The sequence below is a fragment of the Mesoplodon densirostris genome, chromosome 15 (genome assembly GCF_025265405.1).
Source record: "Mesoplodon densirostris isolate mMesDen1 chromosome 15, mMesDen1 primary haplotype, whole genome shotgun sequence".
NCBI classification, from domain to species: Eukaryota; Metazoa; Chordata; class Mammalia; order Artiodactyla; family Ziphiidae; genus Mesoplodon; species Mesoplodon densirostris.
In genome coordinates, this window is record NC_082675.1 from 19254434 (window position 1) to 19376329 (window position 121896).

The 121896-nt window shown below is 46.6% G+C and overlaps 2 protein-coding genes and 1 non-coding gene across 4 annotated transcripts; 2 read left to right on the plus strand and 1 right to left on the minus strand.

Moving 5' to 3' along the window:
• Window positions 1-24263: 24263 nt before the first annotated feature.
• SGSM1 (small G protein signaling modulator 1) lies at window positions 24264-110259 on the plus strand. 2 transcript variants are annotated; one of them, XM_060119232.1, is made up of 25 exons: window positions 24264-24346; window positions 24444-24487; window positions 52952-53027; window positions 56202-56364; window positions 58832-58984; window positions 61853-61920; window positions 62197-62342; window positions 62475-62606; window positions 65689-65813; window positions 70443-70510; window positions 71626-71789; window positions 71978-72110; window positions 79006-79144; window positions 81636-81700; window positions 83552-83697; window positions 87114-87242; window positions 92419-92601; window positions 93852-93920; window positions 95581-96171; window positions 97731-97855; window positions 100090-100172; window positions 103482-103591; window positions 104894-104990; window positions 106088-106255; window positions 109202-110259. In XM_060119232.1, exons 1-25 carry the CDS (start codon window positions 24328-24330, stop codon window positions 109288-109290), a joined length of 3285 nt encoding a protein of 1094 aa, XP_059975215.1. In that variant the 5' UTR covers window positions 24264-24327; the 3' UTR covers window positions 109291-110259. The 2 variants fall into 2 exon arrangements, with proteins under 2 accessions (XP_059975215.1, XP_059975214.1); XM_060119231.1 differs by lacking the exons at window positions 97731-97855; window positions 100090-100172; window positions 103482-103591; ... (1 more) ...; window positions 106088-106255; window positions 109202-110259 and adding an exon at window positions 96861-97005.
• TRNAE-CUC (transfer RNA glutamic acid (anticodon CUC)) lies at window positions 90174-90246 on the plus strand. Its single transcript has one exon. It is a non-coding gene; the product is annotated as a tRNA-Glu (tRNA).
• A 6755-nt stretch (window positions 110260-117014) lies between the features above and the next one.
• Window positions 117015-120439, minus strand: LHFPL7 (LHFPL tetraspan subfamily member 7). Its single transcript, XM_060118162.1, is given in 4 exon segments — window positions 117015-117277; window positions 119308-119446; window positions 120240-120298; window positions 120301-120439. Coding segments are annotated over 4 exon segments (600 nt in total).
• Between the last annotated feature and the right edge of the window lie 1457 nt (window positions 120440-121896).

Genomic DNA, 121896 nt, shown 5'->3' on the forward strand with positions numbered 1-121896 from the left:
TGGCTATTCGGGGTCTTTTGTGTTTCCATGCAAATTGTGAAATTTTTGGTTCTAGTTCTGTGAAAAATGCCATTGGTAGTTTGATAGGTATTGCATTGAATCTGTAGATTGCTTTGGGTAGTAGAGTCATTTTCACAATGTTGATTCTTCCAATCCAAGAACATGGTACATCTCTCCATCTGTTTGTATCATCTTTAATTTCTTTCATCAGTGTCTTATAATTTTCTGCATACAGGTCTTTTGTCTCCTTAGGTAGGTTTATTCCTAGATATTTTATTCTTTTTGTTGCAATGGTAAATGGGAGTGTTTCCTTGATTTCACTTTCAGATTTTTCATCATTAGTATATAGGAATGCCAGAGATTTCTGTGCATTAATTTTGTATCCTGCAACTTTACCAAATTCATTGATTAGCTCTAGTAGTTTTCTGGTAGCATCTTTAGGATTCTCTATGTATAGTATCATGTCATCTGCAAACAGTGACAGCTTTACTTCTTCTTTTCCCATTTGGATTCCTTTTATTTCCTTTTCTTCTCTGATTGCTGTGGCTAAAACTTCCAAAACTATGTTGAATAAGAGTGGTGAGAGTGGGCAACCTTGTCTTGTTCCTGATCTTAGTGGAAATGGTTTCAGTTTTTCACCATTGAGGACGATGCTGGCTGTGGGTTTGTCATATATGGCCTTTATTATGTTGAGGAAAGTTCCCTCTATGCCTACTTTCTGCAGGGTTTTTATCATAAATGGGTGTTGAATTTTGTCAAAAGCTTTCTCTGCATCTATTGAGATGATCATATGGTTTTTCTCCTTCAGTTTGTTAATATGGTGTATCACATTGATTGATTTGCGTATATTGAAGAATCCTTGCATTCCTGGAATAAACCCCACTTGATCATGGTGTATGATCCTTTTAATGTGCTGTTGGATTCTGTTTGCTAGTATTTTGTTGAGGATTTTTGCATCTATGTTCATCAGTGATATTGGCCTGTAGTTTTCTTTCTTTGTGACATCCTTGTCTGGTTTTGGTATCAAGGTGATGGTGGCCTCGTAGAATGAGTTTGGGAGTGTTCCTCCCTCTGCTATATTTTGGAAGAGTTTGAGAAGGATAGGTGTTAGCTCTTCTCTAAATGCTTGATAGAATTCGCCTGTGAAGCCATCTGGTCCTGGGCTTTTGTTTGTTGGAAGATTTTTAATCACAGTTTCTATTTCAGTGCTTGTGATTGGTCTGTTCATATTTTCTATTTCTTCCTGATTCAGTCTTGGCAGGTTGTGCATTTCTAAGAATTTGTCCATTTCTTCCAGGTTGTCCATTTTATTGGCATAGAGTTGCTTATAGTAATCTCTCATGATCTTTTGTATTTCTGCAGTGTCAGTTGTTACTTCTCCTTTTTCATTTCTAATTCTATTGATTTGAGTCTTCTCCCTTTTTTTCTTGATGAGTCTGGCTAATGGTTTATCAATTTTGTTTATCTTCTCAAAGAACCAGCTTTTAGTTTTATTGATCTTTGCTCTCGTTTCCTTCATTTCTTTTTCATTTATTTCTGATCTGATTTTTATGATTTCTTTCCTTCTGCTAACTTTGGGATGTTTTTGTTCTTCTTTCTCTAATTGCTTTAGGTGCAAGGTTAGGTTGTTTATTCGAGATATTTCCTGTTTCTTAAGGTGGGATTGTATTGCCATAAACTTCCCTCTTAGAATTGCTTTTGCTGCATCCCATAGGTTTTGGGTCGTCGTGTCTCCATTGTCATTTGTTTCTAGGTATTTTTTAATTTCCTCTTTGATTTCTTCAGTGATCACTTCGTTATTAAGTAGTGTATTGTTTAGCCTCCATGTGTTTGTATGTTTTACAGCTCTTTTCCTGTAATTGATATCTAGTCTCATAGCATTGTGGTCCGAAAAGATACTTGATACAATTTCAATTTTCTTAAATTTACCAAGGCTTGATTTGTGACCCAAGATATGATCTATCCTGGAGAATGTTCCATGAGCACTTGAGAAAAATGTGTATTCTGTTGTTTTTGGATGGAATGTCCTATAAATATCAATTAAGTCCATCTTGTTTAATGTATCATTTAAAGCTTGTGTTTCCTTATTTATTTTCATTTTGGATGATCTGTCCATTGGTGAAAGTGGGGTGTTAAAGTCCCCTACTATGATTGTGTTACTGTCGATTTCTCCTTTTATGGCTGTTAATATTTCCCTTATGTATTGAGGTGCTCCTATGTTTGGTGCATAAATATTTACAATTGTTATATCTTCTTCTTGGATTGATCCCTTGATCATTATGTAGTGTCCTTCTTTGTCTCTTCTAGTAGTCTTTATTTTAAAGTCTATTTTGTCTGATATGAGAATTGCTACTCCAGCTTTCTTTTGGTTTCCATTTGCATGGAATATCTTTTTCCATCCCCTTACTTTCAGTCTGTATGTGTCTCTAGGTCTGAAGTGGGTCTCTTGTAGACAGCATATATATGGGTCTTGTTTTTGTATCCATTCAGCCAGTCTGTGTCTTTTGGTGGGAGCATTTAGTCCATTTACATTTAAGGTAATTATTGATATGTATGTTCCTATTCCCATTTTCTTAATTGTTTTGGGTTCGTTATTGTAGTTCTTTTCCTTCTGTTGTGTTTCTTGCCTAGAGAAGTTCCTTTAGCATTTGTTGTAAAGCTGGTTTGGTGGTGCTGAACTCTCTCAGCTTTTGCTTGTCTGTAAAGGTTTTAATTTCTCCATCAAATCTGAATGAGATCCTTGCTGGGTAGAGTAATCTTGGTTGCAGGTTTTTCTCCTTCATCACTTTAAGTATGTCCTGCCACTCCCTTCTGGCTTGTAGAGTTTCTGCTGAGAGATCAGCTGTTATCCTGATGGGGATTCCCTTGTGTGTTATTTGTTGTTTTTGCCTTGCTGCTTTTAATATGATTTCTTTGTGTTTAATTTTTGACAGTTTGATTAATATGTGTCTTGGTGTATTTCTCCTTGGATTTATTCTGTATGGGACTCTCTGTGCCTCCTGGACTTGATTAACTATTTCCTTTCCCATATTAGGGAAGTTTTCAACTATAATCTCTTCAAATATTTTCTCAGTCCCTTTCTTTTTCTCTTCTTCTGGAACCCCTATAATTCGAATGTTGGTGCGTTTAATGTTGTCCCAGAGGTCTCTGAGACTGTCCTCTGTTCTTTTCATTCTTTTTTCTTTATTTTGCTGTGCAGCAGTTATTTCCACTATTTTATCTTCCACCTCACTTATCCGTTCTTCTGCCTCAGTTATTCTGCTATTGATCCCATCTAGAGTATTTTTTATTTCATTTATTGTGTTTTTAATCGATGCTTGATTCGTCTTTAGTTCTTCTAGGTCCTTGTTAACTGTTTCTTGCATTTTGTCTATTCTATTTCCAAGATTTTGGATCATCTTTACCATCATTATTCTGAATTCTTTTTCAGATAGACTGCCTATTACCTCTTCATTTGTTAGGTCTGGTGGGTTTTTATCTTGCTCCTTCTCCTGCTGTGTGTTTTTCTGTCTTCTCATTTTGCTTATGTTACTGTGTTTGGGGTCTCCTTTTTGCAGGCTGCAGGTTCGTAGTTCCCGTTGTTTTTGGTGTCTGTCCCCAGTGGCTAAGGTTGGTTTAGTGGGTTGTGTAGGCTTCTTGGTGGAGGGGACTACTGCCTGTGTTCTGGTGGATGAGGCTGGATCTTGTCTTTCTGGTGGGCAGGTCCACGTCTGGTGGTGTGTTTTGGGGTGTTTGCGGACTTTTTATGATTTGAGGCAGCCTCTCTGCTAATGGGTGGCGTTGTGTTCCTGTCTTGCTAGTTGTTTGGCATAGGGTGTCCAGCACTGTAGCTTGCTGGTCGTTGAGTGAAGCTGGGTGCTGGTGTTGAGATGGAGATCTCTGGAAGATTTTCGCCGTTTGATATTATGTGGAGCTGGGAGGTCTCTTGTGGACCAGTGTCCTGAAGTTGGCTCTCCCACCTCAGAGGCACAGCACTGACTCCTGGCTCCTCAATTTGGGATGATTTGTTATCTATTCATGTATTCCACAGATGCAGGGTACATGAAGTTGATTGTGGAGCTTTAATCCGCTGCTTCTGAGGCTGCTGGGAGAGGTTTCCCTTTCTCTTCTTTGTTCTCACAGCTCCTGGGTCTCAGCTTTGGATTTGGCCCCGCCTCTGCGTGTAGGTCGCCTGAGGGCATCTGTTCTTCGCTCAGACAGGACAGGGTTAAAGGAGCAGCCTCTTCGGGGACTCTGGCTCACTCAGGCCGGGCGGGAGGGAGGGGCACGGAGTGCGGGGCGAGCCTGCAGCGGCAGAGGTCGGCGTGACGTTGCACCAGCCCGAGGCGCGCCGTGCGTTCTCCCAGGGAAGCCGCCCCTGGATCCCGGGACCCCGGCAGTGGCAGGCTGCACAGGCTCCCGGAAGGGCGGTGTGGACAGTGACCTGCGCTCGCACACAGGCTTCTTGGCGGCGGCAGCAGCAGCCCCAGCGTCCCACGCCCATCTCTGGGCTCCGCGCTTTCAGCCGCGACTCACGCCCGTCTCTGGAGCTCCTTTACGCGGCGCTCTTAATCCCCTCTCCTCGCGCACCAGGGAACCAAGAGGGAAGAAAAAGTCTCCTGCCTCTTCGGCAGCTCCAGAGTTTTCCCGGACTCCCTCCCGGCTAGCTGTGGCACATTAGCCCCCTTCAGGCTGAGTTCTCGCCGCCAGCCCCAGTCCTCTCCCTGCGCTCTGACCGAAGCCCGAGCCTCAGCTCCAGCGCCGCCCGCCCCGGCGGGGGAGCAGACAAGCCTCTCGGGCTGGTGAGTGCCGCTCGGCACCGCTCCTCTGTGCGGGAATCTCTCTGCTTTGCCCTACCCAGGTATGTAGGGAGTTTCTTGCCTTTTGGGAGGTCTGGGGTCTTCTGCCAGCGTTCAGTAGGTGTTCTGTAGGAGTTGTTCCACATGTAGCTGTATTTCTGGTGTATCTGTGGGGAGGAAGGTGATCTCCGCGTCTTACTCTTCTGCCATCTTACCCGGAAGTCATCCACTCACTCTTGACTCTCAGTTTTCACATAAAATGGGGTCACAGCACCTCCTGGGAGGCTTACTGTGAATATCTTTTCAGGTGGGGGATTCTGCCTTCTTCCTATGAGACTTTGGGGCTGGACTTCCCACTTGGGGAATCAGAGGCTGAGACACCTCCCTGTGTCTCCTTGAGGGTGCACTGGACACAGTGCACCTGGAGGCCTGCAGGCACATGGGGCCCACAGCCAGGACCCTCCTCCTGGAGCCTGGAGGACTGTAGGAGACTGGAGGGTGGGGGGAGGTGCCAGGCTTGGAGGAGACAACATATACAATGGGACCAGGTGCTAAGGCTCCAGGTCCATGGCTGGAGCTGGAGCAGTCCTGGGGAGAAAGACTGATGGGCCTCTGAATGTTGCCTGATTGCACAGAGCAGAGGTTGGTTGGGCGGGTGCCGTGTGGGTGTGGCCCCCTGCAGTTCTAAATGCTGCCCTGCTGCTGCTCCTTGGGGCTGAACTTGTGCAGGGGAGGCTTCTGCCAACTAGAGGTGGGCATGGGGAGTGGGGTGAGGTTAGGGCTGTCCTTTTCTGGAGCTCTGAGAGCTTCAAAAGAGCCAGAAGCCCAGAAGATGCTAGCATTGTAGCCCTTCACCATTTCACGGTTGCGGGAGGCAGGCTGAACTCCCCCAAACCAAGAATTCACTGTCTGTCCCCAAATCATCCACTGTCTCTTCCTTCATTCAACAAGTAGGTCTGGGGCTGGGGTTAAGACCCTTCTTCCCACCACTGTGTGATTTGAGCAAGTGACTTCACCTCTGAGCCTCAGTTTCCTCATCTGTAAAATGAAGATGACAGTGACACCGCTTTCATAGCTTTTTGAGGATTTAATGAGAATACAAGTAAGGCCCTCAGCAAGGCGGTATTACTGTTGATGCTCTCCTCCACGCCACACCCTCCCCACTCCCTCAGCCCAGGAGACCCCTGTCTGGTCTACCCAGAGGCCCAGCCCTGCTGGTTATTTGGGGTTGCCCAGGGAGAATGGCTAAGGCCAGAGCTGGAACCAGCAAGATGTAGGCTCAGTGACATTGGACAAGACACTGGCCCTCTCTGGATCTCAGTTTCTCCATCTGTGGATTCCAGACAAGAGTTGTACTGTAAAAACTGAGCGACAGCAGTGCCTGGTGCATTTATGGAGCGCCGACGGTATGCTCCACACTTCACCACCTTCCCCACAATCCTGAGGGGCTGCCAGTGTCAGCAACAGCCCCATTGTACAGGAAGGGAGGCTCAGAGAGGTGGGGTGACATGTCCACAGTCACACAGCTAGGAGTAGGGGTGCTGGGCTTGAAGCCTCACTCTCTTGTCTGAGGACCTTGGGCCCCTGGGAAAGCAGGGCTAACTCTGGAGGGACTTCCTCTCCCCCTCCCTCCTCCCTCCTCCCCAGCCTCCACTGGGAGGTGTGCCCTGGAGGAGCAGCTGCCACCCCACCTCCACCAGCCTCAGCACAGAGGCAGGGGCAGGGCTGGTGCTCTGTCTCACCTCGTTGGAAATGGGATGGAAAAACACAGGAGAGGCGGCCTGGAGGGGAGGGCGCTGAGGAGCCGGCGCTGGCTCTCTGGGGCTGCAGCACAGAGAACTGAAACAAGATTCAGTTCCTTCGGGGGCGTCTGAGCACCTACTGTGCGCCCGGCAGTGAACGGGGCCCGAGGGGCGGGTGGGAGAGTAGGAGCCATCCCTGCCCCCAAAGAGCTCATTCTCCATCACACAAGCCGTCCGTTAGTTCACTTACTATAGGGGACTCACTATGTCCCTTCATTCACCACCACCGAGCTATGGGTGCTGTTATCCCCAAGGGTATCTGGAAATTGAAGCCCAGAGAAGGAAGGTGAGTTGTCCAAGCTAGTTGGTGTTACAGTTGAGAATTATGATTCTTTTTTTTGAATCATACAATTTATTATTATATATTGACTTTCTAAAGACAAAACAGTGCTTTTGGTCTCTAAACATATTTAGTTTGCTATTTATTCATGTACCTTCAATAATCTTTCTCTTTCGCTAATGTTTGCCTAGTATAACTTCCCAACATTTTAATCAAAAGTATGTATGTGTACTTATATGTAGTCATGTTTTATATGGTTTATCTAATCTGGATAAAAGCTTTTTAACTCTCATGTTAAGCCCATTTAAATTTAGTATGGGGCCTCCCTGGTGGCGCAAGTGGTTGAGAGTCCGCCTGCCGATGCAGGGGATACGGGTTCGTGCCCCGGTCTGGGAGGATCCCATATGCCGCGGAGCGGCTGGGCCCGTGAGCCATGGCCGCTGAGCCTGCGCGTCCGGAGCCTGCGCGTCCGGAGCCTGTGCTCCGCAACGGGGGAGGCCACAACAGTGAGAGGCCCGCATACCGCAAAAAAAAAAAAAAAAAAAAAATTTAGTATGAGTGAATATTTTTATATTCATATTTATTTCTATTATAATTTTGATATATTTGTATTTATTTCTACTATGTGTTTTGCTGTTTGTCCTGATGGTCCTTTCTCCTTTTCTTTTTTCTTTTGGATTGACTAACTGTAATTTTTACCATAGTACTATTATGTAATTTTAAAGTTACTCTTAAAACTTTAACATGCAAAATTAGCTTACAATGCAAAGTAATCTTTGTGCCTACCTCACTCTGAACAAAATGAGAACTCTTCAAATCTGATTGCCATCCTTCTCACCCTACATGTTACTTTTGTCTAGCAGTTTGCTTCTTTTTTTTTTTAACTCCCAATTCGGAAAATACTATTATTTCATTTGGAGAGTACTTCATTTCTGCTCACCAGTGTTCACTGAACATCCCAACATCTCAAACTTTCATTCTGAGATCATTGTCCCTTTAATTACCTCAGTTTGTCTCTGAAAAATCATCTTTACTGTTTCTTTTCACTGTTATTTGAATACAAGTAAAAGTCTATAATTCTACACTGATCTTCTTTTGAATCTTAGCATATGAAAGTGTTATTTCAGTTCCTTTTGTTTGTACTTTTGCTGGTTGTTCTTATGGGATAAGAATAGCCCTTTCTCGTCGCTCCGTTTGTTTTTCTTGAGATGCACCGCAATATAGCTCTACGTGGATTTTTAATTTATTCACGTGCTAGGGTTTTCATCCTGCTTTCTGAAGATGAGAATTCACATATTTTTATCAAATCTAGGAAATGGTCGGCTGTGATTACTTCCAGTGTTTTCTTTCTCCCATTCTCTTCATTTTTTCCTTGGAATAAAGTTGGAAGATGATCAAAGCTTCTCATTCTGTGTTTCATATTTTTCTACCTCTTTATTTGAACATTCCATTTCTTTGTATACTAAATTGGAAAAATATGTCAGACCCAATGTCCATTTCTATGTTTCTTTCTTCACCTATCTCTAATCTTCTGCTATAGCTCATTAAATGAGTTTTTAATTTTAATTTCTGTATTTTTCACTTCTAGTAGTTCAGTTGTTTCCTTTAATAATCTGTCTGGACATTTCTGATCATCTGTGATTTCTTTCCATGTTTTTAGTTCTACATTTAATTTTTAAAATATTTAAAAGGTCTTTATGATTCTGATAATTATAGAATCTCAAGCCCTTAGATATCTAGTCAAACAGGAGGTTATAGGTGAATTTTCTAGGCAAAGAACTTTGGCTGTGTTTCTGAAAGCCATTGTAATCCCTTTAGATGGTATAGGTTTGTGTCCTAGGGGTTGGGGTGTGTCTGTATGTGAGTTCATGTGGTGCAGTTTTGTGTGTGTGTGTGTGTGTGTGTGTGTGTGTGTGTCTCTTTCCCCTATATTCCTTTTACACAGCAAAATTGCAAGTGTCACCTTTCTCAGTAAAATATCCCATTGCCATTGCCTCATGGGTGTATGTGTTAGGTGTACTGCAATGTCATTCTGACACTAACCACCAAGAGTTACTATCAGATCCCACAAGTTAAGGACAAAGTCCTCCATATGACTGCCGTTTCTTCAGATACCAGCCACATTTTGCGGGTTCCCAGGCTACCCAAACTTCCAAAAGACTGGCTATAAATTCAGGGGTTCCCATGACCCCCTCAGGTTTGATAATTTGCTATAAATGACTCAAAAAACTCAAGAAAGTGCTATACTTGTTATTACAGTTTTATTGTAAAGGATACACATAGGGCAAGGCCTGAGGGGGTCCTGGAAGCAGAGCTCCCATCCCCTCTCCCTGTGGAGTCAGGTACGTCACTGTCCCAGCACATCTGTCTGTTCCCCAAACAAGAAAAGCACCACTGAGCTTCGGTGTCCATAATTTTTATTGGGGTTTCACTCTGCAGGCATAAGTGATTTAAACACTGGCCCATTGATTGGAGCCAATCTCTGTCTGCCCTCCCCTCTCCTAGTCTTTGACCATGGTTAACTTATAGCAAAATGATCATACCTGTCTGAGCATCTACATTTGGAATAGCATTTACATAATAGATACAGCAATAGTACTGATGTGAATATAGCTAATATTTGGAGGAGCAAATGTAGGGTACAGGTAGTAGGTTTTTAACTCAAATGTATTTCCCAATACATTTAACTATCAGTATCAGTATTATAATCTTGCAACAATGCCAGTGTTAGACCACATCCCAATATTATAGATGCAACCTGGAAAATGAGTTCCTTTTAGTTATGAATAAATAGTCTAGCCCATCATCATATTGCTTGACCAAATGCCTCCTGGGTCAGGGCCACACAGGTTTGCAGGCTTCCGTTTGACATTGTTAGGTTCCAAAAGAAGGAGTGGTCTCAGCTCTACGTGACTTCAGCCTTTCAGGCATCTGGCATAATTGAGCTAAGAGCCTTTTTAGAAGAATATTGGATTTCCCTCTCTGCATAACCCATGTATTCATTCCTTTACCTTTGGCTATTATTTCTGCTTCTCTCCATTTGTACAGAATGAATGGGCTATTTCTACCACTGGGCAATATAAGCGCATTCACCATTAACCCCATTTTGGCTTGGGGGAGTGAAAGCAGGACTCACTCAATTAGGAAAATTGACATAAGTGTGTAAAAGTAGAGTTACAATTTCTTGCCTAGGACCCATGCCTGCTTCTGATTGTAGTTACAGCCCAGTCCTGTGACTACTATTTACATCAGGTAGGGGAAGAAAGTTGAGGTGATGGGTGAGGAAAAGAAAAACATATAATCATACCATCATCTTCCCCCAGTGGGAAGAACTGCATAGTCAAAGCAGCATCCTCTCCCACGCCCTCCCTCAGATCCACCAAAAAAGCAGAAGGATCTATCTAGTGGGGAAATGCCTTTGGCGCCTGTCACGGTGAGAGTGAGCAAACGCTTGTGAGGGCACATAAGCAAGTCTGTTATGCCTCAATCTCCCCCTGTTATAGACAAATCAATGCTTTAATTGCCTATTCCAATTCTCTACCAAACCATTACTCTGAGGATGAGCACTGTGTTGCTCGGTGCAGGACCTTCTGTTCTGACTCTTTTGTTGTAGTGTGAGCATTGGCATGTACCACCTGATAACATACACTCCAGTCCATAATCAGTATCTATTCCTGTCAGGACTTAGGTCTAGCCCCCTGGGGCCCCAGCATTAGTCCAGTGTAATCCACTTGCCAGCTTTCCCCCTGGGGAATCCACTCCACGGCCATCAGCAGTCTGTGTCTCTCTTGTTGACAGAACAGTTCTTGGCATTTTGTGTCTCAGAGGGTAAAAGAGGAATGCATGCAGATTCAGTCCATTTTTACAGTCCTTGGACCGAGGAGGCCACCTCAGGCAAGCACATTAGTATATCCAAACTCATCAATTCCAGTCATCTTACAAATCTGAATAGTGGTTTTTCTGATGGGCATTGACATATCCTACTTTAATTCAGTCTTCAAGTTTCCTTAGTGATTTCCATAGGGCCATGCGCCATCTGGGCATCCTTCTGATAGGCCAGTTTTCCATTGCCTTTTGGCCTGACCATATGGCCAAGCTATTGGTCACCATCCATGCATCAGTAAAAACCCAAACAGCATGCAATATAGGGGCATAGAGCTAGTTTATTTTTACCTTCTTTGATCAGAGTGATGGTCTTCCAAACAGGAAACTATCTCTTCATCTTGGAATGTCATCTAAAAGCTAAGCCGCTCTTTTTTGGTCAGTCAAGAGCTGTTTATAGGGCACTGGCCCAAGTGGCAATGGAATCAGTAGCTCCGCATGTGATTCCAAAGTCAGTCCTGGAGAAAATGAGTGTACTTGCCCACGAATACACTGAACAAGTCTTTGCAGTCCCCTCACAGCATGCTCCTGTGCAAACCATTTCCATTTTATTATGGAGCTCATCTGGGCATTGCCCTCCCTATTAGAGTGTCCCTCTGCTATCACCCAAGATATTATGAGTATTTCAGGTTTCAAGATTATTTTATGTCCTTCAATTGTAGGGCAGAGTCAGTTAATGTCCGATAGCAAGATAATAATTGCTCCTCTTATGGAAATTCTATAGTCTGTTATCCCAGCAGTGGTCACTGGGAGGGGAACACAAGGTTTTGCCATAAACCCCAGTCTACACTCTCCACGGGTCTCCTGTAGCGAGAATTTGTCTGTACCAACACTTAAGCTTCTATTTTATACTCTGTAGGTTCTGACATTTTTACTGCTTCCCATTTAGCAATTAGTATTGCTTGAAGAATGGACTTCTATGCCTTCTGTTTTATGCCAGGCAAGGGAAACATTCCTCAGTCAGACCCAATATCCATCCCCATAATATGTTCAGCTAAAACAGACACAGCCACTTCACACAGAGCATGCATAAACATTCCAGTTTTCATCCAGACTTTCCACCTGAATCCGATTAACTCATGCATTTCTGTTATTTTCTCAGTTTAATTGTAGGCTCTTTGAGGTCCTGTCTCACGCACAGATTTGGGTGCTACACAGTTCATGAAGTTCTTTTGTCCAGGAGCCCAGGAAACTTCCCTTCCTCCCTCCCCAATCATTCCACCCACTCATGTGCATAAGGCTTTGGGTCCCCCAGCGGAGCCTTGAACCAAGATACACTGGCCCCTTTGTCAGTCTTTATCTAGGTGAGTCTGCTTGACTGTCATCCCAGGTGACTCCCAGTTGGGTTTCTCACTGTAGTCTTTGCCTCCTGACTTTTAAAATTGCTCCAAACTGGGTTACATAGAGTGGAAAGACATGTTTGAGGACCCATGTCCCATTGGTCCACTCATCCTTTCATGGTGCTCCATTAAGACTTTTGTTTCAATGCCATTAAGGTCAGCTTTATTCATCCCATTCCTCAAAAACCCTGCAAAGATTTCCATTCTGCTGGGATGAGTCCCTTGACTCTCCCTTCTGCCTTTTGCCATTGTTTAAAGTTAATTAGTCTATTTTTTAATTAGCATCTATAAGACCCATAAGGGGAAACTGAGACAGAAAAATCTCATAAATCATTTTGGGGTGCTGTTTGACTTAGCAGCAGTTAGATTACAAGGCGTGTCCATGCAAAAGAGGCCCTTTAATCACAGCACTTTTATTGGAGTATAATTGCTTTACAATGGTGTGTTAGTTTCTGCTTTATAACAAAGTGAGTCAGCTATACATATACATATATCCCCATATCTCCTCCCTCTTGCGTCTCCCTCCCTCCCACCGTCCCTATCCCACCCCTCTAGGTGGTCACAAAGCACCGAGCTGATCTCTCTGTGCTATGCGGCTGCTTCCCACTAGCTATCTGTTTTACATTTGGTAGTGTATATATGTCCATGCCACTCTCTCACTTCATCCCAGCTTACCCTTCCCCTGCCCCATGTCCTCAAGTCTATTCTCTATGTTCCAAAATATAGTAGAGGGAGGAACACTCCCAAACTCATTCTACGAGGCCACCATCACCCTGATATCAAAACCAGACAAAGATGTCACAAAGAAAGAAAACTAAAGGCCAATATCACTGATGAACATAGATGCAAAAATCCTCAACAAAATACTAGCAAACAGAATCCAACAGCACATTAAAAGGAGCATACACCATGATCAAGTGGGGTTTATCCTAGGAATGCAAGGATTCTTCAATATACACAAATCAATGTGATAAACCATATTAACAAATTGAAGGAGAAAAACCATAAGATTATCTCTATTGAGATAATATTGATTATCTATTGAGATGAAGAAAAAGCTTTCGACAAAATTCAACACCCATTTATGATAAAAAAAAAAACCTCCAGAAAGTAGTCACAGAATGAACTTACCTCGACATAATAAAGGCCATATATGACAAACCCACAGCCAACATTGTTCTCAATGGTGAAAAACTGAAACCAATTCCTCTAAGATCAGGACAAGATTGTTCCTAACAAAGGCTCTGATGCTAATCCTAACTAAGGCCTGACACTACTCCTAACCCAGGCCATGGCACTAATCCTATCTCAGGCCCTGACACTGTCCCTAACTAAGGACCTGACACTACTCCTAACATAGGCCCCGACACGGTACCTAACAAAGGCTCTGATGCTAGTCCTAACTAAGGCCCTGACACTGTCCCTAACTAAGGTCCTGACACTACTCCTAACAGCCCCTGACACGATAACTAACAAAGGCTCTGATGCTACTCCTAACTAAGGCCCTGACACTGTCCGTAAGTAAGGCCTTGACACTGCTACTAACTCAGGACCTGATACTGTCCCTATCTAAGGCCCTGACAGTACACCTAACTCTGGCCATGACACTGACCCTAACTAAGGCCTTGACACTGCTCCTAACTCAGGCCCTGACACTGTCCCTAACTAAAGCCCTGACACTACTCCTAACTCAGGCCCTGCTAGTCCTAACAGGGCTTTGAGAAGGATAGATGTTAGCTCTTCTCTAAATGTTTGATACAATTCACCTGTGAAGCCATCAGGTCCTGGGCTTTTGTTGGAAGATTTTTAATCACAGTCTCAATTTCAGTGCTTGTGATTGGTCTGTTTATATTTTCTATTTCATCCTGGTTCAGTCTCGGAAGGTTGTGCTTTTCTAAGAATTTGTCCATTTCTTCCAGGTTGTCCGTTTTATTGGCATACAGTTGCTTGTAGTAATCTCTCATGATCCTTTGCATTTCTGCAGTATCATTTGTTACTTCTCTGTTTTCATTTCTGATTCTATTGATTTGAGTCTTCTCCCTTTTTTTCTTGGTGAGTCTGGCTAATGGTTTATCAATTTTGTTTATCTTCTCAAAGAACCAGCTTTTAGTTTTATTGATCTTTGCTATTGTTTCCTTCATTTCTTTTTCATTTATTTCTGATCTGATCTTTATGATTTCTTTCCGTCTGCTAACTTTGGGGGTTTTTTCTTCTTTCTCTAATTGCTTTAGGTGTAAGGTTAGGTTGTTTATTTGAGGTGTTTTTTGTTTCTTGAGGTAAGATTGTATTGCTACAAACTTCCCTCTTAGAACTGCTTTTGCTGCATCCCGTAGGTTTTGGGTCATCGTGTGTTCATTGTCATTTGTTTCTAGGTATTTTTTGATATCCTCTTTGATTTCTTCAGTAATCTCTTGGTTATTAAGTAGTGTATTATTTAGCCTCCATGTGTTTGTATTTTTTACAGATTTTTTCCTGTAATTGATATCTAGTCTCATAGCGTTGTGTTTGGAAAAGATACTTGATACAATTTCAATTTTCTTAAATTTGATTTGTGACCCAAGATATGATCTATCCTGGAGAATATTCCATGAGCACTTGAGAAGAAAGCGTATTCTGTTGTTTTTGGATGAAATGTCCTGTAAATGTCAAGTAAGTCCATCTTGTTTAATGTATCATTTAAAGCTTGTGTTTCCTTATGTATTTTCATTTTGGATGATCTGTCCATTGGTGAAAGTGGGATGTTAAAAGTCCCCTACTATGATTGTGTTACTGTCGATTTCCCCTTTTATAGCTGTTAGCATTTGCCTTATGTATTGAGGTGCTCCTGTGTTGTAACTGGATCTTTTAAGGCCCATGTACGTTCCCCAAATTGTCTTTTGAGCTTCAAAATTAAGTTGAGAGAACTCTTCCAGCCCAGGAATTCTTAAGGACTCCCTGTTTCCTATGGGATAATGGGTGGGGGGCTCACCTAAAAATAAGCCATGAAGGAGGTGCATCCAAGTGTCAGTGATGTGGTTCCCTGGTGAGCAGATTATTGTTTATGTGATGGTTCTTCTTTTGTTTTTTGTTTGTTTGTTTGTTGGGTTTTTTTGCAGATCTGCCCCTTTGCAGCACTCAGCATTACAGCAGAAGTGAGTGGGTCCCTGAGAACCACAAGCTGCTATGGGGGAAGCGTGGCCTGAACACCTGGGGCCCCCCTCACCAAAACACCTCCATAGTGACCACAGGACCCAGCACTAAGAATAACCCTGTGTTTGCAGGCATGATTGCCCCTGCCTTAAGTCAGAACCTGGAGGTGCTCCAAGGCAGAGCCCCCTTGTTGCAAGTTGGGAGCCTGGTGACACCAAAGGCAAGGCTGTGCTGAGATGTAGGCTCTGGCCTTTGCTACCGGTGGCCCTGCTTCTGCCGAGGGCACAGTGAGGAGCAGCCTTGTCATTAAAGGTCCCCATATCACCTGCCCAGGCTCTTTTGGACACAGAACTGTCGGGCCATCACCCAGCTCAGTTTCCTCTGGTTCAAGATCCACACTTCTGGAGTCTAGGAATCAAAAGCCGACCTGAAAGAACAGTTTGCTTGAGAAGCAGCCAGAGCTCGGGTTCCTGTATCCTGGACCTTGCTTCTGCTCTGTCTTCATTTCTTTTATAATTTTTAAAAATTTATTTATTTATTTTTGGCTGTGTTGGGTCTTTGTTGCTGTGCACAGGCTTTCTCTAGTTGCGGAGTGCAGGGGCTACTCTTTGTTGCAGTGTGGGGACTTCTCATTGCGGTGGCTCCTCCTGTTTTGGAGCACGGGCTCTAGGTGCTCGGGCTTCAGTAGCTGTGTCATGCAGGCTTCAGTAGTTGTGACTCGTGGGCTCTAGAGCGCAGGCTCTGTAGTTGTGGCGCACGGGCTTAGTTGCTCCGCAGCATGTGGGATCTTCCCGGACGAGGGCTCGAATCCGTGTCTCCTGCATTGGCAGGCAGATTCTTAACCACTGCACCACCAGGGAAGCCCTCTGTCTTTGTTTCTAACACAAATTAATCTCTCATTTGTGCATTCCTCCAGGAAACTGGAAACCCAAGACCTCGAAGGGAGTGTGAAGAGAAGGAGGCAGAATGAGGCCAAGCAGAAGATACCTCGTGCCCAGATCTTGGTTTCTAATGCCACACTCCAAAAGAAGAAACTAAGGCGTCCTGGAGAAGTAGCTGATTCACAAGGAGGCAAGATTCATAAAACAGGCTGGTACTTGCAATTCCTGCTGAGACCCTACCCCATCATCTTTATTATTATCATTATTATTTTCTATTTTGTGAAAAGGTAACATATGTTCATAACAATTTTTTAAAAAGCACACTGCTGGAGGAACTTCCCTGGTGGTCCAGTGATTAAGACTCTGTGCTCTCAATGCAGGGGGCACAGGCACGGGTTCAATCCCTGGTTGGGGAACTAAGATCCCACATGCCATGTGGTGCGGCCAAAAAAACCCCCAAACATATTGCTGGAAAGAGCCCACAATTCAAAATAAGTCTCCTTCCCATACATTAGTAAAGGGAGAAAGACCCATCGGCAAAGAGAACGGAGCCACACACAGCAAGAGGAAATCATTAACCTTCACACAGCCAGAGATGCTATTCGGCTTGTCCTTTCCTTCTGTCAAGTCCGCCCCGCATATCTTTCCATCAATTTAAGTGACTCAGAGTGAGTGTCTTTCCTGTCTCAAGAGCCTTGACTAAGATCTGCTTTAGCAGCTCAATAACATAATTTTATCACTTTGGTAAATTAACGGTCGTATGTACTTACATGGCATGTACACCAAGAGTCTCCATAAACACGATGTCATTTGATTCTTATCTTCACAGGTGCACTGGGAGATAGATGCACAAGTAGAATTAACACCTTTCCCATTTTATAGGTGAGAAAAATGAGGCTTAGAGGATAAGGAATGATGTTCAGAAGGCAATGCCTGTGGCACAGGAACCAGGACATCCTGGAGCCCTCAGAGAACATCTGGAACACTTTTCTCTCCCACCTTCTCTAGGCCTCACTCATAGGCACACTCCTGAGCCACATACTCTTCATTCTGCTTCAGTAACAACGTTCACACCAAATAACTTCAGCCCTCTGGCTACAGCTGACTGGAGCAGATAGGGCCACCTGACCCAGGATAGAGTCAGTTCATTGGCTAGGCTAAGCCAATCAGAGTTTGAAGTTTGGAGACTGGAGACGGGTTTTTTAAATAAATTTATTTATTTATTTTTGGCTGTGTTGAGTCTTTGTTGCTGAGTGTGGGCTTTCTCTAGTTGCGGCGAGCTGGGGCTACTCTTCATTGTGGTGTGTGAGCTTCTTATTGCAGTGGCTTCTCTTGTTGTGGAGCACAGGCTCTAGGCATGCAAGCTTCAGTAGTTGTGGCATGCGGGCTCAGTAGTTGTGGCTCGTGGGCTCTAGAGCGCAACCTCAGTAGTTGTAACACGAGGGCTCAGTAGTTGTGGCTCATGGGCTCTAGAGCACAGGCTCAGTAGTTGTGGCGCATGGGCTTAGTTGCTCCGCGGTATGTGGGATCTTCCTAGACTAGGGCTCGAACCCATGTCCCCTGCCTTGGCATGTGGATTCTTAAGGCATGTGGATTCTTAACCACTGCGCCACCAGGGAAGTCCCTAGAGACTATTATTTCTTGAGCATTTTCTGTATGCCAGGAATATAGCACTTGGCATCCATTTCATTCTCACAACAAGCTTATATTGATCATTATTGCCCCCATCTTATAAATGAGGAAACTGAAGTTCAGGAAGGTTAAGGGACATGATCAAGATCACACAGCTGGCAAGTAGCTGAGTTGAAATTCAGTCTTGTGTATGTCTGACCGGAGACTGTGGTCTTAACCAGTATGTGGTGCTACCTCCCTGAGTGGACCCCAGAGCTTTCTCAGCCACCCCACTTTCGATACCCCGGTATTCAATTTACTGACCAACATGTAAGTCCCCAAATGTATCATACTGGCTGTCACCTCTGAACCCTGCATGTATTATTCCTTCTGCTTTCCATGCCCTGGATCTGTCACCTCCTAACAGCCAGACCTTGGACTTTGTTGCTCCATCTCATTGACCTCAGTTTCCTTGTGTGTAGAATGGGAAACACTGATTGTAACCTTTACCTCGTAAGGACAATATGAGGATCAAGTGATGACTGTGAAACCACTTTATAAACTTTGGCAATACTCCCCCAAACTGTCTACAGATTAGTACAATCTTTAGGGAAAATCCCAACACCATTTTTGCAGAAATGAAGAAACTGATCCAAAAATTCATATGGAATATCAAGAGTCCCCAAATAGTCAAAACAATCTTTAAAAAGAGCAAAATTGGTAGATTCACACTTCCTTACAGTTATCAAAACTGAGGTGCTGGAATAAGGATAGTTATATAGATCAACTGAATAAAATTGGGGGCCCAGAAAGGAGACCATACATCTATGATCGATTGGTTTTCAAGACGCTGCCAAGACCATTCAATGGAGAAACAATAGTTTCTTTTTTTTTAATTGGAGTATAGTTGATTTACAATGTTGTGTTACTTTCTGCTATACAGCACAGTGAATCAGTTATACATACACATATATCCACTCTTTTTTAGATTCTTTTCCCATATAGGTCATTACATAGTATTGAGTACAAGTTCCCTGTGCTATACAGTAGGTCCTTATTACTTATCTATTTTATATATGGTAGGGTGTATATGTCAAGCCCAATCTCCCAATTTATCCCTCCCCCTGCACTCCCCCTGCTAACCATAAGATTGTTTTCTACATTTGTAACTCTATTTCTGTTTTGTAAATAAGTTCATTTGTACCATTTTTTAAAATTCCACATATAAGTGATATCATATGATATTTGTCTTCTTTGTCTGACTTACTTCACTCAGTATGACAATCTCTAGGTCCATCCATGTTGCTGCAAATGGCATTATTTCATTTGTTTTTATGCCTGAGTAATATTCCATTGTATATATGTACCACATCTTCTTTATCCATTCTTCTGATGATGGACATTTAGGTTGCTTCCATGTCTTGGCTATTGTAAATAGTGCTGCAGTGAACACTGGGGTGCATGTATCTTTTTGAACTATGGTTTTCTCTGGATATATGTCCAGGAGTGGGATTGCTGGATCATATGGTAGCTTTATTTTTAGAAACAGTAGTTTCTTGAAAAAAGGGTACTGGGACAACTGGATATCCACATGCAAATGAAGTTGGACCCTTACCTCACACCATATATAAAACTTAACTCAAAATGGATTGGAGACTTAAGTGTAAAAGCTGTACCTATAAAACTCTTAGAAGAAAACATAGGGGCAAATAGGCATAACCTTGGTTTTGGATATGGTTTCTTAGATATGGCATCAAAATCACAAGCAACAGGGACTTCCCTGGTGGTCCAGTGGTTAAGACTCCATGCCTCCAATGCAGGGGGCACAGGTTTGATCCCTGGTTGGGGAACTAAGATCCCACATGCCCTGTGGAGCGGACAAAAAAAATTTTTTTTTAAATCACAAGCGACAAAAGAAAAAATACATAAATTGGACTTTATAAAAATTTAAAACTTTTTTTGTACTATCTCAATAGGCTGCTATCAAGAAGGAGAAAAGATAGTCCACAGCATGGAAGAAAATATTTGCAAGCCATATATGTAATAAGAGTCTGGTATCCAGAATACATAAAGAATTCATACAACTCACCAACAAAAAGACAATTCAATTTAAAATGAGCAAAAGACTAGAATAAAACTTGTCCAAAGAAGTTATACAAATGGCTCACAAGCATATGAAAAGATATTCAACATCATTAGTCATTAGGGAAATGCAAATCAAAATCACAATCAGATACCACTTCACGCCCACTAGGATGACTATAATTTTTAAAAAGGAAAATAAGTTTTGGCAAGGGTGTGAAAAAATTGAAATCCTTGTACATTGCTGGTAGGAATACAAAATGGTACAGTCACTATGGAAAAGAATATGGAGGTTCCTCAAAACGTTAAGCATAGAATGACCATGTGACCCATGTCTTAGTCAGTTTGGACTGTTATAACAAAATACCATAGACTAGGTGACTTATAAACAACAGAAATTTATTTCTCACAGTTCTGAAGACCAGAAAGTCCAAGATCAAGGCACTGACAAATTCAGTGTCTGGTGAGAGCCCACTTTCTGATTCATAGATGGCTATCTTCTTGCTGTGTCTTCACGTGGTGGAAGGGGCCAAAGAGCTCTCTGGGGTCTCTTATAAAGGCACTAATCTCATTCACAAGGGTTCCATCCCCCTGACCTAATCACCTCCAAAAGGTCCTACGTCCAAATACTGTCACACTGGGGATTAGGTGTCAACATATAAATTTGAGGGGAACATCAACACTCAGTCTATAGCACCCAGCAATTACACTCCAAGTTAAATAAAAATATTTGTCCGCATAAAATCTTGTACACCGAAGTATACAGCACTATCCATAGCAGCATTATTCACAACAGCCAAAAGGTGGAAACAATCCAAATGTCCATCCACTAATGAATGGAGAAACAAAATGTGGTATGTCCATAAAATGGAAATTCTTAAGCCATAAAAAGGAATGAAGTACTGATACATGCAACAACATAGATGAATCTCAAAAATATGGTATGTCAAAGAAGTTGGACACAAGGCTACCTACTGGATCATTTAACTTACATGAAATCTCCAGAACAGGCAAACTGATAGGTACAAAAAGCAGATTAGTGGTTGCCAAAAGTTGGGGGAAGGGGGAAATGTGGAGTGACTGCTTAATGGGTACAGGGCTTCCTTTTGAGATGAAGAAGTGTTCTGGAACTAGAGAGTGGTGATGGCTTCATCACATTGTGAATGTACTAAATGCCACTGAATTGTCCACTTTAAAATGGTTAGAATGGTGAATGTTATGTGACTGTTACCACAGTAAATTAAAAAGGCTTGCTGATGGATAGAATGTGGAATGAGAAGGTAAGAAGGAAATCAGGACTCTCCTGGGTGTTTTTAGGGAGTTATGGACTGGAGGAGCCTTAAGTACTCACTGTGTTACACTCTCCACCACATCCATTCTCTTCTTTGTCTAGGCATGCTCATTCCCACCCCAGGGGCTTTGCACCTGCTCTTCCATGTGCCTGGAATGATCTAGATCTATATTTATTGACATAGATGTTCATTTTTAGGTGAAAACGCAGGTCACTTTTATTTACAAATGTTCGTGTAAACAGATGAACACATTACATAGAATAATTTTATCAGCAAGGTGTTTTCAACTGCAAGTAAGAGAAAACTCTAGGTCAATTACTTCACAATAGGGTCATGCCATTGTGCTAGTAATCAGTGTATTGCTTTTCAACTCCAAATTCTTTCTTCCATAGTGAATGGAAGTGTTCAGGGGTCTTTGGCCATAAGCCACAGAAGCTGACTTTGGCTAACTTAAGCAGAAGGCAATAAATTGGAAGAAAAACGGGCATTCCTGGAGTCCAGGGGACGCTCCTCCATAATAATCAAGACTGCATTAAGATCGTCTTTTATACTGAGCACGATGCTGAGTTTTCTCAGTAGAGGGCGCTAAAGAGACACTGCAGGATAAACAGGCCTTTCTCGCTGGTTCCCGCAGCTGCACCAGTGGTCAGCAGCACAGGTATGAGGCAAAGCCTGGGTAGTCGTGAGTCAGATGGTGGAATTCTCAGACCCTGAGGAGGGCTTTGGGATCTTTCCAAGCTGATCTTGATTGAGACTCCCCTCCCACAGAAGGAGCAGGCTGTGTGACCCAGGCCAGACCAATCAGATGCTCCCTCTCTGGAACAGGGCCTTAAATAGATGGAGCTCCTCTCACCTGAGTGGTGGTACTCTAAAACATACAGTCTTTGTCAGATGACTATTCCCAAGAGTCTCTTTCTGGCCTTCCAGAGCTGCCTTGGTTTCATCCCATTTCTGAGTCTTCCACCCTCCCTTGGACTCTGGGAATGCCCATTATCCTTCCAGTCTATTCCCTTTTGCTAAGTTAGCCAAAGTCAGCACCTGTGGCTTATGGTCAAAGGCCCCTGACACTGACAAATGGAAAAGAGCGGACTCTGGATCCACGGCTGCAGGGAGAGGGCACACTCTGAGCTGTCCTCAGTCCTTCTGAAAGGAAAACTGAATAGTGGGGGGCCCTCTGGGGCAGGATGCAAATCCTAAAGTGGACTTCAAGGCCTTACAGGACCTTGGCCCACCACTGTGCTCCTTGTTTGTGCCACTCCAGCCCCACTGGCCTCTCAGCTTGTCATCACACTCAGTGGGCGCACTCCCACCTCCGAGTCTTTGCACTTGCACTTTCCCTTTGCCTGGAATGCTCTTCCTCCAGAAATCCCCACAGCCTACTCCTTTGTCTTTGCTCAAATGACACCTCTTCAGTGGGGCCTCTCTCAGCTACCCCACTTCAAAATACAAAGCCCACCCGTCTGGGCCCTCCCTCTCTGCTTTGCCTACTCTATTTTTCTCCAGAAGCTTCCATCATACTATATCATCTGCTTATTTATTTTGTTGTCTATTCCCTAAGCCCCACAAAGTGAGGCATTTTGTCTGTCTTGCTCACTTCGGTATCCCCAGCACAGTAACCTAGCACATAGTAGGTGCTCAATAAATACAGATCTGAGATGCATCCTGGGTGGATGAAGTCAGGAACTTGGTGGAAGAAACCTTGGTCCCAAAGAGCCCATTGCCTGCCCAGCCCTGGAGATCCTGGCTGACAGGTGCCCCTATTGGGGTCCTGCCAGGACCCCACTCTCCCAGTGACCTGCATGTGGGGGAGGGAGCCCCTCAAGGCCTGGCATCTCCTGGATGGAGAACCAGTGTGCCTTGGAAGATTCTTAATAATACCGCATACCTCAAAGATATGGCGGGTTCAGTTCCAGATCATCACAAAAAAAGCGTGAATAGCGAAATAAAGCAAGTCACACAAATGTTTCAGTTTCCCAGTGCTTATAAAAGTTATGTTTACACTATACTGCAGTCCATTAAATGTGCAATAGCATTATGTCTAAAAAAATGGACATACCTTAATTTCAAACTACTTTATTGCTAAAAAATGCTGTCATCCAAGCCTTCATTGAGGAGTCAATCTTTTTGCAGGTGGAGGGTTTGAAATATTGTGAGAATTACCAAAATGTGACAGAGACACAAAGCAAACGAATGCTATCGGGAAAATAGCACCAATACACTTGCTAAATTCAGGGTTGCCACAAACTTTCCATTTGTAAACAACAAAACAAAACAAAACCCACAATATCTGCAAAGTGCAATAAAGGGTATAAGACATAAGCAATACTTTAGTTGAAAATAGACTGAAATCTATAAGTTGATTGGGAAAATGTGAACACTGACTGGTTAAGAATTTAGTGTTAATTTTTTAGGTCTGATAATGAGATTGGGGTTTTGTTGTAAACAAAAAGTTCTTATATTTCAGAGATACACACTGAAATATTTATAGATGAAATGATAATGGGGTCAGGGGGTAGGAGACAAATGAGGTATAAAAAAGAAAAGATTGGTTGTGTATTAGTAACTGGGGATGTGTAAATCCGGTTTATTATGCTATTCTCTCTACTTTTATATATGTTTGAAAATATCCATGGTAAAGTTTTTAAAATGAAAAAAAAGCAAAGCAGAATAAAACGAGGTATGCCTGTAATAATAATAATAACAACAACAACAACAGTAATAGTAGCAGCACAGCTATCTTTTATGGTTGCTGGCCTTTTTTTCCTAGGTGTGTTTTAAGCGCTTTACATTCAGTACTTCATTTAAGTCGCATATTATTCCCATGAGGTAATCATATACCCACTTTAAAGATGAGAAAACCGAAGCTAGTAGAGTGTCGATAGTAGCCCCACCGTCTCCCGCCACTTCCGAGCCTGGCACACAGCAGACATTGAATAAATGATGCTGTCCTTCCCGGCCCCATAGAGGCGGGTGGGCATGGGGGGAGGCGGTCCCTCGGGAGGGAGGTCCAGGCTCGGGGTGCACGGGATGCGCGGGGGTGAGCGTGTGTGTCGGGCCGCGCGGAGCCTCAGCTAGGGCCTGGGCGGCCCAGCGTGGCTCTCCGGAGGGTGGGGCAGCCGCGGCCATGCCTGACGTCTGGCGCCTTGACCGTCACTCGGCGCTCGCCCCGCCCCGCCGCGGCCGCAGCAGCCGGGAGAAGCCCCTAGGAGCCACCGCCGCCGGCCGCACTCGGATCGCAGTGCGCGCAGCCATGGCTTCGGGGCTGGCGGGTAAGGGGACGCGGGGCGCGGGGGCGGCGGGAGGGCAGCCCCGAGCCGCGGCCCCCAGCCCTCGGCTAAGCGGCAGTTCCCCCGTGTCACCCCACAGAGGCGGAGACCCGGCAGAGGTTGCTGCGCACCGTCAAGAAGGAGGTAAGTGCCGGGCGGGGGCGGGGGGCGCGACTCCCAGGGCAGGGAGCCACCGCAGCCAGCCCGGAAAGCGTGTGCAAAGGAGCGGTGGCCTCCTGGGGTGTGGAGCTACCCTGCGTGGGTGCTGACCCCACGGGGCTAGAAGCGGGTGAGCTTGGGCGTGGGATTATTGGTGGGGGGCCCTGGGTGTTTTTGCGCTGTGTGCAGGGACGGCTGCTGAGTGAGGGCCCTCCAGGTGGCGGCACACCTGGATGTGTCTGAGTAGGACCCCCTCTTGTGGAAAAGCAGGTTGGTGGGTCTCGCCAAGGTGAGAAAAGCACCTGGGGGTGCTGACAGGGCATGTTGTCGGGGGCGGGCCGGATGGGGCTGCAGCAGGAGCACCAGACTTCGGGAAAGGGGAGAAATTCACTACGGGGAAATAAAGCCCCCCACCTACCCCTTCCCCGAAATTCTCATTCCTTGGAGCCACCCCCAGGAGCCAGGGGACTCCCTCCCTGAGAGTCCCAGGTCAGTGGGTTCCTCCATTTGAGGCATGTGCGCATGCTCCCCTGGCAGGAGGGCCCCCTGACCCCCACCCCACCCCACCCTCGACCGAGGGTGAGAATTCGTCAGGGTTCAGCTGCCCCCCTGCCCCTTCATTCTCCCTGGGGTTAGACGGGAGCCCAGTCTAGCCTTAGAGTTAATAGTTCATGACTTCTCGGAGAGTGGGAGAATCTATAGTGATGGGTGCCTGGGGAAGCATTTAGATACCTGGACTGCGTGTGTTTTTTTGTGTGTGTACGTGCATGCACATGTCTGTGTGGGTGAGGACATGTAGCTGTGAGTATGTGTATCTGAGAACATGTGTGCATCTGCCTGGAGATATCTAAGTGTATCTCTGTGTGTACATGCATCCCTGTGTCTGTGTGTTTATCTGTTTTTGTGATTATGATGTGTATCTGTGTGATGTGGGAATCTCTGTGAATGAGTGAGGTTGTGACTGGGTGTGTGCATGTGACATGGGATGCATGAGTCTGTGTGTGCATGAGTGAGCTGTGACCATGTGTGTGTGTGTCTGTGTGTGCATCGCCCTCCTCATGTCACTCCGCATCCCTCCACGTGGGACCCCATTGCTGCTGAGCCTGCCTCACATCTGCATCCTGAGTGCTCAGCCCTAGACCAGGAATGGCCACAGACTTTGGGGGCTGACCTGATCCTGTGCCTCTGTGTATGTTGAGGGTGTCAGTATCTGGTAACAGTGCTGTCCACCAAGAAGCCCCTCCCCGCACGGTGGCAGATACCACCGAGGGCGGCCTGGAGGCTGGAACCTGTTGCTGCCCCTCCCCGCTTGGGGGGCGTGGGCGTGTGTCTGTGCGTATGTCTCTGTGTGTGGCATGTCCCATGGTTGCTAAAAGAATCAGCTCCAGGCTGACTGCACATTCTAGCGTTTCTGAATAAGGAGACATACAGGCTACATGGAATCCCTCAGAAAGGCCCAGAACTTTTCAGCTCAGGCCTCTTAGAGACCCCTGTGGGGACCTGAAGAAAGCTCTGTCTAGACCCTCTTTCCATCAAAACCTACATCTTATGATTGTTTCGGGGAGAAGTGTGTATAGACCTCCCGCCCAAAACCCTTCAGGTTAAAAACCTACATTTTTTTTTGTTCATTGTTTAATTAAACCTAGGTGTAATATGTGCTCCCCAGATGTTTTCACCTGCAGTGGCTGTGTTTTTAAGGAAATGCTTGACTGGTTCAACGAGAGGTTGGGGGAGGAGACCTACAGGCAGAAGAGCTTGTGAACATCTTGGAGGGAGTGCTTCCCGGCTCTGGGCAGGCCTCCAGCTGGGACCCTGAACCCAGCTCTGCTACCAGCTCCCTCGATGCCCTGGACGAGTTCCTTCCCCTCTCAGGGACACAGTTTCCATATCTGGAGGAGGAAGCATTGGTTCAGTGTCCCTGGAGGTCCCATCCATGTCAGTCTAGTTTGGGTTATTGGCCAGGCTGTGGGGGACTTTCCCCCTGGCGGCCAGCGGTCTGGGGCTGCATTCTCTCTCCTGGGAGCAACTGAGTTTGGGGCTTGGGATGAGCTTTCTGCCTGGCTCGAGGCTGAGGCCATCTCCTGGTCAGAGGGACCTCTTGGCATCCTGCTTGATGCCTGGGTGGGAGCCGGAGGGGAAGGGGTGCAGAGGCAGAACCTTGCAAGTTTCGGCAAAGGACCTCGAGTGCCCATTGACCCCGATCTGCAACCAGAAGGCAAGACTTATAGTTGCAAGTTGATGGCTGTTTCTAAATTTTGCATTCCGTGGGGCACATCGTTTTAGTAATTAGTGCTTCCACTTACTGGGGGCTACTCTGTGCCATATCCTGTGTGCACAGTAATTTTATGAAGTGAGTGAGGGTGTTCCCATTTTCAGACAAGGAAACTGAGGCTCAGAGAGGAGGAGTGAATTCCTCAAGAGCACACAACCCAGAAGGGAGTTATCCCCCAGGCCCGTCTGGTGTCAGAGCCAGGCTCTCTTACCCCCTAAATCACAAACATGCCTATCCACATCTACACAGTGCCACAATCTCAGCACGTGTGGGTGGTATAATTTCCATTGTACAGATGAGAAACCTGGCCCAGAGAGAGTAAGCGATGTTTCAAGGGCACAGAACCAGTGACGGGGAACAGTCTTCTGTCTGTGAGCCCCCTGTTCAGCATGGGTGCCCCCAAGGACGTGGTGACAAATCCATGCCCCCCAAAGCAGATCTCCTCTCTCCTTTCCTTCCTCTGCCTACCCCTTTGGAGAGCATCTCCAATGGGATGGGGAAGGGGAGCTCTTTGCTTAGAAAACTGGGAATTGATTGAGGTCTTCCTTCTCTCCACCCTCTGGGTTCAGAACCACATCCCTGCCTGTCACAGCCTCGCCCAGAGGCCCCTCCCATCCTTCTTTCTGGAAGGGGCAGCTTAACAGTCAGTTTCTGTAGATAAGCCAGGCAGGTCTGCAAACTTTGTCTGAGCCACTGAAGCTACAAAGGCTAGTAGAGCCTGTGGGGCTGGAAATTCCATCTAGTGCTGACTCAGCTGGGCTCTGTGGCTCCCACAGTGAACAAGATAGGCCCTGCCCTCTGGGGGCTGACATTCCAGTATGGTGGACAGACCCTGACAGACATCAGAATGTAATTAAAAGGATGATTGCAGGCTGTGCACTGAGGTCTGAAGTAGAAGCACTTGGCATCACAAGAACATATAACTGCATACAGGTGGCTCAGGAGGGCTTCCCGGAGGAAGTGATGTTTAAGAAGATGTGTGAAGGATAAGTAGGCTTTTTAGGTGAAGGTATGAGGTAGCAAGAGACAGAGGAAAACCATTCCTGGCAGAGGGAACTGCACATGCAAAGACTTTGTGGCTGGAGGGAGCACTACAGACAAGGAATGGAAGGACTAGGAAGTGGCTGGAGTGCAGAGAGAAAGGAGAATGGTGCCACATGCAGAGGGGGCAGAGCATGTGGTCCTGTCCTAAAAGCAAGAGGAAAGGAGTGGGGAGGACATGAGGAATATGGAAGAAGAGGGTGGAGCCGAAACTCATTGCTTATCAATTGTACAACTTGGACAAGCATCTGTCTTTACCTTCACACGTATCTGGGTTTCAGTTTATTCATAATGGGGGTGAAAATTACTCACCCATCAGGGTAAACCATGTGAAAACACCCACCATGTTAGTCTGAGCTTCTCCAGGACAGGATTCTTTTTTTTTTTCTGTCTCCCCAGCGCCACCCAGGGAAAGCTGGGGACAGCGTGGCCTCAGCATAATTTCCTCCAGTTAAATCCAACCGACTCTATCCTGGCTCCTTCCTGGCTCGATTAGCCCTCCCCTCCTTTTCCCTCCCCGCCTCCACCCCTTAATTTTGTTTTGGTTCCCAGAGCCTCAGGGACTGGCTTCCCGTTGCCATGACGACTGCCACTAAAGGAGCCAGCCACGTGACACGTGTTGATAACGGAAGCAGAGTGACTAACTGCCTTGTTTTCCTGCCTTGGGGCTGGGCCTGGGAGGCCTCTTAATTGGAGGGGAGAAGGCAGGGGCTTGTGGGCCGGAGGAGAGACCCTGGGAAAGAGGCAGGGGGATGAGGTGGGTGCTAGAGAGGAAGCTACGTTTAGCTCTGCACACTGGAGCTGGTGTGAGGGCTGTCCTGGGGAGCCGTCATCACGGTGGCTGAGCTGGGCTTGTCTGGGGACTCAGCCTCGGGGGATCATGAGAGGGGAGGTGGGTGGGACGTGTTGAGAAGGTTGGAGGAAATCAAGAGGGAAACAACTGATGTTAGTACTAGGACCCTGTGGTGGTGTCAGTCTAACCCGGTGGCTCTTAATGAAGAAGGGGGCACAATTTTGCCACCCAGGTCGGATTGCCAGATAACATACAGGTCACACAGTTAAATTCGAATTTCAGACAAACAACAAACAGTTTTTTAGAATGAGTATGTATTGCTAAATCTGGCAGCCCTACCCCAGGGGACATTTGGCAACATCTGGAGACATTTTTGGCTGTCATAGCTGGGGGTGCTACTGGCATCTAGTGGGAAGAGACCAGGGATGCTGCTCAGCATCCTGCAAAGCACAGGACAGCCCCCATCACAAGGAAGTGTCCAGCTCAGAACAGCACTACTTTGCTGATTGGTCCCCACATGCCACCTCCTTTACTCTGAAAGACAACCCTAAGAGGGAGAATAACCATCTCCTTCACTTTATAGAAGAGGACCTGGAGGCACAGAGACGGTAAGCAGCTCACTTTAAGGTTGCACAGCAGCCTGTGGAGAAGCCAGGATTCAAATCCCACATTGTCAGGATCTGAAGGGTGGCCTCGTGGCCCCTGATTCACAGAGGGCAGAGGTAGGGAGCTACAAGCTATGGCAGAGTCCCCGGAAGCAGGCTTGGGGGTCAGATGTGTGTAGGGGAAGGAGATGAGTCAGGAAAGGTCCATTAGCCCCAGCTTGTGCAGGGCTGTGGATGCCAGGTAGCAGCCTTTGCTCCATCAGATAGTGGGGAGCTCTAGAAGATTTATGAACAGGGGAGGTCTTGCTTGGAGTTGTACTTCAGGAAGTTTCATTTGGCAGCAGGGGCCAGGACAGACCCTTTCTGCCAACTCTTAGAAGAAAACTTCCTCTCTTCCTTTCCACAAATATTTATTGAGCATCTACTAGGTGCCAGGCGCTGTTGTAGGAACTGCAGATTGAGAAGTGAACAAAGCAACATCCCTGCTCATGTGCTCTCGTGAAGCTTACAGTCTAGTTGTGGGACAGATAGATAACACAATAAATATAGTGACAGGAGCTATGAGGAAAATAAAGCAGGAAAGGTGGTGGAGAGTGGTGAGAAGTGCGCTCCAGAGGGGGCACTCTGGGATGGCCTTTCTGACAGGGTGACATTGTCTCCTTGGCAGACATCTGTGGGAAGGGTGTTCCTGACAGAGGGAACAGCATATACAAAGCCCTTGAGTGGGGAGCAGTGAATAGCGAGGAGGCCAGCGAGGCTGGAGCAAAGGGAAAAAGAATGAAGGAGGAGGAGATGAAGTCAGAGAAGGAGCAGGAGGCCCATCGTGCAGGGCCTGTGGCCCTCGGAAGCTTTGGCTTTTACTCTGAGTGAGATGGGAGCCATGGGGGGATGTTGAGCATGGGGGGAATGTGAGTTCACCTATGTGTGGCTGCAGGCAGGCAATACATGGAGGGGACAAATGAGGATACAAAGTCATTAGACAAGAGAGGAAACTTCTATCTAGTTCTTTCCGGGCTTTCCATTCTTGGGCTGGAAATCACAGCCCCACACTCCTCTGCTGGGCCAAGTGGAGGTTCCGAAAACGCTTGCTGATCGAATGAACAAAAGCAGGAATACTGGGTGGGATATTTTGGGGCTCTCTGATGCTTGTAGGATTGACTCAAATCAGTTGGTGTGTGTCGTGTTTTCGAGCTTAAAACGGCAGAAGTTCTCATGAATAATGCAGCTATATCCACACATAGTCTGGTTTGATGCTTTTTTTGTATCTCCGGCAATGCGGCTTCCGGGCGCTTTGGATAGTGGTGGGCTTGGGATCGATGTGACGGGGGTGGCAGGAGGGACTCTGGCTTTCCTGCTTAGCTTTGTCTCCCATGAAGTCTGGCTGGGTGCCCCCTGCAGTAACCTCCTGAGGGGCTCTGCGAGAGGGTGGTAGCTTTTGCTGCCGGTTGGCAGGTGGGAAAGTGCATTTCTGTCACCCAGTTGGGCCCACAGTTGTTGGCTGCAGACCCCAGGATGGGAGATGAGGACACCTGAGTCCTTGTCCCAACTCTGCCCCTAATGACCTGTGGCCTCCTAGCGGGTCCCTTCTCCCTGTCTCATTCTCCTGCTTTCTAAGTGGACAAGGTCGGACGGCTCAGGTATTCTAAGAACATCGAGCCATCTAATTTGACTGGCATCTCTTTACAAGAGCCAAGTCTCTCCTGTGTTTTCTCTACTCTGAATTTGCCAGGTCTGTATTTAAGACTTATTATACTCAGTAGCTGATAAGACTTTTGGGGAGCCTTCACTCAAGGAAAACAAGGGCTCGACTCAAGCCATTCTAATGGGATCAAGTTCTTTTAAACAGCATTTACTGAGCATTTTATATGAATGACTTCATTTAAGTATCTCAGTGCCCCGTGGAGTGGATAAAACATTCTCCCTAATAGAGAAGGATATTGAGGCACAGAGATGGCAAGTAACACCCCTGAGGTCGTGGAGACTGTAAGTGGTACAGCTCGGGGGTCTGGCTCCAGGACCCTGCTCTGCAGTCTGGAGCCAAAACCAATGTGGTTATAAGCTATGACGAGAGTGTGGAGTTAGGGATAAGGCCAAGCTTTGGAACCAGACAGCCTTGAGTTCAGGTTGCAACCCTGCCATTTAGGAGCTGTGGGAATCTCTCTGGCTTGAGTTTCCTTGTGTATCAGATGGCCAGGGCATCATCTACCACTCGTTTATGCTATCACACGGGTGTTTGACAGTATTTGTGGAGGGACCAGGCACAGTGCTTGGCTCACCCAGTTAAGAGTGAGATGGAACTCGTTTGCAGAAGGACGTTTTGCTGCCCTTTCTGGTTACGTTGAACTTGCAGATGCCCTCAGCATGGGGTCTTGCTCTCCTTGGGTAAGCCTCGGGCTGGGGGTTGCCAGGGCCACAGGAGCAGTGCTGTAGCCTAGGAAGGGGATCCAGCGGGACTGAGCCCTTGAGTAGGAGTCTGCAAGGCTGAGTCCAGACTGATGGCATTGCCATCCTCGGGTGGGCAGCTGGAGGTTCCCTCTGTGTCTGACTGCTCATCGGCCCCCATGAAGGTAATCCCTCAGCCTCAGGAGGTCAGAAACCCTCGTGAGCCTGCTGGCCCTGCTGCTTAGCTGCTGTGAGCCCCCAGGTGAGGCAGCTAGGAGGGCTAAACTCCAATGGGGGTAGCGTATTTTTCTTTCTTTTAGTAGTACAAGAAGATAGGAGATGAACAGGTTTTTTTGTGCTTTTTCTTTACAAAATCTTGAAGGAACTCAGATTCTGGGCATTTGTAAAGGACACTAACAGGTCCTATTGCCGTAGACCCCATACAAAAATCGGATAACTGAAGCCTCAAGAGATCAAGGGACTTGGCGATACTTGGGGCATTGAATGAATTCTCTCATTATTGTTATTTAGTGAATTATGTTGAAATAGACAGAGCAGCTATCATTTCTTTTTTTTTCAGAAATAAAGACATTTTTACTACTACCATTTATTCAACGCTACTCTAAGTGCTTTACTCTGTCTCGTTTAATTCACAAAGCAATCTTCCCGTGAATAGGTACAGATAGCAGCTCCTCTTCACTGAAGAGGAAATTGAAGCTCATAGAGGTTAAGAAGCCAGACTAAGTAAGGTCACACAGCTGCAAAGCAGGGTATTTTAGCCAGCCCCATCCAATTCAAGTTGGATAATAACTTGCTAAAAAAAACTAGTTAAAACAATAAATAAATATATAAGTATAAAGCAGAAAGGGAAAGAGAGGCTAAGAAATGGATCTGTTGGTTCAAGGGTTTGGGAAGTTTGTAGTGATCCAGCTTTATGTACAGCTGTATCCAGGGGTTCCAGTGATGTTATCAGGACCATCTCTCTCCATCTCTCTGTGCTGCTTTTGTCTGTGTAAGCTTTATGCTTTCTCTCTATGGGGACGTAGAGTGTTGCCCGCTCTCAGGAAACAATATGCCAGCTTGACATCAAGACAAACAGAGCTTCTCCTTCCCCATGGTTCTAGCAGAAGTCTTAGAATTAGATCTCATCCACCCAGCCTGGGTCATGTGCTCCTTTTGCGCCAATGGCTGTGGGATGGATTGCTCTGATTGGTCAAGCCTGAAGGGGTGAAGTGTGGAGTCAGCCCTGTGAGAGTAAAGGAGGGGACCCAGAGGAGAGTCAAGGTAAAATGACCAGACAGGGAGATGGTAACTAGGCCAACAAACCACAGACATCCACCTTCACAGCCTGAGGGTCCTGCATTTGGAGCTCAGCCCCTAACAGTAGAGGTGGCCACTCTGATGCGCCGTGCCTGGCTGTGATCCCAAGTGCTGCCTGGGGACCTGCTGTGCGCAGGTGTCTGCTAGATCAGAGATTTTTACTCTGGGGTGTGCAAAACCCTGAAATTGTACAAACACTTTGTACTTGCTGTATGGAGAGGGTATCCTCCATTATCCTCAGGACCTGTAAAGGATCCACAACCCAAATACCCTAATACAGTTGGTGTCCTTAATGTGGCTTTAAATAAACCTTTCACAGAGTTAAAAAAAACCCAAAACATCCTGAAAGATGCTGGGATACAAAGATGAATACAGCACAGTTTCCCGACCTCCACGTGCTCAGAAATGAAATGGTGTCTCCTAATTTCTAACCCAGTGAGTCCTCTAATAATAATATCAATCTCTAATAATAATCATAATGAGCATTTATTGGGCACCTACTATATTCCAGACCTGCACTGTCCAATGTGGGCTACTAGTCACGTGTACCTATTTACATTTAAATCAAGTAAAATTACATTTAAAATACTGTTCCTCAATGGCATTAGGCACGTTTCAAGTGCTCAATAGCCCCATGTGGCTAGTGATACCATATTGGACAATACAGGGATAGAGCATGTCCAGAAAGTTCTATCATGTTCTAGACGTTGTGCTAAGTGCTTTATATCCATTAACATATTTGATCTTAAAAAATTCCTTAATAAATAGGACCTACCCCTACCTCAGAGATAGGGGTAGGTCCTATTTATTATCCCATTTTACAGATGAGTAAACTGAAGCACAGAGCAAGTGAAGTGACTTGCCCAAGGTCGGAGAGCCCATAAAAACCAGGATTCTAACCCAGCCCTTAAACACACTATCTCACTACTTTTCCTCTTAAGGTTGGCTGGAGGTGGTTAGTCCATCTTCTGGTCCATCCTGAGTGTGAACCATCTGGGAATTCCATTTCTTTCTTTGCTGCAGCCGCCCAGACCCCCAAATTTTGGGCAGCCTTCCAGAGAATCTCGGCACCCTCTGGAGTCCGTATGCGCCTTCCTTATCCTTGAGGCCCGTGGGTCTGCGGAAACGGGGCATGTTGCCAGGGGAGCCGCCACACGCAGTAGGCAGAGCACCCGGGAGAAAGCTGGCGGGAGTCCATGGCGTGGGCTGAGGATGTGAAACACGCGGGCCCTGTTTCCTGGGGATGGGGGGCGGCCAGGGGGTGGCCTTCAGGGCTTCTCCATGTCCATCAGTGGCTGGGTTGTAGGAGTGTTGGCCGGAGGGACCTTTTGGCCAAGATGTCCCCAGGTGAATGCTCTTAGAATCAGGCACTGGGGAAGACTCCTTGTCGAGGGGTCTGGGGCACCTGTGCAGGGTGGCGATGACAGACCTGTGGGTGAGAACCCCATTCTCAGCCCCAGAACACCTCTCCTTCCAGGCCCGGCTGGCTGGCCGGTCTTTCTAGTCTTCGGAAACAATGCCTGGTGCCTATTTATAGCACTGTCAGTAAACTTTTTTTTTTAATTTTTATTTTTTTTATTAGTTTCTGCTTTATAACAAAGTGAATCAGTTATACATATACATCTGTTCCCATATCCCTTCCCTCTTGCGTCTCCCTCCCTCCCACCCTCCCTATCCCACCCCTCCAGGCGGTCACAAAGCACCGATCTGATCTCCCTGTGCTATGAGGCTGCTTCCCACTAGCTATCTACCTTACATTTGGTAGTGTATATATGTCCATGCCTCTCTCTCCCTTTGTCACAGCTTACCCTTCCCCTTCCCCATATCCTCAAGTCCATTCTCAAGTAGGTCTGTGTCATTATTCCTGTTTTACCCCTAGGTTCTTCATGACATTTTTTTTCTTAAATTCCATATATATGTGTTAGCATACAGTATTTGTCTTTCTCTTTCTGACTTACTTCACTCTGTAAGACAGACTCTAGGTCTATCCACCTCATTACAAATTGCTCAATTTCGTTTCTTTTTATGGCTGAGTAATATTCCATTGTATATATGTGCCACATCTTCTTTATCCATTCATCGGATGATGGACACTTAGGTTGTTTCCATCTCCAGGCTATTGTAAATAGAGCTGCAATGAACATTTTGGTACATGACTCTTTTTGAATTGTGGTTTTCTCAGGGTATATGCCCAGTAGTGGGATTGCTGGGTCATATGGTAGTTCTATTTGTAGTTTTTTAAGGAACCTCCATACTGTTCTCCATAGTGGCTGTACCAATTCACATTCCCACCAGCAGTGCAAGAGGGTTCCCTTTTCTCCACACCCTCTCCAGCATTTATTGTTTCTAGATTTTTTGATGATGGCCATTCTGACTGGTGTGAGATGATATCTCATTGTAGTTTTGATTTGCATTCCTCTAATGATGTTGAGCATTCTTTCATGTGTTGGTTGGCAGTCTGTATATCTTCTTTGGAGAAATGTCTATTTAGGTCTTCTGCCCATTTTTGGATTGGGTTGTTTGTTTTTTTGCTATTGAGCTGCATGAGCTGCTTATAAATTTTGGAGATTAATCCTTTGTCACATTGCTTCATATGCAAATATTTTCTCCCATTCTGAGGGTTGTCTTTTGGTCTTGTTTATGGTTTCCTTTGCTGTGCAAAAGCTTTGAGGTTTCATTAGGTCCCATTTGTTTATTTTTGGTTTTATTTCCATTTCTCTAGGAGGTGGGTCAAAAAGGATCTTGCTGTGATTTATGTCATAGAGTGTTCTGCCTATGTTTTCTTCTAAGAGTTTGATAGTTTCTGGCCTTACATTTAGGTCTTTAATCCATTTTGAGCTTATTTTTGTGTATGGTGTTAGGGAGTGATCTAATCTCATACTTTTACATGTCCCTGTCCAGTTTTCCCAGCACCACTTATTGAAGAGGCTGTCCTTTCTCCACTGTACATTCCTGCCTCCTTTATCAAAGATAAGGTGACCAGGGCTTCCCTGGTGGCGCAGTGGTTGAGAGTCCATCTGCCGGTGCAGGGGACACGGGTTCGTGCCCCGGTCCGGGAAGATCCCACGTGCCGCGGAGCAGCTGGGCCCGTGAGCCATGGCCGCTGAGCCTGCGCGTCCGGAGCCTGTGCTCCACAACGGGAGAGGCCACAGCAGTGAGAGCCCCGCGTACCATAAAGAAAAAAAAAAAAGATAAGGTGACCATATGTGCGTGGGTTTATCTCTGGGCACAGAAATCTCTGGCATTCCTGTACACTAATGATGAAAAATCTGAAAGTGAAATCAAGAAAACACTCCCATTTACCATTGCAACAAAAAGAATAAAATATCTAGGAATAAACCTACCTAAGGAGACAAAAGCCCTGTATGCAGAAAATTATAAGACACTGATGAAAGAAATTAAAGATGATACAAATAGATGGAGAGATATACCATGTTCCTAGATTGGAAGAATCAACATTGTGAAAATGACTCTACTACCCAAAGCAATCTACAGATTCAATGCAATCCCTATCAAACTACCACTGGCATTTTTCACAGAACTAGAACAAAAAATTTCACAATTTGTATGGAAACATAAAAGACCCTGAATAGCCAAAGCAATCTTGAGAACGAAAAACGGAGCTGGAGGAATCAGGCTCCCTGACTTCAGACTATACTACAAAGCTACAGTAATCAAGCACTGTCAGTAAACTATTAACTGGGGCCGGACCGGCAGCAGCCCAGGAGAGGCATCTGCTTCTCCTGCAAGCCCCATAGCCACCTTTAGGGCGTTTAAGAGTGAGGAACCAGAGGGAGGGCTTTTCTAACCCTCTGAAAATCCACATGCCACCACTTCATCATTTATTTATTTATCCGCTCATTCCCGTCACACGGATGGGACTGCAGAAGGACACCCCTGTGGCTTTGCCTTCCTTACCCGTGTGGATGTGGTGGGCAGGGTGGAAGGATGTGGGCATGAGGGTGGGGCAGATCAGTCCTGAACTGCAGGCGAGAGAGAGTCCTGAAAAGGAAGCTTCGATCCATTCCCGGTGGTTGCTGAGGTCCTAGTTCCAGACACCTTCAGACCCCTGCTCTGCGAGGCCCCAGAGGCCCTGCAGACCACACAGGCTGAAGGCATGGAGGAGTCTCTTTGGAAGGAGACTCTTAGCCTGTTTGCCCAAAAGCTGGGACCTCTGCCGACATCCTCCATGAGTGGCAGAGTAAGGTAAAGACATTTTTTAAAAAAAACAGACTTTATTTTTTAAGAGCAGTTTAGGTTCACAGTAAAAATTAAATGAAAAGTACAGAGATTTCCCTTAAACTCCCCACCCCACACATGCACAGCCTTCCCCACTATGGACCCCCCACCAGAATGGGACATTTGTTACAATGGAGGAACCTACATTGACACATCATCAACCCAAGTTCATAGCTACACTAGGATTCAGTCTTGGTGATGTGCATGCTATGGGTCTGGACAAATGCATAAGGACGTGTATCCACCATTATAGCACCACACAGAACAGTTCCACTGCCCTAAAATCCTCTGTGCTCTACCGATTCATCCTTCTCTCCCCCCAACCCCTGGCAACCACCGATCTTTTTACTGTCTCCATAGTTTTGCTTTTTCCAGAATGTCATACAGTTGGAGTCATACAATATGTTGCCTTTTCAGAGTGGCTTCTTTCATTTAGTAATAAGCATTTCAGCTTGGACATTCTTTTCGTGACTATGATTTTCCTTCGGGAACCGACGTGTGGCAGAGAGAGGGAGCTAGTTGGTGCCTGGCGAGCTGGGAGAGATGGGTGATGAAAGATGATGGCTGGGGCAGAGGTGGAGCTGGCAGGCGCTGCTGGACCCTGGCTGTGACTGTGACATTGGGCTTCACTGGGCTGAGCAAGCTGGTGCGTTGGCCACCTGGCTGCTGGCGTCCCCACCGTGACTTGGGACTCCGGAGCAGGAGACCTTGATTCAGATCCTAGCCTCTTCACAGGCCAGATGATCTTTGTCCCTAGCAGGTCTGCTGCTTCGTTGGAAAAATGAGAATAGTAGCAATGACACCTATATTATTGTGAATCTTTGGGCTCACATATGTAAAGCTCCTACCCAGCTTGTGGGAAGCATCCATAGGTGTCTGCTGAATGAATGAATGAACCTACTGTGTGCCAGGGTTGGTGCAGAGCAGGTAGTCATGGGTTTGAATCCCTGCCCTGCCATTTGAAAACATTGTGCTCTTGGAAAGTCATTTAATCTCACTGAGCCCCAGTTTCCTCGTTTGTAAAATGAGGAGGCTAATTGTATCCATTTCTCCAAATTACCACAGGATTGGATGAGATAAACCCCCTAAACACAGTGCCAGGCACACAGTGAGCACTTTATAAATAAATGCCGGTTGTTCTTACATAAAACAAATGCATAAAGCACCTACTATGTGGCTGCTATTGTGTTTAATGCTTTATATTGAGTTGTCTGAGGTGTTTATATATATTTTGGATATCAACCCCTTATTGGTCATATCATTTGCATATATTTTCTCCCATTCCGTAGGTTGTCTTTTTGTTTTGTCGATGGTTTCTCTTGCTGTGCAAAAGCTTTTAAGTTTAATTAGGTCTCATTTGTTTATTTTTTTATTTCTTTTGCCTTCAGAGACAGATCCAAGAGATATTGCTGCAAAATGTATTATCTTATGCCTTTGAGGCAATACTAATATCTAATACAAATACTAATATAACACTAAGATGAATAGCACCCATTTTATGGATGAAAATGCTGAGGCTTAGAGAAGGGACATGATTTGCCCGAGATCATGCGTGCATGAGCTGGGATATGAATTCTGGAAGTTTGATTCCAGAGTCCAGTGCTCATGGCTGTGCAGTGGGTGTTACTCTAGGAGCTGGGAAAGGGAGGGGGCATCACATCAACTCGAGGGGGTCTCAGGAGGAAGTAAGAAGGTCACGTTATCTGGTTCTGGAGCACTGGGTGGTTTTTCCAGAGCTGGAGGTGGAGGTAAGAGTGGGTGGGGATGTCAGGTGGAGGGGACTGCAGAAGCGAATGTCAGGTGGTGGGAGTCATGTGGGTCACACAGAAGGAATGCACGTGTGACTGGGAAGGGACAGGATTTGGCAGGAAAGGCAGGTGGAGCCACACCATGGGAATAGTTACAGCTTGCCAGGCAGTCCCATCCAGCCCCCACATCTGTGTCTGTGCTTTGGAGCTTCCCAAAATATTCCTTTCCACCCCCCCCCCGCCCCACCCATTGGCCTCAGCCCTGTTCCAGCCCCTCCCAACTCCCACCTCCTGCGTGCCTCGCCCATATCAAGTTAAAAAATACAGAGCCGCCAGCTATTTCCATGTAGTGCTTTTCCCTGCCACACTGTCCGTACATCTGTTCCTTCCTTTGAGCTCCAGGGCACCTCTGTGGGGGCAGTAGCAGGAGGAAGTTTTTTCCCTATGCTTTAGAGTTGGTGAATCCGAAGCCCAGAAAGTTCATTTCTACTTGTACTTCAGATCTTGAGCATCACCTCCTGCAGGAAGCCCTCCCTGACCTCCTCACCCACCCAGTTTCCTTGTTATTTGTTCTCATAGAACCAAGTTCTTTCACTGCAGAAAACTGGTCTCGCTTCGTCATTATCTACACGTTGGTGTGATTTAGTTAATGTCTTTCCACCTTGCTGGACTGTGACCTCCATGAGGATAAGGACTCTATCTGCTTGCCACCTAATGCCGCACACATAGGAGGCGCTCTGTGAATGTTGACTGACTGAGCAGTCAGTTTTGACAGTTTTGGTTCATGTGATACGTTATGGGAAGGCAGGTGTTAGCGGAACGTGGAAGAAGCACGCTTATCCCCACTTGGGGTATGGAAAGCCCAGGAAGGCTCCCAGGAGGAGGGGACCCCTGGGCTGAAGCCTGAGTTGCAGTTAGCCAGCTGGAGCATGCGTGGAAGGGCATCTGGCAGAAGGCACCACATAGGCAAAGGCGTGGAGGTGAGCCCATTGCGTTGCCTTTGGGGACCTGCGTCCTGAGGCAGGGCTGGAAGTACTGGCCTCTTAAGGTATCTGCATCTTGTTCTCAGCATCCGGGGTGCATGCAGAGTGGCCCAGCCTATCCACCTCTCACCCCCCTCACCCCAGTCATTGTCGAGGGGGCCTTTGAGCCACCCCCCTTTTCTCCCCACTTTCCCCACATGCTGAGAGTTTTGTTTTGTTTTTTATTTATTTTTGGCTGCGTTGGGTCTTCGTTGCTGCACGCGGGCTTTCTCTAGTTGCAGTGAGCGGGGGCTACTCTTTGTTGTGGTGCGTGGGCTTCTCATTGTGGTGGCTTCTCTTGTTGCGGAGCATGGGCTCTAGGCGCGTGGGCTTCAGTAGTTGAGGTTCGATGGCTCAGTAGTTGTGGCTCACGGGCTCTAGAGCACAGCCTCCGTAGTTGTGGTGCACTGGCTTAGTTGCTCCGCAGCCTGTGGGATCTTCCCAGACCAGGACTCGAACATTGGCAGGCGGATTCTCAACCACTGCGCCACCAGGGGAGTCCCTGAGAGTTATTTTTAAAACCACTTCGAAGGCCCTCCAGGCATCCTAATCTAACAGTCCCCTCCACCGTGAGTTTCTTGTAGACGTAAGAATCAGGCTGCCTAGGGCCCTCCATCTCAGAAGCTGTTGCTACCTAAGCATTACTCACCCACCTGCACCACCAGGCACCTACCACCTGAGACCCCAGCTGGCGTGCGGATGCTCTAAGGCCTCCGCCGAGCAGGTAGCAGCTCTGGTGATGTTTATTTAGGCCTCCTATATGCCACAGGCACCGTGCTGGCTGCTTTAAACCAGGGGTCCCCCTGGCCCAAATGAAGCCTGTTTGTGTGCTGCCCTTGAGCCAAGAGTGCTTTTTACCTTACAAAGGGTTGTAAAAGCAAAAGAGCCTCTGTGATGTAGACTGTAGGTGGTCTAAAAAAGAGGTTTGCCAGATTTAGCAAATGAAAATTCAGAAAGCCCAATTAAATTTGACTTTCAGGGAAACAGTAATGTTTTAGCAAAAGTATTTACCATTCGCTATTTGGAACATACGTATACTAAATTTATATATGTATTTCTTATTTATCTGAAATTTAGATTTTACTGGGCATCCTGTATTTTATATGGCACCACTATCCTAAAGCCTGAAGTATTTGCTGTCTGACTTATTACAGAAGAAGTTTGCTGACCCCAGCCTTACACACATAGCAAACGAGATCAGGCGTCAGAGGGGCTTAGGACACTGCCTGGAGCCCAGCTCCATCAGCATCAGCTACTGGTATTCGTGTTATTGGTCTAATCAGAGTGATCACCAAATATATATTGAACTGCTTGTCCGAGGGGCTCAAGGTTTACCTGGGAGAGACGGACACTGAACAAATAAATCCACAGACGTGTAGTGACGATCAGGCTGTGATCATTTCTAGGGTGCCATGCAAGAGACTCTGTTTTAGACAGGGCGATCTGAGCACTGTGCCTGTTTTGTCTTGGAATCCTCACATAGCAGCCCTGTGAGGTGGTGCAAACATCATCCCCATTTCACAGATGAGGAAACTGAGGCCCGAGGTTCCCCAGCTAACAGCAGAGCTGGAGTTTGACCTGGGCCTGGTGGCTCCCAAGCCCATGTTCTTACTCACATCACTAAAAGGCCTCCCTTTATATGGTGCCAGCTGTGTGCTGGGTCTCGTTTGAGGTCCCCTGCCTGTATTTTCCGTAATCCTTATGACAGCCCTGCATACTGGGCCGTGTGATTCCCGTCCGGGGCTTAGACGAGTGAACACCGCACAGTGTGGAGAGTCAGGGAGGAGGAGCAAGTTGATTTGGAACCTGGCAGGGTTCCAGGTGGGCAACATGAGGGTACCTGGGTGTGGGCAGGTGGCAGGTGTGAGGAGGAGAGACACAGGGCAGCCCAGGGAGCCACCAGGAGCCCCCTTTCCGGCTTTGCAGATTGGCCCGGATTTCCCTGTCTCCCTCCTGAGATTAATCCTCCTTTTAGGCTGTTTAAATATTTGCAGGTAGAGGGAGGGAGGGATGGGGGAGGGCGGGGCATATTTCTGAATGGTTGCCGGGTGGGGCCAGCGTTGGGGTGGGGTAGGTGCTCTGAGGCCTGATGTGGAGGCACGGCTGGGCCACAGCCAGAGGAAGCTGGGGTTGGTGAATAGAGCTGAAAGGGCCCCTTAGCAATTGGCCATTCACCTAACTAACTAACCCTCATGAATATCCACCGTGGGCCACGCAGTGAACCTGACCGTCACTATCATCTAAAGAGTCATTACTGTTTGTAGCATCCCTACTATGTGCCAGGTACAGTCTCCACAATCTCATTCAAGCCTCACATTACCCCTGTGAGGTAGGGGTGCTAAGACCATCCACCCCATTTTACAGATGGGGAAGCTTGTCTAGCATCATGTGGGCAGTGAGTGGCCAAGGATTGGACCCCAGGTCAGTGACTCCACCTCCTGGGCTCTTAGCCTCTCTCAACTGCCTCCTCACATCCTGTCCTTAGAGCTGAGAAGCTGGTTCCAAAAAGAGTGAGCTCCCCATCGTTGGAGAAATGCAAGCAGTTGTTGGAGGACTCCTTAGAATGGAGCTGGAGAGGGATCACAGTTTGCCGACCACTGTAACCTTTGAGGTCCCCCTGCCTCTGAAGGGTCCCCACAGTGGGATGTAGTTGGCAGAGTCACATCCAGGTGACCCAGGTCCTCTGACTCCCAGTTCAGTGCCTCTTTCCATCCCCAAGTTGGGAGACGCTGGAGAATCCCTCCTCACAGGTTTCTCAGCATCTTGGGATTTCAGAGGGCCTGACCCAGGTTTGGGCAGGGCTGGAGGCAGGGCTCCAGGTCAGGCCGTCAGACAGACCTGGCTTCAAGTCCTGGCTGTGTGACCTACAGGCAAGTTGTATAAACTCTCTGTGCCTCACTTTAACCATCTTTAAAATGGGGATAATAGGGCTTCCCTGGTGGCGCAGTGGTTGAGAGTCCGCCTGCCGATGCAGGGGACACGGGTTCGTGCCCTGGTCCGGGAAGATCCCACATGCCGCGGAGCGGCTGGGCCCATGAGCCATGGCCGCTGAGCCTGCGCGTCCGGAGCCTGTGCTCCGCAACGGGAGAGGCCACAACAGTGAGAGGCCCGCGTACCGCAAAAAAAAAAAAAAAAAATGGGGATAATAATGCTCTCGTGAGGATTAAATCAGACATTCTACACAGATCACCTGGCACTTCATAGATGCTCTTAGTATACATTTTCTTTTATTCTAATAACAAAAGCAGAATGACAAAACAAAAGGAGAATAACAGAAGCATTTGGTTCACAGTGGCCTCCGCTTCTGCAGTGAGGGACAAAGTGTTTGTTAGAACAAAGGCCCTGGGTCTGAATCCTGCTGCCTCTGCGTGACCTGGGTCAGGTTAGCTAATGTTTGTATGTCAGTTTCCCCATCTATAAAATGGGAATAACTTGGGAAATGACCTCATTAAGGTTGTGCTTACAAATAATCCCCGGAACACAGCGAGTGCCCAAAAAGTGAGGGTAAGCTTTAGCGTCATAAAGCTCCTACTGTGTGCTAGCCCGGCCTGCCCTTTCACCAGTCACATCACATTTAATTCTCAGCACAGCCCCAGGGGGTGATAAGTTCCACTTACAGGTGAGGAAACTGAGGTGTCAGCAGGGGCATGACTCGACCGAGCTCACACTGGACGTGAGTGGCCGGGCTAGGATGAGAATGCAGGTCTGTGTGGCTCCAGAGTGGCACCAACCATAGTCACTGCCTCTGTGCCGCCCAAATGGGGTGGGATTCCTGGTCCAAAGCTTAGAAAATCACACAGGCCACAAGGAGCCAGGATGGCACCCTGCCACTGCCACTGTCTCCAAACCACCCTACGGTCCCTCAATCTGTCTGCCTCCAACATGGACCAAGTTCAAGACCATGTCTGGGGGTCTGAGAGGGGGAAGGTGGTGGAGCTAATTTTGGAAGTCTTCTGCAGCTGCCAGACCCTCTTTCCCTGCCCACAGTGCTGATCTGTCCTCGGGGATGGGTCCCCCCCTCGCAGGAGTGGGCAGCAGCCTCTTTCTTCCTGCGGCGAGACCATGCCCTCTTCTGCAGGACTCTCAGTGACCTTCTGGGGGAGGCTTCCACAGCATTGCCTTTTAATTTCCTCTCCTGGCCTCCGGCTGTCAGCCTGTTATGAACTTCTGGGGAGATATTCTAGCCCACAGCTGGGAGCCAACGGAGGTGGGGAGGGGCCCTCACTCGCCGGAACCCCTTATTCAGGCTGAGAACACCCTGGGTGCTGCATTCTCCCCTCCACCACCCACCCCCAGATCCATCCCCAGGACAAGAGGCCCAGAGCCAGGCAGCCACGGGCTCCTCCTTGCAGCCAGCTTCCCAGCTGTGTGACCTCAACAGCAAGGTTACCTTTGAGTTTCAGGATCCACAGCTGTAAGCAGATGGCCTTCTCTGCTCTGCAGATTTTGGAGTTGAGACAATGCGTGTGTGCAGTCAGGGTGCCAATAGGAAGCAAGTGCTTCCCCCAAACTAAGTACATTAAGGTGAATTTAATAAAGGGCTGTTGACTAAGGCAAGGGAAGGATGCTGTGAGACCCCGGGAAGCATGCAGCACCCCGTGATATTAACATTGGGGAACCAGGAACCGCTACTGCCCCCACTCTGATCAGGGTGGGAGGGAGAGGTTCCCAGAAGGGGCAGGCTGTGTGGGGAGGGTCCCCAGAGAGAGCTGTGACTGCTACGCCTCTTTCTTAAGGATTTTGGGGCAGCTCCTTATTTTATATCCTCCCTCACCCTTCCCCACTCTCCCCCGCTCTCCTTTTCCATCCCCTTAGATTCTTGAGTACAGTCTGAGCGTGCTTCAGATCACCTGAAGGGCTTGATCACCACCCCAGAGTTTCTGATTCAGTAGGTCCAGGGTGAGGCTGAGCATTTGTATCTCTAACCAGTTCCCAGCTGGTGCCAGTGCTGGTGCTTCTGGGCCCCGCCCCAAGGAGCTCTGCTGGTCCCCATCGCACTTACCTCCCACCTCTCTTAGCTTGTGGCTCTTTGGACTAAGGGCCCCTTCAGGGCAGGACTGTCTGACTCCATCCCTGCAGCTCTCTCCACCTTGAACTCAGTATCCGAGGGCTGTTTCTCTTGCTGCCTGCCCGGATGAATTCACCTGCATTTGTATCACTTGCAACTTGTCCCTGTAGATTGCTGTCCAGACATGTTGATCCGAGGTCAGTGCTGAGATAGAGATCAGGATGCAGGAGGTCTATGAGGGCACACTCTTGGGGTCAACACCAGGAGAGGTGAGGCAGAGAAGCAGGAGTGGGTGGAGGGAGAAGTTGGGCCACGATGTGGCCTCCATGGAAGCCTCAGTCAGCCCTGTGGAGAGCTGGGACGGCCCTTCAGAGCTGTCCCATGTGAGGGCAAGGATGCCAGATCTTCACACCCCACATGCATCATTCACTGGATGGGCCACCCCGGGAAGGACTGCGACCTTGGGGGAGGCCCTCTCTGCAGCTGAAGTGACCCTGTTTCCTAAGGGACAGCAGCCCTCCCAGCAGCTGGCAGCCTCCGGTCCTCATGGGATCTGAGTGGTGCATTGCAGCATCTGCCACATCATCAGAACCTTCTCACGGCCCCCACCGCCATCCTCTCCCCACCCCTGAGTCCCATGGCCCCTGTACCCCACACTTTTCCTTCCTTTCCAGCCCCAAACCAGAAACCCCACTTGCTATCACTCAAACACAGAGCCCCCATTAAAGACACCTGCCCATGGTTTTGCCGCCAGCTGACCTCTGAATCTTAATTTTGCTTGACCAGGCCATCCTGCAACACAGAGACGTCAAAGCCCCCAGGCCCCATCCTCTTTGTACTACATCAGTGTTATCTGCCACATGTGGTGGTTAGGGATGCTCCAGGCCTTCCAGAGAGAGGGAGGGAAGACGTCGGCAGATGTATTAGTCTGCTCGGGCTGCCATAACAAGGCACCACTTGGTGGCTTAAACAACAGAAATTTATTTTCTCACAGTTCTAGAGGCTGGAGGTCCAAGATCGAGGTGTCGGCAGGATTGGGTCCTTTGGAGGGCCAGGCGGGAAGGGTCTATTCTGGGTCTCTCTCCTCAGCTGTTGATGGCTGTCTTCTCCCTGTATCTTCACATGGCCTTCCTTCTGTACCTGTCCATGTTCAAATTTCCTCTTCTTATAAAGGCCCCAGATGATACCAGATGAAGGCTCACTCGAATGTCCTGATTTTAACTTAATCGCTCTGTAAAGATCTCATCTCCAAATACTGTCACATTCTGAGGTCCTAAGGGATAGGATTTCAACATGAATTTGGTGGGGGGCCGGGGAGGGACACAGCTGAGCCCATAACATTAGGGGAGGTGACAAGGAAAAGGAATGGAAAGAGGTTAAGGCATCCTGGGCAGGTCTTTGAGGCCAGAGGGGTGGTGCCAGCCTAAGGGCCCCTACTAGTTGCTAGCAGAGCCGGAAGTTAAAGCTGAAGGGTTTTTCACGCATCCTGAGGAAGCTCACAGCCTCCTTTTGTGGAGGGAGCCGATGGGGCCTGGTGGTCTCTGCGCTAACCGTGGGGAAAGAGGCAGGCTGGCAGCAGGGCCTCTGCATCAGAGCCACTCCAGAGGGTGACAGGCAGATGGCCGCCTTCAAGGAACAGGAGGACGTTGGCAGGAGGGCTGCGACCTGCTTAAGAGAGGGCTGGCCCTCTGGAAGGAGCTGAGGCCTGCCCTGAAATGGAGTGGTCACGCTTCGGCACTCCTCCCACCCCCCAGAGCTGTCCTGCTGCTGCAGGGAACACCAGCCCGGCAGAGCCAAATGTTCCTGTGCTGGGTCGGTGAGCTGCAAAAACACGCCCCTCCTGTGTGTTTCTCCTTTGCTCTCACCTGTCCCCACACAATACTCCTGACACCAGACTGTGGGTTTTCTGCACAAAAAACAATCCCCCGACGCCAGCTGAGCGTCCTACAATTAACTCAGTTCTGACACCATCTATCAGAGATGGCATCCGATCCCACAGGTTAAAGGCTCAGTCCCACAAGACTGACCCCCCAATTTCAGGTACCAGTTGCACATCTCAGGTTGTTCCTTGTACTTCTGGCAGACCTGCTGTAAATCAGGGTTCTCACCTCCTAATCTCATCACAGTGCAAGTTAGGATTTCAGCAGATGAATTTTGGAGGAACCTAAACAGCCCATTGCAAGGAGTATCCTCCCTCCGTCTCAGTTTCCTCCTCTCTGAATGGAGAGGGTATTACTGTGAAATTCTTGTGATGATCCAGTGAGGTGAGGCAGGCAGGAGAGGGCTTTGCAAACTGTGACACACTCAGGACTTGCTAGTACTCGCTCATTCCATCCCACCTGCTTATAACCCCAAGCTCAACCTCACCCCATGTAGGCTGCCCTTGGTGGCCGTGTTTCCCCTGCAAGGTTAATTTTGTTTATTGTAACTTGGTTTTACCTGCATACATGTGTTTGATGGCAGGGACGTGGGGTTCATGGACCAGATTCGACTTGTTGACAGGCAGCAAAGAGGTCATGGTCATCATTATTAAAATGTTACTATTCATTGAGCACCTACTATGTATCAGGCATTATGCTGAGTGCTTTACCTATACTTCCTCATTTAAACCTCCCCGTAGGAAGTATGCATTCATCCAACAGATACTTATTGAGTGCCTACTATGTGCTCTTGTAGGTCTTAAGAATAGGGCGGTAAGTGATGCATATGGGTCATGGAAGTCAAGAGCTGCCAAGAAAGAAGTAAAATACATAGCATGCTAGGGGCAATAAACACTATGGAGAGAAATAAGCAGAAAAGGGGTATGTTGAGTGCTGGCTGGGGTGGGGTTGAGATTTTAAATAGGATGATCAGGGATGGTGACATTTGAGTGGAGAGTTGAACCGTGTAGGTTTCTAGGGAAAAAGCATTCAGTAAAGGGAACAACAAGTGTGAAGGCGTGAGGTTGGGACCGTGCCCTCTGAGCTGGACAAACAGCCAGGAGATATGGGGTATGTGGAGTGAGTGACGGGACCAGTGGGGGAGGAGGTTGGGAGGACAGTGATGGACCCAGGTTATGTGGAGCCTTGTGGGCCATCGTGAGCACTTGGGTTGTCACTCCAGGTGAGATGGGAGTCACAGGAGAGCTCTGAGCACTGGAGGGATGGTGGTTGGACTTACCCTGTTTTTTCTAACTAGAAAATATTTATTTATACTACATTAACACATACATGCTTCTTAAAATTGTGGTAAAATACAGAGAACAGAAAATTCACATCCTTCACCATTTTTAAGTTCAGTAGTGTTAAGTATGTTTACATTATTGTGTAGCCAATGTCCAGAACTCTTTTTATCTTGCAAAACTGAAATTCTGTACCCATTAAGCACTAACTCCCCATTTTCCCCTCATCCCCAGCCCAACTTCTGGCAGCCCCATTCTATGCATTTGACTACTTTAGGTGCCTCATATAAGTGGAATCCTACAGTATCTGCCTCTTCATGTCTGGCTTATTTCACTTAACATGATGTGCTCAAAGGTTCATCCATGTTGTAGCATGTGTCAGAATTTCCTTCCTTTTCAAGGCTAAATAATTCTCCATTGTATGTATACACTACATTTTGTTTATCTATCATCCATCGATGAACCCTTGGGTTGTTTCCACCTTTTGGCTATTGTGAATTACACTGCTATGAACATGGGCATACAAACCTCTCACTCTGTATATAATATCTAAATATAAGATCATGTCATCTGGAAAAAGAGATAATGTTCCTTCTTCCTTTCCAGTGTGTGTCCCTCTTTTGTTTCTTTTCTTGCCTAATATATCTGGCTGACTTCCAGTGCTATGTTAAATAGAAGAGGTAAAAGCAAGCATCTTTATTTGTTCCTGAACTTTAGGAAAAGCTTTTTCAGGCTTTCACCACTGAGTATGATGGTAGCTGTGGGCTTTTCTTATACAGGCTTGACTCGGAGATAATGCAGGTTTGGTTGCAGACGACCACAATAAAGCAAATATCACAATAAAATGAATCACATGAATTTTTTTGTTTCCCAGTGCATGTAAGTGTTATGTTTAAACTATACTATAGTCTATTAAGTGTCTATTAGGTTATTCAATCTGTTGGTATCCAGTTGTTCATGGTATTCTCTTATAATCCTTTTTATTTCTGTGGCGTCCCTTGTAATGTCCCCTCTTTCTATTCTGATTTCACTTATTTGAGTCTTCTCTCCTTTTCTCTTTTTAAAAAAAAAAATTTATTTATTTATTTATTTTTGGCTGCGTTGGGTCTTCGTTGCTGCGCGCAGGCTTTCTCTAGTTGCAGAAAGCAGGGGCTACTCTTCGTTGCAGTGTGCGGGCTTCTCATTGCGGTGGCTTCTCTTGTACAGCACGGGCTCTAGGCGCACGGGCTTCAGTAGTTGTGGCTTGCGGGCTCTAGAGCATAGGCTCAGTAGTTGTGGCGCACGGGCTTAGCTGCTCCACGGCATGTGGGATCTTCCCCGACCAGGGATCAAACCCGTGTCCCCTGCATTGGCAAGCAGATTCTTATCCACTACGCCACCGAGGAAGCCCTCTCCTTTTTTCTTAGTCCGGCTTAACGGTTTGTCAATTTTTCTGATTGTTTGAACCAACTCTTGCTTTTGTTAATTTTTTCTGTTCTCTATTTTGTTTATTTCTAATCTTGATTTCCCTCTGCTAGCTTTGGGTTTAGTTTATTCTCCTTTTATAGTTCGTTAAGGTGTAAAGTTAGATTGCTGATTTGGGATCTTTATTCTTTAATGTAAGTATTTCCAACTGTAAATTTCCCTCTTATCACTGCTTCCCTTTCATCCCATAAATTTTTGCATGCTGTGTTTTCGTTTTCTTTTGTCTCAAGATGTTTGTTGATTTTCCTTGTGATTTCTTTGACTCATTGTTTAAGCGTGTGTTTAAATTTTCATTTATTTCTGGATTTCCCAGTTTTCCTTCTGCTGTTGATTTCTAGCTTCATTCCATTGTGATCGGAAGAGATACTTCCTTTGATTTCAGTCTTTTTAAATTTGTTAAGACTTGTTTTGTGTCCTAACACATTAATCTGAAGACTATTCCATGTACACTTGAGAAAAGTGTGTATTCTGCTCTTGTTGGTTGGATAGTTCATGTGTCTGTTAGGTCCAGTTGGTCTATAATGTCATCCAAGTCCTCTGTTTCCTTATTGACCTTCTGTCTGGTTGTTCTGTTGACTTACCTTTTAACAAGATCCTTCTGGACACGTTAAGATAGCCTCTTGGATGTAGATGCAGGGAGACCAGTGAGAGGTTAGTGTCAATCTAGGAGAGATATGACTTGGACCAGGATCACTTGCATCTGGGCAGTGCTGGTGGAGGGGAGGAAAAATGGTTGGACTCTGAGTCTATTTCGATGGTGGAGCCAAAAGAGTCAGTAATACGATTCTGTAGAAATTGGAGCTAGGTAAAGGAACTTGCCTAAGCTCCTACAGCTAGTAAGTGGCTGAGCCAGGATTTGAACCCAAGTCTGTTTGGCTCCCAATTCTTGGCTCTTGATTACTCACTGTGCTTTTGAAAGTACTCCTGATCCAGCTGCCTGGACACCCACCCCCATGCCTCCCTGACAGTCCACCGTCACCACTATCTGGCCTGAACTCACTCCCTCTGCCTCTATTCCCAAAGGATGTCCAAGTCTAGGTGCTGGGAGCAGAGAAAAGAGGGAGGCAGGTACCTGAGGTTGAGGAGGTCAGAGAGGGGGACAAATGCTCTGAGACCATGTGGGCTTAACGGCATGTTGTAGAAGGGGCTCAACCCCTGGAGTCGGATAAACCTGGGTCCAAGCCCTGAATCCACTCCTCACCAGCTGTGTGACTCTGGGCAGGTTACTCCGCCTCTCTGTGCCTTTGTTTGCTCCAGGGATCATTATGCTGCTGCTCCATTTACCCATAGTTATAGTGACAAGAAAGCATGTTTTTCAACTAGAATATTCCACCAAAGCAGAAGTCAATCATGATCTTTCAAGCCATCCATTCCTCAAACAGAACTTTATTGAGCACCTACTGTGTGCTAGAACCACAGTTGTTAAGCAGGGAGACACGAGTGCTTGCCCTCATGGGGTCCACAACTTGGCAGGGGGGACAGGTGCTGACAAAATCATCACAAATCTGATGGATGTTACAAAAGCAGCCACTGTGGGCCCCCAAGCAAAGAAATTTAATCTTAACAGGTTATGTTTCAGGCAGGACCAGAATAACGGTAAAGGAAGCGAGGTGTGAGGTTCTCGGTAGGGCAATGACCTGCATGCAGCTAACGTTTATTGCAGGTACACTGCGCACAAGGCTCTGTACTCAGCACGTGGAGTGCATTACCTTGTGCAGTCCTCCCATTGCCCCTTGTAGGTGCTGTTCCTACAAGCCCTTTACCCAGTGAGAAAACTAAGTTTCAGAGAGGCGACATGATTTGCCTGAGGAAATACAGCTAATAGCTAGAGGGTTCAGGATATGGCCGCTGGAGCCAAAATGAGAAACATTTTTATAAGTTGGAATTCCAGCTCTGCTGCTTCCCAGCCATGTGGCCTTGGGTGGGCTAGTTCCTCTTCCTGAACCTCAGTTTCCCTATTTGTAAGTGGGACCAGTTCCACGGGCTCAGTTAGATTAGTTTTCAGACTTTGAAATGCTGCTGGCAAAACCAGGCTTAGAGCTTGCTGGGCTTAGTGGCCGGGAGCTGTTCATGGTGCGGGTGCTGACTTGGTTGTGTCGGGGGAAGTGCTGTGTCAGCTCTCAGGTGGTCACTGCCATGTGTTTTTCTGGAGAACATGGCCAAGGATGCTTTGGGTTCTGTCTTCCTCTCCAGAAGGCAATCAGAAGGAAGGGAGAGAGGGGCACTGAGAGCCTGAGACTGCTCTCAGACAGGTGCGTGGATGGGCTGGCTGGCCAGGCCGAGTGTAGATGGGCTGCAGGGCAGCCAGAAGGGAGTAGGGGCTCATCGATGGGGGTGGATTCCGGATCCCCACATCACAGCCCCAGAGATGTAGAGCTGGGGCCAGGTTTTGAGGTCATCTCTTCTGACCTCCTCAACCTCCAGGTGGGCAAACTGAGGCCTTAGAGGGGAGAAACACTTTGCTAAAGTACTACAGTGACTCCAGACACAGTGGAGCCCAGAATCCAGCAAAGCAGAAGGGCATTCAAGCCACCAGAGGGCTACCTCCATAAGCAGAGGCATGGCTGCTGTTTCAGCACTGTGTCCCCTGTTCCTGGCACATCACAGGTATTCAATAAATATTTGTTGAATGAGTGAATGTAGTATGAAAAACACACAGCCTGGGGAGTCAGACCCACCTTGGATTCTGTCTCCACTCTGGGCCAGCTCTATGTTTCTGGGTGAATTCTACACATTGCTAAGCCTCTGTTTCCCAAAATAAGATCACAAATCCAGCTGGTAGGTACCTGAGCAGGGGTTTGAACTGTGGTCTACAGGATTCCAGGGCTGATTTTTCATACTACACCTTCCTGTTTTTTTTAATATACCCATTTCATTCATTCATTCATTCATTCATCCACTCACTTAGAAAATATTTATGGAGACCTACTGTGGACCAGGCACTGTTCTAGGCTCCATGGATACAGCCGTGAAAAAAAAGGCAGACAAGGCCCTGCCCTTGGGGAAATTATATTGTAGAAGATGGAGACAGACAGTAAACAAATAGGACAGGAAGTACTCTGAAGAAACCATAACAGGGGATGGAAGGAGTTAGAGGTGGGATGCCTTAGATGATGTGGACAGTCAGGAAGGAGAGGACATTTTTCGTGACACCTCAAGAGAAGCCCACTATGCAGAGAGCCTGAAAAAATAATTTAGTTCAGTGTGAAGTGTGGAGCTATCAGAGGCCACAGACCCTAGCCCTACAGAAAACACAGCAGGCAGGATGTGGAAGGAAAGCAGTTACCAAAACATCCCAAGCAGCCTGAGAACACCGTGGGGGATGATGTAGCCCTTTGAGGTGTCTGCACCCCGAGTGGGTTTGGGTCTCCCACTCTGGTGCCTCTGCCTTCCAGGTGAAGCAGATTATGGAGGAAGCTGTCACGCGCAAGTTTGTCCACGAAGACAGCAGCCACATCATCTCTTTCTGTGGTGAGTTAGTGGCCCATGGCCTTGCAAAGCGGCTTTTTTTCCCTCTGTGGGCTGCCTTGGGGGTATGGAGTCTTTCTCTGAGCAAAGTTCTCATGTCATTCTTTTGCTTTTTAACTACGAAGTTATTTTTGGATTCTAAAGGGACTCCATTAGGGAATTTGGAAGTAGAGAAAAGATTTGGAAGTAGAGAAGAAATTAAGAATGACATCTGGGGGGCTTCCCTGGTGGCGCAGTGGTTGAGAGTCCGCCTGCCGATGCGGGGGACATGGGTTCGTGCCCCGGTCCGGGAAGATCCCACATGTCGTGGAGTGGCTGGGCCCGTGAGCCATGGCCGCTGAGCCTGCGCGTCCAGAGCCTGTGCTCCGCAACGGGAGAGGCCACAATGGTGAGAGGCCCGCGTACCGCAAAAAAAAAAAAAGAATGACATCTGCAGCCCGGGAAAAGGTAATCATGGTTGACACAGAAGGATGCCTTCCCTCCCGTGGGTTCCGTTCGCACTGACCCTACCCCAAGCGACCAAGGGTCGTGCATCTAAGGGATGGGCTCTACATCCTTTCCTCACCCAGGTAAAGAGAGAGGATGAATGAGGACTTAAAAAAATAATAATAAGGAATCAAGAGCCATAGACACATCCTGAGGGATCTCTTCCAGCTGGCTCAGCAAAGGAGGCAGGCTCAAAGCGTGACTGAGACTTCTTTCCTTGAACCTGCAAGGCCCACAGGGTTCCAGAAATAACCTCGCTGCCAGGTTCTTACTGTACTTTCACAATGGCTAGAGACAGGTGTTTTACCGTGTCCCTGAAGTCAGGATTCAGTGCATAAGCCGTGTGTACGTATACGTGGGAGTGTTTCTTTCTCCCTTTTTATTTATAAAACCTTTTTATTTTGTGATTGGAGTCTCATAACAAAGGACAAGCTGTAATGCCCCCCTCACGGTCTTGGCCCTATAGAGGGGCCCATCAGCTTCCATCCAGATGGCCGGGGACACCACCCGTGGGCCTGCAGCTGGCCAAGCACATGCCATGACCTGGGAGACCACTGACGTCAGCTCAGCCCCTTGCAGCCCACCTCTGTTCACATCCCACCTCTGCCACTTCTTGGTTGGGTGACCTTGGGCGAGATCTTATTTTTTTAGGTGATAATGCATTTATTTACATCAATAAATACATATATATATACACATATATATATTTTTTGGCTGTGCCTCCTGGCTTGGGGGATCTTAGTTCCCTAAGTAGAGATCAAACCTGGGCCCATGGCAGTGAAAGCGCCGAGTCTTAACCACTGGACTACCAGGGAAGTGCCAGAAATATGTTTTATGTACATATTGGATTGGCCAAACAGTTCATTCGGGTTTTTCTGTAAGATGTTACGTTATGTATAAAAATACACATTTATGCATACACATATATATACACATACATATATATGGGAATATATATCTCTGTATATAAATATAGATATAGATCTCTGGCTTTCTTTTTTCTCCTGGACATTTTTATTTGCAAAAGGCATGATATGCATGTCTATTTGGGGACTCGCTAGCATTCCTACCAATTAAAGACTTAGAAGACTAGAGAGTGATAAAAATCATAATAAGTCTCTAACTCTGATCAGAGTTTGGGGGTGAGAGAAATCTGCTGGCTCTAAATGCAACCTGAGGGATGTCCCTGCGGTTCCTTTTGTCCATTGTTCCTTATGAGCCGTTGTCGGAAGGAATGGAATAATGTCTGCCACGCCAGAATGGATCAGGACCTTAATCAGTATAAAGAAATGAAAGTTCTGGGTATGTAAGCCAAACTGAAGATATTTTAGAGATCATCACCCAGAATATTTTAAATCCATGAGCAGATTAGGCAACATGTGAACAATCCTTCAAAGCCAAGTCATTGCTAACAACAACAAAAACAACACAAGCAATTAAACCGAAACCTCTCAGTATTTCTCCTTGCACATGGCAGGACCTTGGCCAGGCTCTCCTCTTCTGAAATGACAGTAACTAGAACACTTGCTTCATGAGTTTTGCCATGGGGATCAGGGAAGGTAAACCTTAACACTGGTCTGACACCCAGTAGGTGCCCAAGAAGGGGTACCTCTTATTATAAATTCACATTTTCCCATAAATATTGATTATGCTCCAGTGCATACCAGAGAGCTCCCAGTCTGCTGTGTAAGACGGAAAGTAAGAAGATAAATAAAGGCTGCTGAGAGTATCAGATATAAGATAGGGGCCATCAGCATGGCCTGCACAGGGTCTGTTTCTTAGAAGGGAACACTGAGGACCAGAGGGGGAAAGTTATTTGCCTGAGGTCACACAGCAAGTTAGTGGTAGAACCCAGGCTACACCCTAGGTCTCTTATTTGAGGAGGGCTGGGCAGGCCTCCAGGGGAAACACAGAAATGGGAAGATTATGACTGAATCCTCTCTTCAGAGGCCCTTTGTGGAGGCACAAGTGTTGTGAGCACGCCTTGGGTTCAGATGTGGGTTTGAATCCCAGCTCCATCACTTATTTGCTGGGTGGCCCTGGGCAGTTCAGTTTACCTCTGGGAGCCTCAGTTTCCACATCTGAAAAATGGATGGTTTTCCTTTCTGCCTGGCTGTGGCAGAGATCAAATGAGATCCATAATGTTAGCTGTTATTGGAGTCACAGTAGTAATGACAACAATGTGATTCCCTAACCGGAATAAAGCTCGGCAGTCACATGGTCCAGGCTCCCCTCCCTCATTGACAGGAGTAATAGCTAACATTCGTAAAGCACACACTATGTGCCAGGCTCTGTGCAAAGTGCTTTCCGTGCATTTTTTCCACCTCATCCTAACAGCAACCTCACGAGGTTAATGTTCATACCATCCCCTTTTTACAGATGAGGAAACTGAGGCACAGGGAGGGGAAGTAATTGCCCCCTGTCACACAGCTGGTTATTGGCCAGGAGAGAATGTGAACAGAGATGATCTGACCTTGGGCAGCAAGCGTGGGTTCACCACTAAGCCCCCTTGCTCCCTTTTGAGGGGCTGGATGGTGGAGAGGCAGATGTGCTTTTTGCTATGATGCTGTCATGAAATTTGTGATTCTGGGGTCCCTGGATCTTCAAGGTACCTGTGTGTGTCTGAAGCTCAGAGCCAGGCTGGGCACTGGGGAGCATGGGCAGGGCCTGCTGATCGTTGTGTCCCTGCAGCGGCTGTGGAGGCCTGCGTCCTGCATGGCCTGCGGAGGCGGGCGGCAGGCTTCCTGCGCAGCAACAAGATCGCAGCTCTCTTCATGAAAGTGGGCAAGAGCTTCCCGCCAGCAGAGGAGCTGAGCCGCAAGGTGCAGGACCTGGAGCAGCTGATCGAGAGCACGTAAGTGCTGAGAATGGGGTACAGGTTAGGGTACCCCCAGAGGATAGCCCCTGCTCCTCCCCGGGCTCTGTGAGAGCCTGCACCCTCTCCACTCTCCATTCTGCTCCTCAAACCCGCCAGATTCTTTCACACCCCAGGTCCTTTGCACACCCTGTACCCTCCACCCAGTTCACACCCCTCACCTTCCATGGCTGGTTCCTTGTCATCCTCAGGCCTTCCCCTAACTAATGGTAAATTCCAACCCTCACCCCATTTCTCTTTTATATCCCTCTGTTTATTGTCTTCCCAGTTGTTATCACCATCTGTAATTTATTCATTCATTCGTTTACTGTTTACTTGATTGTTGTCTGTCTCCCCGACTTGACCCTGAACTCCTTGAGGGCAGGCAGCTGCACCTGTGCTATCCCCCATTAGGTCCCCAATGTCTGAGACAGTGCTCAGCACCTGGGAAATGCCCAAGAAACAACTGTAAAATGAATAAGTGCCTACTGTGAGCCAAGCCTGTGCCAAATGCAGGAAGATCAAAGTTTAACATAACCAACATGGTCTCTGTCTGCATGGACAGATGCTCACAGTGAAGCAGCCATTGAAGGGGATGTTGTCTTAGTGGCTGATTGTGTGTACTGGGGGGAGGCTCATGGCCTGAGAGTGTGAACATGAGGGACTTCCACCCGAGCCACACCCAGCATCCCAACTGCACAGCCAAACCCCCTACCTGAAGCCTGGTCAGGGATGGCAAATAGGTTTCAAACCCATTTGGTCCTAGTACCTGCACAGAGAGTTGCATTGTGAAAGATTCTGGAGCTGTGAGTGGGCTTTATGGGAAAGAGGGCATGGATTGATTAGCCATGCCTGTTATGGGCAACAGAAGGGAGAGAGAGGCATGCATGTCATGTGTGTGCCCTCTCTGCCATGAGTGGTTACTCTACTTCACTGGATGAGAAATGGCCCTTTCCTTGCCCTTTGGGCCCTGCCAGCCCCAGGCTGCTGGCCAGAACTGCATGATGGGTAAGGCTATGGATTTGGCATTGCCAACTCCCATTTGGAATCTGACTCCTCGGCCAACTGGTCTTCAGGTGCCTTCCAATCCATCTGCTAAATTCCCAGGTGTTTGCTGATAACTTCTTAAAAGGGATGGATTTCCATGGACCTTCCAAAACATTGGGAGCAACTTTCTAATGGAGGAATGAGAGATGTCCATTCCAGGTGTCCATTCATTCATTTGTGCAATCATTCATTCATGGACATATTTACTGAGCCCTTTGTATATGCCAGGCACTGTGCTGGGCCCTGGAGATACAGGCATGAAAAAGGGCCAAGGCTTGCCACTTGGTAGACTCAATATTTTATTTTAAAAGCAGTTGCATTGTCCATACCCTCGAGGTCACAGTGTGGAGGGGAAGACAGAGAAGTGAGTGGGAAGTTAAGCTGCAGAGGTTGAGGGAACACAGAGGAGGCGCCCCTCCCCAGCTTCAGCTGGTGCAAGAGGGCTTCCTGTAGGAGGGGGTGCCCTCGCTGAGACCTCAAGAGTGAGAAGGAGTCAGCCAGGGAATAGGGTGGGCGGGGGAAGCCGGGAAGAAGCAGCAGCTCACAAAAGTCCACATATGAGAGCTTCGCAGCCTCAGGGATCCACCTATATCTCTGTCTGGCTGGATCATGGGGTCAGAGGCAGAGAGTGGTAAGGAGGTGGCTGGAGAGGCAAACGGGCAAGGTCATGGAGTGCCCTGCTAGTCATGTTAAAAAGCTTCCTTCTCCAGGGCAATGGGGAGCCACCAAAAGATCTATAATCCAAGACTCTTCTTGGCCAGCACTCCTTTCCAGCCAAGAGAGAGAGAGAAAGTAAGAGAGAGACAGAAATTCCAATAGGGGCAAGACAGGAAGAAAGACACAGACCTACTAGAGAATGGACTTGAGGATGTGGGGAGGGGGAAGGGTAAGCTGTGACAAAGTGAGAGAGTGGCATGGACATACATACAGTACCAAACGTAAAATAGATAGCTAGTGGGAAGCAGCCGCATAGCACAGGGAGATCAGCTCGGTGCTTGGTGACCACCTAGAGGGGTGGGATAGGGAGGGTGGGAGGGAGGGAGACGCAAGAGGGAAGAGATATGAGAACATATGTATATGTATAACTGATTCACTTTGTTATAAAGCAGAAACTAACACACCATTGTAAAGCAATTATACTACAATAAAGATGTTAAAAAAAAAAGAAATTTCAGTATGAGAATCTGGCTCACCCATCAACAGTGTATGAAAGTGTCAGTCTTACCACATCTTCACACTCACTCCGTATTATTTTTTCAACTCTTTTCCCGTTCTCCAGGAGCAATATGGGCTCTTGTTGTTGTTCTAATTGACATTCCTTGATTTCTTAGAGAAGTTGGACACTTTTGCATTTGCATATTGATCCTGTTGGATTTCCTCTTTTGTGAATATCTATTCTCTTCCTTTACTGGTCTTGAAGGCGAAACCAGATCCAGGGCCTCCAGGAGAATGTGCGAAAGCTGCCAAAACTGCCCAACCTGTCCCCACTCGCCATCAAGCACCTGTGGATCCGTACAGCCTTGTTTGAGAAGGTCCTAGACAAAATTGTTCATTACCTTGTGGAAAACAGCAGGTGAGCGGAAGACACCTGGGTGCGCTCTGCCACCACCTGCTGGCCTTCTTAGGAATTGCACCCTCTCACACAACTGCTTACCCTTTGCCCCCTTGATATACACTTGATGTGAAAGTGATTAAATAAGGGCCTTCTGGATGTTTGACTCTGAACTAGCCTAGCTTAGAAACTTGGGAAGATTTGGGTGCTTAATAGCAATGCAGGGTCTTTGGAATTGGGGTGGGGTGTAAGGATCTTGCAATCTTAGAGATGTTCCTTTTCCCATGAATGAAGCGCACAGTCTATTCACTATGTGGCCCTAGGGGACTCACTTAGCTTCTCTGTGCCTCTGTTGTCTCTTCTGGTGAATGGGACGGGATGGGAATTGCTGCCACTCTGGAGAAGAGGTGAGAAAAGGAGTTAGTGAGTACACAGCATTTTGGAAATGCATAGTGATATTTTTTACATTTTCTCTCCTAGCTCAGCTTGACATGGTATAAAGGTTTTACAATGTAAGTCCTCTTGGCAAACACTCATCCATGCATCCATTCACTCACCCAATAAATATTTAATGAGCATCTACTATGTGCCAGGCACTAACCTAGATGTTGGGGATACATTGGTCTTGCCTGTCATGTTAAAGAACTTGGATATTACGAAAAGAACAGTGGGGAGCTACTGAAGGATCTATGATCTGAGACTCCTCGTGGCCAGCACCCCTTTCCAGCAAGAGAGACAGAGAGGATGGAAGAAAGAAAGAAATATATCTGAGAATCTTTCCATCTTTCAGTATGTGAAAATGCCTGTTTAACCACATCCTCACATAGAGTGGGTATCATTGTTCTCATCTTTTATTCTTTGCCTGTTTGCTAGGAAAATATGTATGAAAGTACAAACCAAAGTCCTTCCCCTCATGAAGCTTGCATTGTAGCAGGGAAAACAGGCAAATAGTAATTGTGATAATTTGTGATGAGTGTACCAGGACAGATGGGTGGTGTTTAATTTCCTCTGGGTGGTCAGGGAAAGTATCCCAGAAGATGGGATACTGTGAAACAGGATGGGGAAGAGTGTTCCCAGCAAAGGGAACAGCAGGTGCAAAGGCCCGGAGGCAGGAGAGGAACTGAAAGAAATCCAGGCTCTGGAGTTCCAGTTCACCTCTTCACCTTCTAGTAAATTATAACACATCTCTGCCCCCTGTCTTGTTATGGGTCCAGGGTCTCTTTAGTTAATTGCCTTTGGCATATGACCTTGTGTTTTCCCACTGAAAAAGTTGGTCATACTTATTTAGTAATTTATTTGAGCAGCAATACCAACCTACTGTTTCTTCATTGACACTGTATTTTGAATTTTAGGTTCACACAGAATTGAAACAGTAGTACAGAGGGTTCTTACCTACCCTCAGTGTTAACATCCTACATAACTGTAGTACAGGTCTTAAAACCAAGAAATTGCCATTGACGCAATACTGTTAAACCAACAGTATTGGTACATTCTTTTTTTTTTTTTTGCTATATAATTCCTTGAAATTTTAACACATGCATAGTTTCATAAAACCAACACCACACTCAGGCTATAGAACTGTTCCAAAGAAACCCATCACCCGGAAGAAACTCCTTGGGGCTACCCTATATAGTCACATCTTGCTCCCAACCTACCTACTGTTTTAAGGCATTATTTCCAGGTTATGATCACATAACAGTGCTGATTTTTGGACTATAATACGAGTCGTGGACTGGAAAGTGTCTCAAAGTATTAGCTTCAGATCTGACACCAAAATGTATAAACTTGATGTTGAGCATGTCCAGGATGTGTCATTCTGCCTCAGCCAATTTTATGGTTGATTGAAGATTTCTTTGGGGTAGAATTACAATGATGTTGCCACATTTAGTGAGAACTTCACTGTGTTGGGACTTAATACATGCAGTTGGACATTTACTCCTCCCAGCAACCCCAAGTGGGTGAGTTCTGTCATTCTTCCCATTTTACAGCTGAGGGCACCGAACGAAGCTTAGAGAAGGTAGTCACCTGCCCAGGGACATACAGCGAAGGAGGGAGTGGCCGAGCTGGGCTCCCACTCAGTCCGGCTCCAGTTCCTGTGTTCTTCACCCCCCTGTTGTAGGAAGGGAAGAAGAGCTAAGCTTGCTGGGTGTAGCCTGCATCCACCTGCTGTGTGGCCTCCAGCAAGTCACTTACCTTCTCTGGGCCTGAGATCCCTCAGGAGGTCAGAACAAGGTCCTTTCCAATTCTGAAGTTCTGTTTCTAGATTGTATGACTTTGCAAAGAATTAGAAACCAGTGCACAACAACTCAAAAAACAAAACCCTCAGCACGAACGTATTGACAACATTCCATGTTATTTTGGAGAGTCAGAGGCTGGGGGCATTTTTGAGCGTGTCAGGCCAGCGTCATCTGCTTTAGTTTTTCCAGACAGGAAGGCCTATTATTACAGCTTTTGAGGACACACCACAGCTAAAAAGCATATGTTTGCCTCAATAATATTGGAAGGACAGACATCATCTGAGCCTCTAAGTGACTTCATGTTTGAAATGGAAGATGCAAGAGAAGCAGACAGAATAGCCAGGCCTCGGCAGCCTTCTAATGATTTTTTCTGTTACTCTCATTATTAATAACAATGTATTATTAATAAGCCGTGTATTAAGCAGTTATAGCCAAGCACTGTGTTAAGTGCCTTACATCTGTTATCTCTCTCAAATGTCCTTTGGCAGCCCTATGAGACATATTATTATTATCCCCATTTTACAGATGGGACAGCTGAGGCTCACAGAGGTACTGGGTGACCAGAGAGGCGTTGAACCCATCAGGTTGTAGTTGATTGTGCGGCCTCCGCTGGTCACCATACAACCCTGTATGTCCTTTCCTCTCTTGCTAGTAAGTATTATGAGAAGGAAGCTCTCCTGATGGACCCTGTGGATGGCCCCATCCTTGCATCTTTGTTGGGTAAGTGGTCCAGTGCTCTGAGCTTCCTCTGGATCTCTGGTCTCAGCTCCAGGGGGCACCTCCTAAGGACCTCTCTCGCCTCCCTCCAGCCTCTCCCTTCAAAACTGCTCCCTGCCTCTTGCTTTCGGGGTCTTGTGCTGGTTTCTCTTTAGCAGGACCCTGGGTCATGCTAGCTGCCTGGAGGGGAGAGATGGTGAAATAAGTGGTCCATCTGGTGGTAGAAGGGAGGGAGGACTTTCCAGGGAGATGGGTTCCCAGCCCCTGTCTGCTCCACAGTGGGGCCCTGCGCCCTGGAGTACACCAAGATGAAGACTTCCGATCACTTCTGGACGGACCCCTCAGCCGACGAGCTTGTCCAGAGGCACCGCATCCACAGCTTGCACCTGCGACAGGACTCGCCCACCAAGCGTCCGGCCCTCTGTGTGAGTGGGGTGGACGGTGGGGCACTGGGAGGGAGTCTGGCTGAGTTCTGGACTTGGTGTGGAGGTGGGGAGTGGACCGGGGCCTTGGTGGTCACTCCAGACCTCATCTGCCACCTCCCCGCACATTGCCAGATCCAGAAAAGGCATTCGAGTAGCAGCATGGATGACCGGCCGTCCCTCTCCGCCCGTGACTATGTAGAGTCCCTTCACCAGAACTCCCGGGCCACCCTGCTCTATGGCAAGAACAACGTTCTGGTTCAGCCGGTGAGAGTTCGTCTTGGGCCCAGTTCTTCCACTGGGGGTCTGGCTCCAGGTTATAGAGGAGGAGTTCCCTCTGGCTCCTGGTTGCTCATCCATCTATCCATCCATCCACCCATCCACCCATCTATTCATCCATCTGTCAAAATCTCCACCCACCCAGCCAGTCTACTCTCTTCCAGTCTCTATATTCACCCATCCCTCTATCCATGCATCCATCACTATTTCTTTATCCATCTGCCTGTATTTATATCCACCCAACCACCCATTCATTCATCCATCCATCTACCCATCTTTACATCCATCCATCCATCTACCCATCAACTCCATCCATCAGTCCATCCACCCATCATTACATCCATCCATTCATCTACCCATTGTTACCTCCATCCATCCACCCATAATTATATTCATCTATTCATCCATCCACCTACCCATCATTAATCCATCTCTGCACTTGTCCATTTGTTTTCCAGTTCATCTGTCCATCCACCTGTCCACCCAGCTGTCTATCTCTCATTCTCTGTTGTAATCACTCACTCATTTAGTTCACTCATTTGTACTGAACCCGCTATGCGCTAGATGCTTAGGATATCAAGATGAAAGTCTTCACAGCTAATAGTTATGGAGCACTTCCTATGTGTCAGGCTCCATGCTAAGTGTTTTTAACTGTATTAACTCATTTAAACCTCACAACAACCATCTGAAGCAAGTTGTATTATCATAGATGATAACACTGAGGCCCATACACAGGGGAGTAAGGGGCAGAGTTATGATCTGAATTCAGAGTCTGTACCACTTATCAGTCACCCTCTACGCCCCAGCACTGAGTGCAGCCCCAGGGGTGGGTGGTGAGTAAGGCACATGAAGGCCCTACCCCCATGTGATACCGCCTTTGCTGTCCTCTCCCTGGACCATCAGGATCAGGTCGTGTTTGGGCTCAGCCGGGAGGAGGAAGAGAGAGAGCTGTTGGCCACTACAGCTCTGCGCTCACAGTTGCCACCACTGGGTGACCCAGGTCACTTCTCCTTCTGAGCCTCAGTATTTGCATCTCAGTGGGCACGAGACCCTATTTCCTCAGTTGTAAGAAGCCATGAATTTAAGATGAACGATTTTTTCTTTTTTGGCCGCTCTGCGCAGCATGTAGGATATTGATTCCCTGACCAGGGATCGAATCCGTGCCCCCTGCAGTGGAAGTGCAGCTTCTTAACCACTGGACAGCCAGGGAAGTCCCAAGGTGCCCGATTTATTAACACAACTATCAGGAAATTTAAAATGCTATTAAATTATACACAATGTTTTCTCACTAGGAAATTTTATTTTATACTTTTTGAAGGAGGTATTTGAGACTTATTTAGACATAGTTTTTTTTAATCATACATTATTCTTATAAGTATACACAAGGGGAGATATAATTGAAATACATTAGTTAAGATAGTTCCAAAACACCTTCACATTTCAGGATTCCAATCTTCTGTATCACTTTTTGAGTCGCAGTCAGCACTGCCCTTATTTTCCTATCTAATACAATTTTTTGTTCCATCAAGAGAAAGGGTCAACAAATTACAGCTTGTGGGCCAAATGCAGCCCTCCACCTGTTGTTTTGTTGTGTTTTTTTTACCATTTATGTTCTTCCTGATACTTTATTACTCTTTTTATTTTTACAATTTTTATTGAACTTTAGTTGATTTACAATGTTGTGTTTGCTTCAGGTGTACAGCAAAGTGGTTCAGTTATACATACATAAATATATATTATTATATATATCCACCTGTTTTTGTAAATAAAGTTTTATTGGAACACAGCCATGCCCATTAGTTTATATATTGTATATGGCTGCTTTCACGCTATAATAGTAGAGTTTAGTGGTTGCAGCAGAACCTGTATTGTTCACAAAACCAAAATTATTCCCTATCTAACCCTTTACATAAAAAGCTTGCCCACCTCTGATCAAGAGCACAGGAGGTGCAGCCTTTCCTGCAAGCATGTGCACTTGGTTGTTGTGCAAGAAAGTCTGGAAGTGTGGTCATCCCTGCAGGGTGAATGATGTGTCTGCTTCACCAGTATCACACTTTACTCCACTGCTCTGTTCCCAGCCTTCCAACATACATAATCACTTTTCCAATCAGCTCACGGTCTAATCTTTTCGAAGACATTTTTAAAAAACACCTGTGCTCCACGTGTGGAGTAACAACGGTAGAACAAAATGCCATTGAAGGGACAACAGTATAAACAGCCGAGACCAAGTTTGCACAAGATCGGGCAAGGACAACTATGTCACAGTTTAAGATGCCGCTGATTATAAGAGGCATCCCCGTTTCAGGTGCACTAAAATGTAAAAAACAATTGTGTATCTTAGAATCGATGAAATACGGCAAGGATGCCGCCTCCTGGGGTTGCTGGCATGTGTGGTTGAGATATTTATGGAGTGGAGCCATGCTCGGTACACCCTTGGTGCTCAGTAAATGTTAGTCGTCTGTCTCCACATGTTGTGGTGTGAATTTGAGGGGAGGAGGGGTGCCTCTTATGTGTGAGGCTTGGAGACAGCCCCCTCCGCCAAACCCCACTTGGGATAGAACAGAGCAGGTGAGAAGCCCTGCAGGCATATTGGTAAGGCAGAGGATGGAGCTCCTGGGTGGGGAGTATGGAGAGGGTATTTGGAGAGGGCATTCTGGGTAATAATCTGTGGCACAGAACTCAGTTGCCATCTCTTTCTCCCTTAAGACTGGACACAGTGATGGCAGATACATGCCTTCCATTTTGGAAAGGGTGTTATTGAAAGGACAGAGCCCCCTTCCTGGTTCTAAAGATCCCCCGACCCCACCCTTGCATCAGGGCTCCTGAGCCACATGAAAGGGTGGGGTGGGCGGCTTTCACAGCTGGACTCTGTAGAACCAAACCCATCGTGGTGGTTGGCTTAGCACAGCCATCTGGAGGGAGGTTCAGGGTCTTCCAAATGGACATGGCCATGGAGGGAATGAGCCAACCTCTTGGTTCTGGTTGTGTGTCCTTGGGTCACATGGGCCAGGGCCTGTGTCCACTGTGATGCCAGCACTATGATCAGGCCTGAGTCCTGCTGTCTCTGCAGAGGGATGACATGGAGGCTGTGCCGGGGTATCTGTCCCTGCACCAGACAGCTGACGTCATGACCTTGAAGTGGACGCCCAACCAGCTGATGAACGGGTCTGTGGGGGACCTGGACTACGAGAAGAGGTAGGGTGCTGGGAGCCTCCCTTCCCCTCGGCGCAGGGATGTTTGTGCCCTGTCCCTTGTGCCCCGCCTCTGCCCCGCTCTGTCTGGTTGTTATGGCCACTTGGTCCAGCCTCCCTGCAGCTGTGGCCTTGTGGGTAACTCAGGAGGATCTGGGAACTGACTGGAAGAATCTCAGGATATAGGTATTAGGCAGTGCCCTGGGCAGACACCACCCGGAGAAAGAAATCGTAACAAAGATCTCATAAGCCCACAAATGGCAAATACTCCCCAGTCTCCTGCCACCTTACCCATCACTCAATGCAAAAGGAAGGCCAGAGGTGTTGGTTGTGAGCATCTGGTCCAGGTCTGTATCCTGTAATACCCTGCATGTTATAAGACCCAGCAAAGGCCTTGGAGTCACACTTCAAAGAGACCCGGGGACCAGGGATTCCCTGCCTGTGATCCCCTGTGTTCCAGCGCAATTAGGGAAATTTTAGGAAAAACACAGGGAAGCCGCCATGCAGAGGTGCAGCCCGCCTGGTGATTTCAGCTGGGGGAGTCTTGGCTGCTGGTGGGGAGGAGGGATGACGGGTTTTGCTGCTCGAGTCCACATAGAGTCCACATCGGGCTCTATTATTATTATACATGTTCTTGATTTCTTCAAAACTTTTGATTATGAGGAATTTCTAACATAAAAATAGAACTCAAGTACCCATGATGCAGCCCTAACAGCCATCCCATCATCCCCTCTGCCTTTCATATTGTCCTGCAGTAGCAAACAGACATCATGAAATTATAGGATTTCATCTATAAATATATATACATATTTGTAAGTATAAATATATATATTTATATATATAAAATAAGGACTCTTTTCAAGGGCCATAACCAGAGCACATTGTATTCTGTGTAGTGTTAAGCCTTGGTGCGATTAACGCCAGGCTTTGGTGTGATTAATATCATTCTCTAAGCTGATCACTTCCTGGGCAAGGGTTACCATCTGTCCTTAGAGACAGTCATTGAGAGGTGCAGCCAGTCCTCAGCTGGGCCATGTAATTCAGCTCCAGCCAGACTCCTGAGTTTCTGATGGCGACACCTTCTGGGAGGAGCAGTGTGGGAGCCGAGGGAATGCTCTTGCCCTTGAACCTTATATCAGCTTATTCATCTGAAATCTCTATATCAGGCCTTCCCTGACCTCCCAGCTGAGTTCAGGTCCCACAGAGCCCTGAATCTCCTTCTTAGCGTTTACAAAATCATAATAAATCTGTTACTACTTGTGTTCCAACTGTCTCGCCCTTTAGATTTCAAATAATTGTGAAGCAAAGCAGGGAAGTCAGGGGACCTGGATTCATTCATCAAATGTTAACTGAGTACCTACCGTGTGCTAGACACTGTGCTTGGTCCAAGAGAGATAACAGATGTGTAAAAGGAGAGGAAAATCGATCTTTTCAGAGCTTACACTGTATTTACATTGTACTGGAGGAGACAACGAATAAGCAATGAATAAATGGATGTGATGGGACCAAGTCCTTGCTCGGTCCTCACCTCACTGGATAACCTGGGGTACATCACTCCCCCTTTCTGGGCCTCGGCTTCCCTCTCCTATCAAATGAGGGGTTGGACAGGATGAGCTCTCCAAAACATGAAGGGTTCCCCAAGGGTCTGCAGGGGTTCCTAAACATTGACGTGTCTTCCACCAAACATCAAAGCTTTCAACAACACAAGGACCCTGTTTGTTGGTTGGACCTAAGCCCAGGACTGTGTGGGCAGGAAACTTTTGATGTTAATGTTTTGGGAAAGGCATTGGACCAAATGGTTGCCAAGCACCTTCCCTCCAGCTCAAATCATCGAGGACTCTGTTTCTGCCTGTTTCTGCATCATCTTTTCCTCTGTGGACAGGCACATCATAAGTGCTTCAATATTTAGTTCCAGATGAATCTGCACTTGAAAGGTCACTGCTAATAGGGTTGGGACCTTCCCCAGCCCTGGGCTCTGAACCTCCATCTATCCTTGTTATCCTTGCCTGGAACTGAGGCTCACTGGAATAAAAACAGCCAGCGGTCAGAAATGTGTGTGTTGGCATGGGAAAGGGGGGAACCCAGGGGCTCCAGCATCCCTCTGGGGATCAAGGGACAATGACGATAAGGAGGAGGAGGTTCAGGACCTCTTTCCTCTTTCCCCAGCCAGACTTCCCTCTTACACACCAGGATCATAACTCCCCAGCTGGGTTTCCTGATGTTCAAGGGGAAATACCACCAGAAAGGTGGATATTTGGTCTCTGGAGTCAGCCCAGACTTGGCTCAAATCTCAGCCCTGCCAGATGAAACAGCTGGAACCCTCATACACTGCTGATGGTCCAACCACTTTACAAACAAGTAAATTCAAATACAATACAAATACAAATTCCACTCTAGAAGCCGTTAGAACATATAAAACGAAAACAGAAACTCAACTCTTGTTCTTTCCCAGTTGAGTGACCTTGGATAATCAACTTCACCTCCCTGAGCCTCAGTTTGTTCATCTGTAAAATGGGGATGTGGTAATGGAACCTCTGAAGAGACATACAGGGAAGAGTCACTAAGAAAATGCATATAAAGCCCTTAGCAGGAAGCCTGGCAGCTGGAAAGGCATCCCGGTCATGGGGTTTGTTGGTGTTAATTTAGATGGATCCAAAGGACCTGTGGCCACAGAGATCCTCCTTGCTGGTGTCTGGTGGTAATTGGAGAGTTGCCTTGTTTCCTGGGCATTCCAGGATCCAGCATTTACCATTCATTATGAACATTCTCTAAGCATTTTGCAGAAGTGAACAAAAAGCCCAGTCCCCCTCCAGGAGTTCAGCACCCCTTGGAGAGACAGAGGAGAAAACAGGCAATTGCAACCCCGTGTGATGGACCTGGTGTGGGAGCCCTGGGAAGGACCTCCTGAGTGAGACTCGCCTCGTGAGGGGCTTGGCAGAGGCTACTACTCGGGAAAACGCTTGTCTACTTGACCATCGTCCAAGGACATTCACTCCATGGATCCTGACAACACTGATTCTGGTATAGACCAGTGCAGGAAGGACCCTCAGAGAGTTTATATTCCAACTTCCTTGCTTTACATCAGAGGAAACTGAGGCCCAGAGACGGGGAAAGACTGGCTCAATGTAGGTGGCAGGAGTGGGATTTGAACCCTGCCTGACCTTGATGCCTGTGTTAGTGTCCTCCAAGAAGCAGACACCAAGACAGGATTAGACGTGCAGAAGAGATGTAATGGGGGAAGAACCTGCAAAGGATCAAAGTGAGGAGCAGAAGGAGGCGGGCAGACCGAGAAGCTGGTCTTATCACTGGGAAGGGATGGGGAAAGGAAGGAAGACTGGCCAGGAAGAATCTCGGACACAGTGCAGTTCTAAGAACATTTGGCCAGATCAGTAGGGAATCCCTGGGCTAAAGTTGACCACTGGAGGAGTCTCCCAGCCCACAAGAATAGACCTACACTGTCACCCCCACGTGCTCAGTCCTGACTAAAAGCAGCCCAGGCGAAGCATGACCTTAGCACAGATGTGGTGGTGGGTCCCCGGGGGTGGCCCCTGAAGCTGTTGGTTGGTCAGCTCTGCTCCCCACAGCACGATCTGAAGGAAACTTGAACAGTGCACTCCTGTGGCCCCCACTGTCCATTGTGTTCTGAGGGGAAGGGCAATCTGTTGCAAGACAGCAGTAGGCATTGAGCTGGAAATGGAAAACCTTAAGTAAATCATCACAGGGACCGTTCACCAAGTACCTTTTCATGCATCACCACTGTGTTAAGCCCTTCAAATATGTGATTCCATTTAATCCTCACAGCAACACGATGCAGTCGGTATTATTATCAGCCCCGTTTTATAGAGGAGGAAAATGAGGTTCATGGAAGCCTTCAAGCCACCCTGCTGAGACCTGTGCAGTTAAGGCTGTTGAGTGGCTGTTCTAACCACATGGACACATGGTGGCCTGGAGTTGGTCAACAAGACTCTTATCTTAGATGCTGGTGACAGAAAACCAAACTCAAACTGCCTAAATCATTGGCTCACATGAACTGAAAAATCCAGGGGTGGTGGCTTCAGGCATGGCTGGATCCAGGGACTCAAATGAGGACCTGAACTCTTTCCGTCTCTTGGCTCGACTTCCCCAGCTGTTGACTCCATTCACAGGCACGCCTTTTCTTGCCATGGACCTCTGCATCTCCAGAGTGCTATCATCCTTACCACTACTCTCCTAGCAGAAAGGAGCATCTCTTTCCCAGAGATTTCTAACATAAATCCAATAATTGAGTCTCATTGGTTCTGCTTGCATCATGAGGCAATCCGTGAACCAATCACAGTGGCTGGAACAGTGTCATATACTAAGTGGCCAAGCCAGGGTCAAGTGCCCATTCCTGGAGTCCTCGAGATGGGGGAGGGTAGGAGAGGTCAGCCTTAGCCACATGGACTGGGGTTAAAGAACTGTGTGTGTAGGGGGGATTCCTTAGAAAACTGGGGTACTGGAACCAGAAGAAGGGGAGATAGAGTCTGAGAAGACTGGGACATGGATGTTGAGGATAGGTGGTCCTGGTGAGGAGGGTGGAGGATCCCATGGATTGGGCTTCCCCATGGCGAGTTGGGCAGACATCCTGCAAGCCTGACCCTCCCTCCCCTTCCAGCGTCTACTGGGACTATGCCATGACCATCCGCCTGGAGGAGATTGTCTACCTGCATTGCCACCAGCAAGGTAGGGACTGAGGGTGAGCATGGGGCTGGGGTGTTCCGCCTGGATCCCCTGCCTGCCCCACCCACTTATTACCTGTGCAACCTCAGACAAGTGACTTCACCTCTCTGAGCCTCAGTTTCCCCATCTGTAAAATGGAAATAATAACAGCATCTATTCATGGGGTTGCTGTGAGGATCAAATGGCATTTGTTAAGGGCTCAGCATTAAACCCATGTATCAGGCACAGTTCTCACTCTTCACATGCTTGTTATCTAATCGTTGCAACAACCCAGTGGTAAGGGCCCCATCATTCCCATTTTAGAGGTGAGGAAGCAGCGTGGCACATTGATATACTTCCTAAGCTCCCCAGTCTGGTCTCAAACCCAGGCCTTTGTCCCTCCAAAGTCAGTGTTCTGAAAATCAAAGATTTATAGCTAGAGTTCTCCTTTATAGCCCAAGGAAGGTATATTCTGAACAAGCAGAGGGCCATCCTGCTTTATTAAAAAAGGAATCTGTACCTTACCAAGACACAAAACACAGTGATTTAAATTATTTAATGAGACAGACGTGGGTTCAGATCCAGGTCCTGCCACTCACCAGCTGTGTGACCTTGGGCAAGTTACATAACCTCTCTAAGCCTCAGTTTTATCATATGCAAAATAGGCAGTAATAGATATGCCTCATAGTGCTCTTTTGAGTATTACAATAAGGCAATGCCTTTAATGTGCTATGCATGTATACAGTAAATGCTTAATACATGCTAACAAGAGTCAATTACTGCTCTAAAAATGGGTCTGTCTGAAAGCCTCCATACAAAAATAGATCAGGTCAATTTGTAGAGTGTGTTTGAGGGGCATAGGGTGTTTGGGGGTATCTTTTTCCTTTGGTGGGTGAATGCAGGGAGGCCAAGCACCTTCTTCTTGACCTTGTCCTGTAGTTCCCTAGTTGATGGCCTTGGTGGGTGGGATGAGGGGGACTCGGAGGACGTGACAGCTGCCCCTGAGCTTCTGCCCAGGCCTTTCCCAGAGCCTTAGAGCAGGACCGCTGGGTCTAGCTGGGCATGCCTGGGAGGGGGCCCATCACCATGTCTCACAGTGACTTCCTGCTGGGTCTCCTCTGGCCGGGTCACGGTGGCAGTGGACAGCGGTGGGACAGTGGTGTTGGTCAGCCAGGACGGGATCCAGAGGCCGCCCTTCCGCTTCCCCAAGGGAGGTCACCTCCTGCAGTTCCTCTCGTGCCTAGAGAATGGGCTGCTCCCTCACGGGCAGCTGGACCCGCCACTCTGGTCTCAACGGGGGAAGGTGAGTGATCGTGGGAGCCCCAGGGAGGCTGGGGTAGGGGTCAGCCATGGGGAGTGGCTGGCTGTTCTTGCCCATGGGCCCTTATGTGGCTGCATAGTCTCTTGCATGCCCCACAGAGACCCTCGGGCTGTGCAGGTTGTGGAGACAGGTGAGTCCCAGGGACCATGCACTGGGATGTGTTCTTTCAGGGCAAAGTATTTCCCAAACTGCGCAAGCGAAGCCCTCAGGGTTCGTCTGAGTCCACGTCTTCAGACAAGGAAGATGAGGAGGCCACAGATTACGTGTTCAGGATCATCTACCCTGGCATGCAATCCGAATTCGGTAAGCTGCCCTGGCCCTGGGCCCAGGGATCCACCTGTTAGCTGGTCCTGAAATTGACTTCAGCCATGTGGAACTAGAGAACAAGAGATGTGGATTCTGGGGCCAGCAGGGGTACCTGGAATCAGGAAGTTGGGATCTTGGCAGCCTTGATTTCCCCCAAATGAAAACAAATAAGCACTCTCTGCTTAGCTAATAAAGATGTCCATGGGCACAAGGTGGCATGGGGGAACAGCAGTGATATGGGCTCTGGAATCCTGGTTGAACTTGGGCAAGTCACTTCACCCCTCTGTGCCTTGGTTTCCTCATCTGTAAAATGGGGATGTTCATAGACCTATTTCATGGGACTCTTGTGAGGAACAAATGAGATAAAGCACTTGGCACAGAAAGAACACTCACATGCTATTATGTTGTTATTATTATTTTACTTCAATATATTGTTTTAAGGATTCAGTGAGATAATAAGCTGGTCAATGTAATGCCCATAGAATGAGGCCTCGCATACAGTAAGCCCTCAATAAATGGTTGTCAAGACAGCAGAGGGGGGGAACTTCCTGGTGGTCCAGTGGTTAGGACTCTGCATTTTCACTGCTGAGGGCGTGGGTTCAATCCCTAGTCGGGGAACTAAGATCAAGCAAGCCGCGCAGCGTGGCCATAAATAAATAAACAAACAAACAAATAAATAAAAGCCAGCAGAGGGGAAGGGAAGCCCTGGGCACTGGCACACAAGATTATAACATATGTCCTACAGTTTGCATGGTGACTGCCATGAAGTAGATGCTTAGTGAATGGAAACTGTTGCTATGAAGATCTTCATTACCAGAGTGCTGTGGTGACGATGAAATGAATTAATATTTGAAAAGGTCTCAGAAGGAGGCCTGGCATTTGTTAAGCACTGTGTGGATGTCTGTTAAACAAATCAGTAATAAGTTACAGGCTCTTTCTATAAACCTTATTTTAAATATTTAACCCTCTGCAGCCCTGTTCCCATTTGATGGATAATGGCTCTGAGATTCCCTTTGCTTAAGTGACCACGCTGGGCAGTGAGAGGCTCTTTTGAAAGCAGACACCCTCCCTGGCGAGGTTGGACTAATCGTGCCAGGCTGCTTAATGCTCCAGTTCTCATTCACTGCTGTCGGAGCTGGGATGTGGGCAGGCTTGGTGGTAAGGTCTTATGTTGGTTGCTTGGGTTAGCCTGTGTTTTCACATGTATTCAGTTAGGAGCAAAGCCTCATGTTCCTGTGTCTTTAAGAGCTATGGAGTGTCCTGAAGTGTATTGCCACATCCGTTCCCGCCCAGGATCAGGGTCTGAAGCCGTCCTAGCCTCTCTGCGGTACCACGGCTCACGTGGCGCACACCCACCCCCACTGCCCCCAGAGAGCTGATTTATCAGAGGGGCCAGTGCCCTGTGGCTGCCTTCCCAGGCAGCTCTCTCCACAGGGCCTCATCCAACAATTTGTAGGCTCTTGCTGGGAGCCAGGCTGGGTGCTGAATGTCTTACTTATTTGGGGAATATCCACATTAGCCTGTTGTGGCCCTGCACGTGCCAGGGGAACAGATGCTAGCTGCACCCACCCACACCCTCTGTGCAGGCAGCTCCACTGCCAGCTGCCAGCCTTAGTGTCTCCTTGCCTAAGGGTTTCTCCAGCCACCAGGGTTCCTTCTGCCCTGGTGGGTGGGTGGGGTGGATTACAATCAGTGCCTCCCTGGAGCAGCCCTCAGCCAGTGCCCGGTAGGAGCTGGTGTATAAATGCCCCAGCTCCCTTACCCCTCAGGTGAGAACACTCTGAAATGTGTGTTCTGCACATGTCCTAGAGGTCCCCCATGAGATCAAGTGCCAGGTGCCCATGATGGTAACTGATGCAGTGACCAGCTCATTACCCTCTTCGCCCTTCCCGTCCTGTGTCCTTTCACTTCTCCCCTACCTGTGCTTCTTGGGAACATCTCCCAACTTGCACTTAAATCCTTGTCTGCCTTCAAGGAAGCCCCAACCAAGACAGTGTATTTAGAACAGGGCTTCTCAATCTTAGCACCACTGACATTTCGGATGGAATAATTCTTTGTGGTTGGGGGCTGTCCTATGCACTGTAGGGTGTTGAGCAGCATCCCTGGTCTCCACTCACTAGGTGCCAAGTAGTAAATCTGCCCCCACCACCAACACCACGTTGTGACAACCAGAAATGTCTCCAGACACTGCCAAGTGTCCTCTGGGGGCCAGATTGCCCCCGGATGAGAACTGCTGGTTTAGAGAAAAGAACACATTACTACTTTCAAGTCTGCCACTGCAATGTGGCCAAGTGACTGGCCCTCTCCAGACCTCATTTCCTCATCTGTAGAATTGGGATAACAGCAGTCCCCACCCGGGATCATATTCTTAGAAGTCAGCTCAATGATACATCACACACCTAATATGACAGATGCCCTGTGAGCAATGGTGGGTCTCATGTCCTAAGTGCCACTGTGTGCCGAGCCCACTTCTGTGTTCTCTCCATGTCTTAATTCACTTAATCCTCACCACAGCCCTCCCAGGCAGGTACCATTGTCATCACCATCCCGCCTTGTTCAAAGGAGGAAACTGAGGCACAGAAAGGTTAAAAAACTGGTCCAGGGTTGCCCAGCTAATCCTTGGCATAGCTGGCATTTGAACCCACATGGTCTGGCTCCAGAGCTTGTGCTTCTTACATCCACTCCATGCAGACTGTTTTGATGGGAGGGTGGGGGAGGGCATTGTGGTTTCACTCCCTTCGTCCTCAAGGTCAGGTTCAGCCCACATGGAAATGGTGACCCCCATCCTTGGTTGATTTTCTCAGGACCCTGAGCCTCACAGAGTTTACAAAACAATCCTGTTATGATTTTCATCTGTAAGACCTGTAAAGTAGTTTCTGAAGAAGTGCCTAAATCTGAAATCAGCAAACCCCTTCTTGTGGGCCAAATTCAGCCCACTGCTTGTTTTTATAAATAAAGTTTTATTGGAACACGGCCACACCCATCCATTTACATATGATCTGTGGCTGCTTGAAAAGCCACAGCCGCAGAGTTGAATAGTTGGGGCAGAGACCACATGGCCCACAAAGCCGAAAATATTTACTGTCTGGCCTTTTGCAGAAAAAATATACAGATGCCTGCCTTAAATAATGAGAGAGAAGAGTTTCCCCCTGTGGGAAGGAATATGTGGCCACAAGTGGTTCTAAACTCCCTTTCCGTGTCTTCTCACCCCTGTCTCCACCACCTGGTTCTGTGCCTGCTTCTTGTGCACAGAGGAGGCAAAGACAAGTTCTCAAGCGTTTAGGTGGGTTCACAGTCAGAGGAGGGCATTTCCAGACCCCTCTGTCGCCAAGACGGTCTCTGTACTGTCTGGTATGGGAGGTGTGAGCCATATATGGTCCTGAGAACTTGAAGTGGGGCTAGTCCAAATTGTAAGTGTACGGTGCACACTGGATTTTGAAGATTTTGTACCAAGAAAATGAATGTAAAATATCTCATTAATAATTTTGTATTGATTCTGTGTGAAAATGATAACATCTGGTGGGACCTCCCTGGCAGTCCAGCGGTTAAGACTCTGCACTTCCACTTCAGGGGACGTGGGTTCGATCCCTGGTCAAGCCTGGTCGGGGAACTAAGATCCCACGTGCCACGCCGTGTAGCCAAAAAAAAAAAAAAAAAAGATAACATTTGGAGTTTATTGGGTTAAACAGCACATATTGCTGATTGATTTCATCTGTTTCTTCTTATGCTTTTAGTGTCGCTATTAGGAAATTTTAAATTATGCTTGTACCTCACATTGGATTTGTACTGGACAGCACCTGCCCAGTGCAGGGTTTCTCAGCCTTGGCACTGTTGACATTTTGGGCTGAATAACTGTTTGTGGGTGGAGGAGGGAAGAGTCTTATATATTATATAGGATGTTGAGCAGCATCCCTACCCACTAGATGCTAGTAACATCTAGCTAACTCCCAAGTCATGACAAGATGTCTCCAGACATCACCAAGTGTCCCTTGGGAGGTCAACATCACCCCGGTTGAGAACCGCTGGTCTAGGGCAAGAATGGTTTGGGGAGACAACAGCCAGTAGGAAAACAGCTGAGAGAGTATGAATAGGATCTCGGGGTCTGATCCTCTAGGTTGGAATCCTGGCTCCACCACTTATTAGCTGAGTAGTCTTGGGCATGCTGCTTGAACTCTCTGTGCCTCAGTCTTCTAAGCTGTAAAAGGGGATAATGATAGGACTTGAGCTCGGGAAGTGACAGCTCTTCTTATTGGGAAGAGAAGGGGAGACTTAGTCAAAAAGACCAGCTGTGGGCCTCCCTGGTGGCGCAGTGGTTGAGAGTCTGCCTGCCGATGCAGGGGATACGGGTTCGTGCCCCGGTCTGGGGGGATCCCATATGCCACGGAGCGACTGGGCCCGTGAGCCATGGCCGCTGGGCCTGCGCGTCCGGAGCCTGTGCTCCGCAACGGGAGAGGCCACAACAGTGAGAGGCCCGCATACCGCAAAAAGAAAAAAAAAAAAAAAAAAAGACCAGCTGTGCCAGTGACTAGCTGGTGAGGCTTTGAGTAAGTTGTGTCACCATTCTGAGCCTCAGTTTTCTCTTCTGCAAAATAGGAAAAAAAATGCATTCCTTACAGGGTCGTTAGGGGTAAGGCAATCCCCTGCATATAGTAGAGGATGTGCACCCAGCACAGAGGAGGCACTTTATAGGTAAAAGCATTCTTTCTTCCTCTGATGAAACACAATCCATGGGAACTAAGTGGAACAGGACAGGGGAAGGTTTCAAGCCCCAAGGAATTGGTTCTTTTCGCCTTTTCAGTGTTCCGGGCACCGCAGACCTTCCATTTCACCAGGGCTTTTTATTTTGTCTCTTAAGTTGCTTCCAGTGCCATGGGCAGCACTTCCCCTGTCTCCGTGGGCCCTGCCTGGATGGTGGTTCCTGCAGGACAGTCCGCGTTAGTGGTGGCCAGGGGCAGTCGGTGGGCGCAGACCAAATGGGACACCACCCTTCCCACATCAAGCCAGAAGCTGCAGCCCCCCAGTACTGTCTGGGCTCCCCCCACCCCTGGGGCTGGGTGCCAGCCACCTCTGCCATGTTGTCATTTGAGTCTTGGTCCCAGGGGAGGTGGAGGCAGGAGAAATATTGATGCCCTCACACTGCCCTACCTCCGTGCTGCAGGACGCAGCTTGGAGTGTTGCGGGTTCTGTAGCAGAGGGATCCATTGATGATGTCTGCAGGGTGTGAGAGGCTGGGGGTGGAGGCACGCTTGCCACATCTGCGTGAAACTGATCAGTGCTTCCCTGAGATTGGCTGAGAACTGGGACTTTTTCTAGAACATTTTACAGGGGCTTACTGGTCTTTCTTGTCCAGCTCATTGGTGAGTCTATGGGGAGGAGTAGGGCAACAAGCCACTTTTGGTGGCCTCAAGAACCTCATTCTGTAGGCAGCTTTGTATTCTGTCAGTGGGTGGGGGCAGACACTGTCAGCTACGGATCTGTGGTGACTAGGGGGGCCGGATCCACAGCTCCCCCTCCCCTTAGAGCCCAAGGGAAGAGGCCAGGTATTACCAGTCATCCTTGAGGAGGCATGGCTCATGGGGCAAATGAGTACCCCTCTTAATTTCCTAAAGCAGGGTTTGGCAGACTATGGCCCACAAGCCAAATCCAGTCTCATTCTGTATAGCTCATGAACTAAGAATGGTGTTTACATTTTTAAATAATTGAAAAAAAATCAAAAGAAGAATAATATTTTGTGACATGTGAAAATGATACGAAATTCACATTATAGTGTCCACAAATGAAGTTTTATTAGAACATACCCATGCCCATTGGTTTGCCTTTTATTTTTGGCTGCTTTTGCATTACAGCAGCTGAGTCAAGTGGTTATGATAGTGGCTTGCAAACCCTAAAATATTTTCTACCTGGCCCTTTACAGAAAATATTTACCAAGCCCTGTCCTAGAGAAAACAACTTTTTTGCACCAAGAGGCCAGGAAATTAACTGTAGAAATTCTAATGCCTGGGTCACCGGTGTGTTTGTTCTGCAGCACTGCAGATGCTGCGGTTTCCACGGAGCTGGGAAAGAAAACAGTAAGGGAAACTATAAGTGCTATATCCTTGGGAGCAATTGATCAGGAACCACCAGTGTCCAAGAGTTAGGAGATCATTTGTGCCCTCTTGGTTCTCAAATGTGGCTGCTACCTCAAAACTATTTTTGAAACATGGACTCAAGGGCTGTATCTCCAGGATACAGCCTGCATATAGTAGGACCTACTTGAATTCAGTAGGTCAGGGGTGGCATACAGGCATATGGCTTTTTAACACGCCCCCCAACCGGATTCTGGGGGGTTGCCAACCTATTTGAGGATCTCTTGGTAGAGCAGCTCCAGGCCCAGGACCAAGGACAGTGCAGGCCCCCTCCCTTGCTGTTGGGTGCCCTCCCTCACCTGTTGAGTCAGGCTTCCTTACATCTCACCACCAGGAGCTCCCCGTGAGACCTACCTCTGGGGACTCGAGGCCATCAGCCTTCCCCAGACGTCCCCAGCAGGCTCCCCTTCCTTCCTGGCAGCCTCCTATGAGGACAACTGAATGACAACATGGTGAGGCTTGGCCTCCTGCTCGGGGGTTGGGCCTGTCTCCTTGGCTCTGATCTCTTTCTGTCTGTTCTCCTTCTGTCTCTTCGGCTTTCATGGGCTCTGCCCCTCTGCTGGGGGCCCGAAATCTTGGTGGTGGCTTTCATTGGCTTGGATGGGCTCAAGGACCTGGTTTGGGGTCGCTGTTTCCTGCTGTGACGTTCAGGGTCTTTCCCTATCCCTGTGCTGGTCTGGGGGTGAGCTGCTTGCTTTGGGGTGAGGTTTCTGTGACCCACATAGGCTTAACCGTGGCTCTTCCTCTGCCCCTTCTACCCACCACAGGCCCCCAGGACCTGATGGATGTCTCCGTGAGCAACCTGCCATCCCTATGGCAACCCAGCCCACGGAAATCTTCCTGCTCATCCTGTTCACAGAGTGGCTCGGCTGATGGTGGCTCAACCAATGGCTGCAACCATGAGAGGTATGAGGGGCTTGGACTGTGGATGGAGGGAATGGAAGGATTTACCAAAGATTTGCAGATGCCCATTTCTTGCCTTGCCTTGAATTCAGAGGAGTGAACATAGGCTATAGAATCGTCCCTGTCTGAGTTAAATCCTAGCCGTGTGAAGCCCTAGCTGTTGGAGCTTCCTTACATATATCGATCAGGATAAACAAGATTATGATGCTGTAACAAACAATCCTAAAATCTCAGTGGCTTATTACAATAAAGGATTGTCCATCGTGCATATTCATGCTGTGTGTCTATCCTGGGTCAGCTGGGGGCTCTGGTTTCTCCACATTAAAGGGCCTGGCAGATGGAGCCACCACCATCTTGAATATTGCAAATCACGGTGACTGAGGGAAATGGAGCTCTGGATGAGGTTTAACCAGTGGTTAAATGCTCCAGCCCGAGTGCAGCACTTACATTTTCACTCACACCTCATTGGCCCCACCAACAAGGGACCAGGAAGTGCGTCCTACCACACTCCTGGAAGACAGAAGCTGGAAATATTACTTAATGACAACCAAACATGCCTCAGTTTGCTCTTCCAACAAGTGGGGATACTAATGCTTACGTTATGTAGCTGTTGTAAGGACAAATCACATAATGGTTTAAGGTGGCCAGCATGTGTACCTGGCATATGGTGATGTTCAATAAATGACACTTTTTAGTTCATTGCATAAAGTTAAATCCCCAGATCATCTCTCTCCTTGCCCACAGGGCTTTGTCTCCTTGGAACTACGCAGCCCATTCCTGAGACTGGTCATATTTCCCGTTGACCCCGCCTGGCCTGGCCTAGGACAATGGAATTCTTTTTTCCTTGCTGGGCCTCTGTCCCAGTGGGTGGTCCAGTCTTCAGTCATGGGCGTGTAAATGGGGGCCAGCATCAGATAAAGCCATATACTTACTTCCTGGCTTTCAGGGTGTGGTCTCTGGGCCAGCAGCACCATCACCCAAGCAGATTCTCTGTCCTTCATCCCAGACCTACTGAAGCTGGATCTGCATTTAACAAGGTCCCAAGATCATGTGTGTACTTTTTTAAACTTGAGAAGCACTGAAATGACCAGAGATTCTCACATTTTCATAGGCATCAGAATCACTTTGGGGATCACGTACTGCTTCCTGGACCACTTACTGGAGATCCTGACTGAGTAGGTCTGTGCAGGACCTAGGAATCCACATGCTGGAGAAACCCCAAGTGATTCTGCGGCTGATGGTGCATGGACAATTGACAAATTCTGTTCTAACCTAGTACCTCTCATAGTATCTGCTTCCACATCTGTAATGATAGGGAACTCACCACCTTGCAGACAGCCAAGGCCACTGTGGGGCAGCTGTCAGTGTGATGCTGTCCTTATGTAACCCGAGGAAGCCAAGCCTCACCAGCCTGAGGGCACAAAGAGGGTGACTTTAATGTTTAATGCCTCCATATGCATAACTGGAGGACTTCAGCCATGCCTTCTTCCCAGTCTCGCTGGGTTTTTAACGGGTGTAATATTCCTCCACTCTGTTTTCTCCAAGAATGCACAACGCTACCTTCAGCAGTCCTGTTTTCTCCATCAATTCTGAGGCCTTCTTTCAGCCACAACAGTCCCCCCCACTCACCCAAATTCCCATGCAAGGAGAAGTTCTGAGGCATTACCTCCTTGGCAGTCAGCCAGAGTCTGAATCGCAGTCTGGCTCCACTTTGGTTCAGCTGGGTCACTTTAGAAGTCAGACATATGGCTGTATACGTATGGCTGATTCATTTTGTTGTACAGTGGAGGCTAACACAACATTGAAAAGCAACCGTACTCCAATCAAAAAATAAAAAGATGTCAAAACACTTTCTGCTGGTGAAAGAAACCCACTTCAAACTGGTGCGAATGAAAATCTGTTGATAGAACTGAGACATCCAGAGGTATGGTGGCTTCAGGCATGGCTGGATCGAGATGCTCCATAGAGGGATGTCTGTTTCTTTGGCTCTTGGCTCTGCTTGTGTCTATGATGGTTTCATTCTCAGGCTGGCCCTTCCTGTGCAGTAGTAAAAATGGATCCCAGCAGCTGCTGCCCTACATGCCACTGGCTTAGGAACTCAAGCAGAGAAAAGAGTGTCTGTTTTCTAGTAGTTCCAACAAAAGTTCCAGCGCTGATTTTCATTGGCCCAGGTTGGATCATGTGACACACACACACACACACATACACACACCCCCGACCCAATAACTGTGACTCCAAGCTGAGTCATGTACTGGGTAGAATCAGCTCTACCCAAACCATAGGGACAGAGTTGGGGAGGAGGTAACTCCCAAGCTGATAACAGAAGAAGGGGCAGTGATGCTATGTAGGTACAAACAATAATACCCCCAATCTACTTGACTGGCTGGTTTTAATCTGCTCCCTAGAGATAACGAGTTATGCTCCTCTCCAGCAAACCTGGGCTACGTGTGGATCTGTACTAAGTGTCTTCCTTTTCCTTCCTTCCTTCCTACAGGGCTCCCTTGAAGCTTCTCTGTGACAATATGAAGTACCAGATTCTTTCCAGAGCCTTCTATGGATGTGCGTATTGGCCTTATTTGCCATTGTGGTCTCCAGGGAGCATTTATTCAGTGCCTACTGCATGCCAGCAATATCAGGGGAAGGAGCCTGACTCCTATTTCCTAGGTGTCTAGTTTTGGTGAAGTTACATTAACCTTTCTTAGCCTCAATTTCCTCATTTACAGACTGGGCATAAAATTTCTCCCTTGGTCCTAAGGGGAGGCATTGAACACTTGCTGGAAGGGGTTTGGTTTAATCACCATTGCATCTCCAGTGCCCACCTTAGAGGGTGTGTTTTCAGGATTGAATAGAAAGCAGGTATAAAGTCCCTAGCACCTGGCATCGTGTGCAGTCGGTGCTCAGTAAATGTCAGTCCCCTTCTCCTATAGGCCGAAGCAGAAGAGTAAGATGGCCTGATCCCTTCCCAAAAACTTAAAAACTAAATTCATAATACAGGTGCTCTGATTATTTCCAATTAACAGATGAGGAAACTGAGGCACAGAGAGGCAAAGTGACTTGCCCAAGGTTACACAGCTAATAAGAGACAGAGCTGGGGCTCAAACCCAGGCCTGCCTGGTGGCAAAGCCTCTGTTTTTTCCACTCTGCTATTTTGATTCTTAGCAGGTTTTATTTCCCCTGCCTCACAGCCTAGATGGGGAAGATAAAATGTGTATATTTTCTGGGATTCTAGGAAAGTGTTAGTACATCCTTCCTGGGCCTGCGAAAAAATAGTGCAGGTCGTACTGGCCTGGAGAAACAGGGAAAGCGTGAGCTCCCCAAGATGAAGGTTTTTGCCTGTTCTGTTACTACCCATCCCTAGTGCCTAACGCAGGGCCTGGCGTGAAGAAGGCATTGGGTGAGTATTTATGGAACCACAATGGAAGAGCTTCCTGGTAGAAGGGTTGGGGATCGAGATGGGTCTTGATGTCATCACATGATGTGGTTCCTCCCTGATGGGGGTTGAGAGCCCAAGTTCTGGAGCCAGACAGTCTGCATTCAAATCCCAGCTCAACACCTGGCAACGTGACCTGGGCAAGTGATGCACGCAGACTGTGCCTCAGTTTCCCCACCTATAAGATGGGCGTAGTAAGAATGCCTGCTTCATAGGGCTGTAGTGAGAATCAACTAAGTTACGTAAGCTCTGGGAACAGCTCCCTGGAACAAAGTGTGCTATATAAATGTTAGCTATCGTATCATCCTCATCGTAATCATCATGATTACCCCTGTTGTTGGTAGGAGTGAGTCCTCAGGCTCCAGATGGTCCAGGGTCCTCTCTGGGACTCAAGGATGAGTTGGGGGTCAGTAGCCAGAAGGAACGGGCATGGTCAAAGCGCACACAGGCCAGCACCGGCTGAGTGCTTCCTGTGGACCCGGCACCCAGGGTGGAGCAGATGAAGGGGGGCAAGTTGGTGGCAATTGCTCGAAGGGCCCTCAGCATCTCCCCCAGCTACTGACTGGCCAGGGCCTTCTTTATCCAGCTGCAGTTTGAACGAGTCATCCCCCTCTCTCCCATTCTCTTTCTCTTGGTATGGATTGGAGGCACCCCAGGGCACAGTGAGCCCGTGGAGTCACTGGCCTCTTCCTGCCTCCAGCCTGTGAATTAAATGCCTTGGTTTCCAGCAGAGGAGGTGCTGGGGCTGAGAAAGGTGACATGACTTCCCCAGGGTCACAGGGCTGTTAAGCAGTTAAGCCAGCAAGTGACTTTGCCTCTCCAAGCCTCACCTTCCTTATCTGGAAAAGGGGGATGATGACAATTTGCTGGTCACGAGGGTTCAGTCAGATTGCGAGTAGGACAGTACTTTGGAGACTCCGTGAGACAAGGCAGAGGGTGTTGGATGGTGGACAATGACACTTTTCCTTCCTCCCCGGCAGGGCTTGCCTACTGCAGACACCTGTCCACTGTGAGGACCCACCTGTCAGCCCTGGTCAATCACATGATCGTGTCCCCGGACTTGCCCTGCGATGCTGGACACGGGCTGACAGCCGAGATCTGGGAGCAGTACCTGCAGGACAGCACAGTAAGGGTTGGCCTGGCTCGGCCTGCCGTGGGGCAGAGACTATGGGGAGACAGAGACTATGGGGGGACCTCTTATCATCTGAGGAATAGACCCACCTGCGTGGGGACTCAAGTGTTGTGACATCCTTGGGTTCTCCATACACATATTGAAGGTCCCCTCCTCGAGAGTTCCAACACCCATAGCCTGCTTCTGCCCATTGGGGTGAGGATCAGGGAGGGTGGAGAATACATATGTTTGCCTGGAAGGAGTAAAGAATGAGTCAGTCAGTAAGCATTTATTAAGCATCAGCTGTATGCTCAGTCCTGTATGATGTGCTGTGACTTCCCGGCCAGAAGAATTTACAGTCCAGTTGGCTACTTAGAATGATGAGAGTAGCTAAGTTAGAGGGAGGCAGCTGGACCAAGGAAACCCCACCACTACATGAAACCCTTTTCTCTCATCTTTGTCTCAGGGCTCGAGAATTCTACCATTAGCTATTTCGCCTGGAGATAGATTTCTAAGATTCTCTTATTAGAATACAAATATTCCTGGAAGGGAAATGTTTATGTGTGAAAAAAGTTTCATGGAGAAATAATTTGGGAAACAAGCTTAAACAGCTTTCTGTGTCCTGCAGGACTTGTCAGAGCCTTGGCTATGCTGATATGCTTGTCACGCTCAGGAAATTGGGGGAGTGTGGGAGAGCATATGGAACGTTCCTTCCAATGTATGTGGCCGCAGGGACCTTTGTTGGAAAAGTACCACCTATGGTGGAAGGCAGAATCCACTCTAAGAAATACTGGTTTGCTGCCAAGTTCAGGCTCTCAGAGGAGATACCCATTTCCTCCACGCTGGGTAAATGCAGTGGCTCCATCAGCTGCATCCCTCCTCCCTGGGGAGGGCCAAGCTGGTGAACACCTGGCTCAGCCTGGCTTCCCCACGTTGGGGGAAGGTGCTATTCTGTGTATTAATCTGGGAATGCCAGGGGACTCAGTGGGAAAAATAAACTGATTCCCAAACCTGGACAAGCAGAAGGGTGGTTTTTTTTCCCGGAAATAGTTGCTTTTCTAAATTACAGGAGGAATGCCTTCTTACTGTAACAATTCAAAGAATGAAGAACACAGGTGTACAGAATTTTTTTAAAGTTTTTAAATATCTTCTCTCTGCTGCACCCCCCTAGTTCTGATCCCCTGAATTAATGAATAGTATCCGTTTGGTGTAGACCCTGCTATACATTTCCCATACTTACACATCCACAGATATGTCTATATAAATAAAGCTGAAACTCATTTTTTAATGAGATAACATTATATTTGTATTTTAAGTGACCAACTAACTTTTATATCAAAGACATCTTTCAAATCTCTAAGTAAAATATTACACGTTAGAACCTTAGCACCTTATATATGGGTGGACCATAATTTAGTCAAATCTTCCTCTAATGATGGACATCTGGGCTGTTCCTTTTTCTTTTTTTTTAATTATTTCAAACAGTGCTGCAGTCAACATCTTTATAAGCATATACCTTTCTGCACTAGTTCTCTTATTTTGAGGGTAGAGTCCTAGAAATGTAACTGTTTGATGTCCATTTTAAATTTAAATTGAAAGGTTATGGTGTTCATAATCCCTGGCAGTCTGTGAGAGCGATTGCACATTTCCTGAGGAATTCGAAAGTTTTATAGACTTCTGGGCTCCACTCCAGCGGCTCCAGCTTTACTGATTGAGCACCTCTAAGAGTGGAGCCCAAGAATTTATATTTTGAAAGTTCCCCTTCCCCAGGGAATTCCCTGGCAGTCCAGTGGTTAGGACTCCGTGCTTTCACTGCCAAAGGCCCGGGTTCGATGCCTGGTCAGGGAACTAAGATCCCATGGGCTGTGCGTTGCAGCCAAAAAAAAAAAAAAGAGAGAGAAAAAAAAGAAAGTTCCCCAAATGCTCCTCGCAATCTCCCCAGTTTGGGAGGCAGTATCCTAAGGACAAATTGGCTGAAACAATAAATAGTCAAAAATAAATATTTTCCATCTCACACTCCTGCAACCCTTTCACAATCTGCTTGGTTGCATCGTTGTGTCAGGGTGGACTGGGCTGCAGTAACACATAGTCCCCGCTATTTTAGTTGCTTGACACCATAGAGGTGTATTTATTGCTCACTTAACAGTCCTGGGTGGGCATTCCTGGTGAGTGGGCATCTCTCCTCCCTCTAGAGGGTCAGGGATCTTTCAGTCTTGTGGCCCTACCATCCTCTGGGGCCTTGTGGTCATCTGCTTCCAGCCATCAGAGGGGAAATGGAAAGTGTGAAGGGAGTACACCTGCTTCTTCAAAGCCCTGGCTTGAAAATGGATTACATCACTTCCTCTTACATCCTTTTGGCCAGAGCCCAGTCACATGGCCACACCTACCTACAAGGGAGGCTGGGAAATGGAGTCCAGCTATGGACTCTGGAAGAAGAGAACACAGATGTTTGATGAAGCGTTCACAGCCTCAGCCCCAAATAGCTCCCTAATTTTTATACAGCATTGACAAGGCTGTCAATACACTATGAATAAAAATTCCTAACAGGAACAAAATGGCTGGTTTTGCCATTGTGGTTGGGTACATTTAAGACTAGTGTTAAGAAGTGAAACATGCTTTTAATTTTAGAATGTGAAGTAAAGAGGTGGGAGGAAACAGGACCCTAGTGCCCTTCAGGGTAGCCTTCTGGCAGTCATTGGCACTTTACACACACACACACACACACACACACAGATAGGACCCTCTGGTCCCCCAGCGCGACTGCTTGACAAATTGTATCTGCAAAGCCTTTGCCTGGAAATGAATTTTAAAAAAGAAAGAGGACAAATCTATTCCACAGTACAACAAACAGTTGCTAAAGTCATTCTTGTGTGCACAAAAGCTATTAGTGTACGAAGAATCAGCTGGAAATGGTTCCTTTTCAGTTTAATTCGCTTTAAAACAATTTTCTTAGTGCTGAGTCAAGATTAATAACTCCAAGATAATATTCCCCAATAAGCACAGTACACAAAATTGACTAAAAATTAAGTAGAAATGTTAATTCATTATATTCTGACCTTTGGGTTTTGTTTTTGTTTTTTACAAAAATGGGTTCACCCTCGACCTATTCTGCATCTTATTTTTTACACTTAACAGTATACACTGAACATCCTTTTATGTAGGTTCTCATAAATGTGCCTGCTGCCCTGTTACTCTCCGTGTGGTATTCCCACGTAGGGATGCAGCATTCCCCCATTGGTGGGCAGTTATGGGGGTTCCTGGGGTTTTGCTTTATTGTATGATGCTGCGATGGATATCTGAGCCCATGTGGCTTTGATTGTTCACAGCATGATCACTGAGGGCTAAGTCTGAGAAGCGGGACTGCTGGGTCACAGAGTCCATCCGCTGGTTTCCTGTTGAGCAAATCCTTTGTTTCCCCCCACCTACCACAGAGTTATGAGGAGCGGGAGCTGCTGCGTCTCATCTACTACGGGGGCATCCAGCCAGAGATCCGCAAAGCCGTGTGGCCCTTCCTCCTGGGCCACTACCAGTTTGGGATGACAGAAACAGAAAGGAAGGAGGTTGGTTACCCCTGATGGGCAGTGGGGTCTTTGGCAGCAACAAGAGCCAGGTAATGTGGGGCTGGGGGAGCTCTGGTCCCATGGTAGACCAAGGTGGGGCAGGGAGATGTTGGGGAGTCAGGAAGCTTGGGGGCAGCACAGTCCAATAGAAACAACACACGCCACAGATGTCATTTTTTTGAATAACTTTTTCATTTTGAGGTAGTGATAGATTCACATGCACTTGTAAGAAATAACGCAGAGATATCTCATCCTTTATCCAACTTCCCCCAGTGGTAACTTCTTGCAAAACTATAATATCACAGCCAGGGTATTGACATTGACATAGATATACTGGCAATGTATCAATCTTTATTTTTACATTAAAGTCCATATTTTATTGCATTTCTTTTTTGTTGTTTACAATGAATATGTATATATTTTTAATTGAGATATAGTTTATTTGCAATATTATATTAGTTTCAGGTGTTCAACGTAGTGATTCAAAATTTTTATAGATTATACTCCATTTATAGTTATTATAAAATATTGGCCATATTCCCTGTGCTGTATAATATATCCTTATATATATGTGTGTGTGTGTATATATATATCTCAATCTTAATCAGGCTTCGCATTTTACTTGTACTCGTGTGTGTGTCTATTTAGTTCTCTACAATTTTATCACACGTGTGGGTTTGTGTATCACCACCACAGTCAACATACTGAACATTTCCAGTGCTACCAGGGTCCTCATGTCCTTTTATAGCCAAACCTACCTCCCTCCCACTCACTCCCATCCCTAACCCCTGACAACCACTGATCTATTCTCTATTTCTTTTTTTTTTTTTTTTTTTTTTTTGTTTTTGTTTTTGTTTTTTTTTTTTCGGTATGCGGGCCTCTCACTGTTGTGGCCTCCCCCGTTGCGGAGCACAGGCTCCGGACGCGCAGGCTCCGGACGCGCAGGCTCAGCGGCCATGGCTCACGGGCCCAGCCGCTCCGCGGCATATGGGATCCTCCCAGACCGGGGCACGAACCCGTATCCCCTGCATCGGCAGGCGGACTCTCAACCACTTGCGCCACCAGGGAGGCCCTATTCTCTATTTCTATAACTTTGTCATTTCAAGAATGTTGCAGAAATGGAATCATACAGTGTATAACCTTTGGGAATTGACTTTTTCCACTCAGTGTAAATCTGTAGTGATTCATCTAAGTTGCTGTGCGTATCAATTCTTGATTCCTTTATACGGCTGAGTAGTGTTCCACAGTATGGATGCACCACAGTTTAACTCCACCTGTTGATGGATAGGCAGGTTGTTTCCAGTTTTTCGGTGATTACAAATAAAGCTGCAGTGAACCTTCATATACAGGTTTCCATGTGAGCATAAGGTGGAATAAATGCTCGAATGCAGTTGCTGGGCCCGATGGTAGTTCACACTTTTTGTTTTATAAGAAACCGCCAAACTTCTGCAGTGGCTGTACCATTTTATCTTCCTGCTAGCACCGTAGGAGTGATCCACACCTGCATCTTCACCAGGGCTTAGTGTTATCACTATTTTTTATGTTAGCCACTTACAGGAATGTGTACGTGGTATTTCGTTGTGGTTTTAACTTGCGTTTCCCAATTGACTAGTGATATTGAACATCTTTTCACATGCTCACTTGCCATCTGTGAATCTTCAGTGAAATGTCAGATCATGGCTTCTGTTCATTTTCTTATTGAATTGTTTCATTTCTTTACGGTTGAGTTTGGGAGTTCTTTTTATGCTCTAGATATTAATTCTTTGTCATATATGTCATTTGCAAATATTTTTTCCCAGTCTGTACCTTGTCTTTTTGTCTTCTTAACAGGGTCTTTTGCAGAACAAATTTTTAGATTTTTGAGGAGGTTCAGTGTATCAATTTTCCGTCTGATGGATTGTGCTTCTGGTGTCAAGTCTAATAATTTTTTGCTTAGCCCCAAATCCTGAAGACTTTTTCTCCTATTTTTCCCTAAAAAGTCCATGATCCATTTTGAGTTCATTTTTGGATATGGTGTGTCATTTAAGTCAGGAGTTTTTGTTTGGTTGGTTGGTTTGTTTTGGTTTTTGCCTCTGGATGTCCAGTTGATTCAGCACCATTTGTTGAAAAGGCTATCCTTCCTCCATTGAACTGCTTCTGCACCTTTGTGAAAAATCATTTGGGCCTACATTTGCAACAACATGGATGAACTTGGAGGGTATTATGCTTAGGGAAATGTCAGGCAGAGAAAGACCAATACTGTATGATATCACTTATACTTGGAATCTAAAACATAAAACAAACTAGTGAATGTAACAAAAAAGAAAGAGACTCACAGATATAGGGAACAAACTAGTTGTTACCAGTGGGAAGAGGGGAGGGGCAAGATAGAGGTAGGGATTAAGAGGTACAAACTACTATGTATAAAATAAATAAGCTACAAGGATATATTGTACAGCACAGGGAATATAGCCAATATTTTATAATAACTATGAATGGAGTATAACCTTTAAAAACTGTGAATCACTGTGTTGTACACCTGAAACTTACGTAATATTGTGAATCAACTATACCTCAATTTAAAAAAAAATGAAGGAGAAAAAAATCAGTGGGGCTTTTTAGAGTGGCATCTATTTCTGGATTCTCTATTCTGTGCCTTTGATCTAATGCCACACTATAATTAGTAATCTTCAGGTAATACCATACTATTTTCATTACTGTAGCACATATGGAATTTTAAATGTTTTAGTAGTTACATTTTAAAAAGTAAAAAGAAACAGACACAATTAATATTTTTAAAGTTTTAATTTTAACATAATTTTAAGTTCATGCCAAGTTGCAAAAGTTGTGATACAGAGGTCCTAGGTACCCATCACCCTGCTTCCCCCAATGGAAACATCTTATAGAACTATTATATATAGTGTATTGTCAAAACCAGCATATTAAGGAAATTCCCTGGTGGTCCAGTGGTAAGGACTCGGCACTCTCACTGCTGGGGCCCTGGGTTCGATCCCTGGTCAGGGAACCGAGATCCCAAAGGCCTCGCAGCCAAAAGAACCCCAAAAAACAAAAAAACAGCACATTAACATTGGTACAGTACAACCTAGGATTTCATTAGTTTTTGCATCCGCTCCTCTGTGTGTGTGTGTGTGGTTCTATGTCATTTTATCAGGGTGAAATTAATTTTAATAACATATTTTATTTAACCCAGTATATCCAATATATTACCATTTCAGCATGTACTCAATATAAAAATTATTAGTGAGATATTTTACATTCTTTTATTCATACTGAGTTTTCAAAACCCACTGATATTTTACACTCCATGTCTGTGTACCATCTGTGCTACGATTTACTAAGTATTTGTCTTTGAATTGATTCACTTAAAAATTTATATAACTTACTTAAAAAGGCATTTTATATCCCTGCCATCAATGGAAAACCAATATGACTTGCCAAAAGAGAAGGAAACTTCAAAAATAAATAGAATGTGACAAAATGATATAATTCAGTTCTACCTAGATGTCACAGGCTGCCTGAGGCCTCTCTCTCTTTGTTTAGAAGGGAGATTATAAAGTATTAAGGATGGATTAAAGACACAGTAGTGCCAGACTGGCCTTCCTCATAATCAGAAAAGTTGAATATGGAGACTTTCTCACACTGTGGTTCCATATGCTGAGGCTGTGCCACGAACTGTCTAAAATGATCTCAGGACCAGCATGAGGATTCCAGTGTGCCAGGCCCCGTGTTCGGGACTGGGAACCCAGAGGTGCATTAGATAAGGTCTTTGCCAGTTTAGGAGGGTTCATGCAAACTCAGATGGAGGCAAACTCAGGGGCTTTAAGAGCACAGAGGAGGCACCTCCACCGGGCAGAAGCCTACCTGCATTCTTTGAAGAGGTTGCTTTCCAGGTGAGGAGACTGAGGAAGGGCTTCTGGGAAGAGAGACGCCTGCATGATGCGATGTGTGTGTCTGTGTGCATTTGTGTGGGGAGGGGCGGAAGGGCGTGTGGACATGGGTAGCTGGGGACGTGGGTAGCTGGGATGTAAAGGACGAGGAGGGTGGGGGCAACAGTGAGAAGCAGGGCTGGAGAGGAAACAAGAGGAAGACTGCCGAGTGGGAGAGGGACAGGAGGGGCCAGGCTGGGACAAGCAGGCACCAGGAAGGAAGGTCATCTGGGTGAGGGGTCCTGGAAGCCTAGCCTAGGATGGCAGTGGGAACAGGGAGGTGGGCTTGGATGAATCTTCGGGAGGTCAGCAGGAGGGAGCTGCCCATGACAGGCTTGGGCAGGGTGGACCCGGAGCCTCTCTCTGGAAGCCCTGACTAGCTAAAGGCCGCCCGCCCCTCCCAACCCTGGCATGGGGCAGGCTCCCTGCCCTCCCTCTTCTCCTTCCTGCCCCCTCACACCCTTTCGTCAGCTTGTCTGCCCCACTTGTGCCCAGAGGTCTGGCAGATTCAGAACCTCAGTTACCTGGGCTGTGCAACACAGAAATGAAGTAAGCTCCGATCTTCTCTGCTGAAATCTCACAAGGGGAACACTAGAAACCTGTGGCCCTTCTCTAAAGCCATTGCTGTAAGTAAAGGAAAGGGTCACTTTTATTCATCTTTGTGTTCTCAGCACCTACCCCCCATGCTGGGCACCTGGGAGGCCCCTGGTAAGTGTGTTGAGTGACTGGAGGAATGGACAAATGAGGCATCTTGCTCATCTTATGTTTCATATGCCTAGGTTGATGCCTAGCACATAGTAGGTACTTATCAACTTAAATGAACAAGTGAATGAATGAATGAATGAAGTAGGAAAAAGGAAAAGAAGGTAATAAAGAAATAAACAGTCTGCTCACTTTAGTATCCCCAAGGCTTAGTATACTGCCTGGCACAGAGTAGGTTGTCAACAAATATTTGAATAAGTGTATGAATGAATGAATGAATGAATGAATAAAAGAAGGAAGATAGAAAGGAAGGGGGGGAAAATGGAAAGAAAGAAGTTGCCTTGCTCACTTTTGTGTATCCCCAGGGCCTAGCCAGTGCCTGGCACATAGTAGGTGTTCAGTTACCAACTGATGGATGTTAACTCCATGAACGTTGGATGGGTGTTTCTAGGGCTCAGGGTCCCAGGTCAGAGCCACCATCTTCTGGGTTGGGTTGGTTGTCCCCTGGGATCCCAGCATTCCAGGTGACCGTGCATCTGCCCTGGCAGGTGGACGAGCAGATGCATGCCTGCTATGCACAGACCATGTCCGAGTGGCTGGGCTGTGAGGCGATTGTGCGGCAGAGGGAGCGGGAATCCCACGCGGCCGCCCTGGCCAAATGCTCTTCGGGGGCCAGCCTGGACAGCCACCTGCACCGGATGATGCACCGGGACTCTACCATCAGCAATGAGGTGATGGGTGGCTCCCCTCAGGGAGCTGGGGGCGGGGCTCTGCTCCATCAGGCTGTTGTAGGAAGGGTGAGGGCTGGGTGTTTGGGGCCTTGGGACAGAGTCTCACCCCTGGCTTTTAGGTGGAAGGTGACTTTGGAGTCAGACAGACCTCACTTCAAACTCCAGCCCCTTCATTTCTTAGCTCTGGGGCTCAGACAAGCACCTTTACTTCTGGGCCTCAGTCTCCTCATCTATGAAATGGGAATGATCATTTGTATAGGGGAGATTTGTGTACAACTCAAACAAGCTAGCATATATAAAGTGACCAGCACAGTGTTAGACTTTCATTTGTTCAGCAAATGCTGTTGAGTACCTACTATGTGCCAGGTACTGTCAGGAATGTCCTGGAATGTCAAGAATGCTCCAGTGACTAGGTCAGACATATCTGTCCTGATAGAATCTCCAGTTTAGCATCCCAAAGCAGGGGATGGAAAGAAAGTCAATTCCCTTCACCAGTGATAAATCCGTCATCAATTGCCACACTAATACTGTGTAACAAACAACCCCCAAAAGCCAATGATGTCTAACAGTAAACATATATTTTTTACTCATGAGTCTGTGGGTCAGCCGGGCAGTTCTGCTCAGCTAAAAGGTTTGTTGATCTTCGTTGGGCTCTCACATATCTGGGGTGACTCGGCCCTGCTCCTCACGTCTCATCCTCCAGCAGGCTAGCCTGGCCATGTTCTTGCAGTGAAAGCAGATCTTAAAGAGAGAAAGCAGAAAATGCGCAAGCAGTTTTTATGTGTTTGCCCTGTCGAGTTTGCTAACACCCCACTGGCCAAAGCAGGTCACTTGGCCAAGCTTAGCATCAGGGTTGACAGAAAGTAAAAGTTATAGGGCAAAAAGCACGTATACAGGGAAGGAGTAGACAATAGACATGCATACAACCAGTCCTTTGAGTTGAACTAAAATGTTAGTTGGAAGTCTCAAGTGCAGAGCAGTTAAAGGTGGGGTTCTCTGGTTGTGGGTGGGAGGTGGAGGTCCAGTGGCTGCTGTGGCCTCCGAGGAGGCTCCAGGGAGTGAGCCCCCGCCCCACTTCTATTTGATAGGTAGGAAGCTGAGGCCCTGAGAAGGGACTTGCCCGAGTCAGGGGTAGAGATAAGACCACACTTACTCACTTCCAGCCCAGCAGCCCCTCCTAAGCTCAATGTGGGGACCCTAAGCCCGGCGGCAGCCTCACCCACACTCCGTCCTACCCCTTTTTCTCTCAGTCCTCCCAGAGCTGCAGTTCGGGCCGCCAGAACATCCGCCTGCAGAGCGACTCCAGCAGCAGCACACAGGTGACCTCCCGGAGGCCCCGCCCCTCCCCACCCATCCCCCTCCCTCCAACCTGGAATAATGGGACTGGAGGTCCCTCATATACAGGTCACTCATGGTTGATCTGTTTTAGCTTTTATGCTAGCATTAAAAATTGAAGTTTTACCTACATGAGTAATACATGAAGCTCTTTTGCCTGTTAAAAAAATTAAAATATTACAGAGAAAACTAAATTTGGCTTTGACCACCCCTAATCCCCACATGCCCTCCCTAGGAATAACATTGCTATCTTCAGTTTGCTGTGTATCCTTCCAGACCCTTCTGTATGCCTTTACATACACAGAAATATATAGCCAGTATGTAATATATTGCGATGTTTAGTAATCTTTTAAAATTTCTAAATAAATACCATCAGATGTATTGTTCAACAGCTTTTCATTTCATTCACTGCAAAGAAATGTTAACACATTCTCACTCAATATTAAAGAAAAAAACAAAGTGAAAAAATGTGCCAAGTATGTCACCTTTTGCATAAACAGAGGAAATATTAATATATGTATTATATATCTATTTATATATATCTTTATATTTATATATATGTATATATAATATATATATCTTTATATTTATATATATGTATATAAGTGTATATTTATATATATGTATTATATATATCTATTTATATTTATATATATCTATTTTCTAAAACGATGGAAGGATAAACCAGAAACTGGTCAAATGGTTATTACTTAATTGGGGTGAGGGGTACAGGGAAAGAAGCTACATTTCCCTGAATGTACTTTGTTTTCTAGTTTTGATTTTGGAGTTAGGTAAGTTAACTCCAAAAGCAATTTAATCGAAAAGAAATCTTTTTAAAACCAGAAGCACATGAAATTAACAGTAAATCAAGTTGGTGACATAACCACACAGAAGAAATATTTCAAGTGATCTTGGGATATGATCTTATACAGTCTGCCTTGATGGGATATGGCCTAAAGACACAAAGAACCACAAATAAATCTTAGATATGTATCCTGGAGACTTTTCCATAATATTTCATATACATCTAACTAATTTTGAAAATTGATCCATAATAGTCCACCACATGGATGTTTTTTTAGCCTGTTCCATATGTGGTTAACTAATTTTTTTACTTTAAAAAAAGTGCACATGGGCTTCCCTGGTGGCGCAGTGGTTGAGAGTCCGCCTGCCGATGCAGGGGACACGGGTTCGTGCCCTGGTCCGGGAAGATCCCACATGCTGCGGAGCGGCTGGGCCCGTGAGCCATGGCCGCTGAGCCTGCGCGTCTGGAGCCTGTGCTCCGCAGCGGGAGAGGCCACAACAGTGAGAGGCCCGTGTACCACAAAAAAAAAAAAAATTAAGTGCACATAATTTTGTATGATAAAAGATACTCTTCCTCAGAGTCAACTGCCGTGCTTCCTTGTTTCTTTCTGGATTATTCTATGCTTATGCGTGCATATGGAGCAATTTTTTATTTTCTACACATGGGAGCATATATTACAACTTGTTCTGCCTCAGTCTTTTTACTGACTGTGTAGTGTTCCCCTGCAGGCATGTTCCGTATTTGAACCAGTCCCCTGTGGATGGATATTCAGGTCACTGCTGGAAGTAGCACCACAATAGACATCCTAGTCCCTCTGTCTTTGTGCACCTGGTCTGCAGGTCTTCGAGTCTGTGGACGAGGTGGAGCAGGTGGAGGCAGAATGCAGGTTGGAGGAGAAGCAGCCCAAGATCCCCAACGGGAACCTGGTGAATGGCACCTGTTCCCCAGACTCCGGCCACCCTTCCTCCCACAACTTCTCCTCGGGCCTCTCGGAGCACTCAGAACCCAGCCTGAGCACGGAGGACAGCGTCATGGACGCCCAGCGCCCTGCCCCACTGATGATTCGATCCAGGGACAACGGTGTGGATGACGGGCAGAGCAGCGAGGCCACCACTTCCCGGGATGAGGTCCCCCGTGAGGAGCTGGCTGTGCAGGACAGCCTGGAGAGCGACCTCCTGGCCAACGGGAGCATGGACGAGTTCGTGTCCATCACTGGCAGTATGGATGTAGCTCTGCCCGAAAGGGAGGGCCCTGCGATGGAGGGCTGGAGGGGCATCGAGGTGGGGAAGCAGAGCCAGGTGGACAGTGAGGACAACCTCTCAGAGGAGCCCGAGATGGAAAGTCTCTTCCCCGTGCTTGCTTCTCTGGCCGTGACCACTTCTGCCAACAACGAGGCATCCCCTGTGTCTTCTAGTGGCGTCACCTACTCTGTAAGTCACCAGGATTCTCCTCCACTCAATTTTCTGCAGCCTCAGGAGGGTGGGAGTGTCCCACAGACCGCAGTTATCCAGAACGACCTCTGGTTCATTGCCTTTTCCCATCACGGAGGGTTCACTGTAGAAACCCATTTGGGAGAGAAGATAATATAATACTTAAAGAACACAGGCTTTGCAGACAAACAGTGCTGGGTTCAGATCCCAGCTTAGGTACATCACTTTATCTTTCTGAGCCTCAGTTTCCCTATCTATTGCGTACCTTCCTCCCTGAGTTGTTTTCAGAATTAGTGAGTCAAGTCCTCTGTGCTCAGCCCATAGCGATCAATAGCAACCTTGATGGTGAGCATCCTGATTTACACTCAGGTCCAATATCTTTTAAATATTTTACTTTCTTGCCAAAAAGCCCAAAGCAAAGGACATCAACTGAAAGGGAGGTTTTCTGGGCCAGGTGTTGTATATCCATTTTCTTTTAAAGGAATTTTTATCTCTATCACAAAGAGTCAAACAGTCAGACAAGGCTGGATCCAAGAACTGGAAGCTGTCTGCCCCACATCTGCCCATTAGGCCCTCCCCAGAGGCAGTGGTAGTTACTTATTCTGCCCAAATTATCCGATGTTTACCCTCATGTCTGTAAATAATACACTTGTATTGCTACTTACTGATCTTTTCTTGTTTTTCTTCAGTTTTTGACATCTATTGACTCCCCACTGTGGAGGAAGAGGATTCAGTCTTCTTCCTTCCCCCGCCCCGCCCCCTCACCACACAAGTGAAACTGTCCCAATCCCCATCCATTCACTATGGTTATAGTAATTTTAGTTAAATGACTGTTTGGTGGTTATATTATTATAAGAATTTAATGCATAATCCATGTAGTAACCTGTATGTGTTTTTTCTTTCCCGCAAAAAATTTTGTTTTTCCTAGAAGTATTTTCATTTATTTGTTTGCTTTTTATTAGTTTGCTACATATATATTGTAGCCTATATAAACATATATATATCAACCTTACTTTTTTCATCTATAAAATGGGGATAGTAATTCTATACATCTCATAGGATTGTGTTGTTTTATTTTTTTTGTGTTTTTTTTTAATATATTTATTTATTTGGCTGCGCTGGGTCTTAGTTGTGGTATGCGGGATTTTCATTGCTGTTTGCGGGATCTTCGTTGTGGTGTGCAGAATCTTTAGTTGCAGCCTGCGGGCTCTCTTAGTTGCAGCATGCGGGATCTAGTTCCCTGACCACGGATCAAACACGGGCCCCCTGCATTGGGAGTGTGGAGTCTTAACCGCTGGCCCACCAGGGAAGTCCCAGGATTGTGTTGTTTTATAAAGGAAAAAAATAAAGAGAATTTTCATCATACAAAGTGAAAGAGGCTTTCTCAGGAAACAATAGCAACAAGAATAAAGTCGAACATCTGACTGGTCCAGGTAGAGGAAGTTTTTTTCAGTGATGACAGGAGAGGGCTAGGAGGAGGAAAGAGAATCTCTGGAAGACAGCCTCTCTGAGGAGTTGGGGTGTAATTGTTCTTTTCCTCCCCTCCTGGGGGCCCGCAGCCAGAGCTGCTGGATCTGTACACGGTGAACCTGCACCGCATCGAGAAGGACGTGCAGAGGTGTGACCGCAACTACTGGTACTTCACATCCGCCAACCTGGAGAAGCTACGGAACATCATGTGCAGGTGGCCGGGGCGGGGTGGGGGGGATGGATCAGTCGGGGATCGGGAGGGGATGGCACAGGTGTGTGCTACGGGGAGCCCATTTAGAATCGCACTCTCTGCAGCTGGCACCATGCCCACCTTGAATCTCATTCCAGCCCATCCTGACAATTATATAACAATTATAGTAATAATAATAATAGAGAACATTTATTAAGCACCTACTGTATACCAGGCACTGTCCTGAGCCCTTTACTAACATCATTTCACTTGGTCCTCACAACAAGCCTATGAGGTAAGTCTTATCCCCTTTTATAGGTGAGGAAATGGAGGCTCAGAGGGGTACCGCATTGCTCAGGGTCCCTCCAGGTGGGCAGTGGCTGTACAGGAACTCACCCATTTCTCTCGGACTGTAGAATCTCTGCTTTATTTCTTTAAGCCAGGATTTGGGGCTACTTGTTACTTTTCATTAAATAGTAAATATTTTATTTCTTGATATATGAAAGTAACCCATGCTTATTAAAAACCTGAATCAACCAAAGAAATCAGAAGTTCATAAAGTATAAAGAGAAACTTCTCCTTTTATATCCAGTCATTAATGCCACTCACCAAGAAGAAGAAACTACTGCTAATGGTTTAGTGAATATCCTCCCAAGCCATATATATGAGATATCTATATATACACATATATAATAGATAGTATATTATATAATATACAATGTTATACTATATAACATATATAATTATGATTCATATGTAGTATATAATTATATAAATATATAGTATAATATGAATATACACATGTTAATATATTGATATTTAGATAGTAATTAATATTTAATGTAATATAATGCTATATAACTATATAAATATAGAATGTAATTATACTATATAATATATAGTTATACTATGTAATATATAGGATAATATAATATGAATGCACACATTTTAATTTTTTTTAAATGTTTATCTGTGTTGGGTTATACTATAAACTATTTTTCTACAACTTGCTTTTTACACTCAACAGTGCATCCTGGACTTCTTTACATGCTACTCTAACTCAGGGGTTTGCAAACTACTACTACAGCCCATGGGCCAAATCCTGCCTACCACTTGCTTTTGTAAATAAATTTTTTTTTAGAATTTACCTATGCCCATTTGGTTGCATATTATCTGTGATTGATTGCCTCTGCAGAGTTATGTAGTTGAGAAAGAGAACATATGGCCTACACAGCTGAAAATACTTCTTATCTGGACCTCTCAGAAAAGGATTGCCAAACCCTGTTCAAAGCCTTCTTATTAATAAACACCACCTCTTAACTATTCTGTCTTATGGTCTCCCAAGCAATTACTGCCACTCAAAATTTAGTTGATGAGATACAAACATAATTAACTTTAATATAGCATGCTTCCTTAAAATTAAATAGTGCTGGGGGAGAAGGAAGCATAGACTGACTTTTACCTAGTTACGGCACCAGGAGAAATCACGGAAGGCCTCACAGTGGTGTGACCTTCAAGATGAATTTTGGCAAAAAGAGAAGACACTGAAGAAATAAATCATTTAGCACTGAAGTTAAGAGCACATACTCTGGGGTGAGGCCACCTGGGTTCAAGTCCTGTCTCTACCATTTATTGTTAGGTGTATGACCTGGTGCATGTCACTTGGTTCTCTGTGCCTCATTCCCCTTATGTGTGAAATGGGATAATAATAGTAACTTTTTCATATGATTATTTTGAGAATTAAATGATACAGTACATGTATAGTGGACAGAGCATACAGTAAATGCTTAGTAAATATTAGTTATTATTATTAAGGGACAGATGGAAATTCCAGGCAGAGGAAACTGCTGGGACAAAAGCACAGGGGCATGAATGTATGCTTTATTTGTACAAAGGTAAATACCTCTGCAGCTGGAGGGGAAGAAACACTGGGAAGTGATGTGTGAGACTGTAAAGAGGGATTGGGAGGAAACTATGAACTCCTTGCACCCCCAGTTAAGGAGTTTGGACACTGTCCTGTCATGCAGTGGGGTTTTTGAGCATGCAGTGGTCTTGAGCTGAGCTTTAAGAAGGACATCCTGGTGACTGAGCATAGGATGTTTGAAGAGAGTGAGACTGGGGATGGGGATGCAGGCTGGAGGTTGAGGGAGTGGTCCAGGTGAGGGATGGGGACCAACCCAGGGTGGAGGTAAAGGAGGAGGGGGTTGGAGAGGCATACTGTGGGGGCCATCACTGGGCATCTTGTGTCTCTCTCGTAGCTACATCTGGCAGCACATTGATATCGGCTATGTCCAGGGTATGTGTGACCTCCTGGCTCCACTGTTGGTCATTCTGGATGACGGTGAGTGTATCCTCCCTGCCCCAGAACTGGGGATGCAGTTTCCTTCCCACTACATAGAAGAGAGGTTAATCTGACTCTGTGACTCCATGGAATGGGTCAGTACAGGTGCTCAGAAGACCTGTCCAGTGAACACATCAAGGTCCTAGTGAAATAAAAAGTTCTCTTATTCCATGTTGACCAACACTTATTTCCAGGTGTCCAACACCCATCCAAGCTTTTGCTAGCCACTGGCTGTATAAACATGAGTGAGAACAAAGGACAACTCAGACCCAGACAGCTTCACTACTGAATTCTACCGAACACTTAACAAAGAATGAATACCAATACTTCATAAACTCTTCTAAAACAGAGAAGAAGAGGGAACACTTCTCAACTCATCCTATAAGGCAGGTCCTTACATGAGGGCCCACTGGTACCCTAATACCAATACCAGACAAAGACATCACAAGAAAAGAAAACTGCAGGCCAATATCCTTTATGAAATCAAAGGCAAAAATCCTCAACAAAACACGAGCAAACTGAATCCATCAAGGTATAAAAAGGATTATATTTCAAGACCAAATGGGATTTATCACAGGAATGCCAGGCTGGTTCAATGTATGAAAATCAATCAGTGTAATTCACTACATTCATAGAATAAAGGACAAAAATCACATGATCATCTCAGTTGACAAAGAGATGCCATCTGACAAAATTCAGCAGCCTTTCATGATAAAAAATTCATCAAACTTGGAATAAAAGAGAACTTCCTCAACGTGATAAAAGGCATCTATGAAAAACCCACGACTAATGTCATACTCAATGGTGAAATATTGAACACTTCTCACCTAAGATCAAGAGTAAGACAAAGATGTCCACTTTTGCTACAAAAGGCCCTAGCCTTTACAACTAGGGAAGAAAAAGAAATAAAAGGCATCCAGATTGGAAAGGAAGTAAAACCATGTATATTTGCAGATGACATGATCTTGCCTATAGAAAATCCTAAGGAATCCAGAACACATTAAAACTAATAAACAAGTTCAGCAGGGTTGCAGGATATAGGACCTATATAAAAGTCAATTATATTTCTATACAATTGCAATGAATAATCTAAAAATGAAATTAGGAAAGCAATTCCATTTTCAATAGCATCTAAAAGAATAAAATGCTTATGAATAAATTTAACAGAAGAAGTGCAAGATTTGTACACCAAAAACTATAAAATATTGCTGAAAACTGAACCAGAAACACAAAAACTTGGTTATTTTTCTTCCAGTGAGCATGTAATTGTTAATTGATTTGAGTTTGCAAATAGACAAACAGGTAAAAAAAAAAAAAAAAAAGAACAACGAAGAAAAAAAGACTACAAAATTGGATTCTCTGTCATCTCTCACCCAACAGAGAATAGGCTTTCATTATACACCCAACAGAGATCACCAAATAGTCAGACCATAATAGCAAATCCCCAGTCATTGCTGCCACCAATTCAGATTAACTTATTGAAGGTATACAAGCCAGAAATAAAAACAAATACATAATATCAGTAGAAAAAGAAAAAAAGAACTAGAGGGTCAGAAAAAGTTCTGTTGTCACCGAGGATGTACAGGTAAATTTGATTTAATTTGTCTCCATTGGATTAATCCCCTCAAACATCTCAGTGGATGACCTTCAGAACTGATAAAATATAATTTTCAAAAAGTTAATGTGTCTCTCTCATACAAATAGAATAAACACATGACAAAGATTTCATCCAACTTATTAATGAGGAAACCAGTAAGATATGAAAACTGCCTCCAAGAGCACGTGAGAAGCTGGGCATTTTAGCAACATTAAAATAAGATTGCTGCCAGAAGGGACAAATCTGTAGAGACAGAAAATAGACTAGTTGTTGACAGGGACTGCAGGGAGAGGGAAATAGGTGATGACCTCTGATATAGAGAGAGTCTTTTGGGGGTGACGAAAATGTTCTGAAATTAGAGATTTTCACAGATGTGAATATACTAAAACCAGTGAATTATACATTTAAAAGAGTGAATTTTATGGTACCTAAACCTCAGTAAGGCTGTTTTAAAATGGGAAGTATAACTCCCAACTCTTCAGAACTGAGCATAGTGACTTGCTTCCAGAAAGTTCAGTGTAGAAGGGGGTGGGAGGTGAGAGAGAAACTATGCAGTGGGGAAACCTGAAAACACTGCCTCTATCAGGTGGCCAAGGTCATCAACCATCCTAAATCACATTGATACAGTATACCCTTGATATGATGTGATTAAAATGGCACCTTACCTACGTCTTTCTCCCAATAACCCATAATTCCAGTCTTATCATGAGGAAAACATCAGATAAATTCCAATAGGGAGGCATCCCGTAGAATACCTGACAAGTATTCTTCATAACTATCAAGGCCATCAAAAACAAGGAAGGCCTGAGGCACTGCCATAGCCAAGAGGAGCCTAAGGAGAGATGACAGGTGTATGTAACGTTGTCCTTGGATGAGTTCTTGGCACAGAAAAAGGACATAAGATAAAAAACTATGGACTTGAGTCAATTATGTATCATCAGTGGGTCATTAATTGTAACAAACGTACCATACTAATGGGAGATGTTAGTAATAGGGGGAACGAGGTGTGGGGTATATGGAAACTCTGTACACTTTTCCCAATTTTTCTGTAAATTGTTCTGAAAAATAAAGTCTTTCAAAAAATAAATGAGATCTTACTGTGCCTCTGGAAACCTTCTCATAACTTTCCCCAAAGTTACTAGGTGTTAAGAGAGAAAAAAGGTACTATTTTCAAATAAATTTTTTAAACACTGGGTTGAACAATATAAAAGATTTTTTAAATTACATGACTTCTCAGAGCCTTTTCATTCTTAATATAGGTAGTGGCTCTCTAAGCAGCATTTCCCAATGTTATTTGACCCTTTCTTTGCATAACGCCTGCAAACACCCTTCCAATATTGACAATTGCTCGTTTAATACAGTGGTTCCCAGACATGAGAATTTCATGAACCCTGTAGAATGTTTTTTTCAAAAAGTTTGGGACCAAACATTGTCGACTTTTCATTATAGCAAATAGGGATCTTTAAAACAGAGCGCTTTGCTGTCACCATTGTTTCCTAAAATAAAACATTTCAGTACCTCAAAGGTGGGAAGTATGTAATTAATTGGAGAACGTTCCTTGAAATGGTATACATTTGTACTCCATTGTCCTTATGTTTGTCATTTGGCTGTGGACTTTGTGAACCACCTCAGGGCCTCGGACCATCACTTTGGGACCTCAGGTTCCTTGGGCAGTGGCACAGTTGACTGTTCCTCCTGTGCTCTTCCCGCAGAGGCCCTTGCCTTCAGCTGCTTCACCGAGCTCATGAAGAGGATGAACCAGAATTTCCCCCACGGAGGTGCCATGGACACGCACTTTGCCAACATGAGGTCACTAATTCAGGTAGGACCTTGTGCTTTTCAATAATATAACTTATTCCAGCTCAGCCCAATGGACCACAAGCCAACTTAATAGCCACGCCTTGTTTAACTTGACTCAGTCTCTCAATCTACTTAACTCAGCCCAGTTGAGTTAAACTAAAAAACTCAATTCAACTCAACCTTCACTCAACAGCTCAGCTCCACTACATTCATTCTCACTGAGCATTTATTTGGTTCAGGCACTGTGGCTACAATGATGAACAAGACATGGCCCTTGTCCTTAACAGGATGTTTGATTGTATTGGTCCTTTTCTGCAAAGAAATATTTGAGTATATTTCTCTCTCGCTCGCTTTCTCTCTCTCTCATACAGACACACACACACACACACACACACCTTTATTGAGATCAATTCATATACCATAAAATTCACCCTTTTAAAATGTTCAATTCAGTGATTTTTAGAATATTCACAGGTGTGAAATCATCATCACTATCTAATTTCAGAACACTTTCATCACTCCAAAAAGAATCCCCATACCCATTAACATCAATCCCTCTCCCCAGCTCTTGGCAACTACTAATCTACTTTCTGTCTCTATAGATTTACCTATTCTAGACACTTCATATAAATGGAGTCACACAATATGTGGCCTCTTGTGTCTGACTTCTTTCACTTAGCATCATGCTTTCAAGGTCCATCCATGTTATACCATATATCTGTACATCATTCCTTTTTATTGCTGAATATTCCATGGCATGGATAGACCACATTTTGTTTATCCATTCATCCACTGATAAACACGAGTGGTTTCCACTTTTTTTGCTATTATGAATAATGCTGTTGTGTACATTCATGTACAAGTTTTTATATGGACATAGGTTTTCATTTCTCTTGGGGATATACCTAGGAGTGGAATTACAGCTGCACCAGTTTGCATTCCCACCAGCAACATATAAGGGTTCCAGTATCTCTTCATCCTCACCAACACTTTGTTGTCTGTCATTTTTATTATAGCCATCCTAGTGCACGTGAAGTGGTATCTCATTGTGGTTTTGATTTGCATTTTCCTAATTGCTAAAGATGCCCATTTGTTGCATCTCTCGTGCTTATTGGCTATTTGCACATCTTCTTTAGAGAAATGACGGGGTTAGGTTGAGCTAGGTTGACTTCCACCTCAAATCCTTTGCCCATTTTTAAACTCCACCTGGTTGTTAAGGACTGTATGGTATCTGGTGTGGGGATGTAGCATCATTTATTCAGCTGTCCCCTCTCGTCTAGCCTTTGCCCAGGAGACTGATGCCTATCTTTCCTTTCTCTGACAGATCCTGGACTCAGAGCTCTTTGAGTTGATGCATCAGAATGGGGACTACACTCACTTCTACTTCTGCTACCGCTGGTTCCTGCTGGATTTCAAGCGAGGTACAGACTTCAAACTGGAAACTTGTTCTCAGACTCTTTGTAGCAGAATCTCAGGGGAAAAGGTACCAGGGAGGTGAGGCTGGGAGGCGTTGTAACAAAGCCAGTGGAAGAGAGTAATGCCGATTTGTTGAGTTCTGACTATCAGTTCACCCAACTTATCTTGCAGAGACACTATGCAGTAGGTGTTGTCACAATCCCCATTTTACAGATGAGGAAACTAAGACTGAGAAGAACTAAATTCAGAGCTAGGAATAATAAAGCCAGGATCTGAGCCCCACTCTGTCTACCTAAGCCCAGTTCCCTTCCATTCTATTAAGCTGCTTATCAGAGGCCAAGAACTCTGAAGCCCATAGAGCATCTTTCACACATGACTTAGAAATGATGTCTGACACAGTGCATTGCTGTCTTGCCAATTTGGGGTGATGCTAATAATATCTAACCTGTATGGAGGTGTTTATTAAGGTCCAGGCACTGTGCTGAGCCATTTCTATGTATTATTTCTTCAGTCCTTTATTACTGTTAGTATCACCCCACTTACAGATGAGGAAAGAGAAGGGCTCATGGAGGGGAATAACTAGCCCAAGGTCACCTTACTAGTAAGTGATGGGGCCAGGATTCAGACTGAGTTTATTGGACATAGGAAGCCTTACTTTTCATCATTGCTCTATTCTGTCTCTTTACCAGACACAGAGGCAGCAGCCAGCTCTGCCTGGGTGCAGGGGGAAAAGGAGATACCCCCACTGGTATCTAAAAGAGATGGAGGGAGCAGGGAGAGAGGGGGACCCTGACCAAGGGACAGGGCAAGGACAGGTCAATGTAAATCAAATTTGCATGTGCCCGGTTCCTCCACTTACAGGATGTCAGAGTTGGAAACTTACAACCCACCTGGTTTGCATAGCCTATTCTACAGAGGGGAATACTGAGGCTTCTGTCAAATGACAGTGTCCAGGTCTCCTGTCTCCTGGCCTGAGCTCTGGCCACTGCTCCAGGACAGAAGAGCGGACCATGGCTGACATGGGATCTTTCCGGAGGGAGGGCAGCGCCGTGAGCTCAGTGACTGACCCTCCCCCTGCGCGTGTGTGTTGGTGTCCCGGCAGAACTCATCTATGATGACGTCTTCTCTGTTTGGGAGACCATCTGGGCAGCCAAACACGTGTCGTCCGCCCACTATGTCCTGTTCATCGCGCTGGCGCTGGTGGAGGTCTACCGTGACATCATCTTGGAGAACAACATGGATTTCACAGACATCATCAAATTTTTTAATGGTATCCACGTGACCAGGGTCTTATCTGAGGGGTGCAGGCTTCTGGAGGGCCCCTTCCTGGGGCCTGGAGAGGTATGGAGGGTCACTGAGACTGATGCACCATGAAGGGGATGGAGGAGAGTTCTCCCCACTTCTTGCAGCTATTTCCAAATTGAGGAGTTAACAACTTGTAATGCTGAGTGATCCCTGTGTGTTTTTCTCAGGGATCTGGCAGAAGGGGCCTAGGTGTTGAAATCAGGCTCAGGGAGCATCCCTGGCTCTGCCATTAACCAACTGTGCCATGGACACGTTGCTTCCCCTCTCTCTAAACATCTGCTTCTTCATCTGGGAAATGGAGTAACAGTGTCTTCTTCAGAGGGTTGACATGTGTAGGGAAAGCAGATACAGGAAAGCAGTTGAAATGGCATGAAAAAGGCACACTCTTTGAAATCAAACAGAGATGGATTCTGATCCCAGCCTTGCCACCTGGGAGCTGTGTGACTTGGGCAAGTGACTTTATGTCTCTGGGCTTCAGAGTCCTTGGGGATAAAATGGTACTAACACCTCCCTCGCGGAGATGTCAGGAGGATTAAATGAGACCACAAGGATATAAAGCCCATCAGTCAGGTGGTGCTTGGCTCATAGCTGTTACTATGAATAGAAGCTGTTGCTACTATCAATATTATCACTATTAAAACATTTTCTTAAGCTAAAGAAGGTTTTGGAAAAAGCAAAAGAAGAAAAAAGCCACCTGTGATGACCTTACACTGGAAACATTATTAGTTTTCTTTAAAGAAGCTTTCTTATTTTGGAATAATTTTAGATTTAGAGAAAAGTTGCAAAGATAGTACAGAGAGTTCCCAATACCCTTCACCCAGCTGCCCCTAATGTTAATATGTTACCTGATCCTCGTACATTTGTAGAACAAAGCAATTAACGTTGATATATTGTTATCAACTAAACTACAGACTGACTTGATTCCACTTGGTTTTTAACTAATGTCCTTTTTCTGCTCCAGGATCCAATCCAGGAAACCACGCTGTACTTAGTGGGTTCATTTTTTTTTAATGTTTTTTCCATCTAGTCTTTCCCAAAGTAATGTATATTTTTATGTTGTTACCATTTCAGAATCCAGTTGTATCTAGGTTTTTTTCCGCTTAATGTTTAAAAACCATCTTCCATATAATCATTTTTTAAGACACCAGAATATACCTCAAGTGACTGTTCATAACTTACTGAACCGTCCATTCTGATTGGGCATCTAGGTTGTTTTCGGTTTGAGGGTGTGATTGAGAACCCAAAGCAATTCCTGTCTTAGCGTGGAGGTTCTCAAACTTTCTCAGTTCATGACACCCCTGATGTCTCTGTAAAGTTTTCGTGGCACCCGGACCAAAAGTTCCATTCACTGACTAGTTAGGTCCAAACCACCTAATAATTATATCTATCCTAACAACTTAGTAGCCATTTGAAAAAATAATACGTGTAAGTCAAAAGAAAATCGTATTTTTATTTTATATTTAAATAAGTACAGTTACTGGGACTTCCCTGGCAGTCCAGTGGTTAAGACTCCTTGCTCCCGATGCAAGGGACATGGGTTCAATCCCTGGTCAGGGGACTAAGATCCCACACGCCACACGGCATGGCCTAAATAAATAAATAAATAAATAAATAAATAAATAAATAAATAAATAAATAAGTACAGTTACTAATGGGTGTGTTCACCTGTTGGGCTTTGCACAACTTCTCAAACCTTGGAATTATTTTGAACCCCACCACCTTCATTTCCTATTCCACAGTGATTTTCGCATGATACTTGCTTTTATCATGGCAACTGCTTGCTGAAAACCTAGCTTTTGCAAAGCTATAAAGCCGTTGATAGGAATGTCATGAAATTTGCAAACTCACTCGCATTAGCAGTTTATGTGGTGTTCAGCAGATGTGGAAGATAGCTGTATTTCCCTCAACGTTTCCATGTGTTCACTGTGGCACCCTGGGGTTCCTCAGCACCCAGTTTGGGAACCACGGTGTTAGTGTTTTTTGTTTGTTTGTTTGTTTTTCTTCTACCAAATCAGTTCTTTCTTTCTTGGTTTTTTTTGAGGGTTTTTTTTAATGTTACTTATCCCTATTTTTATTTTTTTTATTTCAATTTCTATTTATTTACTCGCCTGTGTCGGGTCTTAGTTGCAGAACGCAGGATCTTCCTTGCGGCATGCAGAATCTTTCATTGCAGCATGCAGGCTTCTCTCTAGCTGTGGCATGCGGGTTGTCTCTCTCTAGTTGTGGTGTGCGGGCTCCAGAGTGCGTGGGCTCTGTAGTTTGCGACACATGGGCTCAGTAGTTGTGGCATGCGGGCTTAGTTGCCCCGTGGCATGTGGGATCTTAGTTCCCTGACCAGGATTCGAAACCACGTCCCCTGCACTGGAAGGCGGGGACTACCACTGGACCACCAGAGAAGTCCCCAAATGATTTCTTTATGATAAATGTCTAAGTTTAGGATTATTCTGCTTTGAAGAGCTGATCATTCTGTGTCACTCTCGACAAAGTGATTATTGGTGCTTTCTCCCCTCCCCTCCCCCCTCCTTCTGTTGCTTCCTTCCTTCTCTACTTTTAAGCATCTACCACGTGCCTGGCGTTGCTTTCTTAAAAGGTGTCCAGTCATGTTTGTAGGAGGGTGGTGGGAGGACCTAATATTTTTTTAAACACACACACTGAGGGCTAGCTTCATCTCGTTTGATCTCACAGTAACCTTGTGAAGTAGGTACTGTTATGGTTCCCATTTTACAGATGAGGAAACCGAGGTCTGGAGATGCAGCCCCTCCCCAAAGTCTCTGCTTCCAGAACTGCTCTGGGGGTGATGCCAGATGATGATGATGATGGGGATGCCCCAGAGACCTCTCCAGGCACTGAAAGTGCATCCCGAGGGTGGACACAGAAGGAGGCTCATGAGATTTTACTTCCACTCTTTCAGAAATGGCCGAGCGACACAACACCAAACAGGTGCTGAAGCTGGCCCGGGACCTCGTGTACAAGGTGCAGACCCTGATTGAGAACAAGTGAGGACCACGTCACCCAGGCAGCGTCAGCCAAGCCTCCGCCCACCTGCCTGTCCTGCCTGCTTCTCCTCCTGGCCGCCCAGGGAGCAAGGTCCTGGCATCTGTTCCCGAGCATGGACCTCTGTGCAAAGAGAAAGTACCCCAACTTTGGCCACCAGGCAGGTGGGATCGAGGGGTTGCCCCTTCAGTTCAGCCTTACGTTTTCCTGTTTGACCAAAGATCGCCCAAGTCTGGGATTTCTCCCTTGTGGGAGTTGGGAGTTGTTGGTGTGCAGAGGGCACATCTTGGTTCATGGTCCCCAGAAGGGTCTCCTCCCTCTTCTCTCCCATCCCTCCAACTGTCTTGTCAGATGAGACTTGGGGAGGGAACTTTTTGGAAACTGGTATAGGAGAGGTCTGTGGGGCTACCTCTGTACTCTGAAAGGGGCCTTTGGAGATGCTCCAGAACGTGGCTGGAAGGTTGGCCTGGAGCGGAGCACTGTTGACATCTAATGCTTTTCTGAGGGATGCGGCCCTGTGCACTGCTGGAGTTTGAGCAGCATCCCTGGCCTCTGCCTACTACATGCCAGTAGCACCCTCCTCCCCACCCCCTTGTGACATCCCGGAGCACCTCCCGACATTGCCAAATAGCCCCATTTGAGAACCACTGGCTTGGAGGAGGGGCTACAAGTGTACCTCCCTCTCCACTTTCTTTGTACCTGAGCCGCCTATATCCTGAGACTTTCTTCCATTTAGAAAAGGCACATGGGGTCCTTTGCACATCTCTCTTGGGGTCCGGGATTTCAACCGTTGTATATTTCTCATTTTTTCTCCTCCACCTGGCCCAGGAGAGACTTTTTTCTTCTTTTAAAGAAAGACGTCTGCCTGTGAGAAGTGTCTGTAAGCATGAGATAGGCCTCTTCCGGGTCCTGCTCAGGAGCCCCTGGGCAGGGCAGAGTCCACATCCCCTTCCTTTCTTCCTAGGGACGACCTCGCCTCCCCTTCCATACATCGGGTCTGATGTTCCAGAAGCTTGGAAGATGTGTGTTGGTGCAAGCCACTTGTTTAGGGAGGCTGGCTTTTCTCTAAGTGCCCTTGCTCACTCAGGACAAAGGAGGGAAAGGAGGTTGGCCCAGGTAGGGTATGGCGGGTATTTTCCTCGGGAAAGAAACATCAGCTGATGAACTGGTGCCAGGGTCACAGACCAGACTGGAAATGGTCCCCTCCATGTCTTCACACAGAGGGTCACCAATCCCCAAACAGACCCTAAGCGAGCTAGTTTACCCTGCCTACCTGTCCTCCCAGGAGAGTGGTCCTGCCAGCCCTTCTCTTCCGAGAGTGCACCAGAGTCGGGAGAAACAGTGAGAGCTGGGGAGGGATGCTCTTCCCAAGAATGGCAGGTAGGATTTTGGAGAGGGTAGGAGACTCGTCAAGGACTTTGAAGCATTCGCAGAGAAAGTGCATTAGTCCTTCCGTCCTGAGCAAACCAGAAGGGGGAGCAATCCCTGCCTGGCGTGCTTGTGAAGGCGCTTCCCTTGGACCCAGCACTTTAGGTTGCACTGAACTTCCGCCTGCGTAGGGTCTCCTGGGCAGGATGGATGAGACTAGATGGCCCTTGCTTCCAAAGAACGCTCCGTGAGAAATGCACCTCCTCGCCCTAGTCCCCCACCTTCCCAAGATGGGAGAAAATGTATGAAAGTCCCCTCCAGATAAGAGTTTATATTGCCATTCAACTGTTCACTACAGAGGATGTTATTTTAGCAAGACCCAGGTCCTAGACCTTCCGATTCTTACTTATTTTTTGACAGACTAGTCTGAAAGTACAGCACAAGATCTCTTCTCTGCCTTCTCTCGTGGTGTTCCAGAGAGCGTCGTGGTTCTGATTTGGAATAACTCCTATTTATTCGGCTTACTGTGCTTATTCGGATCTTTGTACGTTGTGTGCGTCCTTGTGTCCCTGAATTGTATGCGTGCGAGTTGTTTTATCTATGGAGTGCCCTCCTTTTCTCAGTGTTGCCAACATATCTTGTTACAGTTTACTACAGAGTTGTGTCTATAGAGGGAGAAAATATATATAAACAGAAACGTGAACCTGGGTTATTTTTTGTTTCTGTGTTTGGGGATTTTCTTTTTAATTTGAAAGAAAGAAATGCTTGCTTCTGAAGACTGTGTCCTCATACCCCACCCTCCACCCCACCTCAGTGACCCGGACACAGAGAGGGACATATTCTTATGATAGCTCCCTGGTCTTTCCCCTGAAAGTTCAAGGCTGGTGAATCTCATCTCATCCTTTGTATCAGTTAGCTGTTACCACAAGTAATGCTGTGTAACAAACCACCCTAAATCTTAGTGGTTTCAAACAGCCATTTATTTAGCTTGTGATGATTCTGTAGGTCAACAATATGAGCTGGGTTCAGCTGGGCAGTTCTTCTGGTCTCAGCTCGACTTCTTTGTGTGTCTCTGGTCAGCTGATGGCCAGCCAGGCAACTCTGCTTTTGACAATTGGCTGGCTGTTGGCTAGGATAGTTGGAGAAACTGGGCCATGTATCTCTCATCCTCCATTAGGCTAGCTCAGGCTTGTTTACATGGCCATGATGGCAGTTTCTAAGACAGCAAACAGAAGTGTGCAATGCCTCTTGAGACCTAGGATTGGAATTGGCATAAAGTTATTTCTACTATATTCTTTTGGTCCAAGAAGTTATGTGGCTGAGCTCAGATTGAAAGGATGGAGAAATAGATTCCACCAGTTTATGGGAGGTTTTGAAAAGTGACAATGAAAAGGGCTGTAAATACAGGCAGGGAAATAATTGAGTATTTTTGCAAACAGTCTACCATGTATCCCAAGGTCCATGAACAGGAGGGGTCCCAAGATGGTCAGCCACTGGACTCAAGAGTATACCTCTAAGTTGATGCCTCACTGTATCCCCACTGCTGAGCTAGCTCCTCTCTCACCCCCAGTGTTCCCATAGACCATCAACTTATCTCCTCAATATCTATGATTCCCACTCACGGCTGCCATTCTGAACCACAGTCTTTGGGCAATGGAGACCTCGCATGGATCTCCACCCCCAGCAGCCTCTAACCATGCACCAAGGGAAACTTCTGGCTTTCCTCTGCAGAAGCAAAGCTTGATTTAATCTAATGAGCACCCATCAAAACTTCAGGTTTTCTATAGAAAAAGTTAGTTTCCAAATAAGCCAGCAAAGTAAAGGAGTTTCAGGTGGCATTGGTGGCCTGGCTGAGCCCAAGTCACCACTTTCTTGGAAGATTGCCAGCAGAGGTAAGTCTGAAGCCACACAGCAGCGGGCAGGTGGGGACTTGTCTTTTGCTGGCCCACATGTGGCTCTCTTAGTGGGAAGGTCTGCTTCTTCCTGGGAGAAGCTTCTGAGAGCAAAGACTGGTCCTGATGTTCTGACCATCCTTTGAAGCCACTGGTCTCATTTCCCCAACTCCAGGCATAGCTTGGTACACGTGGCCCTCCTCCTGGAGGACCCCACTATTCTTGCAGCTGCCTGGCACCACCAGACCTAGGTACCACCAGCATACCTTTTATGTGTGTACAAATGTGCAGTTACATGCACTATTGACTTATGGTAAAGGACGATATATGTTGTGGGGAAAAAATCCTAAGAGAATGGTTTTTTTAAAGGTTTTCCTAAAGACATGCATTTGCACCTTGCATAGATGTGAGAAGATGAGTCTTGGGCCACTAGGCACGTTTTTGTGACTCAAAGCAGGGATGGAGAACGTATGGCACACACAGTTGTCACTGTGGACTCCTCCTCCCCCCTTTTCTTCTTCCTCCGCCTCCTCCTCCATCTTTTCCTCCATTTCTTTATCTTCTCCTTCCCCCATCCCTCCGATTCCTCTCCTCTGCTCCTTCTGCCTCCTTTCCTTGTAGCCATGAGCATGTGGAGACTGTCCGTCACCATGTCTTCTGCCTGAATGTTGCTGTTCTCATTCAGAACAACACTGCTGGGTTTAGACCCTCTGGCTGCTCTGTCATCTCTCTTCTAAATCACGTTCCATTTTCTTTTCACCTGGAGCTTTCCATTTGGCTTGTGGGAGAGGCCATGGGGCAACTGAGAAGCACTTATGCAAAGAGTGTGGGAGGCCCCGACCATCCCATTTCAGAACGGCTGCAACCATTTATGCCATCCTGTTTCATCTTCCTTCTTATCCCTCCCTCCTTCTCTCCCAGGCCTGAGGTCCCAGCAGCCCATCGGGGAAAGGAGGTGAGGGTACAGTCAAGGGCAGTGGGAGGAAGTGGTTTAGATTTCTTTCCTTTTCAACGCATACTCACGTTTGAGAGACATTAGATCCATCAATCAATGAGCCTTCTCCCCAGGTTTTCTGACAGCATCAAACTCAGGTCACCTGCAGTCCACCTTTGTAATTCGGACCATATCTGTGTACCATCTGTACTATTATATCTTCACTAGTCTTCTTTTTCCTTTTTACTTTTCGGCCACACCGTGTTGTATGTGGGGTCTTAGTTCCCCGATCAGGGAGCGAACCTGCACTCCCTGCAGTGGAAGCGCGGAATCTTAACCCCTGGCCCGCCAGGGAAAGTCCCTTTACTAGTTTTCTTTAAATCAACTCATTTTGTAAAACTTCAAACTTATGGCAAGCCAGGATCATTTGCACAAACAGAAGATGGTTGTAAAAATAAATATTATTATTTTGCCGAAATACTATTTCCCACCAAAGGCTTTCTGAAGCTTGCTTTCTTGCCGTTAAGAAGAGATGCACTAAGGGTTTGAGAGGTTAAAGACATGCTAGCACCAGATGAGCCTTTCTTCTTGGAGGACTTCAAGGAGGATTGAAGTGGGAGTGACTTTCTCACCACACCAACTAAAATCATGTCCTATATCTTTGTCCACATGCTTGGGGAGGGATGATTTAGGATCCCAACTCTGCCACTTCCTGGCTGTGTGGCTTTGGGCAAGTGACCTTGCCTCTCTGAGCCTTGGTTTTCATTTCTGTGAACTGGGGGTAATAATGCCTCCCTTGGGTCTGGATTCAGTCCTGGCCCCCCTCTGTCCACGGGGACCCTCTGCCCCTAGCATCACTGGGGATGATTTCCTGGTTGGGACCTCAGTTTCCCTGAGTTCCCATCATCTGTCTTGCTCAGGTTCTCAGGTGAATCTTTGACACAGCTCCTGGAGGAGAACTGGGGAAGGGATGAGCTCTGAGCCCTCTGGGGCTATGACAGAGCAACTGGTGTGGTGAGGCCATCAGTTCTTGGCAGGAGCAAAACCCGCTCTGACTCTGCAGTTTGCATCGGGTTCTGCTGAGTCAGGGAAGGGCTCTCAGGTCTCTGTGCTGCTGGCTTTTAAGCTGCTGGACACATTGAGAGCTTGAGCCCAGGACAGGTATAGACTCTAGAAGGAGCACAGTTTGATCCTTTTTGAGGTGCCAGCTTGCCAATCCATTGCTAAGTCAACCTAGTAGAAGTTCAAATGACCTACAGAACGATGCCGTTCCCTAGGGACTTTCCATTACATCAGGGTGCTGGGCAGGAATCCTCCAGTATCTTCCTGGCTTGCTTTATTCAGTCTTGTGGGCACAGTGATTTCCAGCCTCGGCAGGTAAAGGGCTCCTGCAAACAGGACCATCCTGTTCTATGATGAACAGAGAATAAGACAGACAGATCCCTCTGTCTCTTGTCAAATAAAGACAGTGTCTGTGTAAATGCTTCTGCTTCATAGGCTGCAGATTTGCTCCCTTTGGCATTGTTGAAGGAGAAAATTAAGGAACTTGGGAGCTACTGTAAGGTTATTAAATAGAGGAGGCGACTCATCCCTAGCGCAGGTGGGTGACCTGAAGCTGAGTTTGGGCTTCTTCTTGGTGGCATCTACTTGCTGCTTTTTACACTGGGATGCTGCCTGGGCCTCCTGGAATCTTCCCACAGAAGCCTGACTCACATCAAAGTGCTTCTGATGACACTTGAAACATACCACTGGTCGTCGAGTCCATTTGGATACCAGGTGGTGGCTTCCTAGGTTTTCTGTTACTTTATTCCATTATTCTATTACTTTTTAAAGTAATTATTGTCCTTATTGTTTTTTTTCTGAAAGACGAATGCAAGCTGCATTCTCTGTGGTTTGTGTGTTTTCAAAATAATAGAATCGCTCTAATAATATAATATTGTTATTTACAGATGTTCTTAGTTGAACATTTAAAATCAAAAGAGTTTGGTGAGCTGGGTCGGGGCAGAGATCACAAATTCAGGTGTTATTTTGCCTCCATCACAGAGTCTGACAGACCTGGATTCAAATCCCAGCTCTGCCACCGATCAGCTGTGTGACTTTGGGCAAGTGACTTTGTCTCTCTGAGCTTCAGTTTTCACTTTTGTGAAATACAGATAGTAAAGCTTCCCTTAAAGAGAGAGTTTGGTATCAAATGTTTTTGCTTGCCTGGCATCCTTGCCCCATTCTAGGACCAGCAACTTCTCCCATCTTCTGGGGAAATGTATCTCTTACGTTATAACTATAGTTATAGGCTATTGAGATTGCTGACATGCCCCTCCCCCCAAGGTGGGCACATGACTCAGGTCTGGCCAATCAGATTCCTTCCCTGGGAAGAGAGCAGTTCACTCTTTCTTCTGGGCAGTCTAACTAGAGGGGTACCAGCCTGGAGCTGCCTGTGACTATGTCTCTTGCAGGTAGCGGAGCAGGCATGGCTGCATCCAGCTACTCAAGTGAAGTCTTTAGAGCTCCATCTTTGTCTATCTGGTGATTCAACTCTTGTCCATGTTGGCTTATACAGGTCCCATGCCCATCTCTGAACCAATCATTCTGACTAGGCTTGACTGGCCAGAAGGACTCATTTGTCCATCCTAAAGCCTGGGGTGGTCAGAGAGTTGCTGAGGGTCATTCCCCAAGGGAAGATTAGGGCGCTCTTCCCAAAGAAGGGCAATGGGTTTTGATAAGCAAAGGCAACAGACTGACTCCATCCCTGGCAGAGAGCAACGTGTACAAAGGGGTGGAGCTGTGAAGAGGCCTACTGTGGGCTCAGAATTCAGTGTGGCTGGAGGGAGAGGCGCAGGGTTGGGTGAATGACAAGAAAGAAGCTGAAGAGAGAGGTTTGGACTGGATCGTGAGGGGCCTCATGTGCCCCAAAAAACAGTGAAGTTTCCACATCAGTGGGATTATCCATGGAGGGGTGAGATAGGTCCTTACCGCCTGACACCCCCCTCAATCCCCACCCCAGCACTGGACCAACTCTCATCTATAAGGGGCACTCACTAGATGTTTGATGGGAAAATGAAAAATTTTCAAATTCTCCAAGAGGAGGAGTTATAAAAAGGGAAGGATATTTTTATTTTATTCTCTCATAGAGAGAGAATATGCACATACTTATTAAAAGATGTAGTATTTGACTGGTGACCACGGATTCAGAATTGCCCCAGGCACTTTTCATGAATAGATTTATCCTCACCACAGTCCTGTGAGATAAGGATTATAATAATTATAGCTAAAGTTTATTGAATACTAGTGCCTAACATTGTGCTAAGGCCTTTATTTATACACAGCATCTTAAGTTAATTCTCATAACAACCCTATGAGGTAAGCATTATTTCACACACACACCCATCTTACAGAAGTATACACTGAGGCCCAGAGAAGTGAAGTGTCTTGTCTGAGGTCACACAGCAAGGAAGCAGCAGAGGTGGGATTTGAACCTGGGTGCGTGGTGATTTCATACAACTGTTGCATGGGCTCTTTTGGCTCCTCCTGAGATATTTTTATTTGCTCATTTCTGGCACGAGGATGATGCTCTCAGTGTCACTGGAGAAGAGGATGGTCCTCCGCTGGACCTTGGTCACGTGGAGCCACCTGAACGTGGGCAGGAGGCTGGCCAGGACTGTGTGGAAGATGGCAGTCACATAGCCCCAGCCCAGCTGGCACTGACCACTGTGGTACACAGAGGAGGCTAAGCAGGCTTCCTTGGCAAATGGGGAGGCCAAGCTGATCGGGAAAACCAGCAGGCCCACAATGGTGGCGATGGCTAGAAACAGAAGCAAGGAAAACCAGTGTGTCGGTCAAGGGGCTCTGGGCTGCCTTTCCATCCCAGGACTCACTCATCCACCCTCCTATTCCCCCACCCATCCATCCATCCACTCACTTATTTATTGGCTCATCTATCCTTTTATCCACCTATCACTCAGCTTAGCCTTCCACCCATCTGTCCATCTACTCACCCATCCACTCATTCTCTCCATTCCTACACCTACCTCTCCATTCACTCATCCATCCATCCATCCAACCAACCACCCACTTAGCCACCTGCCTTCCACCAATTCATCCATCCATCCATCTATCCATATTCCAATCTACCCATTTTCCCCATCCTTCCATCCATCTATCTATTCATCCATTCTTCCAGTAATATGTCTATTGATACATCCATCAGCTCATCCACCTACTTACCCACCCTACTTCGTCCACTCACCAACCCATCCATCCATCCATGCACTCATTCATCAAAACTGTTAGGCACTCTGTCGGAGGTACTAATGATACTAAGAAAATGAGCCGGACACCTCCGCACCTAGAAAGCACTTCCCGTGCCGGAGAGTCACGTGACTTGCAGCCACCCTTCAGCCACTCTCGTCCACTTGAAGTTCCCTGCACATGCCTTGCTCTTGTCTCTATGCCTTTGCCCGTGATGTTCCCATTACCTGAAACACCCTTCTACATTTGGTTAACTCCCACTCATCCTTCCAGATTCATCTCAGTGATGCCTCCTCAAGGAAGCCTTCCTTAACACCTTCCACACACTGGGTCAGGTACCTCTTGGAGTTTTTCTTTGCATCCTGTGCTCATCCTCTTGTGCCAAATATCCACTGAGTTATAACTGCCTAGTACACCCCACCCCCAGTAGACACTGGAGGACAAGGACTGTATCTCCATCCATTGATTCAACAAATATCTAATGAGCAACTATTATGTGCAAAGTACTGTGTTAGATGCTGGTGATATCAAGGCAGACATGTTCTTGCCCTCATGGAGCTGATGTTTTAGTGGAGAAAGATGCACAGTAATCAAGCAGGCAGATAAGATATTATCAAGCAGGCAGGTAAGTGCTATGAAAAATGGAAAGCAAGGTAAGAGGAAGGAGACTCTAAGGAGAGGGAAGCTCCCTTACCTTGAGGACATGGAAGACCCCCACTGAGGCAGTGATATTTGAGCAAAGCCCTTAATGAAGTGGGAGGAGCAAGATGTGAAGATCTGAGAAGAGAGAATTCCAGGCAGAGGGAACAAGCTTGGGCTTCATGAGCAACAGAAAGCAAGCCAGTTTGGCCGGAGCATGCTGAGCCTGGCGGAGCAGGTAAGAGATGAGGTCAGTGAGCGAATGAGGGCCTCATCAGTGGAGCCTCATCGGTAACAGGAAGTCATTGGCGCGGATAAGCCAGTCCGAGTGGCATGGTCTGATTTCAGCTTTAACAGGACCCACTTGGCCAGAGTGTGGCAAACAGACTCTAGGGGGCAAGGGTGGCAGCAGGGAGACGTGTGAGGGGGTCACCTCTAAACCAGGTGAGAGATGGTGGAGAATTAATTGGATGAAGGTTCAGTTAAGACCTGAGCTAGATCATCCCAAGCCGATGTGTGAATTAGAGAAAAGCAGATGCAGCTGGGCAGACGCAGCCCTGCAGTTTCACAGCTTAGGAATTGGAGCATGGTTAGATTTCAGCAGCTCTCAGACCTCAGCTGGATGCCCTTGTGCAGTGTACAACCTGCCCAACTGTATATGATGGTCCTGGTAAAAATGATGCTAAGTGGATGGATGGGAGAGAAACAAAGGAGGACAGATTATTAAGACTGGGTTTGGATAAGGGCAAGAGAGGGTGATGTTAAGGATACCATTCCCTACCTCCAATTTCTGGCTTGTTAAAGACCTGAAATAGTCTACAATCCTAGGGTTTATCTCTGAGATTCAACTAGGAGGCAAGACTCTGCTTACAGGCTCATCCATCCATCCATTCATTCATTCATTCCACAAACATGTCTGGAACACATATGTGATAGAAGATTTACCTGCTGTTGCCTTCACCCCTGGCATTGGGCCACTGCCCCTCCTTGGGCACAGCCCTTTGGGGGCTAAGGCCCAGGACAGGAAGAGAATTGCATTGAAGGCCAATAGGAGTCAGCCTCCAAGGAGCATCACAGCTGAGACCTGCTAGGAAGAGAAAGGAGGGAGGGTGTTGTCTGGGGTGGGGGCAGTCTCGGCTCTCTCTGCTTAACTGATCAGCTACTGAGTCCTCAAAATCCCACAAGGTCTGTGCTGTTATTATCCCTGTTTTACATATAAACAAACAGAGGTATAAGGAATTTGAGTCATTTCCCTCAGAGCACACAGCTACTTAAGAGTTGGAGTCAGAATTAAGATCTAGATCTACAACCACCATACCCTCCCTTTATTGAGTACCTGCTATACAGCAGAGTCACCAAGAGAGGCACCTTTGTAATCATCGGTTCTGAAGGCTGTGTAATCTTCCTTAGAGGTGCTGAACTGGGAGTCCCAACCCATTGTGCCCATTGTTGAATTTGGCAATTTACAGTGACTTTCAACACCTTAGCTGTGGTTTTCAAACCTAGCAGCGCTTAGATAGAGGATGACCAGGTAGGTGTGTACAGGTTGTGCACTGCACAACTCCAGGAGATGCGTTTGGGAGTCATCACAGAAATGCATATTGACTACAGTACTTTTCCAGCAGATGGCAGTATAGTGTCCTGAAGCAGGGGCACCCTTTTCCTAGTTTGTACAAAGGCACTGCACGCTGGCAGCTGCCTTCAGGATCATCCTGGGTGTTTGCTAAAATGCGGATAGCCAGACCCCACCCCGCACCTAACGAGTCAGAGGTTAGAAGGAAGGTGGGCAGAAACTGGCTTTTTTTTTTTTTTTGCTCCGATGGGTTTAAGAGTGCCCCACCGCCAGGTCCCAGTGAATCGTTGAGACCATGCCTCACCTTCCAGGCAAAGTCAGGAATATCATCCAGGGACCTGAAGGTCCCACAGCTCTGGTTCAGCTGTTACCCTGAGGCCAGGAGCAGTAGGTGAGGACACCAAAGGAGAAAGTGGTGGTCTGGAACCAGGCAGGAGAGATGAGGCTGAGGGCTGAGATGCAGGTTAGGGAAAGCCCCAGAGTTGCCCACACGCTGCCCACCATCAGGGAATGTCAGTGATCTAGAGGTCAAGGGACAAGATTAGTGGAAGGAGAGAAACAGGGGCTGGCAAAGGTGTCCCCCCTCCCCGGCCAGCCAGGGATCTGGTCCTGTCTTCAGATCACAGGTCATTAGCCTCCCTTTGGCCTGGGATGCACTTGGAGGTGTTAATAACTGGGGTGAGGGTGGGTCTTTTCCCTAACAAGTTCTGGAAGTCAAAACTCCAAATTTTAGAATGAATGTTAGTGCTTAAACAGACCTTGGGGCACAACCAGTCCTCGGGAAATGATCATCGCTGGTCCATGCAAGCCCCCTCTCATGTTTCATTAATTCATTCATTTATTCCTTCATTCATTCGCTCTGCCCATCAAGGCTTGCACTTTCCAGAAGGTCTGCTTCTACCCAGAGGGAGCACCTTTTCCGAAATCACACACAGATGCTGTGTTTCTAGCAACCACCCTGCCCATCAGCTATCTCCTCTTAATCCCTGACCATTATTTAATGTGTATCTTTTTGTATGGAGGTATTTTTGCAAAATCAATATTGTTCAGTATATGTGTATTTTTCATGTATGTAAATGGCATTGTTTTATATATTGCTGTTTCACATGGTGCCACATATGTCCCTTGAGGGATAGTCAGGTGGCACCTGAACCCAGCCTTAAATGCCAAGAGTTATTTAGTTTTCAATTCTCCTTCAATCCTTCTCTTTACACCAAGGAGAAAATTTCTGTTGGAGTTAAAGGGTCTTGATCATCTCCCAAGCATCTGTCAATCTCCTCTTTTTAAAAGACAGGGAGCCTTGAGCAAGCAATGGGGTCTAGTGAGATTTGGGGGATGTAGTTGGATTTTCCGTGTATTTGCTGTGGTGATTTGTTTTATTTTTTGGCATGATACTGGTTATCCATTTTAAGTTAAAATCTATTTTAAGGAGAAAGAGAGTTGATTTCAAGTCCAGTCTTACCAAAATAATAATAGAGGTTGGATGAGGAGGCTGAGGCAGGATGGTGGTTTGCTAATAGCCAACATTGTCATTGATGGTCAGAAGTGAGGCCCAGAAGGGCTGAGGCAGCCTAAGGGCACCCAGGGTCAAAAGCAGCTGAGCCAGCCAAGGGCACCTACACAGACTTTCCAGGACTTCAACCTTGGGTTTCACTTGGGGACTCTAAGCCCAGCCAGCACTTTAAACGTGGCCGGAATCCTGGGCTTGGAGGCCAGCCAGTCCCTCTACCACTTCCCAGCTGTGTGACCTGGAGCAAGTTGCCCCATTGCTCTGGGCCTCAGTTTCTCCATCTGTAAAAGCAGATTCTAAATCCCAGGGGGCATGTCGTGTTGGGTTCAATCACTGAGCAGGATGATGTGGTAGAAAGAAGCACACAAACCATGTTTCCCCCACATGACCTTGAGGAGGTCACCTCGTCTCTCTGGAAATGGGGGTAGGGGTGTTGTGAAGGTTCTAGGGG

Bases quoted from the DNA above. Each gene is read 5' to 3' on its own strand.
- SGSM1 (XM_060119232.1), top strand. The intron at 61,921-62,196 runs GTAAGTGGTCCA...TCTGCTCCACAG, and splicing joins CATCCTTGCATCTTTGTTGG to TGGGGCCCTGCGCCCTGGAG. The intron at 104,991-106,087 runs GTACAGACTTCA...GTGTCCCGGCAG, and splicing joins CCTGCTGGATTTCAAGCGAG to AACTCATCTATGATGACGTC.